The sequence below is a fragment of the Stegodyphus dumicola genome, chromosome 5 (genome assembly GCF_044657685.1).
Source record: "Stegodyphus dumicola isolate Sdum_Otavi_A_Nest chromosome 5, ASM4465768v1".
Taxonomy (NCBI): Eukaryota; Metazoa; Arthropoda; class Arachnida; order Araneae; family Eresidae; genus Stegodyphus; species Stegodyphus dumicola.
In genome coordinates, this window is record NC_140772.1 from 225,825,440 (window position 1) to 225,969,618 (window position 144,179).

At 34.4% G+C, this 144,179-nt stretch overlaps 1 protein-coding gene across 1 annotated transcript; it reads right to left on the reverse strand.

Annotated features, from left to right (window-relative positions):
- Positions 1 to 31,850: 31,850 nt before the first annotated feature.
- LOC118185182 (coronin-6-like) lies at positions 31,851 to 114,930 on the reverse strand. The gene is made up of 11 exons (XM_085817741.1): positions 114,799 to 114,930; positions 88,403 to 88,600; positions 83,870 to 84,122; positions 71,925 to 72,100; positions 70,965 to 71,081; positions 70,769 to 70,873; positions 59,366 to 59,511; positions 55,695 to 55,755; positions 50,801 to 50,902; positions 46,133 to 46,246; positions 31,851 to 43,963 (listed from the first exon to the last, which is right to left on the reverse strand). The coding sequence occupies exons 2-11, from the start codon at positions 88,598 to 88,600 to the stop codon at positions 43,781 to 43,783; spliced, it is 1,455 nt and encodes a 484-aa protein (XP_085673867.1). The 5' UTR covers positions 114,799 to 114,930; the 3' UTR covers positions 31,851 to 43,780.
- Between the last annotated feature and the right edge of the window lie 29,249 nt (positions 114,931 to 144,179).

Sequence of the window (144,179 nt, forward strand, 5' to 3'; positions counted from 1 at the left end):
ACTGAAAACCAACGTGAACGCCCGTTTTCAGTATATTCCAATACAAAATTGGCTGTCCACAACATGAAAAAAAGACATCATTTTTTTCTTGGATCCAGCTCCACTTGTATTGTAATATACTGAAAACCAACGTGAACGCCCGTTTTCAGTATATTCCAATACAAAATTGGCTGTCCACAACATAAAAAAAAGACATCATTTTTTTCTTGGATCCAGCTCCATTTGTATTGAAATATACTGAAAACCGACGTGAACGCCCGTTTTCAGTATATTCCAATACAAAATTGGTTGTCCACAAAATAAAAAAAAGACATCATTTTTTTCTTGGATCCAGCTCCATTTGTATTGAAATATACTGAAAACCGACGTGAACGCCCGTTTTCAGTATATTCCAATACAAAATTGGCAGTCCACAAAATAAAAAAAAGACATCATTTCTTTGTTGGATCGAGCTCCACTTGTATTGAAATATACTGAAAACCGACTCAAACACCCGTTTTTAGTATATTCCAATACAAATTAGCAGTCCACAAAATAAAAAAAAGACATCATTTGTTTCTTGGATCGAGCTCTATTTGTATTGAAATATACTGAAAACCGACTCAAACACCCGTTTTCAGTATATTCCAATACAAATTGGCAGTCCACAAAATAAAAAAAAAAGACATCATTTCTTTCTTGGATCGAGCTCTATTTGTATTGAAATATACTGAAAACCGACTCAAACACCCGTTTTCAGTATATTCCAATACAAATTGGCAGTTCACAAAATAAAAAAAAAGACATCATTTCTTTCTTGGACCGAGCTCTATTTGTATTGAAATATACTGAAAATCGACTCAAACACCCGTTTTCAGTATATTCCAATACAAATTGGCAGTCCACAAAATAAAAAAAAGACATCATTTCTTTCTTGGATCGAGCTCCATTTGTATAGAAATAGTCTAGAAATCAGTTCGAACGCCCGTTTTCAGTAAATTGTAATACAAATGAAATGACATGAAAAATGCAAAAAGAGGAAAAGTAGCCTACCTTGACGGAAATTCTATTCCAAAAGGGGAAAACTTGTATCCAGGTTTGCCCACAGCACGGACGGAACTCAAGCGAAACTCGATAGGTTGAAATCGATCCATTAAATAACATTCTTAACAAACAGTAAAGTTTTATTCACATCGAGTCGGCTGGGAAAAGTTTCTGAAAAATAAATTACCCCCCTTTTTAGTCTGAAAATTTGAAAATTGATGTCTTCAATTTTTGAAAAATTGAAGACATCAATTTTCAGACTAAAAAGGGGGTATTTTTTTTTTTCTTTCAGTTAGAGAAATTTTTCCGCACTCGACTGGATGAATAAAACATCCCCGTTTTTTAAGAATGGGCTCACTGTTAACTATTTCAGCATTCGACGTTTCGCGTCCAATAATAACTACCGGGTGTTCAAGAATGCAGATGCACCTACTAGATTTTCTACAGAGAAGCTTGACTGGATGGAGAGAGTGGATAACTTTTTCCAAGATTCTCGACTTTGGACCGTCAAGAGGTAAAGGATCTTTTTGTTTTTTTTCTTTTAAGAAAATTTATGGATAGATTCATTTCTTTTTGAATGGACCTAGAAAAATAGGACAGAGTTCTTTTCCAAGATTGGATGAGAGAGGGACCCAAAAAAAATGGGTCTTGGAAGGAATCGAATGCATTTGCACTCATTCCTTCCAAGACCCATTTTTTTTGGCCTCCTGATTCGTCTCTCTCTCTCTCTTCTCAGTCCATTTCCATAAATATAGGGAAAGCGGAGAACCTTTCTCTACTTATTTCTAAAAATCTTTTCTTTATTTTTTTTTCTCCTGAGTTTATGTATATATCAATTCAAATACTTTTGAGAACGGTCATCCCAATTCTCTGTCGTCTTTTCGGTTTCATCGTCCCAACACTCAGTGGACATAGTCTCAGTCGATTTTGGAGCATGGGTCGTCCGTTCATTGTCCCAACATTCAATGGACATAGTCTCAATAGATTTTGGAGCATGAGTCGTCTGTTCATTGTCCCAACACTTAGTGGACATAGTCTTAGTGGATTTTAGAGCATGAGTCGTCCGTTCATTGTCCCAACACTCAGTGGATTTTGTCTTTGGATCCTCTGAAGATATTTTGGGGGTCTCATGAGATTCTATGGAAGGTTCGTCCCAACAGGCTGCTGGATCGTAATGGGGAATATTTTCAGGTATGTCTCCCCAACCCTCCGTCTTCGAGTTATTGCAGGAAGTTGACGACAAAGAAGAAGAGCCCATCAAGTTTAAAGGCGTATGCTCATCCGGATGTTCCATCACTTGGAAACAGGACAGATTATCCCATTTCTGGATGAGGTTATGGTACGCTTTTGGGGACGGATCCTTCTCTAACTGATCGTAGGCCTTATCAAAAGCTTGCAGAGGATTGTCTGCTTCCTCCTGAATCCTCTCCTCTTTCTCCGTTCCGTCTGGATAGACGTGATTGATATGAAAATCTCCTTCCATAATATGCCATCGATAGTTGCGCACTTTGTTTTCGGCACAATGGAAATATTTCATCCTTTGATGATGTCGGGCACATTTTTGCCGATACTTCCAAATGATTCCATCTGGCACATAAATTTCCGTCACGGGTTTTTGATAATCCAAGGCTTTATTAAAGAATTTAGCTTTCTGACATCCCACCACATAAATCGTGGAGAAGCTGTGAGTGAGCGATTGGAGAATGCGTCCTAAATGGTTGTAGGGAATATGACCCTCGTTCCAACGAAGTCCGTGCCGGTTTCTCGTCAGCCAGGCATTCGTCTTTTGGTTTTTTTCATTCAGTTGGTGGAAGGGGTGAGGAGGAGCAAACGAGTAAACGTCAACGATCCCACGGTCAAAAAATCTTTTGTCGCATAGCCCAATTCTTTTAAAACGTAGGTAAATTCACCCTTCTTGTGGTTGTAGGACTGGAAACCCTCTAGATCGAGCACGATAAAGTTTTCTGAACACGCCATGGCGATGAATACGGTGATGTCTTCCACAAACAGGAGCAAAAAAAAGAATCGAAAAGGTATATATGTATAACAGGGAAGATCTAGAAAGGGAAAAAAAACAATAAAACGTTTTAGAGTCGTCGTCTTGAAAGAGACATTTTTCTTTTCAAAGGGTTAAGAAGTTTCAAAGTTTCAAAGGTCTTTTTAAATGAAGTTATGATTAAACCATATTCATAGGACCAAAGGGACTTACCAGCTCAGTTCACGTCTTCTTCTGTTCTCTGAAGAAATCTCGCGGAGGATATACTTTTATACTCGCGCGACATCTGTCGGGATCGCGACCCCATCTAAATGTCAGAGTCATTCCAACCTCTTAAAAGGATCGGAATGAAAGAAACACTTTGATAAAAAATATATTTATCAAAAGATATCTGAGGGTCGTGAGAATATTTTCTCTCCCCACCCCCCGCCTCTTTCAAAAAAAAAAATAATAAAAAGTCTTTCTTGGATCGCGTCAAGATTACAAAACAACTCACAGGACTTGTTTATCTCGATCTTGTTAGGGTCACCGTTTCACATAAGAAGATGGATGGACCCTGAACTTTAGACATGATAAAAATTAACTTTACCCGCCTTTTGTCTGGGAATAGGGTCTCACCGTTTCTAAAAATAGACCACATCCCATTCTTGGAATTCTATTCTTTAGGAAAGGAGGAGTGATGGTCTATTTTTAGAAAGTGTGAGACAACATTCCCAGACAAAAGGGGGGGTAGAGTTAATTTTTATCATGTCTAAGACATGATAAAAATTAACAAAAAGTTTTTTTTTTTTTTTTAAGGCTGAAAATTTTTTCTGAGAGAGCTGAGAAAGATTTTTCCTCCCAATCTTTTTCGACGATGAAAAGGGAAAAACTACTGATCCGATCTCCCTACGCTTTAGGGAAAAAAATACTTATGAAATATTCATGTATTGAAATTGGCTATTCAAATAAGTGACATTTTGTTTCTCATTGGAACTGTTCAACGGCGAGTCCATTCGTCTCATTCTTTGGGGTAGGGGATGAAAGTACAGCGGTTTGTTGAAATCGATGATAGTTTCCTCTTTAGTCGGCGGAACTGTAAATCTATCCCGTCTTAACTCTTCTAATCTCTTTGAAAGTCTTTCCACTTGCTCTGCTAAGGTTTCCTCGGTACTCATGATCTCTCTTAGTTTAGGGAAGTCTTGACGTATTGGCTAGAGAACAGAGGGTTTTTTTCTCTCTATACATATATCATGTGGGAGCGTGTAATTTATAAATCCTTGTGAAATATTTCTACGTCTTGTGTAACTTGGAAAATTCGTCTTCTTCTCGTCGATTGGGGTGGAGTTATAGAAAAGAAATGGGATTGGAAAGAAATCAACATATTACAAAAAAAAGGAACTTTTTTTTTCTATTTTTTTTCTCTAGGGATTTACATACCATTTCATTCATGAACATTCAAGGGTTCTCTCCAAGACCAAATTTTAGAAGAGGACCACAAAGAGTACACTTGAGGATCCTCTTTCAGGTCTAGGTGAGATAAGGGTTGAGACCAATATTCTTGGGTCTCTAAAGCATCCCAACTTAGACATTTATTATTATTATTAGAAAGTTCATCCTCCTCCTCCTCCTCCTCATCGTCGCACGAGTTCTCCTGGGGAGATTCATCCGCCTCCTCTTCGTCTTCGACAGCTTTGCTCTCGGAGGGGTAACAATGTAATTTCCGGAAAACGTAACTACCCTCCATCAAATGGTATCGAAAATTTCTCACCTTGTTCTCGGCACAATGAATCATCTTTTGGAAATATTGGTGTCGCGTGCATTTCGACTTGTTCCGCCACTCGGTTTTCCCTGGGATGTAAAACTCATAAACGGATCGCTGGCAGAGCTTGCTGAAAAATTCGGCTTTATCGTATCCATTGACGTAGATCACCTCCACATTTTCGGTCAGTATTTTCAGGATTGTAGGAAGATGCTCGTAGGAAAGACGACCCTCGGTCCATTGCAGGCCGTGTCGGTTATTTGTAGTCTGGTTGACCACAGCTTGATTGCGGGACGATAAGTCATCGTAATGGACAGGAGGGAGAAAAATCATGGATCCGCATAAGGTTAAATCGCAAGTGATGTAGCCCAGTTCTTTCAAGATGAAACATATATCTCCCGTCTTTGGATCATAACAGTGAAAGTATTCCATGTCCAGAACAATGTAGGAATCTTTGAGAGGTTTGGCACTCAAAATGTCCATCTTCTTCAATTGAGGAAAAAAAAGAAAACAAAATTCTCTCTCTCTCTCGCTGTGTGTCCTGAAGGAAAAAATGGATAGCGTTCTCTCGCCGTCTCCTCTTTTATATATATATATAGAGAGAGAAGGTTGCACGTGACAGGTCGTATGAATTCTGGGAAAGGTCACATTCGTATATATATTTGTTTTTTGAATAATATCGTGCGTATCTCAATACACATCCATCATAATAATAATAATAAAGGTCACCTTGGAAAGAAAAAGAAATAAAAAACATGGAACTCGTGCTCGACTTTGAAGGTTTCTACGATTCTCAAGGAGCCTTTATTGTGAAAGAATTGGCTTACGTCACATTGGACGGTACTTCTCGAGGGGTATTTGTTTTTAAACCCCCGTTTCCATGGCAAATGCTCACCGAGAAAGAAAAACGAACCGCTGTGTGGGCGAGTGATTATTATCACGGCTTGTCGTGGTACGAAGGAGAAATTCCGTACAGTTATTTTCCATGGGTGTTAACGATGTTGACGGAACCTTTTTCCATGATTTGGGTGCGAGGAGAAATGAAACGGCGGTTTTTAGAGAAATGGTTGCAAAGATCTATTTATTGCATTTCGGGATCGACGCAAGAGATTCTCAAATACAATGGGATCGAACACATGAATTGTCCTAACCATACAAAAGGTTTTTTCCATTGCGCTCTACAAAAAGCAGTTCGGTATCATTATTATTTAAAGACACAGAGAAGAAATTCGCAAGGTCGATCCTGCACAATTCAATCTTGACAGAACTCATTAAAAAAAAATACATATATCACGTTACTTCTTCAACAGCATAGATGGTTCTGAAGTGAAACTTGGAATTTTGAAATAATAGATCAGAGAGAAATCATTCTTAAAAAAAATGGTAAAGTCTCGAATCGGCTGGGAGAAAAAAAATTTCTCAGAGCTGAAAAAAAAAAAAAAACTTTTGGTTAATTTTTATCATGTCGTTAGACATGATAAAAATTAATGACCCTCCCTTTTTGTCTGGGAAGGATGTCTCACCCTTTCTAAAAATAGATCATGACTCATCCTTTCTCTAATGGCAATCATTCCATGAATGAATCACGATTTGTTTTTCAAAAGAGTGAGACAACATTCCCAGACGAAAAGGGAAGGGGGGTCGTTAATTTTTATCATGTCTAAGACATGATAAAAATTAACAAAAAGTTTTTTTTTTTTTTTTTTTTTTTGAGTTGTAGAATTTTTCTCAGCTCTGAAAATTTTTTTCCAGCCGACTCAAGACTTTACCATTTATATTTACGAATAGTCTTTGGATTATTTATTTATTTTCTTTTAAAAAGAAAAATTCTGAGCTAGACCTATCTATTGGCTTAACATTCTGGTCATAGAAACAGTCTAGAATCTCATTTTATTTTTCGAGGCTAATGCACGGGTTCTCCAATCAAAAGGGTTACTATAAAGGGATTGGTTTGAATGCATTTATCTGCAAATGTTGTAGGATTCTGTTGTTGAGAAGGGGGTATATTATTATTATTATTATTATTATGATGATGATGATGATGATTGTGGCAGATTCGTTTTCTACATGGAAGTCTAAACTCCTCCGAAGACCTTTTCTGGGGATCGTCGATAGATGGTTTTTCAATAGGAATCGTTTCCCTCGGATCCTCAAGAGATAGAGGGGGGTCCTGTCTTGAGACATGGAGCGGTCTCTCCTCCTCCTCGAGAAGTCTTGAGAAAGGGAGAGGATTTTCGGTTCCCTTATTCTTGAGGGGTCTTGACAAATTGAGAGGTCCCCCCTCTTCGAAAGAGAGAGAAGTTTTGGTTTCCTTATCCTCGAGGGGTTTTGACAAATCGAGAAGTCCCTCATTTTCGAGGGGTCTTGATAAATGGAGAGGTTTTTCATCTTCGAGGGGGTTTGATAAAGGAAGAGGTCCCTCCTTCTCGAGGGGTCTTGATAAATGGAGAGGTTTTTCATCTTCGAGGAGGTTTGACAATGGGAGAGATTTCTCCTTCTCGAGGGGTCTCTCTTCCTCAAGGGGTTTTGAGGAAGGGAGAGGTTTTTTATCCTCGACGGGTTTTGACAAACTGAGAGGAATCTGAACAGGCTTCTCCTCATCCCCATCATTATCGAGGAGGATGAGGATAGGTTTTTGGAAAGGTTTTTTCTTTTTCTTCTGAACACGCTCCTCTTGATGCTCGGGGAGAGGGATGGGGTAGTTGTTCCACCATTCTATTTTTTCTTGCTGGAGGATTTTTTCAAAAGTCGTGGCCTCTCTATGATGAGACGAAGGAGGAGAGTCCTCGAGAAGAATATAATAGGTATTCTTCCCAGTCTTCTCGATCGAGAGAGGTTCGTGAAAACATTTATGCAACCATTCACTAAAATGAACGAGAATCCCTTTTGTCTTCTCAAGACGATCCATAATCCTATTCATTTGCGAGACGGTTAGAAAGTGGGACGTGTAAAAATATTTGGCTCGTTTCATTAACAAAATTTGTGCATCCAAAGGTGGAATGTCACGAGCCATCAACACGTTTTCGTCGGACAAAAATTCGTCCCGCATCTTTTGATAACTCCCCACGGTATAATAACCCGCACATTTTGAAAAATCGGAGGCTTTCAGGTAAACGACTCCTTGGATGATATAAAAGGAAAGATCAACATATTTATATTTGAAAGGAATACACGTAGTGAGCTGGGGATGCCTCCTCATGATCCACTTGGACAAAAATACGACTTTGGGGCTCTCCCCTTTTATTTATAGAGAGAAAGAGAGTGTGACCTTCCCTTCCCTCCTCCTCCTCTCTCCCTGCTTCCTCTATCTCTGGACGTCCTTGGATTGGAAAGGTTGACTTTGAAAAAAAAAAGAAGTTCATGGTTGGATAATTTTTTGTTTATTAAATTATTACTTTCACTTCCTCATTCCCACACACATTCATCTTTTTAAGAAAAGAAAAAGAGGTCATGGAGATAAGATTTCTTGGAAAGAAGAGAGAGAGAAACAAAAAAAAAACAAATAAAACGGACGTCATAGAGCCTCTATGTGTGTCTGTGTGTGTCTATATAGATATATAACAAGACAAGAGTACTGGGCGAGATCATTTCTATTCCATTGGGAGCCATGAAACTATTAGACGTTTTTCCAACTCAACGGATTTCGAACGGGGAGGATTTGAAGACGCTAAAGCAAATCTCCAACTTGAAAATTTTTTTGGCGTGTCATTGTGCGACATTTATTCCGCATTTACCACCTCATCAAGCGATCGTTTCTTTCAACCAAGATGTCGAATCCTCCAACCTGCTCGTTCAGAATATATACAGAAATTTATTCAAATCGCAACAAACGAAAGAGGAATCTCCCTTCTCTTGGAATCGGATGGATCGAGCTTTGAGACGACCCATTCAAACAGACCGGCGATATACAGATCCGCGCACGAGTTTTCGGTGGAAGAATATTTTTCTCACGAAACGATATTTTACGTTTGGAGTGAGAACGACGGCTGAGGACGAAGTTCATATTGTTCAAACCACAGCCGCTCCTCTCGCCTATTACGAATCATCGTCCCCCAATCTGAAGGAAAGAAGTTTTAAAGTCAGCGACAGGATGAAATATAAGAAATATATTCTAAGACCTTTTCAAAACTATGTCGTTCCCCCGAAAACGCAATATCTCATCGTCACAACCCAGAAGAGTCTCTTTCTCGTCAATCGGTGCTCGTACTCGCTTTGGAAACAATTGAAAGAGGAGATTTCTTTCCAATCGCCGATGATGTTTCAAGAAAAAGAAGAAGAAAACCCTCCGCCACCTTTACCCATTCCTTCCTTAGATGATAAGAGGAGCTGGACCAAACCGTTATTTCCCGAAACAAAATCGACCCAGCAACGGAATGAAATTGAAGTCATCACAATTGAAGATGAGGAGGAAGAAAAAAATTACCTCTTAAAAAACGGTCGACTTACCGGAACCTACCTGGCGTGCAAGATCCGCTTCAGAATCCAGAAGCTTCTTCTTCTTCTTCTTCTCCGACTTGTTCAAACAGGCAACCTCTTTTGAACTCCTCACAGACAGAACCTCTTCCAGTATCCTCTTCTTCTTCTTCTCCTCCTCCTCCAACCTGTCCCGACATCGTAGAGGTAGAATGTCAGACGGGTCCACAAGCTTCAAAAATGCGCGACACCGTAGAGGTAGAATGTCAGCCGGGTCCACAAGTTCCAACAGGTCCAGAAATCATGGAGGCAGAATCACAGCCGGGTTCACAAGTTCCAACGGGTCCAGAAATCATGGAGGTAGAATTTCAGCCGGGTAAACAAGTTCCAACGGGTCCAGAAATCATGGAGGTAGAATCGCAGCCGGGTCCAGACATCCTAGATCCCTCCACTCATCCCAAAGAGACTCCAAGTGTTTCAAGACAGCCTTGTGAGGATACAGCCCTTCCCGTATGGAATGATTATATGGACTTACAAAATTTGGTGCAACAGGAAGGAGAAGAAAATAATCATACGGATGGGTGGGTCAAAGACTGTTTAGATCATTTAACCTCGAATGAAATTGAAATGTTATGGAATTGCATTTCTGAAATCACATCGGAAATGGGATAAAAACCAAAACAAAAAAAAAACAATTTTTTTAATAACAAATGGGAGGAGGGTCATGATGTCAATTAAAAAAAAATATTATATAGAGTCCAATCTTGGTGGTTCACTTCAGTTTCCCAGCATAAGGTGATCCACGTTTCCCGAAATATGGATCCCATTCTAAGAGAGATTGTGTAGAGCCTTCACTTCAGTTCTTTTTTTTTATATACCAAGAGGAGAGGGTCCCCAAAGGGTTACCGATGTCCAAAGAGAGAAAGTGTAGAGCATTCATTTCAGTTTTTTTTTCAAGTTTAGGGGAGGGAGGTCTCAAAATGACATCCCCCCATTTTCAAAGAGAGATGGTGTAGAGCGTTCATTTCTGTTTTTTTCCAAAGTTAGGGAGTTTTCAAATGGCTACCCATTTCAGAGAAAGAGAGAGAGAGAGAGAGAGAGAGAAGGTGTAGAGCGTTCATTTCTGTTTTCCAACATTAGAAGGTCCCAAAATACCTTCTGAATTCAAAGAGAGATCGTGTAGAGCGTTCATTTCCAGTTCTCCAAGATCAGAAGAAGAGGGTCCGCTTTTCCCAAAAGGGCTTTCCGCATTCAGAGACAGCGAAATGCAGACTTCAGTTTTCTCCCTCCCCAAGAATAGAGGGTCCCAAAATGGCTTCCCATTTCAAAGAGAGAGGGAGAGGCGTTCATTTCCATTCTCCAAGATAGGGTCGTCTGCTTTTTCCCAAAATGGCTTCCCAATTCAAAAAGAGAGAGAGAGAGAGAGTAAAAGGGTGTGTAGAGCGGTCATGTTCATTCTCCAAGATAGGGTCGTCAGCTTTTTCTCAAAATGGCATCTCCCCATTCAAAAAGAGATCGTAACCAATTTTTTCCAGTTTTTTCCAAGATGGGGGGAGAAGAAAACCTAGGATGGAATAACACGACACACAGAGAGAAAGAGAAAAAAAAACGCCATCTTGTCATTTTCTGATAGGGTACCGGTGTTCGAATACTTTTGTGACCGACTGTACTCTAATCAGCACGGTGAATAAAGAGAAACAGAAGAAAGAATAAAATACGACCTGTTTTATCCAGCGAAGGATGCAGCAGTGGAGTTAAGGCGACGCTTCTGCGATGCGAAAGCCAAAGAAAAAAACAACCCAGAGCCCGTGAGGCGAGGTACAGTAGCGGGGGTGGCAGCAACGCAAGGAACCGGCTGAGTCGCCTATATATTCGTGACAACGCATCGGAAACCAATTTTTTTAATTGACACTGGAGCAGAACTATCAGTTATTTCACCATCACCATCGAGAAAAAGAACTGTGGCTAAGCTTGAGCTATTTTCAGCTAACGTTATAACAATCGAAACGCACGGTCAAAAATTATTAGAACTCTATTTGGGGCTACGCAGATCTTTCAACTGATCTTTTATCGTCGTGGATGTTATTCATTGTAGGAAGAGACATTTTTTCACAAATTTATTTGTTAGTCCATGGTAAAAACAAAAAATTAATAGACCTTTTTACGACTAAAGTTACTTTGTGTAACAACAGCGTCACTCCTAAATTCATTGCTAATACTTTTCAAAACCAATATAGAGCCATTCTAAATAAATTTCCTAACTTACTTAAAACCAACATGAAAAATGATAGAATTAAAGAACATGATGTGCAAAATTACATCGAAACCAAAAGTAACCCCGTATCCTTTAAAGTCTGAAGACTTTTTCAAGAAAAGTTGATTGCTGAGAAAAAGGAATTCGATTATATTCTGCAAGAAGGTCTCTGCAGACCATCCAAAAGCAGCTGGCCAAGTCCATTACATCTGACTTTAAATCCGGTGACTGGAGACCATCTAGTGATTGCCGTGTTCTTAATGCAAATACTATGCCAGACCATTACCCACTACGATTTCTAACGGGCTGTACAGATATTCTGCACAGAAGAACGATTTTTTTCAAACATAGATATTTGATAAGAGACTACCAACAGAATCCTGTTCATGAAACTGATATTCCGAAGACAGCCATCATAACATCTTTTAGACTTTTTGAATTTCCTTATATGACATTTGGCCTACGCAACGCTGCTCAAATTTTCCAAAGGTTTATGAACACATCGCTTAGCGTCCTAGATTTTGTATTTTGCTATCTTGACGACATTCTCATTGCCTTCCAGACACTGAAATACACAAAACAATATTGAATTAATCTTCCAAAGACTCATTAACTACCGAATGTACATAAACATTGCAAATTCGGTCTGAACAAAGATGAAGTTTTGGGTTATTAAATAGCAACGGAAGGAATCAAACCTCTTCCATCGAAAATCGGTACAATTAAACACTATCCTAAGCCAGAATCCTTCATAAGTTACGCAGATTTTTGGAAATGGTGAACTTTTACCATCGCTCCATACCAGATACTAGAACCCCTGACAATCTTGCTTAAACAATAATGAAAAACAACCGCTAAGCTTTTTCTCCCAGTCAATATCATCAACACAGAGAAATTAAATTGCATACGATCGAAAACTACTTGCAATCTACCTAGCGGGGAAGCATTTTAAACACATTCTGGAAGGACAACTTTCGTCCTAAGGCTATTGCCAATCGGAATTAATTGCCGTTCTGCACTTATTCTTCTAATATATTGCGACTCCACGGCACAGGGGGAGACGAGACAGTACCAGTACGGTCCCTGCCGCGCCTACACCGTCCCGAGTAAACTCAGGCACAGCCTGTGAAGACTGATTTTATACCCACGTGGTTGAGACTGTGTAAGTACAAATCCTAGCCAGTACTTTCCCGAAATTCTCCGAGTCAACCACCGAGGGGAATTCTAGAAGTTACTATCTTCACTTATCATAAACCTATCACCTTCTCCTTCCACGAAAATTTAGATAAAGCCTCTCAGAGTCCTGCAGTTGAACTACATTGCTGAATTAACTATAGACATTTGCTACATTTCTGAAGAAGAAAACATCGTAGCAGACATGCTATTGAGAATCGAGATCATCGCTATCCCAGCTCCAATTGATTATACAGTTAATTGCAGGTTGCCAGGACGATAAAGATCTCAAGATTCTTAAATCAAATTCCAATTTCAAAATAGTACAAATTCGTATCCCGGATAGCAATAAGAAAATTTGCTGTGATACCTCCGCTCATTTTAGCCAGCCATCATTCCTAAAGAATTTTGGGAAAAAGTAAATTTTTCTATACAGAACTTATTCCATCTTGGAATTCGTGCAACAACGAAGATGGTGACAAAAAGATTCATTTTGCCAGGCATAAATAAAGACTGTCAGCTGTGGTCTAGAGCATGCTTGCAATGCCAATGAGCCAAAGTTCCCAAGCATACCCATGCTGCAGTTGCTGAATTCAACGTTCCCAATGAATGTTTCAAGCACCTTAACATCGATATTGTTGGCCCTTTGCCATCTTGCAAAGGGTTTAGATCAGTGGCGTAGCTAGGGTGGGGCAAGAGGGGACATCTGTCCCCGGGCGCAGCATCCAGGGGGCTCCAAATTGATGCTAAGAAATTTTTTAATGGTATGTTTTCCATTCTTGGCACACAGAAAGGGGCGCAAATTCTTCAGTCGTCCCCGGGCGCTGAAAATCCTAGCTACGCCACCGGTTTAGATATCTGCTTATCATCATTGATAGATTCACTCAGTGGATTGAAGCTGTACCTTTGGAAGACCAAACTGAAGATTCCACCTTAAATGCCCACGTCGCGACTTGGATTTCGAGATTTGGAATCCCAGAGAAAATAACTTCTGACCAAGGTCGACAATATGACAGTCAACTCTTCCGATCCTTGAGCAAATACCTAGGTTTCAAAGCTAACATCACCACCGCTTATCATCCACAATCTAATGGTTTAATCGAACGGCAACATCGAACTTTCAACCAACCGTCCGTTCCATCCATCCGTCCCACTTCCCGACAGGAAAAATATATTTTCACTTTTGTATTTAAACTGCATGTAGCAGTAGGCACTAAATATACATAGCCTTTGTATGAATACAACTATTCTTTGTGAATAGAATATTTGTTAACTTTTCTCTTTATTTTCTTTCGTATACATCATGTTTTGTATGACTTTTGAGACAAAGAGAGGATATCCTGTAGCTTAAAACGTTGACGCGATAGACAAAAACTTTGGCTATTTTTGGATTCAGAGGTAAAAAATTAGTTGAAAGCAAGTGAAACACCCTGTGGATTTAAAATTCGACAGCTACAAGTGCTGAACGTGCAAGTAACGCTGAAGTTTTAACGATAGCTTCTTAATTATCGCGCATGAATGTTTTCGTGTTTCTTCCCGTGTATTGTAAATACGAGGCAGTTTCGCTTAAAAAGGTCTTATACGAAAGCATCTTGTTCTCTAAATACTTTTGTGTGGCTTGCGCTGTATTCAAATAACAGAAGCTCAATAATCGTGCACGTCGTTCAGACGAAAACACAAGCGGGCACACACCGAAAATTTGTATTCTGTTATCTTCATAACAAATGGAAATAGGCATGTTGCTAATTTCACTGTAGACAGAGTGAATAAAAGTAATCTGGGTATGTGGAAAAACATATAAATGTAATAAAATAAGTAAATAAATAAAGATAATATTATCGATGAGTAACAGTTGCGAGTTATAGTGAATTAAAAATTAGTCGGGGGTGGGTAAAGTGAATTTTGATTTTATTTGTTACTTATGAAACCATAGTGCAATTTCAGCATTCTGAACACTTAAAAGTTATTATTATGATTACTAGAATTACACTAATGGTAATTTCAGTAAATTACATCAGTCATTTCTTATCATAATTTAATACTTTGGGTAAATACTCTTTGGGTCTGATTTTCGGCTCGAAACAGTAATTTTGGCTTTGTTAAGTTTTACCTCTTAGGGGAAGAAAAAACATGGCAAGGACCTAGCTTTAATAGATATTATTTTATTCAGAGGCGGTGGATATTTACATCATATTCTTCGCACTTAATAAATTAATGGTAGTAACTGATATTAATTTAGTAAACTGATATTATCCAGCTTCATTTTCGTAAAAGCGTTAATAATTTCTAAATGGGGGGGGGGGGAAGAAAGACATAAACAAAAATATGAAGCACTCATGAATATTGTATTTATTACTTTTATTTTATGACAATTTCAGTCATTAAATTTATAGATGAAGTTTCGACATTTTATTACTTTTAGCATGATTTTCTTCATAGCAATAACACATTCGGGATAATAATTTGAAAATAATTCGTAACGACTTATTTGTCAATTTGTCTATAATTTAAACCGCTTGCAAATAAGCTTATGTTGCATTCGCAGTGGCATCATGAAAGGAATAATGAGGATCAAGTATATGAAAAAGGAACAAACCATAGCTGCAGCATAAGAAAGGTTCTAAAAGCACTTTTCAATTCAGAAAAAAAAAAAAAAAAAAAAAAAAAAAAAAAAAGAAGCTTTTCATTTTCAATTTCATATTCACGTCAAAAGAGCGATTATCAAACCATGCGATAAATTCCTGTATTTATTCTTTCATAAAGCAAGATTTTGTTATCTTCACGTGGACAGATTTTTGCTCTCAAACAAGACACTTGAAGGGATTTAGGTAACAAAAGTAGAATGATTTTATTAATATTAAAATCTGGTGGCATTATTTTCATGCGTAAACACATTGACGTAATTATTTAGATATAGTTTCGTGCGTATACATCTTCATTAGAAGTAAATATTTACTATAGAATTTTTATAAAAGCACTTTAAAATTTTCAATATATTTGATATTCCATTTAAATAAAGTACTTTAACTTGCGGTTTACAGTAATGAAACCTGGTTTCTCATCTGCGTCATGCGAAGAAGAACCAATCTCCATCAGGCAGATATCCATCATGTGCGCCATAATAATAATAAAAATTTTTAAAAATAAATTTTTTATAAAATCCGTATAAATACAATCTGAAAGCTTTCAGATTTTACGTTACGCGCAAAGGAGCGTTTTGTGAGTTACCTTTATTTATTAAATATCATATTCTTCGCACTTAAACCATAAAATTCAGTTCAACGGTAATATTGCAAAATAATTTTAAAATGAGCAAACTGTTAGGATTTCCGATATACAGTCTCGCGCGCTCAAAAATCAAAAATTCGTTAAAGTTTTACAAAATACGAAATAGATAATAAACCAAATTCCAAATGTGGGCTTCCAGATGCCTATATTCGCGTGGAAACGTACGTTATTCAAAATTTGATGGTTGTAGGTACTGTCGTTTTATCACAATGCAAGAAACACATACATTTATACAGATTCTTCCATTATTTAATTTCTTTAAATATAATACAGAGCTGCTATAATATTTGATGGCAACAGTTTGAAAATTGAACCAACATTTTCAACAAATTTTCAAGGCAAATGCCAAAACGAAATCAATAACCCTTCTGGGCTAACGCCCTTTGGGCTAATAAATAACTTTACTAAAGAAAATAGGATCTCCACATTAGACCACAAATAGCAGCGAAAGAGGAAGTAAGATAATATTTATTAACTATAAAATTATGCATTCTTTATCATTCACTACACATTATGAGAGCGTTCTTATTATTTACTTTATTCATTAATTAGGAATTTTCCGATGAATTATACCTAATTTTTTATTCCTTAACGTTTGGAGGGCAGTGGGAATGTACGTGATTTTTTCCGAATTCTCTGACACTTCACACAAAAAACATAACTGCTTATTTTGAGGACGTGTAAATACACAGTCGAGCTTGCTTATAACGAGCGCGAAGGGACAGCGAATATTTGCTTGTTATAACTGAGTGCTTGTAAAAAGAGGGTTCATAAAAATGCATATATACTTACTATACAATTTACCCCTGGGCTGTATACACTGACTTTTACAAAGGCAGTGGCAGTCTGGGGGAACAAAAACACAAGCATGGCGGCTCCAGAACCCGAACGAAGATCGTCTATACGGTCGGTTCAGGAGCGATGCAGACGCTCTCTTGGGTTCCCAGTGTTAGTAAGCTTAAAGATTTTACAACACTTAAAGGGTTCATAACACACTTAGTGAACGGAGAAGTACAAAATCGTGAAGGAAGTAATTATAGCATATCGAGGTAATCCAATAAAAGTTTAAACGTCATAGTTCATCAGTGATGTATGAGAACACAACGAAACTTCGCTATAACACTAGCTGCAGAATGTCCAAATCAGGCGAATGAAAAACACGAGGTAGCGCATAATAGGTAAGATGCGAATTATCAGAGTCAGCAGGTTATAAAGAAATGCCAGTGATTGCACAAACCCAATCAAACAATTAATCAGTAGTACTATAAGGTATTTCTCTCACTTTCCAAGCGTGCCTTCGTGGTGTAGTGGCTCTGCACGCTGGGCCGGTATTCCAGAGGTCCAGGGTTCGATTCCCGGCGAAGGCGGTTGCTAATTGTTCATCTCTCTGGCTTTTCCAATTAACCTAATGTCTCTACAGTGGCGCCTGAACTAAAAGGGTTGTGGATGATGACTCTCCACACCCAGGATTTGGTGATTGGGTCCCCTAAAAGCCCCAGTCGCTCTTTAAAAGGGGGAATATATAAAGTATTTCTCCCGCCTTCCTAGCGTGCCTTCGTGGTGTAGTGGTTCTGTACGCTGAGCCGGTATTCCAGAGGCCCGTGGTTCGATTCCCGGCGAAGGCGTTGCATATTTTTCATCTTGCCTGCTTCCAAAAAATATCTAATGTCTCTACAGTACTGACATAAATATTTAATATACGGTCGGACAGAGAGGGACTGGCAATCAGTCCTAGAGCCGAATGGTACTAGTGGTGCGAGTATGCTGGGTAATGTCCACGGTGACAGGCAGTCCGCGTAGTATTGGCGGGGGCACTCTGACGAACTGATTCCAGTCTAACTAGTCTGATCAATCTTCCTGGTTTTTGACATGGAAGGCTGACTAGTCGTCAGAGTTTGTTTTGACCTGGAAGTATGCCTCCCTTTGGGGTGGTCGTCGAGACTCGAGGTGAGACGAGCGCCCGGTGTCCCGGTTGATCCTTGGGAACTTAAAAGAGAGTTCAAATAAAAGTCTGTGCCGTGGAATTGAGGCCCTCGCCGTGTAGCAAGATGAGTGGTTAAAATCTCTTTTCGAGGGATATTGTGGGCAATGTTAAGCCCCCCCCATTTAATATTAAGGACGATCGCAGGTTGTCGCCTTAAATCCATTTGTGTGCAGGAACTGTTAACAAAATTTGATTGATACTTGCTATATTAAATTTACTACTTTATTTATTTTTTTATTTCTGTACAGTACAAAAGAAGTTTGTTAATTTACTTTGAAGTGTCTTAATGCCTCTTTCTTGCGTCATTATTTTTCAGAAAAGGCTCATGGCCGAAAAAATTCATCATTTGCTTCGAAAAATGTTATATGCGCATTCAAAAGCCATTGAGTATGTTGGGTTCTTCATATTCATCGTTTTCATTATTTTTTCATCTACTTTAGCTTGAATCTCAGCTACAATATCCTCGGGAGTAAGTATTTCGGAAGTGATAACATTGACGTAAACAGATACATAATTTTCAAAGTCTTCTCCGCTCATTTCCAAAAGGAGAGATGGAAGACAATAGAAATTTTATGAATCACAAAAATATTGGTCGCTATAACCGGGGTTTTCTTGTTAAAACCAAGTTATGCTCGCATAGTCTTAACATAGTTCCAACCAAGTATTTCTAATTTCCTCGTTAAATCCGGGTCTCCTTAAATCAGGGGTCGTTATAAACGAGCTGTACTGTATTTAATCTGTTGTGGTAAATTCTACAGGGCTTTTACATTTAGAGAGAATAATATAGTTAACTTTTTTTTTTTTTTAGAATGAGATAAAAAAAAAGAATTAAATATAATGAATTAGGATTATTTGATGACAGCAGAAGTACGCGAGAGCTATCTGCCAATGGGGTGTTAATCTTTTTTGAAGGTAAGGTCCTTTGGAAAAGCTTTCCTCACCAACACGCAGATAGTATCTCTATGTATTGCACATACAGACTGAAAGTGCCTGGTCTCTTTTTTTTTTTTTTTGTGAAATTAAATGGTATTTCTGTCGTCTACCACTGATTTACTTTCAATCCATTTTCGAAAGTTTTTGTTTTCGGAGTGTCGGACTTCTATCAATTTTAGAAATTACAAATGCGTGCTCTTGACGCTCACAAACTACGCCGACTCGGCGGTAAAATAAAAATAAGAAACTAAGAAAAGAATAGTAACAAGTGACTAACTACGAGGCTCTCTAAACGTAACTAACCTCACCGCGTTCTAAAATACCGCTGATAATTCAGCAAACTCTGAATATTACGTTGAAAGATTAACAATCTGCCGAGGCAAACACACAGGCCGAAACGCGTGGTTCTTCGATTTCTAACTAGCCACCTCCACGCTCGTGAAGCAAGAAAGCACACCTTCGAACTCGTTTCCCTTCTATTTAACTCAGATTACTTCCGCTTGTAAGGATCTTAAGTTTTACTAACGTTTATTTTATTTTAAATCTTTACTATCACTTCTTATTTTCTACTTCCGGCCAGAATTATAAGCGTTAAGGTTTTTATGCAAAGTTGTCTGGCGAACGCCAAGTATTTAAGTTGTGGCCTTTTGCCAAGCGAGAGAGAGGAAGCAGTGAGTTCGAAGCAGGCCGCTTACCTTAGAAGTTACGCAGTTGCTTGTTGCCTTCCAGGCCAGAGGTTTTAATCCTCTTGATAACTTTTAAACGTATTGTAGTGTTCTCAGTTATCTGTACTACATACGCCTTCCTGTTAATATAAGGCCAATCTTCCACGTTTATTATTCTAAAGTTAAATTAGAGTTTAGTTTTATTTTTATACTTTTACGTTAGACCCCAAGTGGCGGGTCAGTGTATTCCTAAGTACGGAAGTTATTGTATATAGAGAAAAATAAAGGGTTTTGTATACCCTTCGTCTGTATCCTGTCTACTTACCACAATTAGTGAACATAGCTTTAGTAAACTCTCTGTTCCGAGTCAGGTCCTTGTATGTTCCCGAAGAAGGTAAGAAGGAACATTGACCCTGATACGCTGATAATTTGAATTCTTGCGCGTTCTACTAAAATTTACATAATCTGGCATTGGCAATTCCAGGGGAAGGTAAGGCTTGACAGGATAGATAGTTTAAACTTAAAATAAATGTTAGTTAAAATAAATATAAACCCTACAAGGTGTTTATTAACTAAAGTGCTATTTAAGGTACACTAATGTCCATAAATTAAGGATAATTCGGAGTCACGCGGAAATCGAACTCTAAAATAAATATATCACCTGTAAAATCACTACACACATCTTCAAGAATCATATGCAAATTTCAGAAAGTAACTCCTTTTTCTTTTGATTACTAAGAGTGGTTCAACAATATTAGCGAAATCTTTTATGAAAGATCGATAGTAAGAACATAGTCCAAGGAAAGACGAAAGTTTCTTGGCGGTGTTGGGCGGTGGGAAATTCTTAATAGCTTTTATTTTTGAATCTTGCGTTTCTATACCCTTTTGCGAAATTTTATAACCGAGATATTTAAGTTCTTTAGTTGCGAACTTGCATTTTGAGGCGTTAATTGTAAGACCGGCCTCTTTTAATAATTTAAAAACTTGTTCGAGGTCATTAACGTGTTGTTCCAACGTACTACTCGTTATAATTATATCATCTAGATAAATTAAAGTTGATTTTCCTAGGACAGGCTTTAGAACAATGTCCATAGCTCTCTGGAATGTTGATGGGGCCCCACACAACCCAAAAGGCATGCGTAAAAATGCATAAGTGCCCGATTTTGTTATAAACGCGGTTTTATGTATATCTTCGGGTCTCATAGCTATTTGATAGTAGCCAGACGTTAAGTCCAAAGTAGACATATATCTCGTCGATTTGATCTGTCTAATGATCTCGTCTATAACCGGCAAAGGGTAAACTGGAAATTTAGTTATGCTATTTAGTTTTCTATAATCGATAGCAAACCTCCAAGCCCTTTTATCTGAAGGAGGAAACTCGTTCTTTTTCCTACATAGTACGACTGGACTCGCGTACTCACTATTTATGGGCGTTATTATTTTATTCTTTAACATCTCCTGAATATGTTCTTCGATGATTAGGTCTTTTTGTTTATCATAGCGGTAAGGTTTAGTCCTACAAGGTTTTTCGGCATTTAATTGAATCTTGTGCGTCACGATCTGACAGTTTCCCGGTTTTTCTGAAAACAAATGAGAAAAATTACTCACCACTTGCTGTATTGCTTTACTTTCCTGGTCATTCAAATGGCTAAGGTCCAATTCAGGTGTCTCCACCGGTTCCACCACCCTCTGGTCCATCTCCAGCACCACGGAACTATCTTGAAAATTTAATTTGGCCCTCGCGGCCCTTAAAAAGTCCATACCTAAAATAAGAGAGTGTTGGAGGTGTTTCACCACAAAAATTAATACTTTGAGATTTTCCTCTTTTATCTGTAAGTTTAATGATACTTTCCCGATGCAGTGACATGTTTTTCCTTGCGCCGCTATAATTTCCGTATTTCTGGTTTCCTCCTTCCTTCTGGTACTTTGAGAATATGTTTCCCCTCTCGCTCTTTCCGCTATTCTGCGATTTTGAAATTTCACCGCCAATTCGAAAAGTTCCTGCAATGTGGTTGGGTTTCTAATTTCAAAGTAGTCTTGGACAGCGGGTAACAATCTTGGTAATATTATTTCAATTATCTCCGCATCGGGTTTTTTCCCATACAACATATCCGTTAGTTTGATTTTTCGTAAAATAAAGTCCGTCAATTGTGCTGTATCCCGTTGATAGAAACTATATAGCTCGGCTTCCAGCCGTGCGCGATCTTTCACTATGGGGAAGGCCTTTACTAACGATTTTTTGAAATTTTCAAAAGTATACGTCGGGCTTCCAAATTCACCTAGAAGAAATTTGCCTATATTTTTCCACCATAGCGCGGCCTGTCCTCTTAGTGCTGATGTGGCGATGGCAACTTTTTGTCTTTCAGGCACCGGGTAGAGCTGAAAGTGGTTTTCTATACCTTCTAAAAATACGGACACCGAATTTTTTCCGTCGAAATAGACGTTTGGCTTGATTGATGCTCTCAAAGTCTGGACCAGGTATCTAAATCCTTCTAACTGAGTTGTCATTTCTTGGTGTTGTCCAGCGGCTTCCATCCAGTTTTCGGCCATTTCAGTTCGATAAGTGTTCGGGCGCCAATATAACGTTGCGCGCCTACAACTTGCACGCAACCAAGGGTGACTGTGAAAGCTTGTATAAACCACAGAGTCTTGTAAAGGGTTTAAGTCCCCTTTTATTCAACGTAATGAATTACAATTGCGTTCTCTTGACGCTTACAAACGGTGCCAACTCGGCAGTCAAAATAAAAATAAGAACCTGAAAAGAAAGTAAAGACAATATTCTAACTACGAGGCTCTCTCAAATAACTAACTCACCGCGTTTTACAATACGGCTGCTAATTCAGCAGACTTGAAGCTCACTGGAACAATTGCAACTACTTCCCGCCAAACACACAGGCCGCAACGCGGGGTTCTTCAATTCTCGATTACTACCTCCGCGCTCGCTAAGTAAGAATAACTCTCTCACCGAACTCGTTTCCTTCTATTTAAATCATACTACTTCCGCTGATAATTTGAATCCTTGCGCGTTCTACTCAAATTTACATATTCTGGTATTGGCAGTTCCAGGGGAAAGTAAGGCTTGACAGGAAAGATAGTTTAAACTTAAAATAAATGTTAGTTAAAATAAATATAAACCCTACAATATGTTAATGTAATATTTCAGGGTAAGCTTTTTAATCCAGCATAAGGCCAGTTTAAGAGCCAATAAGTTCAGCCTGATAAACAGAATTCTTTCTACCAAGCTTGACCATCTCAGAGTCTACTTCGATGCCGTGAAAATATACCACAAATGCACAACCGACACTCTCCCTTATGCCTGATCCATAAGTATATATTTTAAGTTCTCCATTTCGAAGAGAATTTCAATCATAAGATATAGACACAAGAGTAAATTTTGTCCATACTACATTTCTGAAAGGCATCACTGTTCGCTTCTGTATTCTCGTATATTATTTTTTACTTAAGATTAAATCCTAGCAGAAATTAATCATAGTATATCTTGTACTGCAACGAGAGAGGCGGTACTCCAGCCAAAATGCAAACAACCTCCGTCAGGACAGTTCGGAAAGTTCTAGTTATTAGAAGAGATCAGGCCTTTTGCAAAGAATTTAATTTCTGATTATAGTTCTAACCAATTCCCCTGCCCGGCCCCTCCATGAAACAATAACATATACACTCATGTACATAAATTAAGGATAATTCGGAATCACGCGGAAATCGAACTCTAAAATAAATATATCACCTGTAAAATCACTACACACATCTTCAAGAATCATATGCAAATTTCAGGTAGTAACCAGATGACACCGATGGTACGTCACAATGACGAGAGTGTAATAGAGTGATATATAAGGAATACAGGCAAAGAAGTAAAATTGTTCGCAGGCGCTTTATAAGCATTTCAGTGCAATAACCGAATAGTTATGACACAAAGGACGCATTTGGATGATTTTTTACGCGGTAGAATTATCAGCCGTCTGGAATGTGGGCGTACCCAACTGGAAGTATCAGACGAACTTGGAATTGCACACAGTGTCATCTCCAGGCTTTGCAACGATTCCAAGATGATGGTAATGTGAGTAGAAGTTACAGCACAGGTCGCCCCAGAGTTACAACGCCGAATGAGGACCGTTTGGCAGCTACTGCCAAAAGAAACAGGTAGAGCCCAGCCTCAGACCTGTCTCGTCAGCTCTCTTCAGCCACTGGTACGACAATTTCAAGGCAGACGGTGTACAGACGCTTAGGGCAAATTGGTCTATATGCTCGTAGACCTGTCAGATGCGTTCCACTTACTGCAACTCACTGTCGCCTGCAACGACTTCATATAACAGTATACTATCTCGTTGGTCGCCTGCGGTTAGCCTGGAGTAGAGAGCATGCATTGTGGACACCGCAACAGTGTGCTTGTGTGATGTTTTCCGACGAGTCCAGGTTTAGTCTGCAGTCTGATTCTCGCCGGACGTTCAAATGGAGAGCTCCAGGTACCCGTTACCACCAAGAAAACATCATTGAACGACACCGTTACGGTGGTGCAGGTGTGCTCGTTTGGGGTGAAATTATTCTGGGTTCCAGAACTGACCTGCATGTTCAAATTGGAACCATTACAAGCCAAATCTATCGGGACGTCATTCTGGAACAACATGTACGTTTGTTTCGGGGCGCCATGGGCTCACAATATGTGTTTATGGATGACAACGCCCGTCCTCACCGTGCAAACATCGTAAGCGAATGCCTTCAATCGGAGGATATCACCCGTATGGACTGGCCAGCATTCTCACCGGACTTGAATCCAGTAGAGCACGTGTGGGACATGCTTGGCCGACGAGTTGCAGCCCGTCAACCTCCTCCTACATGTCTACCGGAACTTCGGAGAGCATTGCTTTTTGAGTGGTGTAATATGCCCCAAGATCAGATCGATAATTTGATATTCAGCATGCCTATGCGTTGTACGGACTGTATTGCATCGTCTGGGAGACATACAATGTATTAACAATCATACCAACCATATAATATTGGTTTTTCGTAAATAGGGTTTTTTGTAATTTGCTTGTAAATTTTTGTAATTTTTTTGTAAGGAGAAGAAATCGATAATTTTTTTAATAATATCAATTATATAGCATCTTTTTTTGCTCTTTACCTTTTGTTTAATAAATAAGCTTTACAAATAAGTCAAATTTTTTTTTTTGCTTCTAACTCTTTCTTTGCCTGATTTTTCATTATCCTTAATTTATGGACATGAGTGTAAACAGATGCAAAGGGGGGGATTCTCCCTCCTTTCTGCATGCCTTCGTGGTGTAACGGTAGCACACTTGGCGCGTATTCGAGAGGTCAAGGTTCGAGTCCCGGCGAGGGCATTGCTCAGTTTTCATGTCTTCTGCTTCAATAAACCCTAATGACTCTGCAGTTTTAAAAATTTGCTTTGTTTTTTCACTGTGCTTATCATTATAGCTTTTATAATTTATTTTTTCCTTTATTTTCTTAATAATATTGAAAAGATATGCTTTTCGCACGACTGATAAAATTAAAAAAAAAAAAAAATTATTTAATGATAAAGTATGTGATAATTTACTTTAGGATCACTAAACAAAGGCTATGCAGTATTATCAAGACTTTTATCTCAAGAAATGGTAAAACAATGGATTTTTATTACCCAATAATCCACATATGATTTAACGTAAAAGTTAGAATCCACGTAGTGGTATAATCAGTTGAAAATTTGTTAGAAATATTTGGAAGGATAATCTTTTGTCGATTCAGGAAATTAACTATCATCGCAAAATCCCTTTACAACTAAACTAGGCTAAGGAGAAAAAAAAAAAAAAAAAAAAAAAAAAAACACTGAAAGCTTTCAAATTTTATATTACTTCCAAAGGGGCGTTTCTTAACATTTTGCGTGTTACATTTATTTATTAAATTATCATGATCTTCACACTTAAATCGTAAAATTCAATTCAACAGCAATATCACAAAATTTTTAAAAGAGCATATCTTTAGAATTTCCGATACACAATCTCGCGTGCTGAAGATAAAAATCCCCCCCTTTTTTTTCCAAGTACAATTTTACTATTGCTCGCTTTGAAATGGTTGAGTTTCTTAATCCAAAAGTCATAAATGCTATGTAATAGGTAATAAGGCAAATTCCAAATTCGGGCTTTCAGATGCTCATATTCGGGTGGAGACGTACGTTATTCAGAATATGATGGAACCCTTGTTTTATCACAATGTGAGAAATATACATACATTTATGCAGATTCTTTATTATTTAATTTTTTAAATATAATATAGGGTTCTAATATTTGGTGGCAACAATTTAAAAAGTGATTCGCCGTTAATAATGAATCAACGCAAAATGCCAAACCAAAATTAACAGTCATTTTGGGTAAATTGCCTCTTTGGACTAATTATAGTATTGCATCGGAGTCCCAGGAATAAAAAATAATTACTTTGTAACACTGTAAATAAAAGATGTGAAAAATAAGTACAAGTATTGGAATTCCGGCGAGGACAATACACATTTTTCACGTCTGCTTCTCCTAAATAAATACCTAATGATTCTACAGTTATTTTACTATTTTTATGTAACGGAATAGGATTAATATTTGAACTGCAAATGAGTTATAAAATCCATGCACAAAAATATTGGTAAAAATTTCACATCCGTATTGCGTAATTCGTACCAGCAACAACAAAACATATACATCCTGAATTTATTGTTTTGAATAAGCTGTTACCTTTTGCAATATAGAAAGCTTACTATTGCAGTGGATTTCTTACTCAGAATTTCGGGCTAGACAGTTTAGGTTTGAACATAGCTCGAGGTCAAAATGGACCTGATTGCCAAAAGACATGAATCTAATAAGCATCGAAAATATAGCAATACTGCATTACGCAGTGAAAATAATGCTAGGCATTAGGCTATGAACACATTCCAGAGACTGGAAAAAAATTCTGCAGATCTTGATGTTGCCTTTCGAGAGGCATAAAGAAAATATTCGGCGATAGGATTAAAGAAAATATTACCAATCACTTATGAAATGCTAAGCAAAACCGAAGATCACTTTCGGAAATGACCAGTCTTTCTGAGAACGTATACGTATTGAACATACGTATATGTTCATACATATACGTATTGAACATTATCTTCTCTCGTCTCCACAGCAACGCAAATCATATGGAAATGTGGATGTCTTAGAAAGGATATACACTATTCTGCAGTTCCTTAAATGCAAATGACAAATCAGAGACTGAAAATCTATTTTCATTCTTCTCAAAATAAAATGGAAAAATGTATAAAAAATATGTATTGTGTGACATCATAAGAATTAAATAAATGGAGAAGAAATTAGGGTATATACTGAAAAATGCTAATTAATTAACGGAAAAATACAAAATCGTTTTATTAAAAAAAAAAAAGCGAAGTAGGTGAATATGTAATTGGCAATTCTTCGAGTTGCCGAATTCATCGGGTAAAAGTTAATTAAATATAAAAAAAGAGGGAAGAAAAAGAAGTGAAATTGAAATTTTACGTAAGTGAAATTGGACGGACGTATTAATGAAAAAGTCTTAAAACAATTTGGTAATAACGTTGTATCCGAGCTTCATTCTTTTCAGACATTCTACGTTCTTTTTGGAATATACTTCTAATCTATTGCCTAAAGCCTGAATATTATTATGAATCGTGTTAATTATTTCCCAATGTTTACAACTATTATCAGTTTCCGTGTGATAGTGCTAATTTGTATATCAAGGTACATGTGTAATAATATTTTATGATTTTTAAGATTTCTTTAATACAAAAAACTAAACAGAATCACTTAGTTTTACACCTTTTTATATATATATTTCTATACTAATATTCTTCAAAAATGTTAACCTATATCATTCTTTTTATAAAACACAAATATGGCCTTACATAAATAACAAATTTGAGCTAGAAAAATAACCAAAAAGTACTTCAAATATATACTTGTATAAAGCAGTTAAAAAAAAAAAAAAAAAAAAAAAAAAAGGGGGGGAGTGGAACTAAAAGCTTTTAGATTTTATGTTACGCCCAAAGGGGCTTCTTTTCAACGTTTTGTGTATCTTTTTAACGTTGTAACCTTTATTTATTGTATTCTTCGCACTTAAACCATAACATTCAATTCAACAGCAATATCGCAAAATAATTTTTAAACAGCGTGTCTTTAGAATTTCCGATACACAGTCTGACACCTTAGAGATAAAAAATGTCTTTTTTTTTTTTTTTTTTTCCCCGTACAGTGTTGCTATTGCTCGCTTTGAAATCGTTGAATTTCTTAATCAAAAATTCATAAGTGCTTTACAAACTAATGAAACAGATAATAAAACAAATTCTAAATTTGGGCTTCTACATGCCCATAATCGGATGGAGACGCACATTATTAAAAATTTGATGGTTCTAGGTTAAAGTGACCACATTTTCATTGAGACAAAACGGCACAAATGGAATGAAATGAAAACTGTAATTTAGTTATGAAAGCAGACCAATAATTAAAAAAAAAATTTTATTGTATACATTCATATACTTGTCTATAAATATACAAAAATATATTTATTATTAACTATTGGCAACTATAAAAATGTTTGTAAAAATTATAATTTGAATATTATGTTTTTTAATTAACTTAAAATTTTATTAAAAATTATGATTTTCTTTCACGGTCACATTTTTTATCCGAGTGAATACTGTCCGTTCTTCAAGATATTCCAGGCAATAATTATAAAAATTTCTTTTTAATTTATTGATTTCATTTGACACTTCCGTAATTGAAATTTTGTCCCCTTCAATAATTTTCACAGCATTGTGAAATAATGTAGCTTGGTTGTGGATCATGGACCTTATAAGAAATAGACTAACATAGTGGGCGGGGCGTGCGTCACACACATGTCGGGAAGAGAGAGTAGGGACGATTTAGCTTATCGTAACATTGAAACATATGGCGTTTGTATTACATAACTCTTTTTAATTATTAAATGTGATACGTTGTATAAATGATGAGATAATAAAAATCACAGTTTCTGCTAATAAGATTTTATATATCTCATGAAACCACTTTTTAGCGCATTTTGAGTATTTTTTTTTACTGCATTTTGAGCATAAGCGTAATTCTTGTCTAAACATCATTACTTTGATAAAACGGTAAATACTCTAAACAAAAAATTTATGAATTTACTTTTGCCTACAAATAAAGTAAAATTAAGTAAGATTGATAGTACATGATGCTATGAAACAAATAAGGTAAAATTAAACAAGATTTGGTAATTTTTTTAAAATTTTATGAACATTTTCAGGTAGTAGTAGCAAATATTTATCATTTCAAATGTTTATAGAAACCAAGGATTGTTTTATTTATTTTTTCTGTTTTCAACATTATTATGGTATTAAAAGATGATCATTTATGACAATATTAATAACTCATAAAATTCGGAGCATAAACTTTTCTGAGTGTAATGAAAAATTTAAAAAAAAATCGCAGTAAATAAAAAAACCTTATGCGGAACTAGAAATAAATTAAAAAAAAAATAATTACTATAAAATACAAGATATTATATGTCCAATCTTAAATTTTTATTAATGCGCCTAAAGTAACCTTGTAATTTTATACACCTGTAAATACTTTAAGCAGAATGACTATACATCCATAAATACATATGTATGAAGTAAACAATTTAGGATATTTGTTGCATTGAAAAATTCGCTTACTTCACTTTTTATTTCAAATATTTGTGAAAACAAGATTATATCTATTTATCTATTAATGTAAATACAGACATCTATATTTATATATATATATATTTAGAGAGAGAGAGGAAGAGAAACAGATAATATGGTTTATGATGCTTAAATAAAATTTAGTAAATCTGCTTCGAATATTTTCTCTCTGTTTAGATTCATTGTAACATGCAACTGCGTGATGCATTCTGATTTTTAAATATTGAAATATGACTGCTTTAATTAATTTAATTAGGTGGTTTTTATCTGGCTCATCATCATAAATATGGTCTTGAAGAGAAGGAAATATATGTGTTCCTACGCTTTTTAAGACTTTTAGAGTCATGAAATTTATAATATTTTTTTAATTCAATTTAAACTCCTTTTCAGTCTGCTTAAAAATTATTTCTGCATTTTTGCAGATCATTCGGACGTCACTGGAAAGAGAAGTCAAACCTTTACATCCAGATTTATAATATTTCAAACCTAGCAAACCATCATATGGTTCTGTTGAAACTAAAGCTGAGAAACAGACATTACATTTTACTTTATAAGCTAAGCTTTTAACAACAAAACCAGATATATAAGATGTATACTTTTCGTTCTTAAATATTCTTATTTTTGATTAGTTATAATGCTAGGAATTAAAATTTACCTATAATTTAAAAAAGCAGCAAAAAATTATAAATTTTAAAGAAAAATTTTCAAAAATTCATTTTTAGGCATTTTAGTATTTAGCCATAGTTTAGTATTAGTTATAGTTTTAGTAATTGTAAGAGAAAATTACTTGGTTGAAGTTTTCTGTTAGTTCAGATTTAAAATATTATTTTCTAAAAGAAGTTACAAATTCGCTTACATCATAGGAAAAGCTAAAAATATATACAAAGCATGCAACAGCTATTATTTAGCATGCAACTACTATGCATTATTTAGAACGTTAATTATTCTTGAAAAACATGCTAAGTATTTAAAAAGCAATCTCAGTGTCAAAAATAAAAATATTTAAAAATTCTTACTTGTGAAATGAGGCACTACCACCAGCTTTTTAGTGACAATTGTACCCGCTGCAATAGCCAACCATTGCTAATTTCTGGAAGTCGTCCCTACTCCTCCGGATGTGATCGAGGTGACAGCCGGGAACGCGCCAGACAAGGAAGAAAACGCAATTGGGTTAGTCTATTTCTTATAAGGTCCATGTTGTGGATGAACTGAAGCCAAATTTGTGATGTTCCATTTTCAAAAAAGAGCTGCAGATTTTAATGGTTCGTATATTTTAAAAATATTTTCTACAGCTGTTAAAAGAGCTAGCCATCGTGTTTTTCTGTAACCAATAATTATTTTATATTCGATTTCTGCCCTTTCACAAAAATCCTTCAAACTTTCAACAACACACACAGTATACATACTATAAAAATGAGAATACATTTTTGCAATAATATTTTCAAGATCCACTGGAAGTAAGTCAGATGCTGTTTGAATAGTACTGTGTAGAGTATACACTGCATAACCTACTCCAATAATGTTTTTGTTCAAATGTTCGTTAAGTTTCGTAAAAACGAAATGATTGAATTGATGAAATTGATGCCTCTTCTAGCTTTTCCACCAAAATTTGCGTTATCCTCATAATAGGCAATAATATTATTGTTCAAATTACTCAATTTAAAATAGTACTTATTGAATCAAAAATTATTTATGAAGTCAATGAAACAAAATCTAATTTTCTAAATTTAACTCCTGTTTCTGGATCAAAAAGTCTAAAAATTGTGGGAAATAATTTTAAATCTTTGTGCTTGGAACCATCATAATATACGGATATAAATGTGCATTTATCTAATTCTTTCTGCAATTGTGAAAACGAATATAGTGAAAAAACATTACAAATAATTACTTCGACTTTTGTCTTTGCACATGCAAATTTTTTGTCGTACGATGTTTTAATTATTTGCGACGTACAATCAATTGATCTGAAACTTTGATTGTAGTTTATGGTGTGGAAAGCAAATAGCCCTTCAGCTAATGCTAGCTGTTCCTCCGTTAACAATACATATTTCTTGAAGAGACGTAACGAAAATGATAGAACCCCACCGAGTAAATCTAACTCGTTACATCGCCTAATTTAGTTTACTCTGCATCCATTTTATGTGTTTTTTATTTATGTATATTTACTTTAATAATTAATAAATAATAGGTTATATATTACAGTACATTTAAAATAACAAATGCAGATGTTTTCTAAAAAGCGGGACATTTTTAAAAATCGGCGGGACGCGGGACTTTCCCACCAAAATCGGGACGTGTGGCCACTTTACGTCTAGGTACCATTGTTTTATCATAATGCGAGAAACATGCATACATTTATGCAAATTCTTCATTATTTAATTTCTTTAAATATAATACAGGGCTATAATATTTCGTGGTAACAATTAAAAAAGTGATTTGCTGTTTATAGTGAATTAACGCAAAATGCCAAAACGAAATCAATAGCCCTTCTGGGCTAACACCCTTTGGGCTAAAAAGGAATTAAAGTTTCTTTCAACATGCTTTTTAATGCCCATAAACTTGTTTAAAAAACACAACTTTATATTCGAAACAATTTTTTATATTTCATGAACATTACTTATATAGAAATATTTATAATATAAAACTGAAAGAGGGAGTAAGAGAGATTTATTTTTGTTTCATATTAAATATTATTATGACAATGTAATTTTAAGCATAAAAAGAAGTAATACAATTCATGAAAAAATATTACATACGACATTTTTTATATGCATCATATAAAAAGCTTTGTTTATAATGCAACACACATGCATGACTTTTCACACCATTCACAAAAGTATATTAAAATGACAAGTGGAATACTTGAATTAAATACATAACATACAATAAAAATAGAGACTTTAAAACCTGAGTAAACTAAAACAGAGATCATAACACAAATATCAAAGGATACAGTACTGCTCCAAACAAAACAATAAAATATTCATATATCACTTAGCAATCTCTATTGCAATAATATGTACACTCTCAATTCATTAAAATCAAAATTTATTAAAAAAATATTTTCGAATTAATTTTATCAAAGCAAAATGTATCAGCAAATTAAAAAATTTAAAAGCCAGAAATAAAATATCTTCACAATTATAAACTGCAGTTTTATTATTTAATATTATAGTTATATATAGTATTATATTGAAAATTATCAAAATGATAGCCTTACTGTGTAATCATATTTTGAACATAATTATTCCATTTTTTAGTGGAGGGGGGTGAGGGATTTATCTTATTCATATATTAAAATGGTCTTGAAAACCATTGTAAAGGTAAACTAAATCACATGGAAAAACACTTGCATAAACTTTATGCACATTATTACTTGTGATTCAATGTAACAGATTATAAAAACACCAGCTCTGAAATTGCTCTTTAAAAATTAACTACTTTTGGCTGAGTGGTGAAACAAAACCCTTTCATACTTTTAGTATTCTGGCTGCTCGGCAAACTATGCGAAACTTGATGTGTGTATGTATATACTCCTATGATAAAAAAATTTGCAGGAAATGCATATAGGGTAGTTCTACTGGAAATGTAAAAATATACTACACAGCGTCTTTAAAAGTAGTATATACCAAAATACAAACATCTGCTCTAGCATTCCTAGGAACACTGGCAAAACACCTCTTTTGGTATCTGACATAAGCTAGTCAATGTGCAATTTTGGATAACTTGAACTGTTTGAAAATGTTGATCCTGTACAGCCATCTTTATAAGAGAAAACAGTGCAATCAGAAGGTTGGCTCATGACAAGCATCTATGTTTGATCAAAATAACCTAAACATCTTTGTTCAAAATGTGACATTTTACTGAATGAATGAAATATATTTAAATTCTATTTGTACTACAAAGCTAGCCACATCAGTGATCAAACTGTAAAAGTCGCTGAATACTGGCAGTTCGGTCCGGAGTTCCAAGTCCATGCAAAGGGGCTGGCTGCATAAGCAATTTCATGGTTTTTCGCATATGGAACATGGACACAAGCCAGTCTTCCTTAAAAGGTCCTGGATAGGGCATCTTTAATTTTATGGGTAGTACCTACGAGTGGAGCTTGAAATACTGCTTAAAAAAAAACATAGCCACATTGCCCTAAATAACAATGTATTCTTTATACTACTTTATACTAACGTTCACTGTTAGTATAAAGAATACATTAATGCAGTTAAGCAATCGAATTCAGTTACTGTAATTTTCCTGTACATGACATGAATTTTCAGCAAACTTTTTTTGATCCAAAGAATAATTTCCTATAACTTTATATGAAAATGAAATGATATCAAAAGAAAAGCTAATAGAGTTTACAGGAATTTTTGCAATAAAACATGAAATGAAAGCAATGCACGCAACATTTTCGACACTGTTAAAAGAGCAACTAAAATGTATATATAATGATTGTACATTTTAAATGCAAATAAGCTGAGAATCAAATGAGTACAAACAAGCAAACAGTATGAATGCATTTCCTTTCTAGTGCAGTGTTATAGATCAAAACACAATACCAACCAAAATAAAAATATCCATTTTTTTTTTTTTTGCAGGGGGATTATACCAACCAAAATAAAAATATCCATTTTTTTTTTTTGCAGGGGGATTATTATTAAGTATTACCAGTTCCCAAATTACCATGCTGCATATAGTATCACAAGTTTCTTACTTTTAAACTTAACTTTAAACAAAATAACTACCACCAAGATTAGGGAATCACCACTCAGCACATTCCAACCAAGACAGGTTAAAGTAGTATTATCTTATTTACGGCAACAGACTGCAATACATCAGGATCTCCATCAAAGCATAGCTTGGTAAAAATGATTTTGATATTCCATACTATTTGAATATCCAATTGAAAACTAAAGGTGGCATTTATGAAATTAGCATTTATTAAAGCCAAATGAAAGTTTTAACTTCATTAAAAAAGATCATGCTTTTTAATTACACCACCAAAAATAATCAAATTTAATATCACAATATTACATACAATAACCACACCCACTTCTCCATATAAATTTTTTAGATAATCTGCAACACATGCTTATAACAATTTGAATTTTTCAATAAAATTTACTATAGATACTATTAATAAAATAACTGTTAGAACTTACAGGAAATTGTGATTATGCAAAAATCTTGTATTTCTCACTTTTTCTTATTTATTAATGCACAAGTTTATAATCATATACTATATATTCTGGCATATAACGTGCACCTCTAATTTCAAACTACTTTTTTAAAATTGTTAGGTGCCATGTAATGCACACCCTTTAAGAAACTTGAAATACAAATTATGATACTCTTATCTTTTGAAGTCATTCATTCAAAGATTTCTCCTAGGCTTTTGAACAATGATATACTAAACTGACAAGCCATAAGGGGAACAATATGCATGTGAGGAAATGCTTGAGGGAGTAAATAATTCTGCAAAGTGGGTGAGTTGTTTTCAATGCACATGTGCATAAGAATGTTATTTTAGAGTTTCAAGAGAAAGGGGATCATAATTCAGGGTAAGAATGCACTTCTGATCCAAACGAATTCACGGAATTAGGAGTCAGATATTTTCTCTTTCTGTAGTCATTTGAAGCTGTGACTGTGAAGCAAACATCGAAGCCTTTAGTAAATCGCATTTGCTTTAGTTGAAATACAGTTCATCTAGTCTTCCTTTTAGAGTAAATATGGCTCCTGCCAAATGAAAGATTGCTGGTTTCAAATGCTAAGTCATTCAATCTGTGAAAAAAAATAGAAATCATCCTGCAGCAGCAATGTTTGGGGTTGGTGAAAGCCCCATATGTAAGTGGAAGATAAATGAAATGATAAAAATTAATATACCAAAGAATAAATGAACTTTGTGTAAAGAAGTAATGAAATGGCCTATCCTAGAAAAAAGTGTTGCAAACTGTGTCCTAGAAAATTGCCAGAATGGATTATTTGTAACAAGAAATAGTGTATGTTTATTTGCCTTAAAGCAACTTTGAATTGGTGTATTCAATTTATGGCATGGAACACTTTAGTTAAGAAAAAACAAAAGTTTTACGAAGGTTTCTGAAATATTTGGATAACAAAAAATTTTGAAAATTATGCCATCGACCTATGAAGGAACATAATTTATTTACTGTCACATATTGGAAAAATGGATAAAACTCCAGTCATGTTTGTTTTGATAGAAAATAAAAAAACCGATATAAAAGAACAAAAGTAGTTCACATAAAAACAACATGTCATGCATAATCTGACCTCACTGTAGTGCTTTTCTGCTTAGCGGATGATACAAAATTAAATAGTTTTAAAATAAAGACAATGCCAAAATGTAATTCGCTGAATTATGTTTTCATTCACGTTCATGAGAAGGATGGAAATGATGTGATATAATAAATGAAAATGGTTATATGTTTTGCTAAAGCGTTCTGTTGCCTTAAAAAATCCAAAGTCTTTTAGTTTGAAACACATTCACATACCATCTAACAGGTAATATGACGAAACTGTTGAAAGAGTGTAATACAGATGAGGCAGTTATTTTAGGTGGATTAATGTCATTAGTTCAGATTAGTCTTTTGATGTGTGTATCAATAAACCATTGAAAGAAAATTCAAAACGATAGTACTGGACTAACTGACTGGATGTTAGAAGGTGGAGAAACATTTACAAAAGGCGGACAAATGCGTCATGCCACTCTATGAATAGCATGTGAGTGGATAATAAAAGCATGAAATGAAATTAATTCCAGCATAATAAGTCATTAAAAATGTAGTGTATCTAACAATCAAAATGGAACGGAAGACGATTTTTTGTTTATGTATCAGAGTAACAATGATGGTGAAGATAAAACAGAATTCGATGATGTGCCTAAAGAGATAATGGATGATGAACTTTTCATGTCATCCGATAATGAAAATTTCCAAGTTCATAAGGTATGTCATTTCTTTTAAACAAACAGCATTTACATACAAGTAGAAATTTAATTTTTTATCCTCTTCAATAAAACTATCATTTTTATACTTGGCATATAATGTGCACCCGTAAATTTTGATTTTCTTATTTTTATTTATTTATTTTATTTTTTTTTTTTTGCATTAAAAGCACATATTATATGCCGGAATAAACAGCATTTACATACACGTAGATTTCAAAATAATTCACATTTTTATACCGTTAAATAAACTAAGACTAACTAAAATAAAATGTTACAAAGAAAATTAACTATACAACAGAGAAAACTTGTTTAGCTCATAGGCAACACTTTACATTGCAAAAATGTAAAATCACAAACAGAGCAAAATGGACAGACAATGCATCTGTAATTTCTAAAATCAGCTTGAATTGTGCTGAAAAAAGTTCTCCTTGCACCATGCAGTATAAAAATATTCTGATGCAAGTATTTTATTTTGAATTTCTAACAAAACAAAGAATACATTTCAACACAAAGTGTATACAAGCACAAACGAACAAGTATCACAGAAAACACTTTACAGAGAAATTAAGCTTTGTACCATCTTATAATAAAAATATTAATCTTTTGATAAAACACATGAAATAGCATATCTTCAGCATTTTCTTATTTGAGTCCAAATACTTATTTTCAGTGTCATTTTTATTAATAGCTTTGTACCATCTTATAATAAAAATATTAATCTTTTGATAAAACGCACAAAATAGCATATCTTCCGCATTTTCTTATTTGAGTCCAAATACTTATTTTCAGTGTCATTTTTATTAATAGCAGTTTGAAAAAGATGCACTAAATTTTTTTTTTTAAAACTATCACAATTTATTTTGAATGAAATACTGCAAAGAATTTGTTTTGCAAATATAATTATATTTTACGTAAAACAAAAATGCCTTTCAAAAATTTTATGAGAACGAATGAATATGAAAAGAATGAACTACATGTACGTACATAATATACATTGCAGCAAATATGGAACTTAGTTACGGATCGAGGAGGTAATGAATCATTTAAAATAGAGTTACTGAAATAAGAAAGAAGGAGATTTAAAATCTTATTACTCAGTTATACCAAAAAGATTTTAATATATTACCAAAGCCCATTAAAATGCAAGAATACTAGGAAATGCCTGAAATATGTGTCACACAATGTATCTTTTGATTATCGCATACTTTTGTTAGCAGTTTTCTTCTTTTTAGTAATCACATGCTAAGTTTGCTGAATCATGTCTAAAACTGCTGAAACAGCAGAAATGCTTATTTTAGCTCAGCAAACTATCTTTTATGCCTATTAATGTCATGTTTGATGAGAAAATTAAGGATCTACAGCACTCACAACACAGGGTCACAAAACCATTAAGAGACAGAAAAACATTTTGAATTTTGCAACATAACAAATGAAGAATATATTAGAATTTATTAAAATGAAATTAATCATCTTGGTTTTTTTTAGCTCTTAACACTTAAATCATTTCAGTACCATTTGCAGTATTTTAGAAATGTACTTTAACAAATGCACTTACTTTTTCTGTGGCCCTGTATGTCTAAATAGGAGTATGGTGAATTCAGTATACTAAATAAACAAGTTGACACCAAAGTAATCAAAACTTTTCTAGCATTTTTTTAATGTGTGTATATATAATTTAATTTTTAATATTATTATATAAATAAATTTTAAGTGGCAATAAGGACTTTCAAAACAAAAATTCAATACTGAAGCAGGAGATCATGAAAATAATATAATTCAGCTAAATAAATCACTACTCACCAGAATATGTTTTAGAAACTATTCTTATTAAATACATTCAGAGAAAACAAATACAGATAAAATTTTATTCATCAACAGAAATAAATATTGGTGAACAAGCCTTGGGCAAATACTAAACAGGCAAATGGCAAAAAAAATGTTGAATTACAATGAATAATGTAACAATTAGAAATCAAACACACCTTTTTCGGGAGGCAATATTAGAAGTATTTCTATTAGTTACAACTAGGAGTCCTCTAAAAGCATTTCAATCATTTTTGACACATGAAATTAAGCTGCATTACAGTGCACTTTTATGCATTTTTTTGTTTGATCAGCTATACTGAATTGACTTTTACACGATCATAATTTTCACTATCCATATTTAGTTTAATCATTTTTCGGGGAGTAAGTAAATTATTCTTTGTTCACTACATAACCTGACAGTTCTGAAAAAGCTGTATAGTTTTTGAAAGCACCAATAACTTTTTAACTATCAGGATTGATTGAAATGCTTTGAAAACTCCTAGATATAAATATTGCTTCCAGAAGAAGTCTGTTGGAAGGGTTTCTGTTGCAACATAATTTTTTTATTGTCATTTCAAGTTTTAGGCATTTTCCTTTACAATTTGATTTTTATATAATTTTAGCCCAAGGCTTGTTCACCACTATTTCTGTTATGAATTGCATTTTATTTGCAATAGTTTTACCTTAATTTATATAATTAGAATATTTTCTAAAACATGTCTTGGTGAGAAATGATTTATTTGTTTAAATAATACATATATGTATACCTTTAATGAAAATGAAGGAATACATTTATTCACAAATATGTATTTGTTAAATGGAATGGAATGCCTCTGAATTACAGTAGCTATGAAAAAATTGCATTAATAATGTCAGGAACTCGACAATAAAATAATATATTTACTTCTACTGAAAAGGTCAACTAGCACAGAAACACACACATGGTATATTTGCAAAAAGGATTACCATTTCAGGAACAAGAAATTTAAAAAATATATGATGACCTTGCCCACGGTTGAAGTTTCAGTGTGCTGGCCTCATACATAAAACAATGCACCATAAAAACTCTGCCTTTTAATTTTTCACATTTTTTCCTCGTTACAGGGTAACTGGAAATCTGTATATTCACCATGAACACATCTTCTAAAAAAGCTTATTTGTAAAGCCATATTAAAAAGTCATGGCATAAAATGGATCACAAATAAAACAACTAAGCTATACGTAAAATATAAAATATTTTTGAGATTCAGCAAGGTATAAAAACACTAATAACACTTTTTTTAGAAGGGAATTCACAGGGGGAAATTTGCATCCCATTTTATGGTCATCTATGATTTTAATTCTTTATAAAGCTTTATGTACATTTTAAAACATATGACATTTTTCTGCACTCTTAAAAAATGTCTTCAACAACAATCAAATGCACTTCAAAATAATCCATAACAATCCTCTGGAACATTTCTTACAGTTAAATGATAACATTACCTAACTCAAACAAATGATACAAATATAATTTGATTTGAGAAAGATGGAAAAAGCAAAAACATACTGTCTTCCTTCATTTACAGAAACAGAAAAAGAAACATGAAAAAAATGAAGATTAAGTATATACATTCAAAAACTAGACATCATGATGTGACAAAGCATATATTGTATCCTAAACAAAATTTAAAATATTCATACAGGCAACCTAAAAAAATGCAATTAGTATTAAAAAACATTACCTCAAGAAATCCTGATGTGAGACAGAATATAACATAACACAGTTTTATAAAGGAAAATAAAGTAACTACTCTCAAAGTCTCATATAAACATAAATGTAATAAACTGTAAATACTTCCATTAAAGTGATTATCTTTTTGAGTCAAAAAAGGAATGTTATTGCACATATTACATTTTGAGATATTTATTTAACTTGGCTCTACAATTTTACATAATCCAGATTTCGACCATAATCATTGAAAATGCTTAAATATTTAATTTTTGTTTCAGCTAAAATATATCAATAATATTAATGGTATTATGATTGGAGAGTTAGGTTTGGAGGCAACTTCCCCTTGATAAGTCTGTCTCCTGCCTGCTCAACAGTCATTCACTTATGCATTTAAAAAAAAAAAAAAAAAAATTGTTTGGATTAATTTTAATTTGCTAAATTAGTGAATTTATTTTCATGGATTGGTTTTGAGCTTGATTTGCTTATGCTTCTGAATTTAGGTGATATTGTATATTAGTTCGAGAATTAAATCTTTTATATGTTTACACATTTGTTTTTTTTTTTTTTTTGCTTTAAATTTGCTTTTTTTAAAAAAATTTTGGCTTTAAATTTGCTTTTTTACTTTTATACGTGTTTGTTAAAATTTAAATTCAATAATATTAATTCATTGTAATACACAATAAAAACTAGGAATTATTTTAAAAACAAAAAACTGTCATTTTGCAGGCTCAAGAGATATTTTAGCAACACTGATAATGATAGCAAAAATACGAGTCCTGTCAGATACATATTGTATTAATTCAGAAAAAATATACATTTTTTGTATATAAATTTTTCAATCACCCTAAAAATGATTAAAAAAGAGTGGAAGCACAACCATGCTACCTCCACATTTACAGATATTTATGCAATTTAAATTTATTCAAATGTTTAGAAACAAGAAATTTTGAAACAGCGCCTTTTGCTTTTATATCTTTGTATAACTGTTCCATATAAAAAGCGGATGCTCGTTTTATTATTTTAATGTTGCTCATTACCCTGAAAAGTTCATACTTAGATTAAATTTTGCATATTATAAACAGAGAAAGCGCTTGCGTTTATTACATACTAATATAAAATAGATTGATAATCTGCATTAAGCACACAAAAAGCTAAACGCTTTTGAGAGGAATAAATACCCTCATGTTCTTACTAACTGTAAAACTGTCACTGTATTTATTAAATTACAAATCTCTACTTTACATTCAGCTGCCTTCTAAAAAAAAAAGGTGGGGATTCTTACATTGCTTTTTTAAAATTTCTCTACTTAAAACTGAAACGTGAATCATAAAAAAAAAAAAAAAAAAAAAAAAAAAAAAAAGTGTTAACTTACTGCAGATTATTTAAATTTTTTTTACGAGTTGGAATTGCAATTAACTAATTAACTAGGATAATTAGCAGTGATAACATCTATGGTTAACTCAAGAAAAATTTAAAAAAGAAGGGAAGAATATTACTACTAACGCTTTGTTTTTTCTAGTAGATTAATATGGAGAATAAGTCAGTTGGTTATTTAAATTACATCAGCATACAGAACAAAAAGAACCTTCTTTCAGTCTCTGATCCTTTCAAACTATGTTTATATTTTTTTTTTCCCTCACACCACTGCGCAATTTTTTTTTTTTTTTTTTTTTTTTGTGTGTGTGTGTATTACATTTGTATTTTAATAGAAGTTCAGCGTGAAATAGCAGATTATGATGATTGTAAACTTACTTTTGGAACTTGGTAGTTTATTTTTAACAGATGATTTAAGGATATTTATATATCCTGGATTATGCACAATACTGCTATGGATCAAAACAGCTCCTGGATATTTATGGCATTATCTGTTATCACCTGCTGTTACTCCATTTTTTTTTAAATTTTTTTTTTTCGATTTTGTATTTTTCAAAGAGTCTTAAAACTTGCTTCAAAATATGTCAGAGTAATTTTTCTTCCGTTTCACAATAAATAAACTTTAATTTTTTGATAGGACCCCTTATTTGGGAGTTGACTGCATAACTTTTTCTTAATGGAAACAGTCATATTATATCCCAAATTCAAAGTTTTCAATCAGAAGTAATTTTTGTTTGAAGAAGAGTTAAAATCAAAAATACAAAATTATATTTAAATTTACATCCTCTCATAAATGTTATGTTTTAGTAGTGCAAGTAGTAAAACCAACCTAGGCCCTCTGGTGTTGACATAAAAATCACATGATAACTGTTTCTTAAGGTTAATTTTACATAGTTCACCTGAAAAAAATATTGTTATACTTTATATCAAAACAACCCAATATCAAAAAGCGGAGAAAAGTTTTAAAAGCTCAAAAGCTTTAAACACTTTTTCTCTATTCTTTTCCTAAATTTATGCTGTTTTGATATTATTAAAATGAAATCATCTAAACAATATTATAGATCGATTAAAAGCTCTACAATCTACCTCAATAAATTAATTTACAAGGAAGACATAAATTCAGACATATTACATGGGTAAGAGTTCATTAAGAATAATGGAATAAAATTAGAAAAGAGTATAAGGAAAGAACACATATTAGAGGTAGCAATATAACTAAGTTATATTTTTATAACCTATGCAAAATATGTCTCAATGAAAAAAAGATTAAAAAAAACTGCAAGTTAGCACTTTATATTCTTAAAGAATTCACATTATATAGGGTAATCTTTTATTTAGAGAAGTGCATAAACAGTAAAAATTTTCAATAAAAAACTATCACAAGTATGACACTAAGATCCTGTAATAGGAATTTTGTCAAATTACAAAAGTAGTATACAAATTTTGAATTTTGGAATTTGTTGATGCAATGCCATGAACACTAATTGCATTCCTTACTGTACAAATGAAAAATTACAAAATGAAATTATGATCATATATGAGCTAAAATTAAAATAAATAGAAGTATCATAATTTAACTGTTGTACAAGTTTTGTAAAAATTGAGACTTACATTTTGATGACATCTATTTTAATTGTCGTTAAATGAAAAAAATGGAAGACTATTATAATGGAATTGAGAACATTTATACTTCATAAATGCAAAAAGAACTCAAAACATGATTGTTAATAAAATTACAAGACACATTAACAATCAGATTTGATTTACAAAACCACATCACAACTCAATATAAAAAGTGCATTTAATAATTTAGTAGCTAGTTACATATGTAAATAAAGTTTCAGAACATTTTAAAAATTACCCAAAAGTAATTACACATTTTGGTATATTTGAGCCATACAAACTATTTTAATACGAAAACATTACTGAAAATATACGATATGCTAAAATTTAGTTTTAATGCCATCAATATGATATTAAAAAACAAGTTATTATATTTCAGTGAATATATCTAGAACTTGTTCTCACAATGAAATTTATTTTATATATTTTTTTAATTAACAAAATTTACGAGATAAAAAAGGCAATCTTGCAGGTTATGCACTTAGATTTAAAATGCAATGTGCATATCAACATGCTATTTTAAAATGAATTTTGATTACATATAATTAATAATTTACAGTATATAAAGACATCAAAAATAAAATGCTTACAGAGCTAAACCTTCAAAAATGGAATATACTGAAACCATCAAAATTATGTACATTTTTAATGTTCATACTTTATTTTATATAACTTTAGAAATGATTATGAAACATTTAATTGATCGGCAACTAAAATCATTTAACAGTTCAAATGTTGCATACATTTTAAACATACAAAAATGATTTAATGAGTCATATGACTTCAATACTTGATTTGCAAAACAAACGGTTATTACAAATTTCACAAACACTTTTCTTAAAATGTAGTGAGATTCATCACACACATTCAAATTATCCAAAAAGTATATGAATGATATATCTCAAGGGGGAAAAAAAAAGGAATGTATTAGATGTAAATTTTGTACACAGAAAATTGATATAAAAAGTTTAATTACAGTACATTCTATATATAAATGGGATGTCAATATTTATAACCTACAGGCACGGATTTTTTAAATACAATTGAGAAAGAAACAATGCATAATAAAACATTAACTAATGAAATATAACTAAATGTATTTAAATCACACTTCATCAGGCATTAAATGTTTCTCTCCATGATTATTGGTTTGAGCTTTTTTCAGAAGATTCATTTGCCCAGTTCTACTTTCGAATTTCTTTTCAAGATCTAAAATGCGAACTTCATGTTTTTGGATGGTCATCTTTAACTTTTTTACTTCTTCCAACAATTCATCCAGTTTCTGCTTCTAAATAAATTTAGAATTCTTTCAATTAATTACATTAATGAGAGACCATATTTTTAATACTTAAGACCATATAAAATAACTTAAATATTAAAAGACAAAATGGTGAAAATTATATCTGTAAATCATTATAATTTTTATGCATAAATGTTAAGCAATATAAAATATATTTTAAGAAATTTAAAGTTATATTAGACATAAGTTGAAGCACAATGATATTTTTTATGAATTTTCCCCTTTTATAAAGTCTCACTGTAAAAGTGAAACTTTCCAATAAATTTCAAAATACTGTATTTTTTTTGCATATCCCTCCTTTTTACTTCCTTGTATGAAGTAAAGGAAGTATCATAATCAAGAAAAATTCTGGGTACCACATTTTAACGAAAATATCCATTTTGTCCGCTATTGAATGCAATTTAATGATGCTTTTGCGTGACATCTGTATGTAAGGACTGAATAAAAAAGTCTTTTTACCCAAACAAATTATAAAACTGATTTAAAAAAAAGAGTAGCTTCAGAACTTTGAAATACCGCATATAAGACTGCTATAACATGTAGATACCCACTCTGTTACTCGGCTCAGTGAGCCCAATTTTTTTTATTTTATATGTTGGTAAATTGTGCATTATTTGCTTTAAAAATGATTGAATTATGTTGTTCTTATCTTCCGATTAAGGTTTTTATGCCTTTAGTTAAACTGCAAGCAGTAGTTGTAGAACATCAACAATTTAAGTTATTTAAGTGTGGCTAAGCCTAATTTTTTTTTACCATAGCAGCCATATTTGTTTACATTTGAAACTCAATAGCGAATAAAATCTTTCTGCATCTTCAGTGTCTTTTTGCTGAGTGGAACCAAAAGGAAATTTTTATGCACTGAAAAATCTGCCTTCTTGCCTGTTGGCTGAAGGTTTATGTGCTATCGATGAAGTAAATTAATTCAATTCAATAAGTTTAAATGAAATGCAGGAAAAAATGCATATAATTTAATATTCCATACAATTAAGTCATGTGGTGTACACATCAGATTTTTTAATTGGACTGCATGAAAATCGAGAAGGGAAAATTTTCTTTGAAAAAAACTGAGAAATTTATGTAACTCAGCACTATAATTAATGACAAGAATAAGAGCAGAAATTGATAACAGAATTAAAATGGCTTAAAAATGCTTCTTAAGGCTAAGAAGACAATTAAGATCAAATCTTGTATAAATCACTAATACTACCTGTTTTACTTTAAGCAAGTAAAACATGGACTTAAACAAGACATAATTGTTTGTAGTGGGATACTTATGCTGGTTTTCTTTTGTTGGCATAACAGAAGATGAGAGAGAAAGAATTAAGTTCCGAGTAACTTAAGTTAAAAAAGAAAACTGTGCTCTTTCTGAACTTTCAAATTTGGCCCAGCTTTTGTACAGAACAAAAATAACTGCAATTAATATCACTGATTTCTCAACTTATTTTTCAATACATTTCCTACTAAACAGCAGCATAATTTGAAACTTTTTTCCTTCCACACATCTTTCCCCCCAGACCTTGAATAACATATTTACAAATTTAGGAGGGATTTCACCATCAGATATAGCTGCCAAGGGTACTGCATCCCCTGTGCATGCTTCTGTGGTGTGGTTTGGTTTGGTTTGTATGATTGTGGCAAAGCCTCGAGGGCTATCTGCCTAACTGAGGATGCTTTCGTAGAGGACTTTCTAAGGGAAATTGGCTCATATACACATTACACATAATGAAAACCACAAAAGCATGCTTCTATGATGTACACGGTTAGCATATCCAGCTAGCAAATGGAGAATTTGTGGTTCGAATCCTGGCGAAGGGATAGTTGATTGTTGATGTTTCTTGATCCAAAACATCTTATGGTGTCTATATAGTGAGAGAAAGTTCTAAAAATGAAAGCTTCAATTATGATTACCTTCTAATTAGGAAATCTCTGACACAAATGTCCAAAACATCTGATGGTGTCCACATAATGGAAGAAAGTTATAAACAGGGAAACTAATTATGATTACCTTCTACTTAGGAAATCTCTAAGTAAAAACATCATGTAATTTCTAAAATTTGTAGCTGCACATATTATGTAATAACTATAAATTATTAATAAATTAGTGTTAACATTCAACACAGAATATTTATAAAATGGCGGAAAAAAAAAAAAACTTACCGAAGGCTGTGGCGTTGGGCTGTTTTTCTTAGGCATATTGTCTAAGATATTGGACTTTGAAATTGTCTTTAATTCCTGCTTCTTTGAAGGCACATATCCTTCCTTCAATGAGATCTAAAATTTTAAAATGCCTACATTATAATATATACATACTCTTACAGTTTTAATTTTTACTTGCAGCAGAGGTTTGCAGGTGTTTTTGCTGCTGGTTAATTTAGGCATAGGCCAGTCTCATGGTGCCATCTATAACTGGTATAGTAAACTAAACTTCCTGATTAGGTTTAATTAGATATTTTAATGCTGATGTTTGCCAACAGAAGGGAACTGTGAATAGTGTGTTTCAGCTGGACTATTGCTGCCAACTGAGGATAAACGTGTGACCTCTTGGTCTCCAGCACAACAATTTTACTAATTTGATTTACTTAATTATGGCAAAGCACTCGAGGGCTATCTGCCTAAGGGGAGGGATGCATTTGTGGAGGACTTCCTAAGGAAAATTAGCTCATGTGCCCGTTACACATGAGAAAAACCACAAGAATAACCATGCAGCCAGCCCAATTTGCAGAGATTTGAGCCTGGACCAAATAACCAGTGTTCAGTGACTTTATCATTCAGCCACTGGTGGGCTGACGCTTTTACTAATCACTTTAACAACAGCAGTGTCTGCAGAGGGCAGAAAGTCTTTCGTGGGCAGCACTCGCAGTGCTCCCCCCACTTATACAGTCTTTATATATTCTTAGCATAAAGATGCATTATTTAGTTAAAGACATTAACAATATTAATCTAAAGGAAGTATTTCTCAAACTTCAGTTAATGAATACAAGTCATCACACAATTCTTCATTTTTCGAGTTGGTAATGATTAAATTCCTCATCCATAATTTATCTGCAAATATCTGAAAGAAACATTCACTTAAATCTGCTGTTGCCAAAAATGATTTCCTCACAACTTACATAAAGCATAACTGAATTATTTGTTTGAGTATAATTTTTAGAATTTTTAGAGGGTTAGAGGTGGGGAATTAAAATTTTCCGTTATGCATACCACATTTCAATAGTTTCAGTTTTCTCCTAGTCCTTGAAATTTGGGTGGACTACATATTTAATTTACTTATTTTTAAAATTTCTAGCAGTAATTGTAAAAATAACTGTTACTAAGATTACACTAGTAACAGTTAGATTCTACAAAATAGAAATAAAACATACAAAATAAAATTTAAATGCATCCCAAAATTAATCTTATTTTTTTAATTTAAATAAAATAAATTATTTATTTAAAAAAAGGAGGGGAAAAAATTAAAATATGCTAAAAACATTCAACTAAAATCAGGTGCAACAGAAAATGATCAAGTTTATAAGGTTCAACTATATAACTCGGCAATATTTTTTTTAAAATGTTCCTTGATAAAAATGGACAGTTTTGAATTCACAACTTTGGCATCATACCACAGAGTTAAGTCTAAATTTATATAAATAACTTGGTAAATAACCATGCTCTGTTTTTAAATGGAAAGCTATAACAGCATGTCCTCTTGGAAACTAGGATCTTATAGAGTAAGTGTTCCAAAGCCTTTTATTTGATTTGCTCCATTTGTTTAGTTTTGTAAATTTTATTTATGATGCTGTTAACATGTTCAATCAATCTTCACTGCCACTTTAATGAAAACATCTATAAAGTGGCAGATTTATGAAGAGGCAAGCCCCCTTACCCAGACTTTTGGGCATGCCTCATTTTAAAATATTACATATACAGTCAAAAGTCTTTAATCCGGACTCATTGGGACTTCGGCTATTCCGGATTATCGATCATCAATTTAAATCTGGTAAGATGGCATGCAGAAATTATAAAATGAAAAATATGAAACTGTAATTTATGAAATAAAGAGCAATTATAATCTAAAGGGTATAAAAATTTACAAAAAAAAAAAAAAAAAAAAAAAAAAAAAAAAAAAAAAAAAAGGGCTTAATATTTATTTGTTTACTTTATTAAACATTTTTTTCAACGCGCGCATAGTCGAAATTAGAAAATTGCAACCAGAAAACTACTTGATGTGTATTCATGATATTTATAATGACGAGGAATTTGATTCAAATCATATCAAAGATGCAGTACATCGAGATGAAATACTACATTTAGTAAGGAATTATAAGCCAAATAATTTTGCAGCAATTCCACTTTTTGTTTGATGGACATCGAAACATGCTTTCGCTTTGTAGACGCTTTGGCAGCTCCAGAATCGGAAATTCTTTTTGACATAATCGAAAGTTCAAGCTTACTTTTATAAAATTGCTCTAACAGTCTGGGAAAAAAAAAAAAAAAAAAGCCGGATCCAATTCGAAGAATAAGGAACAACGCAATCTGCAACATTAACTGAAATAGGTAATTAGATAATTTTAGCTTAGCTTAGACCATCCGTTATACATTAAACGTATATGCGCATGCATAAAGGTATTATGCGCATGTGCAGAAAGTGTGTAGCTTTGAGGTCCGGATTTAAGACTTTTGACTGTATTTATTTATTACTTTTTTTTTTTAAACTGACTGCTTTGGAGACCTTTTGAATAGAGACTTCTCTCAAATATGACTTGCACAGCCTTAAATATCCACTGTTGCAACCACTGCCCCTTTCTCCTATATTCAATTTTAACATTACTATAATTTCTTAACAGGCAACCAACTGAATGTCTACTAGCACACATAAAGTTAATCTTACACACATTGATATAAGAATATGAATTTATCAGCAAAACTATTTTTTAAAATATAATGCCCTGTCTACATGAGGAGAATATCTCCGAACAAGTACCTCTGGACGCCTGCTGCAATTCTTACACAGGGAAACATAGCTCTTGACATGTCAGACACATGTCCATGATACCTGCATTGGGAGTCACGACCACTGCATATGACGGGACCCACTGTCATAAGAGACATTTGGTTACAACAAATGAAATTGCATATGGAAATCACATGCCTAAAAAAGCATGGTGGTACTCTCAGCATTTAGCTTACTGAATAACATAAAATCTCAGCATTTAGCTTACTGAATAATATATGATGTGAATCCTTTTGAGTTTTCATTGTTATTTTAATAAACTTAATTTATGATGTGACATTTCTTTTAGATCATAATTTTTGATTGATTTTTTATACATAGAATATTTTTTCAGATTGATCTTCATCAGGACCAAGAATCATCAACAACAGCGGGATTAACACAGTGAAAGAACTATAAATACCTGGACCTCATGTGGGATGAAAGATTGACTTATATTTCCCACATTAAGAAAGTTAAGCAACGTACAAGCCAAGCTGTGCAAAAATCTGACAGTTCCAAGGAAACAATTAGGGACTAGATTTGCACATTCAAAAGACTCTCTGTCATGAGATAGGATGGTTACATATGCTGCTCCAGTCTGCACCAAATTAATGCAAGGGAGGAAAGTAAAACATCTTCTCGATGTGCAGCTCCCATGCACAACAGCATTGGTTAATGTCTTGGCAGGTTTAAAACCAATGCATATTCATGTTAAGCAAAAAGCACAGTATTCCATCTTCACATTTCCACAAGTTTCTCTGAGGAGCAGTATTATCCAAACAATTATGAAATGCTCGTGAATATGTGACATGTTCGAAGGCAAGGTGTAAACACCCCAATACCATAAGAACCCAGGGAACAGCATTAAGATTATACACACGGATGGCTCATGTATGAAAGACAAATTTAATGCAGCAGTTCTTCAGCATGGAGAAGAAACCTTAACCTATCGAAGCAGCGACTAAGCAATACCTCCCCATGTTTCATGCAGAAGTAGTGGCTATTTTCAGAGCTACCCAGGACATCATTCATCAAAACCTACAGGAAATCACAATCTACACAGACAGCATGTCAATGTTCCTACCCATATTCAACTATCCCCATACATGCTCGATAGTTATGCAAATTCTGAGACTTATACAGGGATCAACTTCATAACATAAGCTCTTTCGGGGGAAAGCACATGCTGGAGTAAGTGGCAATGAAACTGCTGATAAATTTGCCAAGAAGGAACCATCAGAAAGAATTCATTATCCACAACCAGCACTCTGGTCATGCTTATACTGGGCAAAACACCTGAAACACAATGCATAAATCAAATGGCAGAACAGAAAGCACGTGAACACCTCACAATTAACCAAATTTATTACAGGACTCGGTCCCTATCTCGAATATTTTAATACACAAGGTGTAGGCAACAACGACCTCTGAGTCTGTGGATTAACTGGTACCCCCAGACCCATTATCTTACTATCCTTTAGTTCAATGATCAAGTTTATGCCTTTGGTAAGCGTGTTTGTAATGTATATTATTATAAGTGAATATATCCTACTGTAAAGTAAGTTTAGTATTTGAAATAATGTAATAATTATATAAATTATGTAACTTGGCCCTCAGGCCCAATTGCAACAATATCTTACAGTGCCATTTGACGGTATCTCCCAATGTCCTATATGTGGACCATGAAATAATACCACCTAACCTCTTGATAGAATGATGGTGTCTCTTTTCCTCCCATCAACTGTCAGCTGTATAGACGAAAATCTATCAGACTTGTTCAGAGATGTGTCTCCTTGTGTAGACAGGGCTTAAGACATAATTTTAGTAAAATTTGAATTTATCTGACTTACCAAAACAGGATCAGCATCTTTACCATCTATCCACTCTTCAGCTGAAATAGCAGGTATGTCAGCAAGAGTATCTGGATACAAGTCATCTTGGAAGAGGTCCGACTTAAAAAGATACATAGTCATGTTATGTAAGATTACATAATACTCAGAACAAAAGAAATAAAAAAGGTCTACTTTAAAGTGCACTCACATTTTTATAAACTTCCATATTACAAACACATGCTTTTACAAACTACATACTATTCCTATGAAACTTTCAGCTTTTAATGCAATTTCTACCAATGAACTTCTTTTATAATGCGCATTAGTATGTAAAATTCAGAATCCTCTATATACTAGTTTAAATATCTATTATCTTATGCCCATACTTTATTACAAAAGTAAATGAAAAAAAATTCTCTGTGTCATATATTTACAGAAGCGACTCAAAAAAAGTAGCTAAAGAATTTTATTTGTTTAATTACTGATCCTAGGCATGTACTTCTGGAAACAAAATTTCTCAAACTGAGGTAAAGAATTTTATGAAAATAAATCTCAAGACTGTGGGTAGGAAGATCCCATAAATACATAAATACAGTTTTTTATGTGGCTCTTACATAAAACTCTGTAGATTCCAAATAGTAAAATTAAGTATGTCTAAATATACATGAACGTACAAAAATATTTTGCACCTTCATGTAAATAATTTGCTTAAATATGCATATAATTAATACTTTTATATGGCCAGCTTCAAATCATATAATGACTGCTGTTTTTTCTAATACAGAAACACTAAGATGCAATTTTTTCCCCCCAGTAGTTCCTCCTCAAATCTGAGAGAAGAATCTTCCAATTTTGGTAGGCAACCAATAATGAAAAATGAGCAAATTCATTCCCAAAAACTTCTTCAGTAAATTAATTCCCATGTACATTTGCAAATTATATATCCAGAGGTGTTAAATTAAAAGAAAACTGAATATCTTACAAGACTGTAAATTTCGCTCAATGGAGACCACATAAAAAAGTTACAATTTATATTTACAGAACTCTCCCATTCACAGTTTAAGATTATTTTCATAAAATACAAAGTGCATCTGAAAAGTTTGGTTAATCGTCTCAGGAAATAAAGGAAACAAGAATTACAAACAAAATACCTTTACTGGCCTTCAAGGTAATCCCCATTAGCTACAATGCACTTCTGACATTGGATGTAAAGCTGTTAGAAACTGTCAGCAAATGCTTCTTTTGGTATCGCTTGAAGCACCACAAGTGCTGCTGGATATTTACAACATCTCCGAAAAACATGAGCTAATTTAAGGTAGCAAAAATAAAAGAAGTCTCCCAGTACCAAATCAGGAGGGTGCTGAAGAACAGTTGACTTGCGTTGGGGCAGAAAGCTGAGCATGCGGACCGTAGTGTGCAGACAGGCACTGTTATAGAAGAAATTCCACTATGGTACAGTTTTGGCTGAACCTGCCAGATGCATTGCAGCAGCCATTTCAAAACTCCATTGTAAACTTTCACATTGACAGTGTAAACCTTGTGCAGAAAATTCCCATGGATCATTTAACATTTCAATTACATTGGACTTGTGGTCAAAAAAGGCAATTGACATCGTCTTAATCTTGAATTTTGTATACTGACTTTTTTTTTGGAGGGAGACAAGATGATGAACACCATGCCACAGACTGTCACTTTGTTTCCAGAACATATTGGCAGCACCAGTTCTCATCTCCTGTAATGATAGTTTAAAAAAACTGCGGATTTTGGTCAGACATGTCGATGAAATCTCCAAATATAACCATCCAAGTTTGCTTCAGCTTATCAGTCAACATATGCAGTACACACTGGGCACAAATCTGCTTTTTCAGATGCTCATGAAAAATATTGCTTACACTGTCTTTGCTTATCTAAAATCTTCTCCTATTATTCTCAAAGACAGCCATAGATCATCCATCACACTCCTTCGATATTGTCTGGGGCTGTGCTTGTTGATGGTCGACCTGAATGTGGCTCATCTATGAAAACTTCCTTTCCAGCTCTAAAGTGTTTAAACCACTCAAACATGCACTCATTACTTGCTGCTTCAACACCGTACACTTGCACTAAGATTCCATGAGTCTCTGTCATAGTTTTCCTCAATTTGAAGTAAAACTCCATGTTACTGCATTGCTCCATTTTGCAATGACACGAGTTTTCACACTGACTGTGTTAGTTTGGTCACAGCGATTCATATGGGGCAAACTTTTCAGAGCACCTTATATTCCCTATCCTATTTTAAGAAACTGCAAATAATAACATAACTGAATTCTGATAAGCTTAAACTGAAGAAAGTCTACACGTACACAGATATACATAGATAACATAAAGTAAGAAATTTATAACTAATTTTTCACAAAGACCAAAAATTGCAATTTATAATTAGTTTTCTCAACTATGCTTTTTAACTTCACTCACGTTTTAGTCTTTGGATTATATGTTTAAAGGTGAACATTTGGATTTAAATTTTTCACTTTTGTTTTCAATTATTTTAATAAAATAGAATTCTCTTTATTTAAGGTTATTCTAATTAGAATTTATTTTGTTTTTTCCTTGCTTTGTATAATGGGCAGAATTTCCAGGTGAACTATTGTAATTAAAATACATTGAAATGGTTCATCGGCTAATTCTGGATACACAAAAATCAAGGATTTTTGCAGAAGAGAGATTTCAATGTTCCTCCTGATACCCACATGGATGCGAGCACCGTGCATTGTCTATGGCGAACATGGTTAAAACAAGGAAATGTGGGAAGAAGGAGGGGTGCAGGTACAGCCAGAGTGACGTTAGCACGCGTGGATCGACACATCCGTCGACAAGCTGTGGCGGTCCCGCAAGTCACTTGTACCGTGATTCTGCAGCATGTGCAAGATACCCTGGATGTTCCTGTGTAGACCAGAATCATTTCCCGTAGATTGGTTGAATGTGGCCTGCACTCATGCCATCCGTTAAGAAGACTGCCATTGACCCCACAGCATAGACACCAACGTTTAGAATGGTGCAGGACTGGAGCGATGTGAATGACAGAATGGCAAACTGTCGTTTTCTCAGATGAGTCATGCTTCTGTTTATCCAGTGACAGTCACGCATACGTGTGCGACATCGACGTGGAGACAGATCTAATTCGGCAGTAACTGTGGAACGCTCCACCACGCGACAACGTGGCATAATGATTTGGGGCGCTATTGTCTGCAATTACAGGTCATCTCTAGTTCGTATTCAGGGTACTATGATGGCCCAACGATACTTGGATAATGTACTGCAGACGGTGGCAATCCCCTACCTTCAGGGGCTGCCTAATGCAATTTTTCAGCAGGGTAATGCCCGACCACACAGTGCTCCCATCTGCTATCATGCTCTGCAAGGTATACAGATGCTTCCCTGGCCACCATACTCTTCTGACCTGTGACCAATCAAACATGTGTGGGATGTGATTGGACGCCGTTTGCAGACTCTGCCCCTGCCTCGTTCAGAAGACGAACTGTGGCAAATAGTTGAAAGGGAATGGAGAACCATCCATCAGAACACCATCTGCACTCTTATTGACTCTATGCCTAGACGTGTTTTTTCGTGCATCACTGTCGGCGGTGGTCCTACATCCTACTGAGCCGATGCCATTCTCGCTCTGTATTCTGACTATCATTTTGAAATAAATACCACTTATTGCTGCTTGCTGTCTCTGTCTTTTTTCCAAATTTCATCACTTTCTGACCACTCCTTCTTGGTGTTGCATTTTCAACGTCAAGCAGTGTACATACATATATACATATGATGCAAGATAAAATAATTAATATATATATAAAATTCCTCCCATATTCAGTTCAGAATGAACATATGCAAAAACCAAAGAACCAGGAGCACAATGGCAAACTGCAAGAAAAAGGGAGCAAAACATGTGAAAAATCAAACATGAAATAAAAAATTTACATCTTTCACTGCATCGTCATCAGGTGGTCAGTGTAATGAAAGACTGCACTGAAAGAAGAAATTCTGGACTCCATCTACTTAAAATAATAGTTTAAAAATTTTTTTATGTTTTTGATGCTATAATTTTGCAATTTTCTACACTGCTTATGTCAGCTTGTAAGGTTGGGCTGATAAAAACACAAAACACTGTTTTTCTGAGATTATTTTAAGTTTTAAACTTTAATTTGTGCCTTTGTTGGTTCAAAAACAAACCGAATTTTTTTTTAAAAAAAATTTTTAATTTTGCTGAACCAACCCCCTGATGAGGATGTAGCAAAAGATGCAAATTTCTTATTTCATTTTTCGTTTGGACACATTTTGCTCTCTTTTTCTTGCAGTTTATCAGTGTGATTCTGTTTTTTGGTTTTCACATATGCTTATTCTGAATTGAATACAGGATTAATTTTAAACACATTTATTCTAATTTATTTTGCATTCCACCACTTGTTGCTGCTTTTAACGAGTAACTGGATTAGGTTTGTAACTGCTTTTTACTTAGTACTTATTCTATAAATATACATATACTAAGGTTCAATTCTTTTAGTTATTAAAAACTGAAGTAAAAAAATAACTTTTTTCAACATTTAGTTTGCTTTAACAAACTCTAGAAATTGATATTTAACCACACACGTTTAAATTATTTTAATCATTTTAGTATCATGTGTATAATGTCAATTTCACTATTCATTAATAAATACAAAATTTATCAATTTAATTTTTGGATAGTAAAATATTACTTTTTTTGGATAAAAAGGAATTCTCAAATTTAATGCAAAATATATGAAATTTAGCAAACCTTTGTAGAAAAAGATAATACAATCAACCCAAATGTACTGCTTATGCCAACTTAAAGTAACTTCAAATATAATCAAGATAATTCTGTATAAGTAACAAATAGAGGATTTCTTACTTTTCTTGGCACAGTGAAAGCAATGACTTCACAGAAGCCACGAGAATGAAGCTTGTAAAATCTAAATAGAAATTCAAAAAATAAGAAATTTCAGGCGCAAAACATGTTAATTTAGCAAATTTAACTTATAGTCACACAAAATTTTATTATTATAGACTACAATTCTTCTTCTTGCAAAATATTAATTCTTCGGGACTGTATTTTAAATATAGCCTTATGAATATGATACATATTTACAGTGCATGTAGATATTCCTTGTAGACTCAAACCTCATGAGTGGATCGTCCAGATAACAGATGAATATTTTTAGATCTTCACAAACCCATATTTCTATGTATTCCACTTATAATATACACTACCACCTTTTTAAAACAAGTAACCTTTAAGAGGTCAACTCCAGCTACCAGGCCTAATTTAAATTCATTATATGAGCAAATTTATTCATTCAGCAGAAGGTAGGTTCCTCTTTCCTCCAAAATGTTTCTTCACATTGCATTATTTTCCTATCTACATTAGAAATTAGTCACATCAATTAGCATGTGTCAAGAAGTTCAACTAATGTCAGCAACTCATTTTCCCAAGGAAGTAGGTTAAAGTATTTTTTAAGTTTCACTACAAGTTCCCAAGAAAGAAAAAAAAAAAAAAAAAAAAAAAAAAAAAAATTCATATTTTGGTCTGTTTTCCAGAGAAGTAATTAGCTTGGCACTCATTCTTTATGCTAACTAAACCATGGTTATTTCATGTTCTATGAATCAGAGAATGAAAGATGAGAGCTGAACACAAAGTTTAATTTCTTCTTTAATTCATGTATACAGTAGAAAGTCTGAGATCCGGATTTGTCGTGACTTCCGCGATTCCGGATTTTTCCTGATATTAGATCATCAGTTTAAATCTAGCAAGATGGAATGTAGAAATAAAAAAATTAAAAATATGAAATCGTGATTTATGGAACAATGAAGTATTTATGATCAAAATTTTAAAGGGTATCAAAATTTAGGGGGAAAAAAAAAAGCCTGATATTTATTCGTTTACTTTATTAAACATTTCTTTCCAAGTTGTTTAAGTTGCTTCATTTTTTGTGCTAATACTTTCTCTTTAATTCTATAGACAGACATAATTTCGTGTTCAGTTACAAAGTTCCATTGTTGAAATTCTGTAATTGCTGTATTTAAAATTCCAACTGACTCGTCAATAGAAATTCTTTCGCTTTCCATAACCTCTCTGTCACTTTCTTCACTATTAGTAGTGGTATTTTCTGGATTTAGAACTATACTACAGATTTCGGTATCCGTTAATTAACTGATGATTGAAGAACATTGTCATCACAATGAAAAACTTCTTTTATATTATCTTCATTTATTACCGCTTCTCTACATTTCTTTACAAAACCCGTTAATTAGAAAATTTAACCTTTGGTTTGCAATATCCAAAAACCTTCAGATTCGCTGCTATCATCATCAAATTTAGTATCGTTCACTATACATATTTTGCTATGTATCATGAGAATGGCAACTAAAGACAAGTTGTTTCACTAAATTTTATCTTGCTTCTATCGTGCACTGAGACAGTTAAGCCTAAAATTGTATTAGTTTAGTTATTTATTATACTTACACCTATTCCTTGCACATGCTTAAGGCTTATCTGAGTCCTGAATAAATAAATTTCCACAGATATTTAAGGCTTATTGAGGGCTGGCACTAGAAATCTTACCACCTGATGCAGTTCCTGCGGGTCCTAAATTCTTGCTGCCAAGTGCCTCCATTTGTCTTCTAAATTCTGATGCTCTGTGTGGCCATATGAGCTCTGGCGCCGGTTCTGGGTTTATGTGAATTACAAGTAAGTTATTTTTAATTTAAATAGCACTAAATGTAATCTTTTGGCCTATGAGTATCATTAGCAAAATTTATTTTTAGCACATGGAAAGAATTTGTTAAATTTTTCCTGTCAACATTTCTTAGCACATTAAACTTAAATTTGTAATTATCGCCAAGCGTAATGTCAACATAAAGAGTTATACTCCTTTACTATTCAATAACTAACATAAAAAAAAAAAAAAAAATGTTTAGGCTTCGTGATGAGTCATTACTCAAGTTGTCATGCATTGATAAACATGTAGTGATGGAAGAAAAGTATAATATAAGTATAACAACCTGAGTGGTCGCTGGAAAATAGAACTACACATTTTGCCACCAGGTGCAATCTCTGCGAGTCTTAAATTTTGCTCCCTGGTACATCCCTCGATTCTAAAAATTTTGCTGCCCAGTGCTTCTCCTAAATTCTAAAAATTCAGCCATCCATACTTTGTTTTGTTTGGTGCTGCTTTAAATTCTAAAATTTTTGCCATTCCTAAATTTTGACACTTGGTTGCATATGTACCTATTCTGGTCCTGTGAGAAGGGTGGTTAGTCTTTTTCTATTTGATCTAAACACTTAGTCCCAACACTGCCACGTCTTCATGTCATCTTAATAAATTTAAAGTGATAATTTCAAATCCAGAAATCTCTTTATTCTGGAATCATTGAAGTCCTAAAGATTCCGGGTCTCGGTCTTTGTTATTTTATAATGTTGTTAATTTATGTATATTAATTCTTCAGTTATGCCTATAACTGTTTTTATTCTGTTTAATTTTATGAAGTTTGATCCCACTCTTCCAACTTGCATATTCCCAACCCTCAATTTCTTCACCCTATGATTCAGAAGCTTCTGATTTATACTAGCAATACAAAGTATGATAATTAAAAGTATGTTATGCAAATAAAAAGACTAGAACTGAATGAAATAAGTATAGTGAGAAATAAATTTTCTTCTACTACTTTAATAATGCAAAATGTGGAATCAGCAGAGTCAAAAACTGTTATCAAAATTTCAGTCATGCGAAGTGGTTGCTATAAAAAAAATGGTTGATTAAGATAATACAATTTTAATTTACCTACAAATAAAAACACTTTTCGTAAACTTAAGAAGCAAATTGTCTTCCCTATATTATACATATACGATTGAAAATTCCATACATTTCCGCCATGCTGATTTCATCCATTTGGCCATTATATTCATGCATTTAAAATGGCATTTGATGTTAAACTATGAGAGATTTGGTAAGATTTTACATATTTACTTACTTTAAGTACATCATTAAATATGAAAATGGATTTTTTCCCCTGATGGCATGTTATACACTTATGACTAAGCCCACTTGAAATACTGATATTTGACATGCCTGCTCTAAACCATAATCGTCACAATTTTTACTTTATTCCTTTGACTTCAAGTTCATGAAATTTTTACTATAATTCAGTTATAATTTTACAAAATTTCAAAGATTTCAAGATGTGAAAATGAAATGAATAAAATATACAATTACATTTATTTACAATATGAAATAAGGATACTTACCTACCTTTATAGCCATTAAATGACAGGCAAATATCACAATGATAGACTTTAGAATGCAATAGAATTATAAACTGACAATAGTAACACACTATTTGAAATCATTACAATTTTCTTACAGCATCTATTGATATTAAAAGTTTAAATCTTATGGTATGAAATTTTTAGGCAGCACACATAATTCAAATCCTATCTACATTAACAAACAACAAAGCTAGTAGAGAGAGAGAAAAAAAAAAAAAAGATGAAGGTTTCACTGAAAATTAAAAATTAATGCACACCTAGCTATTTCACAGTTTCGAACATCACAACCCCTCTTTGGCATCATGCCCATCCCTCTCTGAGGTTCACTGGATTGATAGGTACTGATATAATGAATATAAGGTGCTTCATCAGTTATTTCAAAGTATCGTATATTACTATCACCCTATAAATGAGAAATTAAAAACTTCATTGAAAAAGCACACCAAAATATTAGATTTCATGAGAAAATAATTCATTAAGAAATTCATAATGCATAGTAATAGCATATAAACAATAATCCAATTTTAGCTTTCTAGCTTCATTTAGGCTATGGCTTATCTTTTTCATAGAATACATCTCATAAGTATTCATAAAAAAGCATCTAAAAACATGATCACAAATTTTGATATTTAAGAAATTAGATTTTTATTGCATGCTAAAAAATAAAACAGATGGGAGAAAAACTTAATAAAAATAAATTTAAATCTCAAAGATTACAGATTTTCAAGCCAATTTTACCTCAGTAAAATAAGAAAAACAAATGCTTAATTTATTTATATATAAAGATATTTTAGGCATGATGAAGTTCATGAATGTACTGGTTTATTTTTAATTACATTAAAAAAAAACACTCAATAGAGAGGAATAACATTTTTTACATTTACCAACATATTTTTCTAAGAGCAAATTTAAAAATAAACAATAAACATTTACAATTCGGTTTAATATTTTTTATTTATTGCATAAGTGTTTAAATTCATGTTTTAAATTTTATAATATTAACCTACTATGTGAGGGGTAAAAAATAAATACAATCCATTTTTTTTAATCACATTATCTCTGAAACAATTACATAAAAGGAACTGTATATGAATTTGAGAAAAGTGTATGTCTGTTTGCCTGTCTATAAAGTAAAAAACACAACACAAAATTATAACTTAAGTTAGTAATAGCTCCTTAATTCCTCATTTTTATTTGTCTATTTGTCCCTCTTCAAAGAGGGGAAAAATATTGAATATTGCATTGTTGTAATATATATTTGTATATAACATAAAAACTATGTAAATCAAAATTATAATTTAAACCCCTTACTTTTCCGTTTTAAAAATCGTAATAACACTCATCATTTCTAGATCATCTTGCATGGCCTGTGCAACGTTGATGACGTAACTTTGAGAACTGAAACCTTTCTAACTTTAAACCAAAAACCTTTCTCTTAATGAACTGTCAGACTGGATAAATGCGCAGTTATCTTGCAGATCTGTTGCTGCTTGGATGCTGTTTTATTTTGCTGTGCATTGTCGTGCTGCTAACTATGCCGTTATTTAAAATGCGATCTTCTGTATAAAATTGTGGTGCCCGTAATGCGCTCATGATATTATGAGAAGTATAGTCTCGATAATTAGTTTGCGTCTAGCAATAAAGATTATGTTCATTTCAGCTATGTCTGCCTACAAGCCTGTCCTTCGAGTGCCATCTTTCTAATTAGGCAGGAGTCTCTCCAAGTTATTAATGCTAAGAACCATCGTCAATACGTTGCAGCTTAGTCCAAGTTTTTGTCACATACACATATATGTACTTTAAAACTACTGCAATATAAATACAATTCCTGCAACAAGTTTTTTCACACACACATACACATATATGTACTTTAAAACTGCTGCAATATAAATACAATTCCTGCAACTTCAATTCTACTGTAATTAAGGTTCTTAAAATTTTCAAACAGACACATTTAAAATATTTTACCAATTAAAAGCTTTGAGTGTTTAAAAATACTAATCCACACAGCATTTAAATAATACTTGAAAATCAATAATAGCTTGATGGTAAACAAATAGGTAGAAGATAAAGAATAATATCTATAAATATATGCACCCATATGTTTTAGATTTTAATTGGATATTTTTCTATAAATCAATAAATAAGTCTATTTAGAGTATTTTTATTTTGTTCTTTGTACTGGTGGAAATTTCGTGGTGATCATTTTCAGAATAGAGTGAAATCAATTATTCTCTTCAGCACTATAGCAGCAAAATACAGTATTCATGCAGCCTGTATTGCATAATTTCTTCATTGCAGGCAAATCCAACATATCCATACCACATATTTTAAAATTGAGAGTTCAAGACACAGAATATTGTGCTTTTTTTGTAAAAATTATTAGAACCTGGAATACAACAAAAGGAATGCATATGAAAATGCTGACATTCCTTATGATAACTGAAAAACTGTTATATTGTTGATTACTAGAGTCTGGCACATTCTGAAAATTTGGCAACTTCTACTAAGATAGTCATGCTAATACATAATTACCAATAACTCTTATCATCAAACTCTTTTTTAAGCTCTTCTGTTCCTAGCATTCTACAAACTCTCATCATTAAATTAAGTTGAATAAATTTAATCACTATCCTGATTCCGAATATGGTTCTTGCACTTGATTTCATAAAGAATTAAGTGTTTTATTTTGTATGTTACAGTCTGCAATAATGTTTTATATGTACATGCTAATGCAATCCTCTCAGCAAAAGTCATTAAATTTTCAGCGTATACCAAATTCTGGCAGCAATGCATAAACCAATTCTTCAGTTTTAACAAGCAACCTTGTCATTTCTTGCTTGAAAAAACACATATTATTTTTTGTATTTAAGTTCCAACAGTTGTTATAGACAAATCAAGGTTTTTCTTTTTTGGTTTTAAACCCAATTTTAAAATACGCACTTCCTGGAATGTGATGACTCCATGTTATTTTTCTCAGGCAAATTTATCAGATGCACAGTCAGTGATACACTGACATGGTTGCTGCTAGCTGGTAGATGATGTGTTGTGAAGTATACAACATGGAGTGTTAACTCAGCACTTGCTCATTTTTTTCTTTGTTTTTTGGTGTCAAAGGCTGTTGCTGTAGCCTAGTCTGTTTTACGAATGAAATAAATGTTAGTTTTTGTTTTTAACTGCTTATGACTGCACCCAAAATATCTCGGAAATGCTGAACATTTTATGGATATCTAATGCCATTGCCAGTAATATCACGTGGTAATCGACACTCTGCCATGCCCATGTTTTTTTGGTTGTGGGAAGGGTCCAAGCAGCATTTGTGATTACCCTCGAGCCGTAATGGCGGTATTATTGTTCAGACTGTGATGTGCCACTATGTGTTACACCATGTTTCAGACCATACCATACTGTTAATGACATTTATAGATCATAAAATATATTAACTTGATTTTTACTTTAGCTCTTATTACCTAGACTACACTTCTATATTACATTGGTTATCGTAAATTAAGGAAAAATCACAAAAATCAGGATTACTGAAAAAGTTACATGTAGAATTTAATGAAACTTACCCACAATATACATAGTAAAGTATCAAATAACATAAAAAGAAATTACCAGACAAATATGATAGTATAGAAATTAGCACATGTATAAAATGAACAAATCAAAGGTGTCAGTTTACTATAGGAAAAGTACCTTCAATATGGAATATGATCGCCTCTAGAAGCAATACAGCACATGCAGCGATGTGTGATGCTTTCAATTATGCGGTCTATCAGTTCCATAGGAAGCGAGAGCCATTGCTCTTGCACAGCAGTTGCAAGCACAACAAGGGTCTCAGGGGGCAGATTGAGAGCAGCTAGATGTCTCTCTAAAGTATCCCAAACGTGCTCGATAGGATTCAAGTCCGGTGATCGAGCTGGTCACTCCATGCGCATAATTGTTTCCTGTTGAAGATAATCATCTACGATGCGAGCCCTGTGTGGTCTTTCGTTGTCGTCCTGTAACAGGAAAGCATCACCTACTGCCCTGGCATATGGGCGCACATAAACATCAAGGATGTCATGTCTATAAATCTGAGCATTCACGGTTCCCCTTGGAAAGACATGGAGATCTGTGCGTCCACCCAAAGAGATGCCACCCCAAACACAGACACTGGCCCTTCCATATGCATCTCTTTCATGGATGTTTGATGGATGATAACAGGTTCTAGGTTCTTTCCATTTCAAATAACGCATACTATCACTTTCTAGACTACACCTGGACTCATCCGTAAAGAGAACCGCACTCCATTGATCAGACATCCAGCGGAAATGTTGTCGTGCAAACTGAAAACGGTCCCTCCTATGGTGTGACGTGAGTGGCACACCAATGGCTGGTCGCCTCGCATACAGATCACCTTCGTGAAGCCTTCTATGCACAGCTGATGTTGACACGAACCTTCCGGTGGCTGCAGGAAGGGAGGATCTAAGAAGAGTTGGAGTAGTAGTTCTATTCCTGCGTGCACCTAATGTCAAATATCGGTCATCGGCGCTCGTCGCAGCAGTTGGCCATCCTTGGCTGAACCTCCTAGATGCTGAATCTGTGGTTTGAAATTGCCTCCAAAGTGTATGAACCACATAAGGACTCACATTTAGCCATCTGGCCACTTCTGTTTGACTTTGTCCTGCCTCTAGTCTCCCAATGGCTCTCCATTGCAGTTCTGCAGGTAAATGATGCTTGGAGGTCATTGTTACAAATTGGCTATCTCAGATTTCTGATGTCACTGTCACAGTGAAATATGTGGGCTTGCTCTCAAACATGGACTTTTATGCTCCTCACAGATGACGTATTCCGAAAGCAGCGCCACTAATTTGCATATCGCAGTTTTACTCAGCTACTCTTACTTGACAACATATTCAAATTTTACATGGTTTGGCTTATTTTTGAAGGAGTTATTGCTATTTTTGTGATTTTTCCTTAATTTATGATAACCAGTGTACTTTTGGCTAGATTGTGTTTTTTATTTTGGCTGTTTCATTGAAGCCCGAGTTAACTCGGGTAATGCCATGAACCATAATAAATATATTTTTTTTTTTTTTTTATGTGTCTTACTATGGTGATGCTGCCATTGGTAGATAGGGTGTTTTTGAGTGGCACAAGCTGTTCTGAGAAGGTAGGGGAAGAATGGAAGACAACAACCGCTCCAAACGCCCTTCGACCAGCAAGACCAACCAAAATGTGTCGCGAGTGAAAAATTTACTGAACAGTGATTGTAGGATGAGTATCAGAATGATTGCTAATGAATTGAACATTCTTCAAACCCAAGTTTTTGAGATCATGGCAGAACACTTAGCCATGAGGAAAATGTGCATAAAGTTCGTACCGCGAGTGTTGTCAGAGGAGCAAAAGGCCAACCGTAAAGCAATCTACCAGGATCTCTTTCATCATGTCAACGAGAACCCCGAATTTTTGGACAATAAAATGATCAGTGATGAGACATTGGTGTTTGATTACGATCCAGAGAGCAAGCAGCAGAGCTCAAAATGGTGCACCTCTTCTTCCCAACGCCCCAAGAAAGCACGAATGAGCAAATCCAAGCAAAAGTTCATGCTCATTTGCTTTTTTGATCATTATGGAGTTATCAACAAAGAGTTCGTACCACCCTGACAAACAGTTAATTCAGTTTTTTATGTGGAAGTCCTCACAAGAACTGCAAAAACGCATTGTTCGTGTCTGCCCATCCATCGGCAACAACTGCAGGCTGCACCATGAAAATGCGCCAAGCCACACAGCGTTCTGCGTAGTGAAGTATCTTGCCTAGCACAATGTGGTAACACTGTCTCATCCCTCCTACAGGACTGACTTGGTCCTGCCAGATTTTTTCTATTCCCGAGAATAAAATCGACGCTCAAGGGGAAGCATCATGGCTGGGTAGAGGCGGTTCAACAAGCCATGACGAGGGAGTTTAACAGCATTTTGGTCCAGGCATTCCTGGAGGCATACGGAAATTGGAAAACGCATTGGCAGCAGTGTGTAGATGCGGAAGAGTGCTACTTTGAAAAATTCTAATCTTCTGCACTATTCTCATAAATATATATATATTTTTTAAATGAGTCTTACTACTTTTTGAAGACACCCTGTATGTGGCCGATTTCCAGTTTTATTTAAAGGTGGGAATAAATATTTCCTCGTTATCATAAACGACTATAGAGATTAGCAAGTCAGGTTTGCCACTCAAACAGGAGAATGAAATTCCCTGACATTTCCAGGTTTTCCAGGTGTGTTTTAAGAAAATTCCAGTCTATCTGCGTAACGCATGTTGGCTGTGCTAAGAGGTAAATTAATTATGGTTTTACTTGAAAACACAAAAATTTGCCAATTATGTGTGACATACAGGGGTTGGACAAACACCTTTAAAAAAACATGTTTCTTTGCTTAATATGGTGTAGGAAACCCGTTGGCATCCAAAACAGCTTGCAGTCTTCTCGGAATGGATAAATACAGTTCCTGTATGTTTGCCAAGGGAATATTATACCATTCTTCCTGCAAAACGGTGGCAAGTTCAGATAACGATTTTGGCGGTGGATAACGAGAACGCACTTTCCGTTCCAATGTAGACCACAAAGGTTCGATAATATTCAGGTCTGGTGACTGTGGTGGCCAGGGGAGATGGGACAACTCATCCTCGTGCTCAGAAAACCAGTCCTGGACAATGTGAGCTGTGTGAACAGGGGCTTTGTCGTCTTGGAAGACACCATCACCATCAGGGAACAAAGTTTGTACCATGGGATGAACTTGATCGGCCAAAATGTTCACATAAGTCTTGGCAGTCATGTGCCCTGACACAGTTATCATGGGGCTAGCAGAGAACCACGATATGGCTGCCCAAACCATAACAGAACCCCCGCCATGTTTCACTCTTGGAAACAAGCAGTCTGTATTATAGGCTTGAGATGGCGTTCTCCAGACGTAAACTCGGCCAGTAGTGGGAAACAATGTGAAAGAAGACTCGTCAGACCATATTACTCGCTTCCACTGCTTATAGTCCAGGCTTTATGACTTAAACACCACCTATTCCTGTTACGGGCATTAGCATCACTGATGAGTGGCTTCTCAATTGCAGCACGGCCAGCAATTCCCTGTTTATGAAGCTCCCTTCTAATTATTTTGATACTCACAGGGTTCGGTAACACAACATTCATTTCAGCAGTAACTTTTGCAGCTGTGGTCTTCTTATTTTTCGTCACAATTGCCCTTAATGATCGTCTCTCATGATCACTCAGGACACACTTTCGTCCGCGCTGTGATTTAGCAGATGATGTTTTTCCGCTTTTCAAATATGCGGAATAAATCTTCGATACAGTACCTCTTGAAACACTAAACACCTCGGCTACCTTGCTTACGGAAGCACCTACCATACGTGCTCCAACAATTTGCCCACGTTCGAAGTCTGTTAACTCTGACATAATGCAATGACAACCTCACATAACAGTACTCCGACAACAACTGAACTGTTTAGCACATTTAAGAAGTTGTATAGGTGGTGTCAGTAGTCAAAAACGCCAGCGCCACCTACATATTTCATTAAAATCAATCTTTCTTTTCAAACATGCATTTCACAAGGTGTTTCCATATTTTTGTCCATCCACTGTATATATATATAATCCCCAAGGCATTACTATTATAACTATAATAGGAGTTGTTTTCTCTACTGAAGATTGAGATTAGAATCTGCCCAATCTGGATTAAAAAATGTCTTTTTTTGCAGATATTTTGCAGCTAAACGAAATAAAGATATCTATTTAATGATATTTTTATATAAATTCAGGTATTTTATATTTATTTAGCAGCATACATAAGCAAAAAATATGTGCATTAAATTTCATGATGGTATATCATCATACTGCTAGAATTAATTTCAGAATTATGCCAGAGAAAATTTCCTGAAATTTGAAAGTATTATTTACTAATAATAAATAAATTTAGAGGGAAGAAGCAACATTAAATGATACAAATAACATAAAAATAAAGATAATTACTTAAAAACTGAATTAGAATAATCAACAATATTTTAGTGAATATAGTTATATTAAATGATTAGCCTAGATGACTGATTACTATTTTTTTATTTTGCTGCAAAATGAAAAATAAGGCATTTATTGAAAAGAAGAAAAAAAAAGTTTAAAAGATTTTGCTGTAAAATCCTAGTATAGGGTAAGGCCTTGCATGATTTTGAAAATTGTCGTCAACACCAAAATGACCCGTTTACCCAACATAATGTCGCCAAATCCCGTGTGTACCGTACATTAAAAAGGAAAAAAAAGGATTAAAAGATTTTGTGGTAAAATCCTAATACACTCTAAAGGCCCCGATTTTGAAAATTGTCACCAACACCAAATGACCCGTTTACCGCTCATCATAATTTCGCCAAATCCCGTGTGTACTATACATGGAGATTAGAATAGAATACATGGAGGTTATTCTAACCAAAGAACGTCAATGTAAAGAAGGAAAAGTTCCATAGACATAATGCTATTGCCCGCTAGAAAGCGGAGGGAACATTCGCCAAGGGATTTGGCGATGGAACCTGGTGGCCAGAACTTCACTCTCCACGATGTGTACAGGACATTGAGGAACATGTGCTAAGAAGAAATGTTCTTTGACAAAACGTTTCTTCTTTGAATTTTCGCAATAATTTAAACATGGATTTTCATGGTTTTTCTCCCTCAAAATAACTAACCATAATTAATTTACTTGCGCAAAAAATATTTTCTTTTCCTTTAAAATTTAAAACGATATTCATTTTATAAATTCTTGATAACGTGACCTTCGAACTTCAACAACGGCTTAGAGCTTTGGCAACAGATATTTCGCACATGAACGTTCTTTGGCTGTTTCCTCCTACGCTGGAACGGAGCCACTCCTGTTGCAGAGAAGTTTTCCTTCTTAACATATTCTTTGATTCTAACATCCATAGTACCATATACTAGGATTAAACTGATTTTGTTTTAAATGAAAATAAGTATTTTGTTTAGTTCAACATGCACTGCAAATGTGCATGCGATTTTCGGAAGTTACTGGAAAACAAAAGTTGCTGGAAACTTGCTTTGCCTTTCTAAAAGACAATTTAATTGGAGCTGTGAAAATTGGCTGTATGCCAGCTGCCTGAATGACTCTGAAGTAATACACAATTCGCCAAGAAAGTGATCGCTCCCAACATCAGTGCAAAACTCGCTTTTTTTAGGGGGGGGATCAACATACGAAATTCCCTGACTTTTCCAGATTTTGACTAAAATATTTAAATTCCCTGAATTTTTTGGTCAATTTTCGAATTCCATGACTTCTTCCAGTTTTCCAGGTAGCATGAAAACCCTGGCAACTGTACATAGCTTGAAATATAAAAATGAATTGTTCAGTAATTTAAAAAACTATCACAAGCATATGAAAAATATGACAAATAGAAAATTAACTAGTATATGCATCGGTAATGGAGGTGAATTTTGCAACTGGCAATATGAAAGGTAATTAGCCAAAAATAGAATTAATATTGAGCATACAATTACTAACACCCCCAGATGAGAAGACTGTTTGTGAACATTTTAACCCAATGACATTAGATGCAGTTAATGTTATGCTTAGTGATAGTAAAATGGGAAAAGAATGGTGGGCTCTGGATGTTTTATACACACTTGGAACAGGGTGTGTCATATGAGTATCCAAACTTCTGATGAAATGTTTTTCATTCGAAATCCCAGTGTTATTATTTTTTTTAAGTATGTAAAGCATATGTTGGCATACCAATTCAGACTAGAGATAAACTGCAAGTTAAATGTAAAAAATGAACCATGGTAGATATACCAAGGAAACTAAGAGGTATAGATTATGACTACCAGAAGAAAGATTAATAGAAACTTGCAATGTGAAGTTTCATGAAGAAATGAATGCATTAAGATAGCATCCTGCTCAAGAAATATAAAATTCAGTTTAAAGAATCTAAAGAATCAGAAATGTTATCAGAGTCAGATGAAGAACAAGAAACTCCCAGAGACCTAATAGAATTATTAGAACACAAATCCATACCAAAAGAAGATTTAGACATAAAATGGCAAAGAAAAGCAGTTAAGAAGGCAGATGGGACACAGGTAAGTATATATTACTATGTATATAGAATGAACACGTGTTTTATATTCCATCATCACAATGCAAAATACTGTGAAGCCAGAAACATTAAATCTGAAAAAGAGATGTTTGACTTTAATAGCAGAAACAAATACTTCAAAAAAGTTAATTTTGTAAATTTCCATACTTGAAGAGGCAAATTCTGTAAAAATTTTCATTCCACAAAAATTTTCAGCAAAGAAGTCTACAAATGTGCAGAATGGGATGTGACAATGAGGGAAAAAATCGACGCAATGAAGGAAAAAAAAAAAAAAAAAAAAAAAAAAAAAAACAAGAGAAGCCGAAAAGAGAAAATATACCAGGAACCAAATGGGTCTATGCACTAAAAATAAATAAAAAAAAAAAAAAAAAAAAAAAAAACTATGTGTTTAGATATAAAGCACATCTTGTCACACAGGGATTCAGGCAGGAAAGAAGGAATTTTTGACGATGATTTTCATTTTTGCTTTAGATAGCAAAAATGAAAGAGATTTAGATAGCATTATTATTTCTCAAAAGCAAAGTATGTTTTTTAACATATTTCTACCCAACCACGTTCACAGAATGGGAGAAACTGCAAACATTTTTTTTTTTTTTTTGTAAATTTCATAAAGAGAACAGCTATTTTGGGTCAGGACCCCCCAAAAAGAAAAGGGGAGTTAAGATTTTTAATTACGTCCAAAGGGGCTATTTTTAACAATTTGTGTGTTACCTTTATTTATTAAACATCATATTCTACGTACTCAAACTATAAAATTCAGTTCAACAGTGTTATAGCAAATTAATTTTAAAATGAGCATATCTTTGGAATTTCCGATATACAGTCTCTCGCGCTGGAGATAAAAATGTTTTTTCATACAGTGTTGCCATTGCTCACTTTGAAATCATTTAGTTTTTTAATCAAAAATTCGTTGAAGTGTTACAAAATCTGAAATCAATAAAACAAATTCCAAATTAGGGTTTCCACATGCCCATATTCTATGGAAGTTTACGTTATTCAAATTTTGATGGCTTTAGGTACCATTTGTTTTACCACAATGTGAGAAAATACATACATTTATGCAGATTCTTCATTTTTAAATTTCTTTAAATGTAAGACAGGGCAATAATACATGGTGGCAACGATTTGAAAAGTGATACAGCCTTTTAAAATTTTCAATGCAAAATGCCAAAACGAAATTAATAGTCCTTCAGGGCAAATTACCACTTTGGACAAAAAAGAAGTTTAATGATTACTGAAATTGCAATAAAAGATAAATCCAATGCATAAAATTGACTAATTTTTTCTCTTAAAATTGTGTCTTTTAAATAAACTGGCTTAGGACAAAAAACAAAAGTGGATTAATCATCTAAGTTAAAATATTAAACTATTTCTAAACAGATTATTTGCAAATCTAATTTTCTTTTTTAAAATATTAGCAATTCAAGACTTCATAAGAATTTTTAAAAAGTCTATGCTTTTAAAATGCTTATACAAAAACAGAAACATTCAAAAAATTATAAAATATGAAACTAACCTTGGCACAGAGATACAGAAGGTTAACATCTGGATCATAAAAAGGATATAAAACTCCATTTGTAGTATCTAAAGTCTCAAGTATGATAGGATCTGAAAGAGCACTCTGCGTAGAAGATATTTTTATGTCAGTAACATAGTCAGATATGATATTCAATAGCATTAAAAACATAAATGACATTAAATTATTAACTAACTTCTTTTCTTAAAGCGTACTGCCGTTCACTCATTCGAGAAAAACCAACAGTTAATAAATGACCATTTCTTAGATATATTGCTTTCTGCGGTTTTGCTCCATCATGTCCCATTGCTTCCTAAAATGAATGAAAATACAACTTAAATTTTACAATAAATACAATTTACTTTTAACTTCAGACAAACAACTCATCATAACTAGTTAATTAAATGTGAATAAAAATAAAATAAATAAATAAATAAAATCCAAATTTAAAGATTCAAAGTCATAATGTTTATGGAACGAAAACTTAAAGGAGGATTATACTGAAATTACAGTGCATGGAACCATTAACATAGTATCTGAAACTATAATGGCAATGAAACTTAAGATTTTTTGAATTTAAAATTTACAGAAAAGTCAACTGTATTTTGAAAACTATGGACCTCCATATACATGAATAACAAGCACACATACAGATGATGAGAAAGTCAGCATATAGAGTCACCAATACATGTCTCTTTAAGCACAGTGCAACAAATTACTCCCAGTTGTAGCTTCTTATATTGAAAGGCTTATAACTCAGGATTACTTCTGAAAAATGGAGTCCCTATTTGCCAAATGCTACATTTCAAGCATTCGGTATGTTTTATAAGTGAATCTATAGATTTAATCCTGGGTATATATGTTAGATTTTTATGTTTCAGTTTTTATAAATGTGAAAACTAACTTTTAAAATTAAAAATTACGAAATTTTATGATTTGTACATATTTATAAATATTATTTCTAAATGCACAACCATATTAAAATGACCAGAAATTATTTTTAAAATAGTTGGATTTTTGCAATAAATGCATCTATAATTTAAATGAGCAAGGGTTTTCATCAAATCAAAAGATTTCCATCTCATAAAATTGTTAACTCATTAGGAGGAAAAGGGAGAACAAAGTAAACTGAGCTGAAGCAAATACATATACTTACAATTTTTAACTTCCCAGAGCGTGGATCAAATATTCTTATTTTCTTATCTTTACAAGTTGTAACAAGTCGACTTCCATTCCAGTTCCAACAGCAATGAAAAATAAGGTCTGGGTGGTCCATTTGGGAAATTGCTTCACCAGTACCAATATTCCATATTCTAATTTTACAATCAGCTCCTGTAGTAAGTGAAAAATAGGCTATTAAAAACAAAGATGTCGTAGAACATGCAACATACCAAAAATTAGTCTGAGGAATCATTAATCTGAGCACCAGTTTGAAGAACTGTTAAGTTAAATAGATTATAAGATTACTAGTCTCTACTTAATGATAAAAACTTTCTGCATCCAAAAAGACTGTTATATATGTAGTCACTTGAATAAAAAAAAAAAAAAAAAAATTTCTAAAATCATACACTTTCAGAGTTAACTAAATAGTGATGCATTCTACAGGTTCATGGATTTGGAGGGACTGATGACAACATTTGATGAAGAATTAAAACACAATTGATTCATCAGTATTGAACATGAGAGTTCCAAAGACGCATTACAGTGGTAGAAAAAAAAAAATTCTTAAACAATCAGCAATACAGCCATCAAGCTATCAGACTAACGGTGAAGACAGCAAAGCACTAAAGTACAGCTCCCAATTTAGTCGATTGCTCTCAGAGCTCAAGACACTATTACTGAACTCAATACACTCTCAAGAGACATACTTACTCTGCATACAGGCAGGGTTTATATAGCCTTTGATTTGCCATTGAGAACATTCTGGAGAAAGACAGTAAGAATTTGTTAAAAATCTATGATAATTATTTAGGAAGATCAAATTAGATTCAACATTTCAAACTTAACAATTTTTATTTCATCTTCACCTCCAAACTACACACGTGCACAACCGCGCGCGTTCCACGACTGACTCTTTCCTTGAGAATCTTGGGATAGAATTTTGTGGTCTGTAATCATGTGCTGCCATCTCTCGGCTGTTCTGGGGTTAAATTGGTATGATATTTTTTTAGACTTTTTCAAATAAGATAAACCACAACAAGAGTATCCCCCCAGTGAACAAGCGAAGTGAGAGAACGACAGTATTTACACATACATAGCATAAACAAGAGGGAATTGGAATGCTGGGTTGTCAGTTCCTGAAATCACTTACATACATGAAATTAAATAAAAGTAGAAAACAAAATAAAGTAATACAGGTTAAATCTAATTGACATGAATAAATGAAAATAAAGGTTTTTCAGTTCTGAAATTTGTAGAGAATAATTGTGATATGATGAACATTGAAAATCGAATAACTCAAGAGTAATTATGAGCAAGTTAACCAATTTCTGTGATGAGTCTCTTGCTAAATTTCACAATTCGTCCAGACTTTGTGGTTTTGGAATTGTTGACAGAGTTTCCAGTAGTATTTTTATTACTTTAGGTTCATGCTCATGAGGAATTTGTTGTATTTCATCATTATATATGAATGCAGGTTTCACTCTGTCTAGGGAAACATTGCTTTGCCTGCCATTTATGGATATTTTTATAACTTTGTCGCTTCAACTTATGACTTTGTGGGGACCTGTATATGGTTGAGTGAGGGGTGGTGTTATTTTGTCCACACGAAGGAAAACATGTGTACACTTTTGCAATTCTGGGTGCACAAAGATTCTTATTTGGTGATTTTGGTTGGGAAATGGCTTTAACTGCTGCATTTGTGCCTGGAGTTTCTGCACATACTCATAAGATGGAGTTGTATTTTGGGCACTTTGGGAAAATAAATCTGCTGGAAGTCTTAGTGAAGTTCCATACACAAGATCAGCACTTGATGCTTGTATGTCTGTTTTAACAGCAGCTCAAATGCCAACGAGAACTGTTGGTAATGATTCAGTCCATCTTGGGTTTTCATGGGCTTTTAAAGAATTTTTCAAGACTCTGTGAAAATGTTCTACTAAGCCATTTACTTGGGGATGAAAGGCTGTAGTACGAATTCTTGTTGTTCCCATAATTTGTGTGAGCTCACTGAACAGAGATGACTCAAACTGGCGACCCTGATCTGTGGTGATGGTAGATGGGCATCTGAAGCGGGATATCCATCCTTCGAACAAGGCTCTGCATGCTGTTGCTGCTGTCATATCAGCGATGGGTATCACTTCAGGCCATCTGGTGAACCTGTCGATGATGGTGAGGCAGTACATTTTGCCCTCTGAAGGAGGCAAGGATCCGATTAAATCCACATGCAGATGAGAAAACCGTGCATCTGGTGTAGCAAATGTACCCAGAGGTGTTTTTGTGTGTTTGTGAACTTTGGATTGCTGGCATGCATCACAACTTTTTACCCAGTCTTTAATATTCTTTTTCATATTGGGCCAAACATAGCGAGCAGAAATTAATTTGCAAGATCCTGTTGTTCCTGGATGCGAGAGGTTGTGAAAATGGTCAAACACTATTTTACGAAAAGATGCTGGCACAATAGGTCTTGGAATTCCGGTTGATACATCACAGATGAATTCTGTTGCTGACACTGGGCTGGGCATGGACTTTATTTCTAGTGAATGATTGCTGTTTTGCAGATTTTGAAAATCATCAGCTTTCTGAGCATGACTAAAGGCTTCAAAATCAAGAAATGAGGAATTTGAGATGTTGTTTATCTCAATTCTGGATAATGCATCTGCAACGCTATTATTAACACCACTGGTATGACGAATGTCAGTGCTAAACTGAGAAATGAAATCAAGTTGATGCCATTGGCGCGGACTGCACTTCTTTGGATTTTGCTTAAAGGCCTAGATAAGAGGCTTTTGATCAGTGAAAATGATAAAGTTCCGACCTTCGAGCATGTGCCGGAATCTCTTCACCGCAGTGTAAATGGCCAATAGTTCTCGATCATAGGTGGAGAATTTTTGTTGACTGTTGGTGAGCTTAATAGAGAAGAATGCAATCAGTTCCCAGTTGGTTGTGTTGAGTTGCATCAAGGAACCACCAACTGCCAGGTCACTGGCATCAACCCAAACACTAAGTTTGGCTCCTGGAATTGGGTGACGAAGAAGAGTTGCGGTAGCTAGTGCATCTTTGGCATCTGTAAATGCCTGTTTGCTAGCCTCAGACCATTGAAGTGTTTCTTTGGGGTCGTTTCATTTAGGTTTTCTGCTCTTTTTATTATTTTTGATACCTTCTAAAAATTTATTTAAGGGTGCTAATATGTGTGCTGCTCTAGGAACGAAACATCTATAGAAATTGAATAGACCTAAGAAACGTCTTAATTGAGTTATGGTAGTAGGTTTAGGAAAATTCAAAATACAGTCTACTCTATCTTTCAGGGGTTCTGTTCCTTCTTCAGATACTTTGACACCTAAGAAATTTATTGAGGAAACACCAAAAACATATTTAGATTTAGATGCTACTAATATCTATAGATAGTCTATAGAAATTGAATAGACCTAAGAAACGTCTTAATTGACTTATGGTAGTAGGTTCTGTTCCTTCTTCAGATACTTTGACACCTAAGAAATTTATTGAGGAAACACCAAAAACACATTTAGAAGGTTTAAGGCTAAGGCCAAAATTTTGCAATCTTTCAAAAAGTATTCTTAGATGTGAGATATGCTCTTCCTCAGATTTAGATGCTACTAATATATTGTCTACGAATGCATAAACAAATTTTAAATCTCGAGTAATGAATCTTTGGAATGTGGCTGCAGCGTTACATAGGCCAAATTGCATGCGACAGCTTTCAAATAAGCCAAAGGGGGTGATTATAGCACTTTTGTGGATATCATCAGGATATATAGAGATTTGATGATAGGCTTTAATTAAATCAATGTGCGAGAAAATTTTGCAGCCATGTAGTTCAGAAGTAAAATCTAAGATATTAGGAATGTTATAATTATCTTTTATTGTTTGTGCATTAAGGGCTCTGTAATCTCCTACAGGACGCCATTCCGTGCTGTCCTTTTTAGGGACCATATGCAAAGGTGATGCGTAGTTACTTTTTGAAGGACGAATGTGGCCTAATTCTATCATATTTTGGAATTCTTCTTTGGCAATTCGTAGGCGGTCTGGGGCAAGACGTCGTGCTTTAGCAGTGACGGGAGGTCCTGTGGTTTGGATGTGATGCACTACTGTGTGCTTAATTTCTTGGTCAGCACGGGGTGGTTTTGTGATTTCTAGAAATTCTAATAATAATTTATGGTATATACTGTCGCCAGATACTGTCTTTATTGAATGTATTGCACTAACTCGTAAACTGCATTTAGAGCCAAGATTAGTGTTGCCGTCGATTAATCTTTTTGTGTGGAGGTTAGGCATCAAGTTGAAATTATACAAAAAATCTGCACCAACAATAGGGGTTGAAACACTGCCGACAAGAAAGGTCCATCTGAATATGCGTCTTAAACCAAAGTCTAAGGAGAGATTTTAACTAGTGTAGACGGAAATTGGTGTAGTGTTTGCTGCTGAAAGGGTCATTTGGATGCGATTTCGCCTTTGCAATGCTGTTGCTGGAATTATAGATACGTCAGAACCCGTATCTATGAGGAAGTTGACATTTGTGCGCGCATCTCTAACAAAAAAGCGACGAGAATTGGAGGGCAAGGCTGTAGTCGCCGCTATGCCTCGCCTGGGCCATTTTTTGAAAATTTACAGGGCGGGGTACACTTTATAGCTCTCTCACCAAATTTAAGGTGGTACCAACAGGTATCAAATTTTTTTTTTATTTTGAGAGGGGCTGCGTTCTCTTTGGCCGCGATATTTATTCTGACTACGAGTGCGGCGACGATCACGCGAGATATTATCGATTCTTACGTGCAATTTTTTTATCTCTGCGAGTAAATGTTCTTCAATGGAATCTGAGGTATTAGCATAACAAATATTTGTGGCACTTACCGCTACAGGAGATGGTGATACATCGATGACACGATCCGCAACTTCCGCAGCTTTATCCAAGTTAAAGGCGTGATTGCTGCGAGTATCGACTGTACGAAACTCGGGAGATGCTGTAAAAACAGTTCGAGCATTAGTTCATCGGAAACGCTGTATAACTCAGCGCGTCGTCGCATTATGCGTAAGAGTTCACTTGGCCGGCGATCTCCCAACTGTTCGCCGCCGAGGAGTTTTTTTATTTCTTGATGCGTCGATTTTCCGCACCGCTTGATTAGCTCAGTTTTAATGTGATTGTAAGGATCCGTGGAGTTGGGGGCTTTGATCACATCTCTCACAATTGATGCGGCTTCGGCGGTCAGGTGCGAAACAATGTAATTATAGTTCGTGCGAGACTCCGATATCGCTTTCGGTGTTCCCAATTCAAATGTTGCTTCGCACATAGTGAACCATAGTGCAGGATCGGCAAAGTTGTACACAGGTATCTTTACTGCTCCGATTATTGCTGTTCCTTCAGTCATTTTCAGTCACGTGGCTAAGTCCCAAGTAATATGTAAAAAAAAGAGAAATTTTTTTTTTTTCCGTGCAAATATTAGTTTAAAACAATAACGCTTGGTTGCTGCAAGGCCAGGTCACCATTGTTAAGAATCTATGATAATTATTTAGGAAGATCAAATTAGATTCAAAATTTCAAACTTAACAATTTTTATTTCATCTTCACCTCCAAACTACACACGTGCACAACCGCGCGCGTTCCACGACTGACTCTTTCCTTGAGAATCTTGGGATAGAATTTTGTGGTCTGTAATCATGTGCTGCCATCTCTTGGCTGTTCTGGGGTTAAATTGGTATGATATTTTTTTAGACTTTTTCAAATAAGATAAACCACAACAAATTCGTTTTAGAATGTTCTTGTCCCGTCTACGGCGTTTCGCCAATTTGTCGCCAAATGGACGATTTTGTGCTAAATCTGGCAACCCAGTTTTTCCTTGCAACTTTCTGGCAATACTGAAACCGCCGTCAGGGGAAGCTACCTTACAGCAGCTGGGCATTTCTTAACAATATTTTATCAAAAACATTTCACCATCCAATCACAGATTTTATATCCTACTTACCTGCAGAATTTTTCATATCATAATTTAAGCATCAGCTGGAATATTTCCTTCAACACAATTAAAAATATCAAAGGGATGCTGTGCATCATGTCTATTCTAGTGAACAAAATTTTATATTTGTTTATTCTTCTGTGAATGCCTTAACAGATTCCATTCCTATGTTTATTCATTCTACATTATTAGAATTTTCAACTGTTGATCATAGATGGCTATATAGCATCACTAAGTAAAGCATTGAAATTTGAAAAATGGCTGCTACTTCTGTTTCCAAGTTAGCACAATTTCGCATAGTAAACATTATATAATATTGCTTACATTTTCTTATACTGCCATTTTTTATTCATAATTAGTAATTTTGGACATTTTATTTTAAATATCAGTTTGAGAAAATTGTGGAGTGGGTAGATAAAGATCTAGCGAAAAGAATGAATTGAAACTCAAATGTACCGCTTTATCAAGCCAAAACACCACTGGAAATGTTTATGTTTGGCAAGGAATTTCTAGAACATTTGACATTTGAATCCTACAGGCACAAGTTACAAATTCATAGCAAAATGAATTCAATTGCAATTGACGAAATGAAGGTATTTTGGGGATCTGTATGTGCATGTCAGTTATAGATTTACCATTTAGAAGATGGTAATGGTCACTGCAAACAAGGCAGGAAATGATTTCAAATGCAAAGACCGTAAATCGTTGGAAAGAGATTTGTATGCATGTACATAGTATATGCATGCTGTCCACTGTAGTGAACAAACTGTATCAATTATTTAAAACGAAATATGAATAAAATTAATTTTTTAAAATTATTACTAAGGTTATTTTAAGTAGAGTTTAAATATGTTCTACAACTGTCCATAATGCAGATTTGTTGTTGGATATAATGGCAAATTATTTAATGAGATCTAAATACAAACCTGTAAGTGCTCAATACGTATCAAATTTGACAAGTGCAAAAGTTCATGGAGATATGTGAAAATCAGCAGTTTTCATTAAAACAGTTCTGTATCATATAACCATGACAAGAGGATGAGAGCCCGTTCATTTTTTTTGTGATAAGGGAATGCATCATCTTACAGCGAAAATAATGTTCATGAAGAACAGCAAGTGATCTGCAATAAGATTTGCACCTATTACACATGTGAAGGAAAACTGTTACATTAACTCGTCCTCACATATTCCTACATAATATGCTTCAAACTCATGTCAGCAGTACTCAGTTTGTATACTACTGACATCGATTTACAGCTCAAGTGAACTCTTTGACATTCAAAAACCATCTGTTCTGCTCAAAACAGAAATTTACCAGGCCAAACATCAGTCATCCAGTTATGGCATTTTCTGACACAGGTTGGTGCAATGCTATCACAAAGAATAATTGTATTGGCTGACGACTGCTAAATATAGTAGAATGCTGTGTTCAATGTAGAGTGCAACGAGTGATAGTAGCAATGCAATTTATTACAATATTCCCTTCCTTCGGGGGCCCACCAGCGGCCGAGCGGTAAAGTCGCTGAACACTGGTAGTTCGGTCTGAGGTTCGAATCCCGCAACAGGCTGGCTGCATGGGCATTCTCGTGGTTTTCCCCATGTGCAACGTGTAGACGAGCCAGTTTCCTTAGAAAGTCCTCCATGAAGGCATCCCTCCCCTTAGGCAGATAGCCCTAGTGTGCTTTGCCGTAATTAAATAAACCAAACCCTTTCTTCGGATGATTATCATCCTTCTCAAACCGTGAAGGTCTCTGTTCTTACAACTTCTGTTGATGCTCACTATTTATATATCTGTCCCTGATATTTGTATAAAACTGATGTGTTCTCATTATAAGCTTATACTGCTATCTATTTAAAAAAAAAAAAAAAAAAAAGCACTTGAAAGAATATGCCATTTCAGATTAGAATTTCAATTCTTCTTGGCTCTTACTATATGCTCATGATCAAGCACTACTATGCAGTCAAAAGTCGTTAATCCAGACTCGTTGGGACTTCGGCGATTCCGGATTATCGATTTTTCCGGATTATAGATCATCAGTTTAAATCTGGTAAAATGGCAGTGCAGAAATTATAAAATTAAAAATATGAAACCATAATTTACGAAATAAAGAACAATTATGATCTAAAGTGTATCAAAATTTACAAAAAAAAAAAAAAAAAAGAAAAAAAGAAAAAAAAAAAAAAAAAAAAGGCTTAATATTTATTTGTTTACTTTACTAAACATTTCTTTCAATGTAAGTTGTTTAAGTTGCTTCGTTTTTTATGTGATAATACATTCTCTTTAATTCTATAAACAGACATAATTTCTTGTTCAGTTACAAAGTTCCGCTGTTCAAGTCCTATAATTGCTGTGTCGAGAATACCGACTAATTTGTCAATCGAAATTTTTTCGTTTTCAATAACCTCTGTCACTTTCTTCGCTATCGGAAGCGAATTATAATGAGGAGGCATTTGATTTAAATCATATCAAAGACAGAGTACATCGAGAGGAAATACTACATTTAGTAAGGAATTATAAGCCAAATAAAATAAAAACATCTGCCCTGAAGATAAGGATAGTGCTGACAGATCAACTTCCAATTAATTGTGCGCATGTGTTAAAGATAAACAAACGTTAAAGTTTAGATAAACAAAGGATATGCCTTTATTCATTTTTTGCAGCAATTCCACTTTTTGTTTAATGGACTCCGAAACATTCTTTCGCTTTGTAGATCCGTTACATATTAGTAAATATAAATCGGAAATTCTATTTGACATAATCGAAAGTTCAAGCTTACTTTTATAAAATTGCTCTAACAGTCTGCAAAAAATAATAAGCCGGATCCAATTCGAAGATTAAGGAACAACGCAATCTGCAACATTAACTGAAATAGATAATTAGAGCTTAGCTTATACCGTCCATTATACATTAAACGCGCATTCGTAAACGTATTTTGCACATGCAAATTCGCAGCCGTAAAGGTCAGCGTGACGCATGCGCAGAAAGTTTGTAGCTTTGAGGTCCGGATTACGAGTGTCCAAATTAAGGACTTTTGACTGTATTATGCAAATACCCATGTTTAATTTGTCCACATTGAAGTAAGATTACTATGATTCAGTCATACTCCAATGCAGGACAACTATTGCCACATCCATCCATCATTCAATTACTGCAGTTTTAACAATTTAAAAAGCTATCAGAAACTAAAAAATGTACTTAATGTTTTGATATTAGCTTACACCATGTACTATATTATTTTCATATCCATTTAGATATAAAGTTTGTTCATACCAAGAAAAATTTATTATTTCACACAAGCTCTCTTATTTTTATTTATTTCTTTTTAACTTCGAGAAGACATACTTTTTTTTTTTTTTTTTTTTTTTAACTGCATGAAATGTTATACAAAGTTTACTGAATTTTCTATAAAATGCTAAGTTTGAGTTAAAATTATCTTACTCCATAAATCACGCATCTTAAGTAACCTTAGTAATAATTAAAAAAATTAAATTTTTTTAAAAAAATTATTACTAAGGTTATTTTAAATAGAAAAAATACAATAATTTTCATTTAACTTCTCTAGATTATTTGTATGCAACAAAGGGTTAAATACTACAACTGTCCATACTTCTAATTAAATTGTTTCTGCATATTCTGCTACAATTAAAATAACAATTAAAGACTTTTAGCTACAATCCACATGTTGTTTATGGAGAAATACATCTGTTCTCTTTATTGATGTAACAAAAACTAATTAAGAATTATCCTATTAAAGAAGTATTCTTATCAGTTTCAGACTAATTCTATTTATATTGTATATAACATATAATTTAAAAATTTATCACTTAAAATTGTGTGTATAGGCAAGAAATGAATCATTCATGGCAGCATAATTCAAGCATCAAATGGCATACAGACTATCAAGTACAGATATTCTTTGTGACATAAGATGTTTAATTAACTGACCATCAACATGCTACCAAATTGTCGATTCTCAGTGTTACTGTAATTCATTATGGCAGAACACTTAAAATTTACCTTTCAAATTAAAATTAAATGGTTTCAAATTAAATTTATATAACTCACCAATTTAAAAGCAAGCTACATACTACTATATCTTTAATAAATGTAATTCATACTATTTGTAAATGATAACTCTTTTTCTATAAACATTTGCATTAGTACAGTAAAAGTCCAAAAATCCACAAAGCTTGGGACCAGAGGTTATGTGGATTTTAGGATTTTGAGGATTTCAGGACAGAAAAGATAAAGCATAATATTCGGACTAAAAGTGCAAAATAAATAAGACCTATTAAATACATTTAATTAAATTATTATATACATTATTGCAATAATTTATTATATGCATTAAATTACTATTTCATGTATAAATTGATAATATTATTCATTGCATTATATGCACACAGCATCGAGGTTTGCCGATTTCACCTCATGCAAAGATTTCCGGTTTCGTATTCCGGTGTTAGAATCACTGTTGCTGTAAAATTTCAACAGCTGTTCTTTATTTTTCTGTATATCATACAAAATCGTGTTGCAATTCCATACCCATTCTGCTAAAAATCGAGGAGTAGCACCTGCCTCCATCTTTTGCAGAATTTGCACTTTTTGTGTTACCGTTAATGCAACGCGTTTACGTTTTTCAACGTTGCAAGCAGTAAAATCATGAGTGCGTTTCTTATCTGTCATTGTATTAAAAAGGGCTGAAATTAAAAATATTCTTAATTTATCCACAAAATATACGGATAAAAAAAAGGCAGCACTAAACAATCTCGTGAAATTACAACAAATCTCAGAAAATGCAACGAACGAAGAATTGAGTGAATCGTCTGCTTTTTTACCTCTATGCAGATTAGAGGGAAAAAATTTTTTATCTTATTTTTTAAACTTTTCCAAGTCAATAATTTGGTATTTCCGTTATGACTCATTATTATTCGGTAATTATAATGTCATTATTCGGTAAGTATTTTTTCTTCGATATTTCATACTCATTGTTGCGGTTTCCGGACCCTATAAACTGAATGCTTATATTTTGAGAGGCAATGCGGATTTCAGGAGTTGGTGGATTTTCAGTATTCGACTGTATTATTATTAATAAAAGATCTTTCTAATATCATACATTACACATTTCAGTAAAGAGCAAACTTTCTGCACAATATGCACACCGTTTAAGAAGTCTTCACCTTTTCACAATGAAGAATTGCATTAAGAATTACTTCAGTAGTTTTTTATAACTGAACTTGATCACTAACTGAATGTTGTCTTTTCAAAAGCAAATAGAAATTCAAGAGTAACTAATACTCAATGCTAGCAGCAAACAATCTTGTTATCATAACTTCTGGTATTATATTTAAAATATAATAACTTATCAAATTTCTTTTAACTATATAAAAAAATTGAATTTACATGACATATTAGGTTTGGCTTGATTTAGTTCATTATGGCAAATGCACATGAGGGCTGTCTGACTAAGGGAAGGGTTGCCTTCATGGAAGACTTTCTAAGGGAAACTGGTTTGTATATATATTACACATGGGGAAAATCATAAAAATGCCCATGCAGAGAGCCTGTTCGCGGGATTTGAACCTCGAACAGAACTACCAGTATTCAATGACTTTACCACTCAGCTACTGGTGGGCTAGCATATTAGGCATATCATACAAGACAGGTTTTATCACAATTTTCTACTTTTTTCATTTCTATTCAGTATTATAAAAAGAGCAGTTCATTAATAAACAACAACACAATATATACCCCATAATAAATGGCAGTAAAATACATAACAGACTAGGATAGGCTACATATAGAAACAATAATTTCAGCATGAGTTGGATCAGAGAGTAAGTACTTAGTTTTAACTTGCCTGCAGATTTATCGGATACTTTTGCTTGGAGCTATAACTAATGCATTTGAATACACTGAGTTTTACAGTATTATTAGAATAAATAATAACATTATTTGTATATTAAAATATACCTGCACTGAGAAGAATATTATTTGCAGATGGGTGCCATAATACAATGCTTGCTCTTCTTTGATGACCACACAATTCAACTGCAGGCTCAGTTAATGTTCGACTCAATCCCCCTTCAGGTATGCACCACACACGCACAATTCCATCCTCACTGGCACTTGCTATGACATTGTCATTAAATGGACACCATGCTATATCTAAGACTGCTCCTTTGTGACCAGTGACTAGAGGATAATTCACATCTATACGTCCAGTCTATAAATAAAAAAATAAAAAATTACAAAATAGTAACACAGACATGATGAAAAAGTATGAAAAAAGGCACAATTTACTGATAAGAAATATAGCACAAGTCATTAAAATAAAAACATTAATGCAATTGATAACTATATAAAGGGATTTGGATAATCTTTCCAAATTCCCAATTAATCATGTGTAATGATTAAATTAACTATTAGGTATATTTCTGTTATGCACCAGCCACACATTCTGTAGCTACTATTGTAATAAAATATATGGATGTTTAATCATTTTTGTTTACAAAAGCAGACACATATATACATAGTCCAGAGATGGTGCTAAATGCTGACTTTGGGTCTTGACATGAGTTTGGCTTCTCTTTCACTGGCATCAAAAAGGGTTGTTGTTGTTGCTAATGCTCATTTGCTTGACCTATAGCTCCACCCCCCCCCCCACGAAATTCCTTGCGGCAAGAACTGCAAGTTTATGCCTGCTGTCGACAACAGCCTTTAGCACCTTGCAGGTGACAGTGTGATTTAGTTCAGTTCTGTCCCCAATTTTAATGGAGAGCACCCCGGGGGATCGGGTTCGATGGTCTCCCACCCCTCTTTCCTTACCACCAACCTCTTGAGAGGGCTTTCGGCTCGCCGCATATCTAGAGTGCCTACATGCCGCATAGACATAGACACTTATCTGGGATTTGAACCCGAGTCCTTCGGCATGGTAGTCAGCTATACCGGTTAGGCGGCACTAAAAAGGGTGGCAGGAAAAGTACCCACAACAAATCATCTAGGCAGAAATTTCATTGAAACTCTTCACTTCCTTTATTACATGACGCAAAATGTTTAACTGCATTACTTGCATTAATGCTTTGATTGTTTGACAAACAGTATTTGGTTTTGGGACACAGTTAGTACTGCAGGAAAAGTTTCCTTTGGGTTAAGCTAGTGATATGATGTTACCTGTTTGTTTTTAGGCACTACAGTGACCAATACGGAAGATACAGGCTAAACTGAAACTACTCTGATAGACATTGCTATTATGCAGTTTATATATATGATAATTAGCTATATGGTAACTTAGTATTTAAACAGTGATAATAATTATCACTGTTTAACTCCCTAGGCTCAAAATGCAATTTCATTTATTAAAATACCCGTTTATTAAATCCTATTAAATTTTAAAACAAAAATACAGAAAAAGTAAGATCTCATTTTACAGTTAACATGCAAATAACTTTAAACCCAACATGAAAATGTCAAAAAAATGTAAATAATAATAATAATATATATACACATATGAAAACTAATACTGCCTGAAAATGATTTTCAGGTTTATCTACTGTTTATAGTTAAGCACGAATGCCAGAGCCAGTGCAATCAATGCAACTGCATCAGTTGGAAATATTCTTAGAATTTAGAGAGGGACTGGTCAAAAGAAATTAGCAACTACAGAGATAGCACTGACCAGTGTAAAGCCTAGCACCAATCTTGCATGCGTATAAACACAAGTTAAATTTGATATTAATGGGAAATCTTACATGCTTTAACCCGGGAAGATGTGCGTGGGGTCGCTAAAAAAAAATTCGCTGGCAATCTCCCCCTATAATCCGAAATGGTTAGAGCCATCAGTAACTGCCTCCAAGGTCATGTTCTAGACGAGAAAAGGAAAAGGCAAATTCTGAGCATTTATCGTGGTTTAAATAATGGTTTGGAGTATTTCGACACCCCACATGCGCTGACACATGCTCGACGCGCTTTCGTGTTGCTATTTTTCAGTGTGAGCCATGGTGTTTGCAAGTCACTCTGTTCAGTCTTTTCCTCATTTGACAGATGATCAAGAAGTGGAAAGACTTCAAAAATTAATTTTGAAAAAAAGAAAAAAATTTAAATAAAAAAATTAGAGGAAGTTTCGTCGGATGAAGATTCTATAGAAGAATTAGAAGATTCAGATAATGAAGATATATTTAGTGATCATGAGTCTGAATCAGAAGAAGAGTGCGACTCTTCAGAAGACAATCTTTGTGATCAAACTGACTATTTTATACATACTTGCCAACCTATGACACTCAAAAATCAGGAGATTTTTTTAAAGAAATCGGGAAATTTTTCACAATGTTAAAAAGACTTTTTTAATGACGAAAATATAGTTTTTAATGATGAATTAACTTTAAATAGTTACTAATTCTTAAATGCAAGCAATACAAAGATACCTTACACATAAAAAACATTTTTATTACTTGCATCGTTTCAGAAAACAAAAAAACACTTTAACCAGTTTTCGTACAAATGTTATAAACAGTGGCAGATTTTGCTTTCTTTAATAAGAAACTTCATAATTTTGTTCATAGCAATTGCCACATAGGCCTGCTTTTGCTAATACAAGTTTTTCTTATGTGTTATCACATTAGAAATCACATGAACATCACATGTGTCATCATATTAGATCTAAATTTACTCCTCGGTTTCGCAACCATGAAAATCCTCTCGCACTCTGCATTACTATGGGAAACTGTCAAGATGGGCAACATAATTCTAGACAGTTCACTATATTTTAAAATTCCATCAGCATCTTTCAGTTTTCCAATTAAACTCCACTGGGTGCCAGTCGTAGCATTTTACAACTTCATCCAAGTTTTCTAATTGTAAACTGCTGTTATGCAGCTGTTAGAACTGTTTCAATTTTTCCTTCCTTTTAGAACTCCTTTCAAGATAATAATAAATATCAACAATGTGTTCATTCACATTTATTGGTAAAGAAGCTGCCCCTCTTTCAGCTGTGGTAAATTGGCAGGTTGCGCTCCAGTAAAAAGGCAGAGAACAGACATTCTGCATTAAACTTTTTGGTCATTTGTTTCCGAAGAAAAATTTAATTTTTCATTTTTTTTCAAAACAAGTTATGTTGTCCTTGTGTTTTTGTGTACACACATGTTTGAGAACATCCGCCCTTCCACCATGCGAAATCAAAAAATCGCAACGACAGGCGGTACACATCGCAAATTTATTTTTCCTTGAGGAAATAATGGAATGAAAGTCAACTGTGTACGATTTTTGAAATGTACACGAGTATTTCACCTTTCTCGCAGACATAACAAAAGATGATAATTTCTAAAAATATTTCCCGAAGGCACGTGTACTCACACAACTCAGGACAAAATGACCGAATTAACTAAAGAACATCCAAATAACAGCTTGCTTTGTCCTCATTGGCTAATATATGCCAGATGACACGCAGTGGAGCACGATGCCCATTGGAGAACTGGAGAATGACGTTTCTGGATACGTATATGCTCTCACTCACAAAACAGAAGTTATCTAATTCGCAAGGTTTTGTTTTAGATATAATCTAGAAAAAATTCAATTGCTTTTCAGATGTCCAAAATCACTTTTTTTTTTGTTCATATAACAAAGTATTAAGCCAAGTTCCATAAAAATCGTGAGAAATTTTAATAATAAGAAAATATCGGGAGAAATATATTGTAAATCGGGTTGGCGGGAGAGCGGTTGAAAATCGGGAGTCTCCCGCCTAAATCGGGAAAGTTGGCAACTCTGTTTATAGGAAAGGATAAAACAACAGAATGGCAGAAAGAACCCTTTCAAATTCAAAGACGCATGGCATCCCATAAATATCATAAAAAAATTGCCTGGCAATACGCATATATCTAAAGATGTGGCTTCACATACTGATGCATGGAACCTAATATTTGATGATACAATGATTCAAATGGTTATGAACTGCTCTAATATTTATGTAAAAAATATTTCGGGAAATTTTAAAAGAGAAAGAAACTCAAAACCTGTAGAGAAAGAAGAGTTTCTTGCTTTTTTAGGACTCTTTTAGGATAGCTGGATCTTCGGCCTAACCGATTTGAATATTAATTATATAACTCTTTGTTCATGTAATAATTCTGCATAATTTGGATTATAACTGCATTTACAAATAAAAACAAAAATTTCTCATAGAAATCAATGATTTCTAGACATCTGAAGAACGATTTATTTGTTTTTAATTTTAAAATTAACATTATTTTAAGCTGCTTTACATAATAAATGTTACAATTAATACAGAATGCATTCTTTTATTGAATTGTAATAATATGTTTAATTTGTACGTCATTTAATTGCTTGGGGTGTGTTGACACCCCATGCACGTTTTCGTGTTACATAATACAGTGCGCATCCTCCCGGGTTAAAAGAATGAAAAAGCAACATATGAACATAAAATACCCACAAATAGAAACTTAGAATACTGTAAACTTGGAGGTAACTTTTTAATGAACAGAAAATGTTACTTACCTTCTGTAAAGGAATAACCAAGAAGGCACCTCCTCCAGCAGCTTCAATAACTATGGCTAAGAATTTTGGATTTACAGCACAAAAATTAGAATCCCATGAACTCTTAGTAATTTTTATATTGTCATAGCAATTGTCTCTCTTGGATGGTTGAGCAAATACATGTCGAAAACGGCTATTTCGTACTATTCGAAATGACATCTGAAAAATATTACATGACATAAATAAGCAATTTCTACACTTCGGTATGGCATACTAAACATCTCATAAATCATGATGAAAATGAATAAAATTACCAAAGCATTACAATAATTACTATAAGCAAAACGAACTATTAGTGATTTGTGGCATTATCAGTTGGCCTCTGGTCAGTGCTTAGTACAGAAGATGAAATAGCATTATTTTTTTACTTGACGATCATTAATTTCATTTAAGCAACATTTCATTGTCATTTTAGCTTCAATGGCTCAATATGCTTGATTTTGGTTTACACATTACAGTATCAATATTAAGCCTAAATTAAAGATCAAGCAGCCTTTTCAGATATTTTTTAAAGAAACGCTAATACCTGAATTTACTATCTAAGTATTCCTATGAACACTGAGACATAGATAAGAACACTACGAAAAAAAAAAAAAAAAAGACAGTTCTATATCTCTCGTTTTATTGGGCCGACTGATGAAATTCAACTTCTATTTTTCACATCTCAAAAGTGCGACTTAGAATATGTATTAGATTTATATATTGTATTGTTCTAATTACAGGTATTTTGACACAAAATCGGACTTTTCTGAAATGACATGCTAATTTTTTCCATATTTCGATTCTATGACCCAAATTATCCTAAACTGTTAAGTTTCGTAAAAAATCGCATGAGTAGTTTTTAAAAAATTAACTCAAAATTTTAGCTCCTCAATGACAATTGAGTTTGGTATATATTTACTAATCTCTCTCTTTTTTTTATTAAACATGGTTGATTCTTCCTTTCACATTTTGAAATTAAGGTTCATTCCAAATAAAATTTACTCTTTTTTACGATTTATTTTTAAAATTTGTATTTTAAAATAAATTTTATAAATTTTTCAAAAAAAATTTGAATTATAATTTATAAAATTTTTAACATCATCTTAAAGCAGATGTATTTTCATACCCAGACCTGCGCTGACAATAAGCACCATGTCAAAAAGGCACCAGCCAGTCATTAAAATAAGCAGACACTTTTGCTGGAAATTTTTGGAAAATTCTAGCCTCTCGCTGACCTAATCCGATATAGGCCTCCTTGTGGTTACGCTGGTAACTAGATTCGCCTAGGCTAACTATGTTTGGATGACCACTCCTGGTGTCGACAGGGATTGGCAATCCCACCGTACTGGCTAGATCAATATCTAAACAACTTCTACTTCTGGGATAAATAAACTGTCAGTGACTAGTGTTGACTTATGCAAATTTCGATCGGAGGTCAATCGGTGGCAAGCTCATGTGGTTGCTGCTGATTGGCCGATGATGTCAAGATCGGCGGGTTGGCCGAGTATGTATATATGTACGCCGATATCGGCGAATGTTTGTTTTGAGTTAGCATTATGCTAGTTTTCTTTCCCTCAAATGGTTGTAAATGTAAAGGCTACAGTCTTAGCTTATTTTATTTTAATTTATGGAATAAAGCATGAATTTTATTTAGATTAGTCTTAGCTTTATTTAAGGGAAGTAAAAATATGCTTTGCCGAGATCCCCACTGCCAATAGGGTTATTGGGCCCAGCGCCAACAGCTAGCCTGTTACAGGGGTATTTGTGGAACCCCAAAAATTCCCTGAAACTTTTATGGACTTACTACCGCCATTTTGGAGTTTCGAGAAGGGGGGGGAGAGAAATGAAAAATTCAATTATGAAGTATTGAATGACCTAATTATAAAAGTTCAATCAATGAATTACTTTTTTTGAAAAATTAATAACCATAAATTTTCAAACATATAAACTACTACATTTTATGTAAATATTTTAAATTACCTGAATTAATTCTTTAAAAAAATTATCTAATTTCTGCTGCTTTTTTTTATTTTCTGATGTTTGTGGGCTTGTCTTTCTTTTGTGGTGAACTTCATAATTGCAGGAAGGTTGACTTTTATTTTCCTCATTTACAGTTGAAGAAATTTCCTCGAGAACTGCACATGCAGAGGTAGAAGCAGTTTGCTTTTCTGCTAATGTAGAAGGTTTTTCAGAGACTTTTATAGGTGACTCATCTGAAATACATGTTTTTAAGTCCTCTTGAATGTTTTCCAGCTTCTGTTCATATTCAGTAAGAGATCTTTGTGAATTGGATCAGTCATTGGATTTTTTGAGCCATATTTTTCCCATGAGGTTTCTTTAGAAGCCATTAAATCATATTTAATAGTCTGCACTGCATGTAGGGAATCAATCTTAAGAGAGGTTCTATAGTCAGTGACAAGTGTATCCATTAAGTTGAATGCACTTTCCACTAATGGGCCATGGAAGCAGCTAAGGCAGGCTTTGACTAATTTAGCCAATGTAGGATACTTAATCATTTGTGAAATCATCTTTTAAATTAAAAACTTTAGACCAATATTTATCAATTGTACACTTGACTTGATTTCCACTTTCATCAGATGTGTAGAGCATTTCTTTGGTGATATCAATATCACTCTGGTATAACCTTATTTCAGCTTCTACTTTTGACTTTTCATTATCACTAAAAATATGGGACATAAAAGATAATTTTTCAAAAGCTAATATTGTACTGGTTTTACCTCTTAGCTCTGGATCTAATGCTGTAAAACTAATTAGATATGAATTTTTAAGGGGTAATTTCTGTTTCATATGCTGTGCTGTATTAGTATAAGCTTCCATCAGAGAAATTTGGAATTCTTTTGCTATTGGATGATTTTTTGATAATTTCTTCAGGAGAGTGGAAGCTTCTGCACCAGTAAATATTACTTTGCTAGGTAGATGAAATTCTGGATTTGTGACATCAACCTCTAATAAATCATAATAAGATGTGCACTCTATATTTTCTGGCTTCATAAAAAAAGAGAAAAATTTTGCCATCAATTTATAAATACTGGAATGTATTAAATGAAACATTGGTTTTTTTTTGTTTCAAATAATTTAATATATGTGTTGAACTCTGGTAATACTGCTGAATATAATGCCATATGCAATAAAGTTTTGTTTTGCATAACAAATAACCCATTTAGTATTCTTTTTTTCCGAGCTAAAGCATCCTTTGTGAGTTGTTGGGAACGCAAGCAAGAATACACCCCTTCAACAATTTTTTTTCTGAGCTGCAGAAATATTTCTTTTATTGTATACAGTTTCAACATAAGAAATATAATCCCCTTTATCAGTTTTATCCAAGTAGTGAAAATAAAATGCAATAAGAGCATCCCACAGATCTTTGATTCTTTCTAAAACACATAAAATGTACACCCACCTATGGTCTGGTCTCTTCAAGGGCTTAAGTTTTTTTAATGGCAAGAGATTCACAGATTTTGAAAAAATTTTCTCTTTTACTGCAGCTTTTCATATCAAAATAGATGTCATCAAACAAATCTTCTAAGTATCTATCAAAACATGAAGCAAATTTTTTTTTGCACAGTTATTAGCTGTGTGACATGTGTCAACATCAATATCTAATAAGTGGGGTGCTTTGTTTGATCGTAGTCTGGTTTCAACACCCTTTTTTTTCCCACGCATGGTGTTACGAGTCCATTAATACACTAATTAAGTTTGCCCATGGAATATTATTATCTTCAATAGTATTAACAACTGCTTTAAAAACAGCTTCTGAATTGCAAGATTCTATCTTTAGAGATGCAAAATGATAAACTACAACTTCATTTTGATTGTTGTCATAAAACTGCACCAATATTGCCAGTATACTTTCTTGAGCATTGCTAGTACTTTCATCCAAATTTAGAGAAAATGGAGTCTCCTTTAAAGTTTTAATGATATTTTCCTTATAGTTTTTGCGAGCCCATATTTCATCTTATAACATGCAGTAGTCCTGGACATTTCCAACGAGTTTAGTGCCGTCTGATCACGGCTCAACTGTTTGCAGAGTTCAATTAAATTGGGAGCTACATTGAAAGAAAGAGAATTCTCGGCGATAAACGAAGTTATTAATACCTCTTGGCGTGCTTTTCTTGTCACTATATCCAATGGCCGAGCATCAGTCTCCAGTAAGTCATCAGTATTTTTTGAATTAGCATAATTACTTAAAGTCATTGAATGTCTAATGCACTTTGAATATTTTATGTGCGTCACAGTTTTAGAATGATTTGTGAAAGCCTTGAATCCTTCCCCACCATACTTCAGCAGTGAGTTACAAAAAACACAATAACACAATATGCTTGTCCAGCAACATTTATTTTCTTGCACCAAGTGCCGATGGTATCCCCATTACCATCTCTCCGTTCAATCCAATTCCACCTAAATGCATTCTGGACACTTTCTTCTAATTGTATGATATCACTATTTATATCGAGAAATTTCATAGTGAAATTCTCTTGCGTACATAAAGAAAAAAATATTTCAATAAACGAAACGAAAAATTTACACGTGCATCAATAAATGAAACGAAAATTTTACACAGCGGATAAAAAAAAGTTGAGAAGCGATCAATGACAAATAGCTAATACGGCGAAAAATCCCCCTTCTCTACTTATTGGCGCCACGCCAGGAGAGATAAGACCTTTGAACCCAGAGTCACGTGATCGCACATCTGGTCGAACGAAGTCTCTCCCTTTTTTTTCTGCCACGCCTACTTGCCGAAAAGGATCCAGAAAAGAATGTCCGAGAACCGGGGGAATGAGTCATAACTCGCAATAAGGAAAGAAAAAAAAAAGAAGTTTTTTCCCCCTTTTCACGTATTATCACTGCCTTTGGAGAAAGAAAGGAAAAGTTTTCACCACACACACTCACCTTGTTTTTTCTGCTTTCAAAGCAAACAAAATTACCCAGATCAAAATAAATAATTCATTATTATTCCTACTTCCTTTTGAACGACGATCCCCGGAAATCCCCGGAATTCCGGGATTTCCCCGGAGCAAAATCACCCCTGCTGTTACCCAGTTCAACTCAGCATTGAAGGAATGTAGGTAAAGAAAGCTGTTATCCACAAAAAGAGGCTGTCTTCGAAGTTTGTTCATGTTGTTGTGCTCACACTTAACTGCAGATGTCATTACTACCTGTTAAACCATGACAAAAGGGATCAATGGTAAGTCGATATGAAAATGCTGTTACTGGATAGAAATTCTTGGAGCTTCATAGAGAACAAAGAAGAAGAATTAGATAAAAGTGCAACAAGGTGTGAAAAGCAGAACTTCACATTAAGAGAGAATAAAGCCTTCACTACATTATATTATGGAATTAAAACCGAGTTCAGGCTGCTCATACAAGAATGCTCAAGTGGTAAAGAAGCATGGGAAGTTCTACAGAAGCAATGCAAACCCAAAACAAGAGCAAGGATAATTCAGTTACTGGATGAACTCTTTACCATTAGATATACACCAAATGAAGAAATAGGGTTATTCATCGCAAAGATAAGAATGACTGCAAAGAAGTTGGCTGAAGGTGGACACAACTTGGCAGATCTTTTTAAAGGATTTCCGGCAATAAGGAGTTTTTCCCAAGAATACTCCATTGTACAGTTAATCTATAAGCGGAAGGATGAAGTTTTTACTCTGGGAAAAATTGCTGAAGAACTATTAAGGGAAGAAAGCCAACTTTATCAGGTAAATGCCGATTTAGAAGACAGTAAGGTAAGCATGTTTAATACTATTAGTTCAAATGCAGGGAAAGGTAGAGTTGAAAATAAAACTAAATGTAAGAAAAAAATGGGGAATATAAGAATAAGACCTTGTTTCAGATGTCATAAATTTAGACATGTAATCACTCAATGTAAAGAAAACGTAAGTAAAAATCAGAAGTTTAAAATAGACGATACAAATGGACAGTTTAAAGATAAAGAATTAATGTTAGTAGAAAATTATGTAACAACTACAGATAAAGGAGGTAACGCATATAAATTTTATTGGGTCATAGATACTGCAGCTACAACTCATTTCTGTAATAATAGAAATTTAATGATAAATTTTGAAGAAAGAAACGATATATGTATGTCTTTAGCTGCAGGAAATTGTGAAAGTAAAATACTAGGAAAGGGTACCGTCAAATTTGCAGTAAAAGTAGGCAATCGAATAAATTGGATTGAGCTAGATAAAGTGTTATATAATCTAAATCTAAGGAGAAATTTACTATCGGAAGCAAGGTTAGAAAAGGCAGGTGATCATTTTGTGATTTCAAAAGGGAAGATGTGGATATACTTTAATAATTGGGATAGATTATGCTATGCTAAATGATATGATGGACTTTATCAAGTAAAACCATTTAGATATGCAACAGATAAAAAGGAAGCTGGATACAGTACATAAATTGGAAAGTTAAATAAAGTAGATGATGCTATGCTATGGCATCGGAAATTTTGCCATGTAAATTTTGATTATATTAAGAATGCTAGTAAGAATCAAAGCGTGAAAGGGTTACCAGAAATTGAAAAACCAATGGAGAAGTGTGAACTGTGTATTATTGCTAAAACTAGTAGAATAACTTTTAAAACTGTTCCGAAGAGATCGGATAAACCATTGCAGTTGGTTTGTTTAGAAGTTTGTAGCCCACTCCCAGTTCCATCTAAGGGTGGGAGTAAATATTTCCTCGCTATAGTAGATTAGTAACAGTGTATTGTATGAAAAATAAAAATGAATCGTTCTACAACTTTAAGAATTATCATAGGCAAATGGAAAGACTGACGAATAGAAAATTAATAAGTATATAATGGGATAAGGCAATGAAAGAAGAAATTGACACAATGAAAAAAATAAAGGTTTGGGAATTAGCCGAAAAGCCAGAAAATAAAACTATGCTAGGGAAACAAATGGGTCTATATGCTAAAAAGAAATGAAAAGAATGAAGTGGTTAGATACAAAGCACGTTTAGTAGCACAGGGATTCAGGCAGAAAAGAGGTGAAGATTTTGATGACGTTTACAGTCCTGTAGTTAATTTTTCAATTATAAGAATATTTTTCACTATACTGGTATGTTTATATGGATGGACGAATTGTCAGTTAGATGTAAAGAACGCATATTTGTATGCAAAACTAAATGAGAAAATATATATGACCCAACCAGGGAGATTTATTGAAGAGGAAAATAGTGTGTTTATTATACAAGGCCATTTATCGTCTACACCAAAGCGGCCGTGAATGGTTTTGTAAATTTGAAACTACTTCAGAAAATCTACATTTTAAGAAAATACAATGGTGTAATTGTGTTTATAAGAGTTCAAATGTAATTCTCTTGTTATATGTACATGATATTGTGATTTTTAGTAAAGATCAATATAGATAAAGTAATTTCACAGCTAAGTAAGTTTTTTCATCTTAAAGTATTAGGCAAAACTAAAACATTACTTGGAATTGAATTCTTAGAGAATGAGAATGGGGTTTTTATACATCAGCAAAAATATATCGAAGAAATTTTTGAAAAATTTAAACATTTCCAGATACCAATAACTTCACTTCCCATAGCTAAGGGCACTTTTCTTACAAAATTAGATTGTTCATCTACAAGTGCAGAAATGTGTACATTACCCTTTAGAAATCTGTTGGGATTATCAGTTTTTGTAGCTAACAGGACAAGGCCTGATATTACATATGCAGTGAATATCTTATCACAAATTCAGGAGAATCCTTGTATTAGGCATTGGGAAGCATTGTTGAAATTGCTTGGTTATCCCAATACAGTCAAAAGTCGTTAATCCGGACTTCGGCGATTCCGGTTTATCGATTTTTCCGGATTATAGATCATCAGTTTAAATCTCGTAAGATGGCATGCAGAAAATCTAAAATTAAAAATATGAAACCGTAATTTATGAAATAAAGAAAAATTATGATCTAAAAGGGTATGAAAATTAAAAGAAAAAAAAAAAAAAAGGCTTAATATTTATTTGTTTACTTTATTAAACATTTCTTTCAATGTAAGTTGCTTTGTTTTATGTGATAATGCTTTCTCTTGAATTCTATAAACAGACATAACTTCTTGTTCAGTTACAAAGTTCCGCTGTTTTAAGTCCTGTAATTGCTGTGCCGAGAATACCGACTAACTTGTCAATCGAAATTTTTTCGTTTTCACTAACCTCTCTGTCACTTTCTTCATGTCTTTATCCATTTTTTGCAGCAATACCACTTTTTGTTTGACGGACATCGAAACATACTTTCTTTTTGTAGATCTTTTGGGAGCTCCAGCATCGGAAATTCTAGTTGACATAATCGAAAGTTCAAGTTTACTTTTATAAAATTGCTCTTACAGTCTGCAAAAAATAATAAGCCACATCCAATTCGAAGATTAAGGAACAACGCAATCATCAACATTAACTGAAATAGATAATTAGATAATTTTAGCTTATACCGTCCGTTATACATTAAACACGCATGCGAAAACTGTTGGCTTTAGTTTTCCACATGCAAATTTTGATCGGAGGACAATCGGCGGTAAGCTAACGTGGTTGCCGCTGATTGGCCGATGACGTCAAGATCGGCGGGTTGGCCGAGTATAATATATATGTACGCCGGTATCGGCGAAGGTTCTGGTTCTTGTTCTCTTGTGTGATTATCAGTTAGCATTATGCTAGTTTGCTTTCAATCAAATGATTTTAAATGTAAAGGCTACAGTGTTAGCTCTTTTATTTTATTTACGGAATAAAGCATGAATTTTATTTAGTTTAGTCTTAGCTTTATTTAAGGGAAGCAAAATATGCTTTGACTTTATCACCACTGCCAACAGGGTTATGGGCCCAGCGCCAACGGCTAATCAGTCATCCAGTTCAACTCAGCATTGGAGGAATGTAGGTGAAGAGAGCCTTTATGCACGAAAAGAAGCTGACCTGTCTTAGAAGTTTGTTCAAGTCATTGTGCTCACACTTAATTGAAGATGTCATTACTACCTGAAGGTTTTGAGTTGTTAAACCATGACAACTGGGATCGATGGAAAGTCGACATGAAAATGCGGTTACTGGATAGAAATTGTTGGAGCTTCATAGAGGACAAAGAAGAAGAATTAGATATAGTGCAACAAGGCGTTAAAAGCAGGAGTTCACACTGAGAGAGAACAGAGCCTTCACTACATTATATTACGGAATTAAAGCTGAGTTCAGGCCGCTGATACAACAATGTTCAAGTGGTAAAGAAGCGTGGGAAGTTCTACAGAAGCAATTCGAACCCAAAACAAGAGCAAGGATAATTCAGTTACTGGATGAATTTTTTAGTATTAGATATACGCCAAATGAAGAAATAGGATTATTCATCGCAAGGATAAGAATGACTGCAAAGAAGTTGGCTGAAGCTGGACACAACTTGGCAGATCTTTTTAAAGGATTTCAGGCAATAAGGAGATTACCCCCGGAATATTTTGGCATTGTACAATTGATCTATAGGTGGAAGGACGAAGATTTTACGCTGGAAAGAATTGCTGAAGAGCTGGTAAGGGAAGAAAGCCGACTTCGCCAGGTAAATGCCGATTTAGAAGACACCAAGGTAAGCGTGTTTAAATACTATTAGTTTAAATGCAGGTAAAGATAAAGTTGAAAATAAAACTAAATCTAAGGAAAAGATGGGGAATATGAGAATAGGACCTTGTTTCAGATGTCATAAATTTGGGCACTTAATTGCTCAATGTAAAGAAAATGTAAGTAAAAATCAGAAGTTTAAAATAGACGATACAAATGGACAGTTTAAAGATAAAGAATTAATGTTAGTAGAAAATTATGTAACAACTACAGATAAAGGAGGTAACGCAGATAAATTTAATTGGGTCGTAGATACTGCAGCTACAACTCATTTCTGTAATAATAGAAATTTAATGACAAATTTCAAAGAAATAAATGATATACGTATGTCTTTAGCTGTAGGAAATTGTGAAAGTAAAGTACTAGGAAAGGGTACTGTCAAATTTGCAGTAAAAGTAGGCAATCGAATAAATTGTATTGAGTTAGATAATGTGTTATATAATCCAAATCTAAGGAGAAATTTATTATCGGGAGCAAGGTTAGAAAAGGCTGGTGCTCATTTTGTGATTTCAAAAGGGAAGATGTGGATATACTTTAATAATTGGGATAGATTATGCTATGCTAAATGATATGATGGACTTTATCAAGTAAAACCATTTTAGATATGCAACAGATAAAAAGGAAGCTGGTTACAGTACAGAAATTGGAAAGTTAAATAAAGTAGATGATGCAATGCTATGGCATCGGAGATTTAGCCACGTAAATTTTGATTATATTAAGAAAACTAGTAAGAATCAAAGCGTGAAAGGGTTACCAGAAATTGAAAAACCAATGGAGAAGTGTGAACTGTGTATTATTGCTAAAACTAGTAGAATAACTTTTAAAACTGTTCCGAAGAGATCGGATAAACCATTGCAGTTGGTTTATTTAGACGTTTGTGGCCCACTACCAGTTCCATCTAAGGGTGGGAGTAAATATTTTCTTGCTATTGTAGATGACTATAGTAGATTAGTAACAGTGTATTATATGAAAAATAAAAACGAATCGTTCTACAACTTTAAGAATTATCATAGGCTGGAAAGACTGACGAATAGAAAATTAATAAGTATACACACCGATAATGGTGGGGAATTCTGTAACAGACAATTCGAAGGGCACTTAGCGGAAAATGGAATTAGTGTTGAACGCACGAACGCGTACACCCCAGAAGAGAACGGTGTGTGTGAACCTTTTAACCGAACGGCATTAGACGCAGTTAAAGCTATGCTTAATGATGGTAAAATGGGAAAAGAATGGTGGGCAGAAGCTCTTGGCTGTTTCGTACATACATGGAGCAGAGTATGTCATAAAAGCAACCGAACGCCTTATGAAATGTTCCTAAATAGAAAACCCAGTGTTGTTTATTTTAAAGTATTTGGTTGTAAAGCCTATGTTGGCATGCCAAAACAGATTAGGAATAAATTAGAAATGAGGTGCAAAGAAGGAATCATGGTAGGATATGCGAAGGAAACTAGAGGTTATAGGATATGGCTGCCAGAAGAACGCAAATTAATAGAAACCTGTAATGTGAAGTTCGATGAAAAACTGTATGCAGAAAATGGCATCCTGGAACAGAAATCAAAACCTAAATTTAAAAGACTAGAGGAATCTGACCTATTAGCAGAATCAGATGAAGAACAGGAAATTTCTAGAGAAGAAATAAAGTTGTCAGATGACAAATCTACTCCGAAAGAAGTATCAGACTTAAACTGGCAAAGAAAAGCAGTTAAAAGGCCAGATGGAACACGTACAGACATATATTATTATGTAAAGGGATCAGACACCCGTTTTAGATCCTATAATGATATTTAAAAGTATTGTGAGGCAAGAAATATTAAATATGAAAAAGATAAGTTCAATTTTAGTGGAAAAAACAAATACTCGGGGAAAGTTAATTTCGTAGAACAGGAGACTAGCTCTGTGTCTGAAGAGGCAAATTCCGTTGAAATAGTTATCCCACAAAATTTTAAAGAAGCATGAAAATCAGTAAATGCCGAAGAATGGGATAAGGCAATGAAAGAAGAAATCGACACAATAAAGAAAAGAAAGGTTTGGGAATTAGTCGAAAAGCCAGAAAATAAAACTATAATAGGAAACAAATGGGTCTATATGCTAAAAAGAAATGAAAAGAATCAAGTGGTTAGATATAAAGCACGCTTAGTAGCACAGGGATTCAGGCAGAAAAGAGGTGAAGATTTTCATGACGTTTACAGTCCTGTAGTAAATTTTTCAATCATAAGAATATTTTTCACTATACTGGTATGTTTATATGGATGGACTAATTGTCAGTTAGATGTAAAGAATGCATATTTATATGCAAACCTAAATGAGAAAATACATATGACCCAACCAGAGGGATTTATCGAAGAGAAAAATAAAGTGTGTTTATTACACAAGGCCATTTACGGTCTACATCAAAGCAGCCGTGAATGGTTTTGTGAATTTGAAAGTACTTTAGAAAATCTACATTTTAAGAAAATACAATGTTGTAATTGTGTTTATAAGGGTTCAAATGTAATTCTCTTGTTATATGTAGATGATATTGTGATTTTTAGTAAAGATCAATATAGTATAGATAAAGTAATTTCACAGCTGAGTAAGTTTTTTGATCTTAAAGTATTAGGCAAAACTAAAACGTTACTTGGAATTGAATTCTTAGAGAATGAAAATGGGGTTTTTATACATCAGCAAAAATATATCGAAGAAATTTTTGAAAAATTTAAACATTTCCAGATACCAATAACTTCACTTCCCATAGCTAAGGGCACTATTCTTACAAAATTAGATTGTCCATCTACAAGTGCAAAAATGCATACACTACCCTTTAGAAATCTGTTAAGATGTTTAGTTTTTGTAGCTAACAGAACAAGGCCCTGATATTACATATGCAGTGAATATCTTATCACAATTTCAGGTGAATCCTGGAATTAGGCATTGGGAAGCATTGTTGAAATTGCTTGGTTATCTCAATAGTACTAAATTATATAAGTTAAACTTATCGAAGATTAAACATCTAAATTTATATTGTTATTCAGATGCTGATTATGCAAGTAATAGAGATGACCACGTGTCCATGGAAGGATTTATATTATATTTGGATGAAGTACCGGTAATCTGGAAAACTGTTAAACAATAATGTGTAAGTTTATCAACATTGGAAGTGGAGTATATCGCCTTATCGGAGGCAGCGAAGGAATTAATGTGGACAGAAAAGTCTTACAAGATGAAATTTTAAAGTTTAAGAGAATGTAAACTATTTTCCGATAACAAATCTGCTATTGATTTTTATAGATCGCCATTAGAAAATCGCTGAACTAAGCACATAGACATAAAATATCATTTTATTAGAAGACTAGTAAATGATGAAGTGTTTGACCTTGAATTATCACCAGTAAATTAAATACTGCGGACTTATTTACAAAAGCGGCGACTGCTGTTAATTTAAGGGAGTTTTGTTTAGATGTTTTCAGTGTTTAAAGACAAGTGTTTTCGTATAATAGAACTGAACTATGAGCTTCTGTAATTCTGTGTAAGTTTTGTTTTTATCTTTGCATGAGAAAAAGAGGACCGTTTATTGACTTTAGTTTTCCTTATGCAAATTTTGATCGGAGGTCAATCGGCGGTAAGCTAATGTGGTTGCCGCTGATTGGCCGATGACGTCAAGATCGGCAGGTTGTCCAAGTATGTATATATGCACACCGGTATCGGCAAATGTGTGTGCTCCGAGTTAGCATTATGCTAGTTTTCTTTCCCTCAAATGGTTTTAAATGTAAAGGCTACGGTGTTAGCTTACTTTAATTTACGGAATAAAGCATGAATTTTATTTAGATTAGTTTTAGCTTTATTTAAGGGAAGCAAAATATACTCTGCCGAGATCTCCACTGCCAATAACTAGAACCATCGTTCATTTGGTGGTAGGTTCAGGCTCGGCAGGGAACAGACTGGTACTGTCTTGTCTGCCCCTTCATCGTGGGAGTGTTACATGGTCAGATATCAAAGGTTGCCCTTGGGAAATGGGTTCCTGTTGGTCAAAACTTGGGAACGGTCAATGTTTAACTATTACCATGTTCTGTGTGAAACATTTAAGTCCCCTGTGTAGAGCGTGGGGGGGAGATGGCACCTCCTCAGATGGCCTCCAGGAGCCGGGGCGATTTAACCATGTAAAGGCTGCCTTATGCATGCCCCTTCCTTCTGATGCACTGTCTTATTTGAACGCCCCCCCGGGGGGAGGTTGACTAAGGTAATACCTGGGATGCTACTGGTTATAATTTGTACCTAAGCAGTCTCGGCCACAGGGGTATAAAATCAGTCTTCACGGGACCAGTCATTGCTGGCAATGGCTGGTTCAGGCTCAGCAGAGACCATATGGTATTGTCTTGTCCGTTCTGTTGTTTGTGATGGAGCTATACAGTCAGATATTCATGGTTGTCCGGGAGGAAACGCCTCCATCAGTGGAGTCGGCGAGTTCAGCGAGCCTTTAGACTGTTTGAGGTTTTCAGGATGCACCTAGAGCCTCAAAACTGCATATTTATATTCCCCCTTGGTTCCCCTTGAAGACGCCTGAAACTGACATCTGTATACCATGATGTAGGGTTAGCATGCTGGATTGGTGGCTCTGTCTGTCTGATAGTGTTTAAGTGACTTTGTTCTGCTGTCTGGGGTTGGGACCCCTGTTGATGACAGATATTTTTACCTTTCCTCCAGAATGGGGACGTGGAATCTGAGTTGCTGAGTATTCTTGTCGACTCGGCTTAGTCTTGGTTCGTTGGCTCGATCGATAAGTTAGTGGCTCTTGGATCTCCTCTAGGAGTTGGAGCATTTAACTGCGTTAAGGCAGCCTTGAGCTTGCCAGGTCTGGGCACTCCTTCCTCCTAGCGCACTGTCTTTTTTGATGAAAGACAGAAGTTCATCTCTGGTGTTCTCTTATGTCTTAATGGACGTGAAAATACGGGATGTTGATGCGTATGTAAGTGTAGACGCCAGCACCGTAGATGCATTCGATAAATTGTTTGTAGAGACATTAGGTATTTTTTTGGAAGCAGGAGACATGAAAAATGAGCAATCGCCTTTGCTGGGAATCGAACCCCGGACCTCTGAAATACCGGCTCAGTATGCTGACCACTACACCACGAAGGCACGCTAAGAAGGCGTGAGAAATACCTTATATGTTTAATCCTTATTTTACGTATATTGTTGCAATCGTAATAATATGTGCAACATTTGTGCGATTTTCTTTTGCTGATTGCTTGCTGTTATTGTTATTTTACATACAGATAAGCACAGTTGCATATTATGTTAAACTTAGATTAAATTTTTAATTATGTTATTTTTAAGAATGTTGTTAGTCCTTCACCTGTCATATCTCTTCCAAGACAAAATACGAAAAACATTTCTTAAATAATCACGCCTGTATTTTCTTAATTAAGATACCTCATAGAAACTGATAGCTGGCATCAGGGTTACAATCAAGTAAAATAGAAAAATACTTTGTCTGTTTGATCTTATTTAAAAAAATCCGTTTTATATTATCCCATAATATGCCAATTGCTTCATTTTGAATTCTACCTCCAAGGTAATGAGGCATATTGTTTTGAGTTTCATTAATGTATAGACATGATAGGGGCAAATAATTTTACGATCATTTTTATGCACTTAAAAAATAAAAAATATTTGTTAATCAAACCACGAAAGGCTAAGTTTCGTTTATATATACAACAAGATCAGCTCAGCGTATGTTGAAAACTGCAAAAAAGCATTAACTAAAAAAAACTGAAATCTTGTGCGTGATCTGCAGTTTTAGCAAACTTTTGGAAAATATGTAGCATCACCAGTTAAAACTCTATATCGTTGTCAACAACATCAGTCCCGGATCGGGGGGGGGGGGAAGCCGGGGTCTGTGCTCCGAGTGGCAAATTCAAGAGTGGCGCTGAATTGTATTTGGAATGCTGTCAAATTTTGATGCAACATTAGTAGCTTTAAAACCTCTTTTAATAATATTTATAAGTAGTTATTCAAAACCTTTTAATTGAGCAAATGGTGTTAAAAGTATGCTAAGTACAGCCGAACACGACTCTAAAGATAAGATCAGGGAGAGGACAATAGAGGGACTCCAGGCGTCACCGAAAAAGTCATAGGACCCTGTCCCTCTGCCATCCCAAACATGTAATTTTATTACACAGGTACTCCGTAAACAAATTTTCTTTGGTTCCTGTAAGTGACGCCTAGAGCAAAAAATCTACATACCTTTGCCTTCAAATTCTTTATCTAGAGTCCTTCTGTTGTCCTCTCTCCTGGCAGGAATATTCAAATGAAAAACAGAATGATAGCATAGAGACGCATTGTTTTTATACCAACGTCTCTTGCGAAATAAATGCAGAAGCATTGTAAATTGCAACTCTTTCCTAACACCCAATACAAATTAACTTTAGACCAATGAAATCATTCAAATTAATGTACGTCAAGAATATACAACAGAAATAATGAAGTAAGGCATTTTGATTTTTTGCAGCCAGTTAACAATCTAGTTTTTGTTTTCTCATTTTCTTTTAAAGTGTCAGGTAAGAACTTAAAATTATTCTTGAAATAAGAATTAAGAAAAGAAGTACAAATACTAACCTTTTCCTTTCAGCAGTAGCCCGTATTGTTGTTATGTACAGCTAATGAAAGTTAGTTATGTAAATTAATCAGCTCATCTATTGTCCTAACTTATGCAATCTATTTTTTGTAACTAAAGAATATTTTTATTACGAGTGCATAATCAAGGGTATCAAAAGACGTATATAATTTTAAAGGTTCCATAAGGTATTTTTTATTCTTTAAGCATAGCTATACAAATTGCTATTATCTATCACACAATGTTTCTTTTATGCAGAAGTGTCCCATTTTTCAATTTGTATGGAAGTGTCGTGTGTCGAAATACTATCAATGCGCTGTCAAGGGAGGTTCTAAATGTAAACTAAAAACACTCTATCTGGAGACCGAAGCCCTCAAAACAGTTGTGGGGTTGGCCCCTCCTTTCTTTCTTACCTCCATGGTCTGGTTAGTTATTGTTGCAAATATTGCAAAATTGCGTATTTCAGAGAAAATGTAATTTTGATTATTACATTACAAAAATAGTCTTTTGCGTGAATACGTAAATATTTAAAAAAATTAACTCTAATTTTTGTTGTTTGACTTAATTGAATTAGTATTAGTTTGACTTAATTACTGAATTGGTATTTATTCGGCATGTTATTGTGTCTTAATTATGTAAATATTTATTATGTTACCGGGCTTTGTGAGGACAATAGTGGAGTTCTTGAGTAGGCTACATGAAGGTGTCATTGTGAAATGAATATTTAACGTGCTAGGTTAAAGTTGCTGTTAGTATTGAGAAATTGGTACAAAATTATTCAATCCACTGTATTTTGTACTTTGCTTATATTTCTTTACATGAAATTTTTTATTATTTAGTAATGTCCGATTCCCATTTTTGTGCTGTGTTGAACTATTTTAGTATTTAGTTCCGAATTGTTTTCTATTAGCATCATTTATAGTATGAGTAGGTATTGTTGCAAATATTGAAAAAACTCCCCATTTCAGGGAAAATGTAAATTTGATTATTTCAGTGCACCGGAGAAGTAACTGCATTAAGAGGGTTCGTACGGGTTTTTAATTATGTAACTTTGGGTATGTCTGTTCAGCCACCAGCGGCTGAGATGTAAAGTCTGAACACTGGTAGTTCGGTCGGGGGTTAGAATCGAGCGAATTAGTTGGCTGCATGGGTGTTTCTGCCGTTTCGCTCATGCGTAATTTGCATATGAGCCAATTACTCTTGGAAAGACCTCAGCGAAGACATTTCCCCTCTTAGGCAGGTAGCTCTCTCATGCTTTGCCATAAGTAAAGAAACTAAACCATTTGTTATGTATAGAACAAAAATGGCACATAAAGAATTTCTTACTGGAGAAATGGATTTTACATTTTATCTCGAAAACTTATGAAATGGATTTTACATTTCACCTCGAAAACTAACTATTTCTATGTTTATTTAAAGAACTAAAATTTGTTACAGAAACTTAAAGGAAGATGAGTAAGGGCGGCAATTGCCCCTCCTAGGAAAAATGCTAAATCCGGCGCTGAATAACATAGAGGTAGGCAGAAAAGAATTTTGGACATCAACCATAGAGAATTATTTGTGCCTTACTGTAATCACAGTTCGAACCTTGTTGTAAACGGCACTGCGAACAAATATATATATATATATATAAAAAACTTATTAGATATGTAATTTTTTTTTATTTTAAGAAAACAAATAGTGTTAAGTGGTATATTTGTTATCTAATGTATTTAGTATATTATTTCGCTTCGCTTGCATTCTTATTTTTTTGTACAATTTTTCAATAAATATGTTTGAGTGCGGGTTTTAAAAAAGCTCAAAATGTTTTTACATTTAGAAAAATTAAAAGAGAAAAATAAATTTTTTTATTGTTATGTTAATAATGCTTCACTTTAAGTGTTAACCATAAGTAGTTTCTTTTTAATATCGTCACTGCATAAAAAAGCGCTCACTAAACATTTGCACGACGGCGCGGACCTGAGCATACCTGCAAAAAATTGAGAGTTTGTTATTCAAAATTTCCAAAGATATATGTGGATTTATATATTGGCGCGTTTTGAAATCTGGCATATTTGTTGAGAGCGATAAAACATCAAATTTGGTTTAGGCACTTTGTTAGAATTATTTGAAAGTAGGAACGATGCGATTTTTTTCCGCTCATGCACAATGTCAAAAGGTAGGAACGATGCGACTTTTTCTGCTCCTGCGCAATGTAAGGGAAAGACAGCACATATAGCGATGTGTGATGCTTTCAATTATGCGGTCTATCAGTTCATTAGGAAGTGAGAGCCATTGCTCTTGCAAAGCAGTTGCAAGCGCAACAAGGGTCTCAGGGGCAGATTGAGAGCAGCTAGATGTCTCTCTAAAGTATCCAAAACGTGCTCGATAGGATTCAAGTCCGGGGATCGAGCTGGTCACTCTATGCGCATAATTGTTTCCTGCTGAAGATAATCACCTACGATGCAAGCCCTGTGTGGTCTTTCGTTGTCGTCCTGTAACAGGAAAGCATCACTTATTGCCCTGGCATATGGGCACACATAAACATCAAGGATGTCATATCTATAAATCTGAGCATTCACAGTTCTCCTTGGAAAGACATGGAGATCTGTGCGTCCACCCAAAGAGATGCCACCCCAAACACAGACACTGGCTCTTCCATATGCATCTCTTTCATGGATGTTTGACGGATGATAACAGGTTCTAGGTTGTTTCCATATCAAATAACGCATACTATCGCTTTCTAGACTACACCTGGACTCATCCGTAAAGAGCCCTCCATTGATCAGGCATCCAGCGGAAATGTTGTCGTGCAAACTGAAAACGGTCCCTCCTATGGCGTGACGTGAGCGGCACACCAATGGCTGGTCGCCTCACATACAGACCACCTTTCTTAAGCCTTCTACACACAGTTGACGTTGACGCTAACCTTCGAGTAGCTGCAGCAAGGGAGGATCTAAGAAGAGTCGGAGTAGCGGTTTTATTCCTGTCTGCACATAATGTCAAATATCGGTCATCGGTGTTCGTTGTAGCAGTTGGCAGTTCCTTGGATGAACCTCCTAGATGCCGAATCTGTGGTTTGAAATCACCTCCAAAGCCTATGAACCACAGAAGGATTCACATTTAGCCATCTCGCCACTTCTGTTTGACTTTATCCTGCCTCTAGTCTCTCAATGGCTCTCCATCGTAGTTCTGCATGCAAATGATGCCTGAAGGTCATTGTTACGAATTGGCTATCTCACATTTCTGATGTCACTATCACAGTGAAATATGTGGGCTTGCTCTCAAACATGGACTTTTATTCTCTTCGCAGATGACGTATTCCGAGTTGAGTGCCACTAATTTGCATATTGCAGTTTTATTCAGCTACACTTACTTGGCAACATATTCAAATTTTACATGGTTTGGCTTATTTTTGAGGAAGTTATCCCTATTTTTGCGATTTTTCCTTAATTTATGATAACCAGTGTATATAAAAAATGACAATGAAATATGCCAATCTCTTAAAAACAGTGACATAAGAAATAAGATGAAAAATTGTTGCCAAACCCATATTTCTAAAAGAATGAAACTATTCAAAATGATGCGATTTCATCAAAAATCTATCAACAACAATAACAAAGGAAAATTGTTGGCAAAATCACATTTTTAAAGATGTGAGATGCGTACTCCGAAGCTTCATTTAAAATTTTTTCTAAAAATACAAAATATTATAATTTTTCCAAAATTCTTTTTGTAAAAGCAGTCGCAAGAATTTTGTTTAACATGTCCAAAAACCAAGGAAGAATAAACTGTACATTTTAAAAAATAAACTTTTTTAAAAAAAATACTGTTGAAAAGGTGTTAAGCTCACTTTGTTAAATAAATTTGTATTTAATCAATTTATTAAAACACGAAATTTATTTTAAGTTCGTAAAATAGCTAAGTACCTACGTTTCATGAAGATGTGAAAATGGTGTAGAAAATTCGAATTTCGAAAAAATCGCTTGGACGTGCACTGGCTCTTGTCTAGATGCACCTATGTACCAAATTTTGTAGCCGTGGGTCTATTAGCTTACGCGCAGCGCGAACAAAAGACACACACAGACAGACCCTTTCTTTTATTACATGTAGAGATTCCCCCTTTCTTTTCCCATTATTATGGAGATAGCTGCAATCCATTTTCTGATGAATGTTTAACATTACACATAACCTTTAAATAATTACTGCATTTGCCGGCATACCCCTTTTTTATATGCATTTTTGAAGGATAAAACTTTATTATTGATCATAATAAATAAATTTACAGTATTTTAAATATAAAGTAATACAAACACAAAATAATACTTTCTGCAAATACCCAATCTATCTGGGAAAGGACACCTTTTAATCTTCTTAACCCAATCCAGACACTAATCTCCAGAGCTAAACGAAGAGTCACTTGAAACCTTCTCTAATTCAGCATCTGAGTCCTTATACAACAAATTGTACTCTGTACCATCCAGTGCATTACTAATGGCATACTTCTTAAATGATTTAACCACTGTCTCAGTTTCCATGAAGCTTTGACCAGTCACACACTTGCAAAATGCTAGGCCTCTTCCTTCATCCTGATGGTGTAACCTCAAAATTTGAAGACTGCATCCAGCTGTTAACTTCTCCTTCATAAATTCCTTAAATGGTTTTATTAATGCAGACATCTAAAGATTGAAGCTAACTAGTTAGGCCTCCTGCTATTACAAGTGAGTTTGTAATGCCAGGAGGCCAATTATTTTTAACATCTTCTGTTCTGTGAAAACAAAAATGATCCCATACTAGTAGGGAAGATTTCTTCAACAGTCCACCAGGGCATCTCGACCAAATTTTATCTAACATAACTTCATTCCTCCTCCATCCATTCAGTCTTTTGCGTGACATGTATAAGCACTTTTTTAGGCAATTTTTCTTTGGATGGTGTCTTCCTTTTAAAAATCAATAGTGGGGGGAGGGGCAGTTTTGCCCCACCAGCACAGAAGGATAAAACAACCGTGTAGTGAATTTTTTCATGTCTGAAGTTTTAACAGTAACTTTTTTGTACCTTTGGTATCTAGTTTTATTTGACAGCACATGAAAAGTGAGAGTTGAAAGAAAACATGAAAAGTCACCCATGTTTCATGTTTGTGCAAATTCAAAATTTTCTTGTTTTCGTGCTTTAATGACGAATCGATTAAATTCAGTAATTTTTTCTTCATATTTGTCTGGCATGTTTTGAGATATTTTTGTTTTAGTCCACATACATAGATGGTTTCTCTTCATGAATCGTGAACTCCCCGATGTTGATCCAGTAAAATCGGCAATCTCTCTATCAGCTGCTATCGCTTTCACTTGATGAATAATCATTTTTGTAGAGACTGAAATTCCCGCTTTTGTGTGGTCTAAAATCCAAGTATTTAGCTCTGCCTCAAGTTCAGGCCATTGTGCAGTTTTCCTTCATAGGTTATGTTTACTGCAAGTTGCTTTTTTTTAGATCCTCCTCCTGATTCCGCCAAGTTCTTATCATTTTCTCAGTTGGGGGTGGCCTGAAATACCTCGCTGCAACCGTTTCCATGTTTTTTAGCATACGCAATCACACATAGCTTGTATGCCATGTTATAGCAATGCCGATGTTGTTTTTGAGCCATAACTTGCCAACAAATTTAAGAAAATTGAACAGTAGAAATTTCACACATTTAAAAGTCGCTAAAGAAAATTGAAAAGTTTAAACGAACCCAGCTGTGATATAGTCTATATAGTCTATGACAGCGCTTTCACTGAACTTTAATATTCTCATACCTCACAAGGAAAGAAGGGGGGACGCATAACTCCAAATAGAGAAAATTTCCAGAAACGGATGTAATCAAAAACATAGTATCAACATACAACACTCAGTATCGACGTATAAGACGCATTGCATTTTTTAAACCTACTTTCAAAGAAAAAAAGTGCGTCTTATATGCTGGCAAATACCGTACTTATATTTCTTTTCTTCTTAGAAAGTAGGCTATATAATCTATATGAATACTTATATAATAATGTTTTCACTACCAAGTTTTAAATTCAATAGTTTTAATGCTGCTGGAGCCCCCTTCCTCTATGGAAGAAATATACAAACAGACCACAGCTGAAACTGATTTCTGCACACAGCTTCCTTTCTTCCTCTGCACATTCAAATACATCTATCATTAATGTACATTTATCAAATACTATTCAAATAATATTCAAATACATTTATCATTAATGTACAAATTTTGCTATGAATGTTGAAATTAGTTTACAAATAAAACTGTTATTTATGCACAGTTGTTTAGTCACTCATTTTCACTATGATCTCAATAGGGGGGGGGATCAATAAAATTCTTATCTTCTCATAAGTTTCTTGAATTAATATACACTACAGAGCTTTGCATTATGGCTTGAGTTATACTTTGAGCTTAAAATGAGCATCTTTGCAAAAATCATTAGACAAACACAAATACATTATTACATGCATAATTTATTACCAAATTTCCTAGCCCCTTTTTTTCACTTCCAAATGTGCCTAAAATCAGCCTGCGTCTAATGGACAATGGCATAACTTTGTCCTCTAAGAAGCAAGCTGATTCAACTGAAAAAACACTATTACATATTTTTTCCTGCAATCACGCATAGAAAATGGCTGCTTTTGTTACAAATGCGAATAATAATACTGTTTTGAGTCAGTAGAAAAGTCATAATCATTGTAAAATGTAGTGGTGATAATAAAGTTTTTCAATTTTTTTTAGATGGTAAGCATTAATCAAAAGGTTGAGAACTGCTGCTTTAAGGTGTATAGTCATCAATGTCATGAACACCTGTGGAACAAGGTTTTCACCAATCACGTAAGATAACAGATGCACATGCATAAATATGCAACTGCCATGGCAAAATCATTGACTGAATGTCTTTTTTTGTTTTTTTCTTGGTAATTAGTTTGTTCTCATACCAGGTTACCATAAAGTTGAATAGTTAGCATATTTAGATAAAATCCTTATATAAGTGTCTGTGATATAAGGTCTTGCCTAGCAACAAAGTTTGGCCTATGTCTCTCGTGAATGCCCTCCTGTGAACACTCCATTGCACGAAACAGGCCGACATTTAAATTATGGTATCGTCACTTTAAGTACAAAAAAATTTCCATTAAAAAATATTACTTAAAAAAAAAGGGTTATATCTTAGGCTGAAAATAACAAAGTTATTGTTCTTAAGGTCTTCTCCTTTCCTGTGCTCAGTATGAAACAGGTTGACATTTTATTGGCACTTAAGTACAAACAAGTTCATATGGGAGGGACATATTACTTTAAAAAAAAAAAAAAAAAAGATTAATGGACAGTTGTTATATCTTAGGTTGAAAATAACAAAGTGGTTCTTTCTTTTCCTTTCCTGTGCTCGGTCAATCTCACATTAATTACATATTAAATTTCTAGCATAAATTAAACTCAAAAAAAAAAAAAAAAAAAAAAGTTAAAATTTCTGTATGTAGAGACTTGAGAAATGAACACCTGGAACTTCGTGGCTGTTTGGTGAAATTAACACATTTCTTGGTTAGTAGCTGTACTGTCATGGAAAAGGGATCATACATACTCAGCCCATATTTTTCCTTATTTCTCTATATTTCATTTTTTTCTATAAGTTTTATTTTCTTTTAAAAAGGCTTCAAATTTTAAATAATCAAGTTGAAATGAAAATTTTGGCTTAAGGAATGCATTGGACTGAAAAAGAAGCACACAAACTACAAAGTAAACATGGGTTAGTCTATATTTTAGAGTACCCCTTCGATTATCGCCAAGTCATTGTTTCATTTACAGTAACCTGAGTATTTTATATTGAATGGTTTGGAAACCCTATTATGATGTGATTGCGGTGATTTTGACAGTTAAGGAAAATATTTGTAACTGCTTATTTATGCGTTGGATGTTGGTTAGGAAGTACACTGCTTATTTTATGCTTTCCACCAAAAAATGCCTGTTTGTGGTATGATTAACCTGAAGTTTCTGTATGCTTTGGAACAAATGGGAAATAAAACATTGACTGACTAGTGTGTAAATGAAGATTTAAATGACTTCATTCACCTCTTGGTAAATTGCGCAGTGAGATACAAGGATTTGGAAACCAGAGCTCATATCAACACTATGGAAGGCATGCGGGGCATAGTAAAAAGGGATTTTGGTTAATCTTTGGATTATGATAACTTGGCAGTTTTTTGGTGAAAATTTGGCGACCAACCCTGCTACAGCAACCTGCTAGTTTTGTTTTGGACACTATTTTGATTTTACGAAGTAAAGGCACTTTTTTTTTACTCAACATTTTTTCCAACAATCTGCTAGCCGAATTACGCTTATACTAGAACTTTTGTGGAACAAAAATGCTTAATCATGAAGAAGATTAGGTGTGAAATTGGGAGAAAGTGCAGAATCACCCACTGCTTGCCGCATTTTTAAGAATTGCACATACACGGTATCATCCATGTACACGTCGACCTATTTTCACTTAAAAAACATCCAGAATTGCACAAAAATGGCATTGCGCACACTCTTGACTTTATCCATGTACACTGCTAAAGTCCTAGCTAGTAACCTTTATTGCCTTACCAAAATGTCGCCAAACTACCTGTTACCATATTCCAAAGATTAGCCAGGATTTTCAACAAAAATGCCATTGACAGTCCAGCAGTACAGAGAATATTTTTCATTTTTACTTTTGTGAATTTATGTGTTGATGGCAGTGTACAGATTCTAGTTCGGATAATTTTAAATAGTTTTTGGATGTTGTTAAGGAATTCTGTGCATCTCGCATACCGAAGAAACAGAAAATTTTAAATAAGTCAATATTTCCTTTTTGTAATACATAACAAGCATTTCCATTTTTATTTTCATTTCCATTTTGATTTAAAATGCAGTTTAATGAGATTATATATACTTTTTAAATTATGTTTTGGACGCTATTTTATTGAGAAGGACGCTAGACGTAAACAGGAATGGAGCCAAAAAAACCACCAAGAGGTACCCTGAAATATATTTTTACTGAGACATGCACTGAGCAAACCTGCATTAGGCTATAAATGGCAGTTGGTACATCTTGCATTTGTTAAAGCATACTTTGTAAACATATAGGTTTTAAAGCACAAAACTCTTTTATAGTTTTAGTACAAAAATTTTCTTATAATGACCTATAATTTTCAAGTTAAATGTTCAAAAATACATGAAAAACTTAGTATGATGATATACCAGATTATCATACCATATATATCACTGATAATTCATAAATGATTCCATTACAGCTACATAAAAAAAGTTTGTCTCTGAGCTTTAGGAAATTTCTGACAGTCTACATAAAATACCTATAAATACACTTCCACTGCTTAAAATTCCTCTTTCTTCAAATTGGACACATTCTTTATTAATTCACAGAAAATAATAACTTGCCTTTATATTTGCTGTTATCAGGTCTCTTCACATTGCACAAGTAAAAACAAAGTACTTTGGCTTTACTTCATTATTAAGTTAATTTTTAACAGGTAAAATAAACAGCGATTACCAAACTTTTCTTTCTTTAAAAAAATAAAAACTCGTACTGTTTTACAAAAATCCATCATAAATTATACACATAAAACAAATTTTAAGCTGCATATTCATTTATATTAAAGGAGCATGCATTCCAATGAACAATATAACTTTCACTAAAACACTCAACATTAATTATGAATTTTTTTCCCTTGGGTCCAAGCAATACAAACGATCAGGCACAAACATCAATTTCATATTTATAACTCTGCTACCTTACACAACTTCTTTATATACTGTTCAATCTTATAATACATTCTCTGCGCAGAAATTACAAGTGTTAAATTAATGTACCATTAGAAATCCAACTACGAGCAAAATACGCTGCGAAGAGCATGAATCTGTCACTAAATGACACACACACTTTATCTATTAAGGGCATAAAAACAATAATGCAAAATATTTTACTCGTTTTCTTCCACATTTCTGTGCAGACACACACTTCTACACATAATCAAAATCAACAGCTCAATAAAATAAAATATAAGACAGCAATAAATGTGCGTTTCATTTTATTGAAGCACTGAAATGTTGCATGAGTTTATACGTATACAATGTCATTTACGAAAATGAAAAAAACCTAAAAACAGAAAAACGTTCTTCAATCCATAATACTCACTTTTGTGCTTAATACTGTACAGCAATTGGAGCAGACGTTACTAGTCCACTAATTAATGTGGAATGTTTATCATAGTAAACAACTTATGCCGACAGCCCACACCTACACAACAAATTACGATTACCGTTTCGATACGTCAAGCAACTCAAGTTAAACATGTTGCCAACAATCAAAAAGTGTCAATCTTATTTATGTAAGAAAAATTCGTTCTGCTTTAAATTTTAGTTTGATTTAAGGCTTCTTTAAATTTTAATTTAAATAAAACGCCCTTTATGTTTTAGTAACAATGTTGAATAATTTTCCTAACCCCTATTGTAGAATTTGTTTAATTGCTATTTATTTATTGGATTAGTTCTAATGTTATCTTACGTAATATTATTCCATACCGGAATCTCTTAAATCGTAACAAAATTACTGATCAGGGAACAATGTAGTGGGAATATAATGTTTCATATAATTATTAATATTTCTTAAATAGCAAACATGAATTTGCATAGTTATTAAGATTTGCTATGTAGCCACAATGAGTTAAAAACTTGTTGCCTTTAGTGTTCCAAGTTTTATGTTATATTTTTATGTTAAACACCTACGCCGTATAGTTGTTAAGGGAGCCGACTGCCATACCAAAGCGCCTGGGTTCGAATTACGGAGAAAGCATGGTTGTAACTCTAAATCCCTTCGCATGGTTGTAACCCTCCATCCCTTAGTTGTGGCTAAGCCGAAGTCAGCTCACGGTCCGCCATTAGGGAACGAAAGATTTTAACAGGGTATGGCATCGCGGTCTCATTTACAAATTAATCGCTCTCAATTTTCCTGATCATTGTATTCTCTGAATTGCCTCTTTTCTCAGCAACAGAACATTCAGAATCAAAATTGGTACTGCTTGCTCAACAACCAGAGTAATCAAAGCTGGTGTCCCACAGGATTCGGCCCTTTCTCCGTATCTTTTTAATATATTGTTACGGATTTGGTATTTAAATAGCTAATGTTAGTTGCATTATAAATTAAATTGTTTTACTCCCCGTGCAGTGCAGCTCGTGATGAATATTAAAGGAAAGCTAAGACAGAAAATTAAAAATACAAGAGCGCGTGCATTTAATATTTAATAAATAAATATATCTTTTTGATTTCGAGAAAATTCCAGAAAATTCTCGCGCGCGATTTAAAATCTTATAAAAGGAGGGAAACCTCTCAATTCAGTTACATGATCCGTGTACCTGGATCTTCAAAGCTCTGATTATTTATTGCTAGTGTAAAATGTTTTTCACCATTTGCCACTTCGCTCAAATATCGCCGTCCCTATATGTAAATAGTGTATAGTTACAGTAACTCATGTGCCTCAGTGTTGTACAAGAACTTTAGTGTTTAATTTCTCAGACCAAGACTTCACTGAATTGTGATATCTACTATTTCAAGATGCATTGGGCTGTGGACAGTTCACGGGAGGGTGACTCCCACGTGACTACCACTGTCCAATCTGTGTTTTACAGAAAGGATGAATTTGAATATTTTGTTTAGCTAATCTGTTGCACTTAGTTGTGCCATTTGTCTTCATTTAGATCGTGATATTAGTTTAATTATTCCAATCTAGATAACCTGTTTCAAAACTTGATAATTATTAATATTTCCAATATTTCTCATTGTACGCGTAAGCTGGTGACCACCCGCGTGACAGGCTCCTGCCAATCTTCTCCCTTACTCCACCTACATTTCACAAAATTTGACAAGTTTCGCCTAGTTGGCGCGGCGTAAATCGCCTTAATTAAAAACTTAAGTACCAACGCCTTAGGGCAATTTACCAACAGAGACGGTTAAAGTAGCGGTTGGCTACTAATTGCCGCCTAGCCATTGACTCGATTTCGATTTCGATTTCAATTCAGTTAGTTGTTAGTTAGTTTGTTGTTGTTTTAAGAGTTTGTTTAGAAAACTGCTCTTGTTGACTGTAGCGAATTCGCGGATTAGCTTTCTTTAGGTGTTTTGAATTAAGTTCTCTTGAACGTTTGAGTAGTTAAAAGATAACTACTTTGAAATATTGTAATACTGCACGAATATCTGAGGAAATTTAAGAATTTTTGTTGTGATAATAATAAATTTTGTTCATTTTTCATTGGACTTGTGCATTCATTTCATAACGAACCCGTATGCACGCAACAATTTTTGTTATCAGAAGTGGGATTCGAATGCCAATTACTAGAGCGATGGAGGAACAATTGAGGCAGCTCATTACTGCTTTTGCTGCGTTCCAAGAAAAGATGGAAGCTGGCCAAGCATAATTTAAAGAAGAGATGAAAGATTCTGTTAAAGTGGAGATGAAATCCATTAAAGATGAGATGAAATCCGTTAAAGATGAGATGAAACCTTGTCAGGAAAACATGGAGGCTGGTCATGAGAAGATGGAAGAATCCGTTAAAAAAGGAATGAAAGCTCTAAGGAAGAGGTTACCTGCATAATAGAAAACAAATTTGATTTTATGGAAGGCAGAATAGACGCAGTTGAAAATAAAGTTGGAGAAATTCAAGAAAGAGTTTCTTCTGTGGAGCAACAAATTGAAGGAAGAGTTTCGGCCGTCCAACATCAGATTGAAGAAAAAGTATTTGTTGTCCAAGAACATATCAAACAACAAATTGATGACAGGGTTTCTGCAGTTTGCAGAGAAGTTGATAATTTAAAGAAATTCCTAGCAACGGCAGGGAGCAATTGGGATGGTTTAAAATTTCTACCCATGCCTGCTCGTCCTTCTCTGAAGCTATCGACATTTGATGGGAAGACCTCTTGGCAAATATATAAGACACAGTTTTCTATAGTGGCGGAAGCAAATGGATGGGATCTTCAGGCTAAGGCCTGCCATCTCGCCGTTTCTTTGAGAGCAGACGCAGCGGATATCCTGCAGACTCTTCCCGAAGACCAGAGATTAGACTTTGAAGCTCCATCCAGCGCTTTGGAGCTGGGCTTTGGGAAAAAGTGTTTGAAAGACTACAGCAGGCTTCAACTAAAATCCCGTGAACAGAAGCCCACCGAAACACTTCTGGAACTCGCCATAGATGTTGAAAGGCTGTCCCATCACGCCTTTTCGCAGTGCCCGACAGAAACATGGGAAATCCTGTCCCTGCAATAATTTCATTGATGGCATCCGGGACCCTGAAATACAAAAAGCACTGCGAATGGCGGATGTTAAAGATTTGAAAAGTGCTCTGTTGTACGCCGTGAAATTCGAGGCAGCTCAGCAAGCAACTCGTAGAAATCGCTACACAGTCAGAGCTGTGTGAGTCCTCGAAGCAGTGGATCAATTGATGGCTCGTTTAGATGATTTATCCAGACAAGTCAATGCTTTGATACGGAGAAGGAGTAAGAACAAAGTGGATCTAAGGTGTTGGAAATGTGGTACTGAAGGGCACATACGACGGCACTGCAGAACACCCCAAGGCACGGATAATATAACGGATGATTTGACAAGACCAGTGAACGCCTTGAGACGGAATATTGGTGAGAGGAAACCAACCCTAAAGTGCTGGAACTGCGGTGTTGAAGGCCACATACGAAGGAAATGCAGAACATCCCAGAGCACGGAAAATAAGACAGAGGACCTAAACATACTATTAAATGCCCTGAAACGGAAAAGAAGTGACAAGAGAGCAAAGTGCTGGAACTGCGGAGCTGAAGGCCACGTGCGAAGGAACTGCAGAACACCCCAGAGCACGGGAATTAAGACTATTTCCCAGCAACAACGCAGGAAACAAATTAGTGACCATATCGAGGAACGGAGGTTGCCAGAGAATGAAAAATACCCTTTTAAAGCGCTCAAGGTTTCTGCAGTGAGTGGCAACAGTAATGGACTATTCATCAATGGGCATATCGACGGAGTTCCTTGCAATATGATCATTGACACAGGAGCTATTGTTTAACATTCGGAAAGATTTAGCTCAACAATTTAAAGATAAACTGATTTGGATGCCATCCTGTGTTACCCTCCAGGCAGCGACTGGCGAAGAAATCTCCTTAGCTGGGAAGTTAAACGTGAGCATCACGTTTGGAAGTGCCGCCTACCATCACACGGCTTATGTGGCGGATATCACAGATCCATGCATACTCGGATTGGACTCTGAGGACACAACTATCCATCTTCAGAAGGGATCCTCGCTTCGAGACGCCGACGCCTTGTGTGAAAGACCCAGCTCAGAAAGCTGCCGAAATCATACTAGGGTCGAAAAGAAACGCAAGACTACCAGCTATTCTCCATCTAAGATGCTCATCGGTCGTGATCTTCGTCTTCCATATGGTCCTTTGTTTGGTCACCCTCCGGTTGCACCTTCATCGCCTGAGGAATACATCTAAGATGTTCGCGCCCGGTTTGAAGTGATGCACCGTTCTGCACGAAAGCGAGTCAACTTGGCGACGGAGAAAGTGAAGACTAGATACGACACAAGAGCTACTGAACATCAATTCCACGAAGGAGACAAGGTGTGGTTGTGGAATCCGACTCGACGGAAAGGACTCTGTCCGAAATTACAGTCACCTTGGAATGGTACGTACACATTATTAAGCAGGCTGAATGATGTTGTGGTTCGAATCCGTAAATCTTCGAACTCTAAACCTAAAGTCGTTCATTACGACAGGTTAGCTCATTACTATGGTAATAGTACTTAGTGTAAATAATTGTAATTAGTGTAAGACCATGGTCTTTTTTGTTTCTAAATGTATATTTGATTTGTATTTAGTTCTTGATTAGTTTAAGTTAGTTATTGAACTTATTGTTCACAAGGACTGCCCGGGACGTGCAGTCCTTGTGAATGGGCAGTGTTACGGATTTGGATTTAAATAGCTAATGTTAGTTGGATTATAAATTAAATTGTTTTAATCTCCGTGCAATGCAGCGCGTGATTAATTTTGTTTATTAGTCCAAAGGGATTAGTCCAAAGGGATTAGTTTATTAGTCCAAAGGGTTGTTATTTTTGTTTATTAGTCCAAAGGGATTTGAATCCCGAAGGACTATTAGTTTCGTTTTGGCATTTTGCGTCGGACTCATAAATGTCGGTTCACTTTTCAAACTGTTGCCACAAAATGTTAGAGTCCTGCATTATATTTGAAGAAATTAAATAATGAAAAATCTGCATAAATGTATGTATATTTCTCGTATTGTGATAAAACAACGGTACATAGAGTCATCGAATTTTGAATAACGTAATCCTCCAACGAATATGAGCATGTGGAAGACCAAATTTGAAATTTGAAATTTGTTTTACGATTGATTTCCTATTTTTTAAAACTTTGACGAATTTTTGATTAACAAACTCAAGGATTTCAAAGCGAGCAATGGCAACGTTGTGCAGAAAAAACATTTTTATCTCCAGCGCGTGAGTCTCTGTATCGGAAATTCTAAAGATATGCTCGTTTTAAAACTATTTTGCGATATTGCTGTTGCACTGGATCTTATGGTTTAAGTGCGAGGAACATGATATTTAATAAAGAAAGGTAACACACAAAATGTTAAAAAACGCCCCTTTGGACGTAATTTAAAATCTGAAACATTTCAGATTTTTTTTTTTTTTTTTTTTTTTTTTTTTTTTTGTGTTATTGCAATGTAATGCTTGGCTTCCTGTCCAGGGATTGTACTGCCCGGGACGTGCAGTCCTTGTGAATGGGCAGTGTTACGGATTTGGATTTAAATAGCTAATGTTAGTTGGATTATAAATTAAATTGTTTTAATCTCCGTGCAATGCAGCGCGTGATTAATATTTAAGGAAAGCTTAAACGGAAAATTAAAAATGCAAGAGCGCGTGCATTTAATATTTAATAAATATATATATATTTTTGAGGTGCTACTTTGGTAGACGGTTGCACGGATTTTGGCGAGTTCTTGGCAGTTTCTCTTTTGGCGAGTAATACGACTTATGGTAAACCCATTGCTGGATAAGTTATTTATGGTAACCGATACTTTGTTGACATTTTATTTAAAAAATAATGCGTGTTATTATGCATAAATTCCGTGTTTTAAATATTATTTATGGCTTCTAAATATTAAAAATCAATTTAATTTTGCATTTTTATTTGAAATAAAAATTTTATTCTTTATCATATTTTATGAAATTTTATGCTGTGGATGATGTAATTAGTGACGTCACCTTACTTTAAAAGTAATTGGTTTTAATATCTATAAATTTAATCTAATGTTTTAAACATTATTTATGGCTGTTAAATATTAAAATACAATTTAATTTTGCATTTCTTTTTTAAAATGATTTTATTATGTATGATTATTTAAATAATTTTAATTCTAGGCGTGATGTAATCAGCTCTCTGATTGGTTTCAGAATATTTGTGCATTAATGAGCTGTAATCAGCTCCCTGATAGGTTGCTGAAAATTTGTGCATTACCGCGCCATTTTAAAATTTAATTCATATCTTCGAATTCCTTCAAAAATGTCTCCTTCAAAGATGAATGTTGTTTTTGATAAGTACCAAGAATTTTTGGTTTCGGAATCAAAAAATTGTCCTTTGAGACCTTATTTTCGCCAGCCTGGCTTTCCTAACCAAAGATTTATTTATAAATTCTTACAAGGGTCAGAGGAAATTTATTTTAAATTTTTGAAGGAAACGTCGCTAATTGTTTCTTCAATGAAGTGCGAAAATGTAGATCACAGAGGAAGACCGTTAGAAGAGCCGATTCTGAGACGGCCGTATATGATATTGTGGTCATGTTGGAAGAAATAACCGCTGTAACGGTAAGAAAATTATTAGACATTCCTCCTTTTTTACCAACAATAAACTAATTGCTGTCATTTTAGCTCTAGTGTACGAAGCGTTCTTATTTACTTATTTTAAAGTATTTAATTTAAGTAATATTTTAATTCTTTTAAACGTTGGTATGATGGTTTTTAATTCGATATTCAATTTACGTAATATTTTAATCCAATTAAACGTTGGCGCAATGTTTTTATAGTGGTATTTTTATTCTATTTCTATGCTATATGAAAGTAATAATTTAACCTTTCTTTAGTATTTTATACTCGTAGTAAATGTATTTATTCTATATAATATATATATATTCTATATAACGTATTTTAAAGTATTTAAATTTAATAATATTCTAATTCTTTTAAATGTTGGATGATGTTTTTTATTTCGATATTCAATTTCAGTAATATTTTAATCTAATTAAACGTTGGCACAATGTTTTTATAGCGGTGTTTTTATTCTCTTCTTTGCTATATGAAAGTAATAATAACCTTACTTTTTAATGAGTATTTTATACTCATAGTAAATGTATTTATTTGCACTTGCCTGCCATCTTAAAAAACGACATTTTCAACAAAAAAATTAATCTATTATTTCTAATGATATTTATTTTTTAAGTTTCGAATACTTTACTATGCGTAAAAACAGAGTTTTTCAAGATGGCTGACGTTTGTAGAAATTGCGCCAACAATTGCGCCAACGTAAATCTCCAAAAATCCGTGCAACCGTCTACCAAAGTAGCACCATTTTTGATTTCGAGAAAATTCCAGAAAATTCTCGCGCGCGATTTAAAATCTTATAAAAGGAGGAAAACCTCTCAATTCAGTTTAGTTGTTAGTTAGTTTGTTGTTGGTTTAAGAGTTTGTTTAGAAAATTGCTCTTGTTGACTGTAGCGAATTCGCGAATTAGCTTTTTTTAGCTGTTTTTAATTAAGTTCTCTTGAAAGTTTGAATAGTTAAAAGATAACTACTGTGAGATATTGTAATACTGCACGAATATCTGAGGAAATTTAAGCATTTTTGTTGTGATAATAATAAATTTTGTTCATTTTTCATCGGACTTGTGCATTCATTTCATAACGAACCAGCACGCACGCAACAATATATAATATACGCAACGACATCCCTAAAGATCCTTATGTTCATCTTGCACTCTTTGCTGGTGACACCTCCATACTTACTAAAGCCCGCACAGCATTTGCAGTAAGAAACCAACTTCAAAGCTATCTCATAAAACTGGAAAAATGGCTCAACCTTTGTAGGATTAAATTTAACACTGATAAAAACCAAGGCAATAACTTTCCGTAAGGGAAACACAAACTATTACCCTCCACTCCCTGAAATATTTGACTAAGAAATAGACTGGATTAATGAAACCAAATACATTGGAGTCACCCTGGATCAAAAACGTACCTTCAGAATCCACTTCCGGTCCGTAGCACAAAAATTTAAAATCACCTCTGCTAGGTCGCATTAGTAGCGACCAAGAGCTATAGTAGTAGTAGCGACCAAGAGCTCTTCTTGGTCACTAGTAGCGACCTTGCGTGTATAGAAGCAACTTATCTACTACAAACAAATTAATTTTATATCGCTCCATACTTCGTCCAGCCCTTCTTTATGCAGCTCCGATCTGGGGATATGCAGCTAAAACCAATATTAAACAATTACAAGTACTGCAAAATAAAATTTTACGAGAGATTATCAATGCTCCTTGGTATATTTCAAACACTTACCTTCACAAAGACCTAATCGAACCTATTCAAGAGTATATTAAACGATTAGCCGTCAACTTCTTTCATTCATTTCAAACCCACAGTAATAGCCTTATTAGCACTCTCAAACACTCCCCGCATCCCGGTGAAAATACCGGTACCTATGTGACATGCTACCCACTTAAGATTTACAACCTTAGTTGACTCATTCGCGCTAAATTGACTTTGTTGTTTTTCTCCCACTGCTACATCTTATAACGACACTGACCTCACCCCCCTTCGCCGCCGCTAGCGTGGACCTGATTCCCTTCCCCCCTCTACACTATTCTTCTTACGTATCTTTTTAGATTGCATACCAGAAGCCGAGTAAAAAGATGTTCCTACACCTTAACACTCGAGAATAAAATGTGTGTTTGTGCCATTAGGGAACAAAAATATATTTTTATATTAAAAATATGTAATATGTAAGAAATAAGTAAGAAAGCTATATAAACATGAATATCTTCTTTTTCAAGACAAACAAAAGGCATTTCTTTAAATTACAAAAGACTTTGGTTGTACACTGCAGAGGTGGGAAATTGGTAGTTTTTGTATCTTCCGTTCTACTGAGCTGATTGACAAAAATCATGTCTCGAAAGCGCGACTTAAGATAAGTATTAGTTTAAATATAACGTTGTTTTAATATAGGTATTTTGACACGAACGCGAAATTTTTTAAAAATGATAAGCCAATTTTTTCCATATTTATCCGGTTTGATCAGGCTTTATCCGGTCTTAACCGGTTTGATCCGATTTAATCGGTTTTATCTAGTTTAGGTTCTTTATTTTGGTAATTAGTTTGATCCGGTTTCATCCGCTTGGATCCTTTTTGATACGGTTTCATTTGGTTTTAACCGGTTTTATTCGGTTTTATATGGTATAATCCGTTTCTAACCTGTGTAATCCAGTTTTATCTGGTTTGGTTAAATCCGGTTTTTTTGACCCGGTTTAATGACCTGGTGACCGATTTGATGAGGTTTCATCCGGTTCTAACCGGTTTTAAAAGTTTGATCCGGCTTCATCCGGTTTTAACCAATTTTATCTGGTTTAATCCGGTTCTAACCGAGTACATTCGTTATAACCCGGTTCTAACCGTTTTGATCCGATGTGTTTCAATTAGTTTGATCCGGTAGTAATCGGTTTGATCCGGTTTTAACCAGTTTGATCCGTTCGAAAAAGTTTAATCCGGTTAGTTCGATCCGCTTTCCTCCGGCTCTGATCGTTTTATTCGGTTTTGTCCGGTATTAACTAGTTTGAAGCGGTTTAAGCCGTTTCTAACCAGTTTGATCCGGTATCACCCGGTTCTAACAGGTTTTCATGAAAATTTAAACCAGTTAGTAAAAATCCTTTCCTTATTTCAATATAATGGATATTGAACCTTGTAGGAAGAACAAAGCTAAATTTTCAGAATGAACAAAATACTTTTATTTGAATTTTAAAACAGAACCAAAAAAAAAAAATAAATAAATGCTGCAGCTCTTAACTATCAAAATTTTAAACTCTTAACTACTACAGTTAAAACTCTTACAACTCTTAAAATACTAAAATCTTAAACTCTTCAAACAAAATATATAAAAAAAATCTTCCAAATCCCTTCTTGTTGCCACATCGTAAAATGCAAGTCCTTATCCTATTATTTATATTTCACGTTCTCTTTAAGCCACGATCTTTACAAGTCATGATCTTTACAAGTCCCCCCACAAGAAGCACATTCATCACCGTAGAGACAATGCTGCTCAGAGTTCATTGAGAGAGAAAGAGTTAACTGCTAACCTTGACAAAGCATCAGCATTCCCATGTGAACTTCCTTTGCGGTATGTCACAGTCATGTTATACCGTTGTAACGCTAAGACCCAACGAGACAGTTTAGCACCATGAGGGCGCTTTGGGTCAAGTAGGTGAGGGGATTGTGATCAGACACAATCTGCACTTTGGCACTGAAAATCCATATGTCAAATTTTTTCAAGGCTTCAATGACACAAAATGCTTCTCGTTCGATGGTTGACCATCGTTGTTGACAGGGCGTTAGTTTCTTGCTGAAAAATGCTATGGGCATTTCTTTGCCATGTTCGTCGTTTTGAGCTAAACACGCTCCAATTGCGAAAGCAGATGCATCCGTATAGAGTTGAAAGGGCTTGCTGATGTCCGGAGTATGCAGAGATGGCATTTTAATCAACTCTTCTTTAAGTTTGTTGAAAGCTGCTTCTTTTTCAGAGTCCCATGGAATATTATTTGGAAGGTTTGTTAGAGATAAAACAATCTCAGAAAAATTTGTGATATAATCAATATAGTAGCTTGCTAGCCCTAAAAGACTTCTGACTTCTTTTTCAGTGGTAGGCTTAGACAGATTTCTGATGACTTCTACCTTCTCAGGATCTGGAGAGTGAGTGCCAGAACCTATTACGTGTCCTAGAAACTTCAAGTGACTCTTTCCGAAATCACACTTTTCTAGATTTGCGGTTAGACCTGCGTTTCTCAGTGTCTGAAACACTTAATCGATGTGATAGAGGTGGCCATCCCAAGTTTCAGAAAATATTGCCACATCATCAATATATGAACGGCAGTAGTTCTTATGGTTTGCAAGCACCTTATCCATCGATTTTTGGAAGGTACTTCCAGCATTTTTCAAACCGAAAGGGAGAACATTCCATTGGTAATGGCCGGAATGAGTGATAAATGCTGTGTAGTGTTTAGCTTCTTCTTTTATAGGAATTTACCAATATCCCTTGGTTAAATCGAGAACTGTTATGAATTTGGCTTTCCCTATTTCGAATAGTAAATCTTTAGCAATCTTCATCGGATAGGCGTCCGGAACTGTGAAGCTATTTAAAAGCCTGAAGTCTATGCACAGTCTAACGCCGCCATTCTTTTTTGCAACACAGGATGTGCCCAGTCACTGTCACTAAGTGCTATAAGATCCCATTCTAACAGTTCTTTAACTTGACGATCGACTTCCTCTTGAAATGAAACAGGAACACGGTAGGGTCTCAATCTTTTTGGATTACATTCTTCTGTAACCTTGATGTCATGACCATCAACATTGGTCTGACCAGGTTTGCTACTGAAAACATCTACATAAGATTTAGTAATTTAAATAGTCCTTCCCGTTGGTAATATTTTAAGTCGCCTTTCAAATTTTGTAAATGGATCCAGATATCATCAGCAGATTTATTCATAAGATCTGCTGGTGCATAGTGGATATCTCCAAACTCTTCATCTTGGTCAAAAATGATACCAACGTGATCTACATGAGCAATATAAGGCCTTAACTTATTTATATGGAGTCCTCTAAGACTTCCGTTTTCCATTTCGATTTTGGCAGAGTGTGGCCTGGTAAGTTTCATCACGGTAGCTGGTCCTTGCCACGTGTTGAGCAATTTATGTGATTATGATGACGTTAACACGAGGACTTTGTCCCCAACATTGAAAGTCTTTTCTTGAGAACGTAAATTGTATCTTGAAGTGTACTCTTTTTGAAATATTTCGGAATTTATTGATGCAATATCATGAGCTTTTCTTAATTTTTCTAAAAGGTCTTGTAGATAATTTTCAATTGAACGGGAGCTGTAACTGGAATGCTACGTTCACCTGTCCATATCTCTTTCAGCAAAGATAATGACCCTGGTGGTATTCTTCCATATACAATCTGGAAAAGAGACAAATCAGTGGTGCTATGTGACACTTCTCTGTAGGCAAACAGGAGATAGGGAAGATTCAAATCCCAGTTTCTGCCATGTTCTTGTATATTTTTGTTCATCATCTCTTTTAAGGTTCCATTCCAACGCTCGACAGCACCCATACTCTCGGGGGTGTCCTGGAGTGGAGAATCGTGGAGACACACCAAGTTCTCAAAGGCTCGGGTGAGTTTGGTTGTGAAATTAGTTCCCTGGTCGGAACAAATCCCTTTTGGAAATCCAGTTTGAGTAAAAAGCCTCATCAAAACGTTGCATGTTGTTTTCGCACTTATGTCTTTGACGGGGTGGCTTCTGCCCATCTGGTGCATAGGTCAGCTGCACATATCACAAACCGATGACCTCTTCTGGATGGGGGTTCTAATGGCCCGATACAATCCACGCTCCATACTTCAAAGGGTGTTTCCGGTCTAACAATAGGTTGAATTAGGATTCGATCTTTGTAAGTAACTGTTCTCCTCAATTGGCATTCTTTACAACTTTCACAGAATTTTTTAACATCTTGCTTAATAGTAGGCCAAAAGAATGAGTACTTGATTCGTTGAATTGTCTTTTTCTCACCGAGGTAACCGGCAAAAGGGATTTCATGTGAAATTCTTAGGATTCCCCTTCTTTTTTCTAAAGGTAACACAACTTGCTTAACGTTTTCACCACAGATATATTCGAAATGAAGTAATATGCCATCATCGAAAGTATATGAATTTTGATTTTTATTTGCCCATTCAAAGCATTTTTTCAGAGTTTCGTCTTGTTCTTGATGAGTCTTGAATTCTAGTCTTACCCTGTTCGTTGTTTTCAGAGACTCTATGTTTTCTTGAGAAATCTGATTAACAACAGCCAAATTTGTAGTATTGTCTTCAACTGGTGAGGGTCCATCATCTGTCTCTTTGTACTCTAAGGGGGATGCATCCCAATGATGATCACTGCTCCACAGTTCAATATTTCCACAGAGCGTTTCATAAGCTGAAGAACTCAATAGCAAGTCGGTAAGTAGCTTTTTTGAAACAGCACACGTAATGGACACTACCGTGAAAATCATCGTCAATTTTCATCTGGAAAATCTTTAGTGGAGTAATTTCGTTTTCACCAAAAGCAGAAGATATCTCTATTTTACTTTCTCCTTCGCAAGGTATGTTGTCAACCAATTTCTCACGGACTACTGAAATTTGTGCTCCCGTGTCTACGATTCCATTTAGAATAATATCTCCACATTTAACTTTGACAAGTTTTAATTCATTTATGTTTCTAGACACGTCCACTGATTTTGAGACAGGAATAGAGATCTTGGCAGTTAGCACTTCTGGTTTTTCTTTTTGTGCAAGGGTGCTTGTGTTTGTATTAAGTTGTTTGTGCTGTTACAGGAGCATTTCTTGGTATCCGATTTTTGGTACATAACTTAGATGTATGACCTTCTTTTCCACAATTATAGCAAGTTAGTTTGAAACTAGGCTTTTGTGGTTCCTCACTCTTACGGGATGGGCACACTCTTGGCGTTTTCTCAGCAGACAGCGATTTATTTCTGAAGAGAACGAGGTTGCCATTTTTCATTAGTTCTGTCTGTTGATGGATTACCACCAGTCCGTTTTGAGATATTACGAACACTGTCATATTCGTCAAGTTTATCAGCTAACTTGGTTGGAGAAACGAACTTCGCCCAGTCGTCAAGAAGATGGTCTCTTACTTCATAGGGTACTCTTTTCTTAATTTGGTCAGTAATAATCAAGTCTTTTAACGCGGCAAAATTCGTGATTTGAAGACCATTGATCCATTCTTCAAAATAACTTGTAATTTCGTAGCGAAAATCTCTCCATGATTTTTCAGCGCTCTTTTGGTGTATCACAAATTTTTTCTGAAGCTTTCAGGATTTAATTTAAATATCTTCAATAAAATGGCCTTAATGTACTCATAATCTTCAAAATTTTCTTCAGATTTCCTACCAATTAATTGAATGATTTCAGATGGCATTAAAGTCAATAAACATGAAACCCAATCTTTAGGATCAATCTTTGTCCTTTTAGCTTGTCTTTCAAATAAGGATAAATAAATCACAATATCATCGTGTCTTAAATTGACTTTGGGAATAAGCTTAATTAAATCAAAATTATGATGTCCATTTTCATTTGTTGGTGGAGTTTATGTTAGTTTAACACGAGATTCAATTTCGAGTTTCCTTAATTCAAACTCCATTTGCTCTCTTTTCTGCTGTGCTTCTAATTCTTCTTTCCTTCGCCTTTCCTCAAGCTCTTCTTTCCTTCGCTGTCCCTCAATCTCTTCTTTCCTTCACTGTTTCTCAATCTCTTCTTTCTCCTTTCTTCGCTGTTCCTCTTCTTTTCTTTTCCTCTCTTCAATAATCGTTAAAAACACTTCTTTAGCAAATGCTTCATCATATGTATCACTTTGAATTATTTCATTTTTTATCGCCACGATTTTCATACTTGGATCTACTTGAATTTCTAATTCATCAGCTAAAACCAGCAAATCCTCTTTTTTCCCACGTCCCATAAAAGCCATTTCTCGATTTTAAATAAACCTTATTCTTTGCAAATTTAATTAAAAAAAACTAATTTCTTGTTAATGCCTCCTTCAATTTATCCTTAACATTAGTTAAAGTATGAACTCCCTGATTGCGGTTTTCTCTTTCGTTGGGGAAACAAAAGAAAAAAAAATCGTTTCTATGTGTACCACTGTAGCAGCTGGCTGAAGCCAAGTACTGATTTCTGATATTATTCAGTCAATAGACTCTTAGTTTTATAAAAAAGCAAATTTTTTTTCTATTTATATATAATTCACAATGAATTTAATTTTATTCGGCACGAAAATCAGTCAGTGTAATCAATACTTAATGTATTGTTTACCTACTCTGGCGAGTCAAACGAAATTACATTTGAACACTGGCGTATTCATTACATTGACAAGTAAATAAACTAAGATTCCATGACGGAAACAATAATTAACTTTTCATAATCTTAATTAATTATTTTATGTTTACAAGGTAAATTGAGCTCTCACCTTAGTTGTTTTGGTTCGTAATTATATGCGGGGAAACCCCGATCCTGTCGACTGCGCCAGTAAAAATCCTTTCCTTATTTCAATATAATGGATATTGAACCTTATAGGAAGAACAAAGCTAAATTTTCAGAATGAACAAAAAACTTTTATTTGAATTTTAAAACAGAACCAAAAATAAAAAAATATAAAAAAATAAAAATAAAAATAAAAATAAATAAATAAATGCTGCAGCTCTTAACTATCAACATTTTAAACTCTTAACTACTACAGTTAAAACTCTTACAAATCTTAAAATGCTAAAATCTTAAACTCTCCAAACAAAATATATTAAAAAAAAAAAAAAAAAAAAAAAAAAAAAAAAAAAAAAAAAATATCTGAAATGTTTCAGATTTTAAATTACGTCCAAAGGGGCGTTTTTTAACATTTTGTGTGTTACCTTTCTTTATTAAATATCATGTTCCTCGCACTTAAACCATAAGATCCAGTGCAACAGCAATATCGCAAAATAGTTTTAAAACGAGCATATCTTTAGAATTTCCGATACAGAGACTCACGCGCTGGAGATAAAAATGTTTTTTCTGCACAACGTTGCCATTGCTCGCTTTGAAATCCTTGAGTTTGTTAATCAAAAATTCGTCAAAGTTTTAAAAATAGGAAATCGATCATAAAACAAATTTCAAATTTCAAATTTGGTCTTCCACATGCTCATATTCGTTGGAGGATTACGTTATTCAAAATTCGATGACTCTATGTACCGTTGTTTTATCACAATACGAGAAATATACATACATTTATGCAGATTTTTCATTATTTAATTTCTTCAAATATAATGCAGGACTCTAACATTTTGTGGCAACAGTTTGAAAAGTGAACCGACATTTATGAGTCCGACGCAAAATGCCAAAACGAAACTTATAGTCCTTCGGGATTCAAATCCCTTTGGACTAAAAATTTTCCGAATCCCTTCTTGTTGCCACACCGTAAAATGCAAGTCCTTATCCTATTATTTATATTTCACGTTCTCTTTAAGCCACGATCTTTACAAGTCATGATCTTTACAAGTCACGATCTTTACAAGTCATGATCTTTACACAGTTTGATCCTGTTTAATCCGGCTTTAAACATTTTGATCCGGTTTGATTTTGTTTTAACCAATTTACTCCAATTTAATCTGGTCTAATTCGGCTTGAACCAGTTTGATCCGGTTCTAAGTTTAAAGTTAATTTGGGGAAATATCTCCGATTACATCTAATTTCTCAGTTGGTAAAGGGTAAAAAATCAATACTGATAACATGTAGTCCCTATAAGCCTGGAAGAGGCTGGAAAAAAAGAAGCACTTCTATGGAAAAGACAACTCCAAACTCATGGAGCGGCAGTAAAGGCTAAACTCGTTGGACTTCAGTGAATAGCAAACGAGATTTCATGGTTCTGTGCCATCGGTTGTGAATTCAAGGAAGCAGGATTCAATGGTCTGCTGTCCACCGTAAATGCAACACCCTGAAGGAAGTACGCAAATAACATGAAATTTACAACATGCATTAGCGGAGGTGAGAATATGGGCTAAATCGCAGAATAGGCTGCATCAGTCGATGCTGTGTTTACTTCTCTTATGCTTGGACACGCCTTTTTATGACGTAATATTGGTTACGCCTCTTCTTAAAAACAAGTTATAAGTATGCTATAGTTTCGTATTTAAAGAAAACTTAAATTATATTTTAACTGAGTTGAAATGGTAGGTTTATAATGTTCTGCGCTAGATTTTTTTAATTATAAACCGACTTTTGTGTGTTGTGTGGTAGTGTTAGCATTTAACGCAACGAATTATCTCTCACAAATGTATTATTAAGATACCAAGCGATTGAAAATGATCATTAGCAAACGATTGAAAATATTGAATGCATGAATTAAAAATTATAACCGTAACTTCTGAAAATACAGAAAAGAATTCTTTTGCTTAATGAATGTTTTGATTATTGATGAGTGTGTCAAAATCCGTGCTTACTGCAGAATGGATGAGTATCTGAATCTGGATTTTTTTATCAGTTGGAGCGAAGAGGTAAAAAGAGCGTTATTGAGTGGTGTATGCAGAAAAGTTTGATAGCAATATCGTATAAGTGCCCAATTTGTGCAACAAATATGAAACTAGTAGAGCGTAAAAACCCTATAGACGGTTTTGAGTGGATGTGTAGAGTCACTGGAGGCGAATGTAGGCATCGAATTTCAAGGCCTGTTCGAAAGAACTCCTGGTTTGTGAAGAGTAAATTCCACAACTCAAATCAATGGAGTTGGTTACGCGAGAGTTCCTGCAATTCTCTGATCTTTTTAAGCAGATTTCTGAGTTTATAAGCTATGGATAATTTATTCAATGCCTGTTTTTTTGAAGTAAAAATAGATCTATGTGCACATGGGGAAAGCCAATGTGGTGCGCAATGCCGAGTTTGTGCAAATCTGAGATGTTTTTTAAGTGAAAATAGATCGATGTGCACATGGGCAAAGCCAATGTGGTGCGCAATGCCGAGATGTTTTTTAAGTGAAAATAGATCGATGAGCACAAGGGCAAAGCCAGCGTGGTGCGCAATGCCGAAATTGTGTGCGATGCCGAGTTTGTGCTATTCTGGGATTTTTTAAGTGAAAAATAGATGGATGTGCACATGAGCAAAGCGAATGTGATGCGCAATGCCGAGTTTGTGCAATTCTGAGACTTTTTAAGTGAAAACAGATCGATGTGCACATGAGCAAAGTCAATGTGGTGCGCGATGAAGAGTTTATGCAATTCTGGGATGTTTTTAAGTGAAAATAGATCGATGTGCACATGGGCAAAGCCAGTGTTGGGCGCAATGCCGAGGTTGTGCGCGATGCCGAGTTTGTGCAATTCTGGGATTTTTTTAAAGTGAAAATAGATGCATGTGCACATGGGCAAAGCGAATGCGGTGCGCAATGCCGAGTTTGTGCAATTCTGAGATTTTTTTAAGCGAAAACAGATCGATGTGCACATGGGCAAAGCCAATGTGTAGCGCAATGCCGCGTTTTAGCAATTCTCTAATTTTTCTTTAAGTGAAAATAGATCGATGTGCACATGGGCAAAGCCGATGTGGTGCGTAACGCCGAGGTTGTGCGCGATGCTGAGTTTGTGCAACTCTGGCATGTTTTCTTAAGTGAAAATTGATCGAAGTGCACATGGACAAAGCCGATGTGATGACTGGTAATGACTGGTATTTAATCCTGCGAACCTTAACGGTATATGCAAGGCTTATTGAAACTACTATTTGATTTAAAATCAACCACCATACTGTACTTGTTACTGGCCGGAAGATCCATTAACCTCGCCAACAAATTAAAATACTTTATTAATGAAACAACTTATTACAACAAAAATATAATAATACATAATTTTTAATCAAATTAAAATTAACATATTCCTAATTTAGGGAATAGAACACTTTTCCATATAATAGTACAAAATATAACAAATGACATCTTTGTCGTAAAAAAGATTATTTGTACAATAATGTATAATCTAATATAAGTTTTTATAATACACAGAGACTATCCAACAAAATGAATAACTTTTTCAATTTATTTTTAACATTTTTTTAACATAAAAATTTACTATTGTCAATAATAGTTCATTAAAATTATCCACCATTCATTTTTCTTTTTCTTTCTTTTCCTTCCTTTTCTTTTTAAAAGAACATTATCCATAGTCAGTTCTTATTATTATAAGATCCATTTGTCTTCTAAAACAGGAACAATTTTTATCTAAGCTTGAATGCTTAGTTTCTAAATCTAATTTATATTTATTATTCGCTTGTACGCAATGAATGCATTCAGGTTCAATTTTGCATTCCCAATAATTATGTCCTTTTACCGAACATTTCCCACATATCAAATCTTTATCACATTTACTTTGAAAATGACCATACTCTTGACATTTAAAACATCTTACAACATTTAGGTATTCTTTTACTGTGATTCTATACCATTTCAAATTAATTTTATTTTGGTTCATAATCGGACCAAACTTATCTGGTTGAATATTTGCTACCCAATGTACTTTTTGATTTTTAGCTTTTATTTTGAACAAAAGTTCAATTCCGCCATTTTCAAATATTTGATTTTGTCTCTTAATTGCTTCCAATATTTCACCTTTATCCAATTCTTCTTCCACATTATACAATATAATTTTAGGTTGTTTCTTTTTAGGAGCTTTTACTTGAATTTCATCTCTTAAGAGAGAATTCGTTTTAATTTCTCGTTCTAATGAAACAATATCTTCTTTTTTCGAACATTGTACAACCAATCCACCAATATTCACTTTTCTAACATTTTTAATGCCAATCTTCAACTCAACTGGGTCAATAATTTCTACCACTTTTGATTGAACTTCTTCAGAAGTTCCCTTTTTACTTGGATACAGTAGAACAACATTTTCTTCTATTTTCTTAGTTTTTCCTTTATTCTGATACGTTTTCTTATCACTTATTTTCTGCTGTTTTAAAACCTCAGCAAAAGATCTTTCATATTGTGGTTTCTTGTCCAATATTTCTAATTTTCCTTTTAAATTTTCGATCTCCAATGCTTGAGATACCAAATAACTAAACAACACTTCTTGTGTGTTAAAAATTTTCTTTCTTATTGCAATTGTAATTCTACTTGCATCTTCCAAACAAGTCTCTAGCTCACTAATTATAGTCCGAGCTTCTTCGATCAAATCACTTTGCACAACAGTCTCTGTCTGAACTTTCTTATCCATTGTCAATCTCTTTTGGGGTTTGGATTTAGACCACCTCCCTTAGGAGGTGGAGCCCTCAGACCACGACAAGGTATCAAACCCCGGGAAGTGTTTATATTGACTATCAAAATTTAAGTATAAAAATACTTTCCAATAATAAACGCTTTTCCAATTCAATCAAAATGAGCCAATAACTTCCCCTGAGGGAAAAAAAGTGAAAATAGATTTTAAGTGAAAATAGAAATTTAAGTGAAAATAGATTGATGTGAACATGGGCAAAGCCAATGTGTTGCGCAATGCCGAGGTTGTGCGCGATGCCGAGTTTGTGCAATTCTGAGATGTTTTTTTTAAGTGAAAATAGATCGATGTGCACATGGGCAAAGCCAGTGTGGTGCGCAATGCCGAGTTTTTGCAATTCTGAGATTTTTTTAAAGTGAAAACAGATCGATGTGCACATGGGCAAAGCCAATGTGTTGCGCAATGCCGAGGTTGTGCGCGATGCCGAGTTTGTGGAATTCTGAGATGTTTTTTTAAGTGAAAATAGATGGATGTGCACATGGGCAAAGCGAATGTGGTGCGCAATGCCGAGTTTGTGCAATTCTGAGATTTTTTTTAGGTGAAAACAGATCGATGTGCATATGGGCAAAGTCAATGTGGTGCGCAATGCCGCGTTTGAGCAATTCTCTGATTTTTCTTTAAGTGAAAATAGATTGATGAGCACATGGACACCGAGTTTGTGGAATTCTTTGATGCTTTTCGAGTGAATACTCATCGTTGTGTAAAAGGGAAAACGAGGTTATGTGTGATGCCGAGTAGTAATGTAACTTTACTTATGTGCAATGTTTAACATATCGTTTGTGTATTTTAAATTTGTATTGTTGTTTTAATTGTGAATTATATTTAAGGCATCATTTTTTATTTACATTGTATTTTTAATTTTTTGGTTTTGATATGTTTATAACGCTTTCCGACTTACGATATATATCGATAGCCCGACGATCTACTCAATAGTAGAAAAACTGGTTTTAACCCTTTAAGTAACGTTTGCCTGATATTTTAATAATACGTAGTGTTTGGTATCGTAATTGCACTTGATAATATGAGTTCATTGATAATATGTGTGTGTGTGTGCATATGTGAAGCATTGCTCAGTGTTCCAAGTTTGTAGTATTTATTTTATTATATTATTTTCTTTCATTCTGAGAAATTAGATTTTTTTATTTATTAATGCGTAGAATTCTAGTATGCCTACACAGAATATGGCGTGATTTAGGAATTTTAGAAACTGATATGAAAGCTGTGTAATGATGTTCATATGCAATAAAAATGTTCTTCTTTTTTATTTTAAATGTAAGTTTAAAATTTTTAGAAAATAATAAAAATTGTCTAATTATTGGTATGTCAGGAATTATGCCGTTACGTACAAGAAGGTAATTTGTAAAAATGATAAAATTGAAATATTCCACAATATTAATTTAAATTAAAAAATTTTTTTTGTATAAATGCTTTAATAAAACTCTTTGAAAATATTGAAGCTCCACAAGTATTAGAGACTGCGACGTTGTTTATCGTTTTAATAATTGGTAGAATTCGCTCACTGTATCATGGTCATTTTAAATATAAACAATTTATTATACTTATTATCAGCAACGCCTAAGCTTAAATGTTATAAATGTAAATTAAAAGTAAAGAATTTGATATTAATTTACAATAATAAACAATTTATTATTGTTATTTTTAAGAGAAAATAGAAAGTACGCGTAGTGTAAATACGAGACTACATTGTGACGTCAAAATCTTAGTCCCACCCATTTATGGACATCACACAGCTCCATCTTCTGAACTTTCTTGATGCAGCCTATTCTGCACTTTTACCGAGATATGTAAATGATTAGAATTTCAGCGCAGACGAACATCATGCGTGCCTGTGGCTCCACTTCAAAGCGCTATTTAACGACGATTACGCGCTATTATTCAAGCGCTATTTTCGATGATTTCAAGTTCGGTAATTGTGCTTTTCTTGTGCTTTTTTTTAAAAAAAAAAAGATCAATTATGCCTTGTAGTAAACAGCAATCATCGTTTGATCAAGTATCCGAGTTCGACCGAGGAAGGATAGTGGCCTACCGAGAGTGTGGATTATGTTTCATTGAAATCGGGAGTCGTGTTGGACGAAACCAAACAACTGTAATGCAGATATGGGACCGTTGGATGCAGGAGGGTACGACGGACCGACATGTTCGATCGCATCCACTTCAGTGCACCAATTCACGTGATGACAGGAACATTGTATACATGGCAGTGACGGATCGCTCAGTCACATCACGAACCATAGCACAGCACATTCAGTCTGTAACGCATCATCCAGTGTCTGCGCATACCATTCGACGCCGTTTACAGCAGAGTGGTCTGTCCGCAAGACGTCCATTGCTTCATCTACCCGCGACGCAGAACCACAGACGTCTCCACCGCCAATGATGCGATGAAAGAAGGATGTGGACGGCAGAATGGAAGGAAATTGGCTTTAATGACGAGTCACGCTTCTGTATTCAACATCACGATGGTCGGATTCGAGTCTGGAGACACCGTGGAGAGAGGATGCTGAACAGCTGTTATGCACCGCCCACTGGTCCTGCACCGCCCACTGGTCCTGCACCGGTATTATGGTATGGGGCGGTATTGGATATTACTCTCGCACTCCTCTAATACGCATTGCCGGTACTTTAAACAGGCATCGCTACATCTCCGAGGTACTGGAGCCAGTTGTCCTTCCTTACCTTCAGGGCTTGCCCACAGCCATATTTCAACAGGATAATGCGCGACCATACGTGGTACGCATTGTCTCAGGGTTCTTCGTCAATCGCCAGATTGAATCGCGTCCCTGGCCTGCTCGCTCTCCGGATCTTTCGTCGATAGAAACATGTGGTCCATGGTTGCTGAACGATACTCTGGATACTGATTCTGGAAGGAACCACACTTCACAGAAGTCTGTAAATTTAATCATTTGATACTTGGTCAACATGTTATCTACTAAATAAATTTTGTTGTGCTATCTCTTGTCTTCCTTGGTGTTGCAATTTGGGTGGCCAGCAGTGTAGTAGGCTTCATAATTATTTTATACTGTTTGAAAGTTTTCAAGTTGTAGTTATTGTTACTTTTATACGAACCTAAGTACAAATTACCCTCAAATTCTCATTTTCACTAAATTGTTTCTAATAAACGAAACCAAATGTTATTTCTCAGATTTTCACATTAGGGCTATTTTATGATTATAAAGACAGCTAAAATCCAACTCCTGATTCCGTGTGAATAACGCGAAGCTATCAACGTATTTTCAGTGGTCTGTGTTAGTTTTTAGCCAGCAATTTATATTTACGAATCAATCTCTATGGTACTCAAAATAGTTTAAAAAATTTTACTGACTTGTATTAAGATGATACTGTATTAAAACGAAAATATAGCTACCGACCTATTCATAGAACTTCCCCGGCTCAATGAAGGCAACAGGTTTCCTTCATTGGGCCAGTAGACCCTATTTTTATTTTTCTAATATTTACTGAACATTTCATAATTATAGCAGTATTCCTAGATATTTAGAGTATCAAAAGTAATATTTACATTAATGTGCAAAACTAAAATTGCCATATTTGATTAACTCTTTGAGGGCCAGGAAAGACAACTTTTTCAGCAAAACTCTTGTTTTATTTACTATATCAGGTGGTTACAATGAAATTATTTGCGACAGTTACACATATTTTGTCCAAGACGCGTGAAAAAATAACCACTTCTGGTGGTTAGTGTCAGTGACCACCGCCCACAGAACACATCCCTACAAATCAGTCTGTATGGTACTCATGGAAACAGTTTTTCTTTTTCAAGCAGAGGGCAACTTTGCATGTGCTGCATTCCCACACTGTTCTTACTGGCTTTTTCTTTGTGATGCTGAGTGCACATCGTTGTGATTTTGACTTGGCTTTGAAGGCTGATGCTTATTTTCTTGAAGAAGAATTGCTGCTTATGCTTCTTGATTGGCTTGTGTTTCTTGATTGCTATCTAGTGAGCTTCAAGGGAACTTCAGAAACGGTCAGTCTCGAAAACCACTCACACGAGTGAGTAAGACGTTCAATAGAGGAATTTTGTAAAAGTGACTCATCATTAGCAACCTTCCCCTAGTAATGTGTAGATCATCCGAACGGAAAGTTCGGCGAGTTCAGGTTCTGTTAAAGAATTCATTAGATGTTAGAAGACATTTGTTGGAAGGTTCCATGTAACAGAATGGGACCTTGTTTCATTAAAAATTGTTATCGACTTCTATTTGTGTGCCATTATTTCTCCCTTTTTTATTAGCTTACTTTCAGACTCGCAGAGAAGCTTTAATTTGTTAGGATAATAATTATAAAATAAAAATATTAATAATAAAAAACTCTGAAAGGCTTAAGATTTTAACGGTGGCCCAAAAACGTTTTTTAAAGTTTTTAACCCTCTCTCTGCGCTTGCAGTCTGCTGTTACACTCACTCCGACTAACCAATTTTCTTGTTGTTTTTTTAGCCTTATTATTAAGCATCATTTTCTTCATATTTACACCATATACAATTCAATAGGAAATTAGAAAACTTCTTAAAGCAGCACAGCAGTATACGTATAGAATTTCAGACGCAGCGTATTTAAAAAATATTATCCGTATAAACAATTAAAAACACAACTTCAAATCCTCAGATCATTTTCATTTTATTTTGAACAACAACCATGGTAACGCAAAAATATTTTATGCGACTGCGCAGATAGTCTCACAGAGCATGCTATCTCGCATCGAAGCACAAATACAAAAATTTTAAAAGCACCTCACCTGTACTCTGTTAAGAGTACATTAAATATTAATAAGAGATCAAATACAACGCAAATTAATAAGTATAATACAATTATAATAATACAAATAGCATACACTGTACTTAATGACATTTGTATGCATAAGACAATATTAAAGGAGAAATATCAGGTTATTTCAAGTGGATGAATTAACTAGATTTGGTCGTTTATATTGTCCCTTGTAAGTTCGAATAACACACGAACGTACGTGTCCGTCATGACCAGTAAAAACCTCTTCGACAATACCCAAATGGCCAGGGCAGATTTAGAGGCCCCTTCAAGCAAAACTACATCTCCTCTTTTCAGCTTTCTTCCCTGGTGATGGATTTAGAAATTTATGTGCATTTCTCAATTTCATCAAATAGTTATCTTTCCATTTCATCTAGAGTTGACGTAAAGTAGCCTGATATAAATTTCGACGAGTTTTGGGATGGAGTAAGAAGTGTTTGGGTTTATTTAATACATTGTTTACATAAGTAAGGGGTCTATGATTTAATACCAATTTGATTTTCGTAAGAATGGTCGTTATTTCCTGCAAGCTAAGACAAGTCTTTCCAAGGACATTCCTTAAAGGGTCCTTTATGCTTCTCATGAGTCTTTCACAGAACGCATCTCACCATGGGGCGTGCGGGACAATAAACAGCTACGTTATTTCATGTAGAGCAACAAAATTTTTTAAGTCCGAATCATCCAAAATTTGGAAAAAAAACCTTTCAAAATGTTGTCGACGGCCTTAAAACTCTTAGCATTATCGGAAATGATGACCTTCAATTCTCCTTCTTACCAAAAAAGAAGTCTTAAGGACAAAATAAAACTTTTCGTCGATATATCAGTGATTAATTCGATATGAAATGCTCTAGTAACTCCACATAGGAATAAGGCTACGTGTAATCTTTGCTGAATGTCCTTTCAAGAACAAAAAACGACTGGACCAGTGAAATCAACTCCAGATACAGTAAATGGGAGATTTTCCAGTACTCGATTCTTTGGCAATTGAAATGTTTAGCAGGTTTTACGGAGTATCTGCTACAAATGAGACAATTTTTTAAAACCTTCTTTACAACTTGTCTACCCTTTGGCATTCAAAACCTATTTCTAATTTTAATAAAAGTTGCAGATACTCCACCATGGTAAATTTTGTTATGTTCTCTTAAAATTAATTTGAATTTTGACTGTTTGAGTAATATAACTGGATGGATTTCATCAGTGGCAAATCCGCTTTGTTCAAGCCTACCTCTTACGCGTAAAATACCGTTTCATATAAAACTGCCGCTAGCTTATAAACAGACGATTTCTTAGGAATTTGTGTACCACATTTAAGACATTCTAATTCAGAAGAGTACACAAGTCTTTGTTCATACTTAATCCAGTCCCGTTCTGCCTTTAGAGTTTAACTGAAGTGTAAGGTCCCATTTTTACATATTCTTTTCTGAGTTTACCAATGAATTTTTAAAATTAATATCGTAATTTTCAATACCTTAGTTAGGTTATTATAGTTATTCAAATCTAAAATAAATCGAGAATTCTCCACTGCACATTTATTTAGTGTTATAGTTTCACATTTCTTTATTAATTTTAAATCCTCAGTGATATTCCCTAGCGCGCATGGCAGCACAAATACAAAAATTTTAAACACAGCGTTAAGCGTTTTCTGTTTTTCAGTGTTTTCTCAGTTCATCAAATTAATATTCAGTTTTCTCAGTAAGATGCTTTAATAAAACGTTTTTTTTTTTGTTTTGTTATTAACGTTTTGTGTGTTTGCTTTGTTTATTAAATATCATGTACTGGTGCTTACGCCAGATAAAATTTCTTTTAACAGCAAAATCACAAAATATTCGAAAAAGCATATGTTTAGAATTTCCGACAGACAGTCTTTCGCGCTGGAGATAAACATTTTTTCCCCCCGTACCCTATTAACACTGTTAGCTTTCAAATCGTTGAGGCTTTTGATCAAAAATTCGTTAAAGTTTTACAAAACATGAAGTAGATAATAAAACAAATTCGAAATTCAAAATTATGTCTTCCAGGTTCCCATGTTCGGGTGGAGGATTACTTTATTCAAAGTTTGATCGCTTTAGGTATCGCTGATTTTTCACAATGCGAGCAAAATGCATACATTCACGCAGATTTTACATTATTTAATTTTTTAAAATATAATACAGGGTGACATTATTAGGTAGCAACAATTTGAAAAGTGGTACGCCGTTTATAGTGATTGAACGCAAAATGCCGTTTCGAGACTAACGTCCTTTTTGGGCTAATAATAATAAACTATTCAATGAAACTTCTCCTCCTCCTTTCTAATTACAGACGGTATTTACATATTTTTGGAATGATTTAGGTAACGAATTATAAAGGCAGTTGCTTTGGAATACAAATTTCTGGCAACAGCTCACTATTTGCTTATTATTATTATTATCGTCTCTACTTTTAAATTTATTCTTCTTTCAAAATGTCGCATAAACAAGCTGTGGATTGAAGTATATGTTTTTGGGCTTTCATTAGCTTACTCTTCATATCTTGTCATGATTTACCAAAAATCGAATCAGAAATAAAAGAATAAAATCAGAAAGAAGATATATTCATTTATAATCTAACTTCAATTCTGAAGAGAAAAAAATTCATCTGCTGCATAATTATCTTTCCAAATTGGTTTCTATCTTCATTACAATTATTTAAAAGGAGTTTGAATCCCGGCGAACAGACTGGCTGTGTCGAACATTGATAGCTCGGTCTGGGGTTCGAATCGCGGCATGGGCATTTTCGTGGTTTTCTCCATGTGTAACGTGTATACGACCTTGTTTCCCTTAGAACGTCCTCCACGAAGGCATCTCTCAGAAAGATAGACCTCTAGTGTTTTGCCATCATTAAATAAACCAAACCAATTAGTTTAAAAACTTGGCCATAATTATGTAAACACGTTTCTGGTGTTTCTGGCTCCACTTTAAAATTTTCTGATTTCCATTTTGCATAAAGAAACCTAAATTTTCCTATTTTATTATTAGTTATATACAGATGAAAGATCCGATTCCGCAGTACTCATAATATATCTTTATAGTTATTGTTTGTTTAACTTTTACGTATATTTTCGTAAATAGCTTAATAACACAGCCTGAGCACTACCTTAACCATGGATGCAGAAAAATCCGACCCATTTTGTCGTGTTGGAAGGAAGGCGGTAACCTTAAAACTTTGACGGCACCTCGCTCTATTAAGCTGAGGTTTAGGAAAATAGCAGAGCAACCACCATCTCAAGTACGCTCTCTATTTTTCTGTAAAGTGCAAAGCGTTTTTTAAATGTGTTTCTCTCTACTTATCTTTGGTCTAATAGTGTAGCTAGGAATTTATAATGATTTAAGGCATTTTCTTCTTTCTTCCAGCATGCCTTCGTGGTGTAACGGTTAGCACACTCGGCGCGTATTCGAGTGGTCCAGGTTCGTGTCCCGGCGAGGGCATTGTTCATTTTTCATGTACTATTGCTTTAAAATAACCTAATGGTCTCTACAGTGGCGCCCGAACTAAGAAGGTGGCGGTGGATGATGATTCTTTTCCACCAGGATTTGACGATTGGGTCTCTTAATCCTCAGTCGCCTGGAGTATATAAGTTATCAGCATCGGGCGAAGGCCAGTCCAATTAACCGTCTCAACGACGGTTTTATGACTGTAACGGGCCTCACCGTGTTTGAAACGGAGTATATAAGGTATTGTTACGTTCTTACGGGTTCGTGAATTTGGAGTGATTGACGACAACACTTGATGAAGAATGCAAAGACAATTGATTAGCCAGTATTACTCAGGACAGCTCCAAAAACACGTTCACAGTCGTCGAAAAACTACGACAAGCACGCTGAAACAATCAGCAACACAGCCTTCGGGCTATCAGGCGTTAACGGTGAAGACAGCTTCACGGTAAAGCATTTTGAATACGAATCGATTCGGTCGTTCTCGGAACTCAACGTACTCAACGTACCTGAAGACACTCCACGCGATGCGCTTGACGATTCACTCGATAGCCTCAACGATGCACACTCTCGATGCACCAACTCGCGATACACTCGACAATAGACTGCTACTCCGCGTACAGGCAGGACTCTTGGCCTAGTGGGTAGCGCTGTGGTAATTTATTTTCATGGAGTGGAAATAGACAATGTGAGAATGAAACTCAGAACTATACGCATTGACAGAGGCTTTGAATTGGATTAATAAAAAACTAACAGTTCGATGTTTTATAAATATTTATATTGATGCTCTATCTCTGCGCTTCAGGCACTCGCCCAACCAAATCATAAAAATCGACTAAGTAATGAAGTAAAAGACTTGTTTAAAAGGGCTGAAAGAAAATATATTGTTAAATTGCACTGGGGTAAAGCACACAATGGAATTGTCGAAAATGAAAGAGCGGACACCCTTGCTAAAATAGCGGCATTTGGGGAGGGGACTGATAATTTTGATATCCAAGATTCAAGAAAAAAGACCATTGCTGAAATGGAAAACTGGATTTATACAGAAGGGAATTTTCGCTGGGAGTCGTCTAATAAGAAAAAAAGAGTTAATGAAAAATATAAAGTTAAACAAGAAGATGAATATTATAAATAATGTTGA

What these genes read in the sequence shown, in the direction of transcription:
- LOC118185182 (XM_085817741.1), bottom strand. Translation starts at nt 88,600, where the DNA reads ATGTCATTTCGAATAGTACGAAATAGCCGTTTTCGACATGTATTTGCT. An exon ending in TAATATTCTTCTCAGTGCAG is followed by an intron (nt 72,101 to 83,869) that starts GTATATTTTAAT and finishes CACTTACTACAG; the next exon opens with GAGCTGATTGTAAAATTAGA. An exon ending in CGAAACTGTGAAATAGCTAG is followed by an intron (nt 55,756 to 59,365) that starts GTGTGCATTAAT and finishes ATTTCTATTTAG; the next exon opens with ATTTTACAAGCTTCATTCTC.